Genomic DNA, 144179 nt, shown 5'->3' with positions numbered 1-144179 from the left:
AATTTCAATTTTAATATTTTAATTTTAATTTTAATTTTAATACAATTAAAGAATATCATGTTATACATTTTGATTGAAAATTAGTAATTTGTCATTGATATTGATATTGATATTGATATATAAAATAGATAGAGTGGTTGAAGGAATTAGAGAAATAGAGAAAGGAAGATGGAGGATGAGAGAACTCTTTAATTTTGGAGGAAAAGATTTGATTTCAATTGCAATGAGTGAGTAACATGTGGCATATGTTGGTTGTAAAACTAGTAAGGATAATTCCTTAATTTTGGAGGGAAAGATTTTATTCTAATTGCAATGAGAGAGTGACATGCGACACATTTTGGTTATAAAATTAGTAAGTAGGAGGAAAAACTTTTTAATTTTGGAAGAAAAGATTTTATTCTAATTGCAATAAAAAAATGACATGTGGTCAGGGACGGATCTAGAGGGGGCGAGTAGTGGCCTCGGCCACCCCCAAAATTTTAAGAACCTATATTTATATATGAGATATGTGTTTAAAAAATAAAAAATATTATGTAATTTAATAATTTTATAAGTATTATTTTTTACTATGTGATAGATTTATGTTTTAATTATTTAATTCACTAATATTTTTTACTTATTTAATATCATACCCTCAAGTCTTTATACCTTTTAAATTAGTTTTTATATAATAATCTCTATATTTATTTTTTATATTAATATATTTAACATTTATATTATTATATTAATAATGACTTACGAAGTTATATTTTGGTAATCACATTATGTACTTTAGATATTATTTTCTTGTAAAAAATACTCATTTTTCTTTTAAATTTACGTTGTTAAAAGAAAAATTTTTATAAAGATATCTTATATCTTGTATTTTATAAGGGTATCTTTTAAATAATTAATAATTTATAATTTATTTTCAAAATTTTGAAAGAATTAATTTTAATTAATACGATATGTGATAATTTTTAACTAAACACGCTATAAATTATTGGTATTTTATAATTTTATAATGCACTATTGATATTGTTATATTTTTTTATGTAATTATCATATCAAAAATAAAATTGCGAAAAAAATTATAATTATATATATATATATATATATAAAATTATATATATATTAATAAATCTTTTAAAAAATTAACTCTAATAACTATATGTTAATTATTTTTATGGAAGGAAAAAAATTATTTAAAATTCGACCCCTCCATATTAAAATTTTTGGATCCGTCTCTGCATATGGTATATTTTGGTTGTAAAATTAGATATATATAATAGAATATATAATAGATTTATTTTATTTTTAATATATATTTTATATATTTAACATGCCACAACAAATAATAGTCTTGGTTCATGTGTTACATGATGAATAGAAAGAAAAAAGTGCTTGAAATTTGACAGGGTGCTAGGTAAACAATAATTTTTTTGAATAATATGAATAACTATCAATTAAATAAAAATACATTATACTTCTAAATTATTCATCTAAATTTTAATATTAAAATAATTATTCGTACACCTAGTGAAATAAACATTCGATATATCTATTATTCACATTGTTTAATATTTTTATTGTCTACTTATACTTTTCCAATTCGATAATAGTGACGTGTATATGCGGTACTTGAATTGAAACAAAGTTAGGTGCAAAGGTGCGAATATGAGGAACACAATTTGGTGAGTTAGCTAGCTTTTTCAAACTTGACATTTTCATGCATCTATCTACTAAAGTTGTAGAGAATTATTATGTTTATTATAATTGACTTAAGACAAGTTTTTTGCCATTTCAGAGGAACAAGTGTCCACATAGAAACGTACTATACACCACTATATAGGGTAAAATTCGTTTTCTTGAATAACATTTACCGAGAGATATTATAAGACTAACAAAATTTATTATTTTTGATTCGTAATTAATTAATAATATTTAAAAATATTGACTAAAAATAAGATATTAAACTGCTGGACCAAGATTATTCACTAAAAATATTGGTCATTATAAATAAAAATTATTAACTCTTAAACTTTTTTCTAATAATTATAAAATAATTTCTATAACAAAAATATTTGCAAAAAAATAAAAAACCATTTCAATGCAATTTAAAGTTCTTTTATTTTATGTCTTTTTATTTATGATTTATCTTATTTTTTATTTATTAATTATTGTTAGAAATAATTTGATAATATTAAATATAATAAATATATAATTGTATACGTTAAATTATGACTATTAAATTAAATAAAATAACTTTAGATTATTATCTTTTTAATATTATTGTTTCTGTAAACACTACAAATTAATCATTAAATAAGCTACTACTACATATTCATGTATATTTATTATATGTATTGTTTTATATATTTTTCAAGAAAAGTGATCACCAAAATAATTAAAAGGGTAAAGTAATAAATTGATTTCTTATGTTTAGACATAGTCTTATTTTGGTTTTTAAGGTTTAAAGTGTCCTATTTGAATCCAAAAAAATTTCATTTAGCTTTAATGTAGTCCCATCGTGAGGTCAAAGTTAAATAATTAATAGAATGTCCTACATAATAGTAGTACAAGAACAAGATCAATAATTTGGAGAATAAGTACAAGCTCTAGAGGCACAAAATCAACCGTAAATGCATCAATACATTTATTTATTATTCTTTTAGTTCTATAAAAAATATTTCATTTAAATGATAAGAAGAATGATAAATATTTTGTGCTTCTGGAGCTTGTACTTGTTCTCCAAATTATCGACTTTGTTCTTGTACTGCTGTCGTATAAAACATTCCATTATTTATTTAATTTTGATCTCACGGTGAAACTACGTTGAAACTAAATGAAACTTTTTTTTTATTTAAATAGGACACTCTAAATCTTAAAAACTAAAACAGAATTATGCCCAAACGTTGAGAACCAATTTAATACTTTACCTTAATTAAAATTTTGCAACAAAATAATCAAACGTTTCATGGCAGAATAATTAAACTTTATATAAATAAAAAAACCTTCACTTATATTCTAATATTTTTAATAATATTTTATTATAAATATAAATATAGTTTGATTATAATTAGTGTGAATCAAATTTAATTGTATTATGTATAACGTTTTAAATTATATCATTGATATCCATGTGTAGCAGCCTCTAACATTCCAAGATCCTCTTAATAGGCACATCACTATGAGGTTAGGCACATTCATAGTAAACGGCTTTTACTAGGGCTAGGCAAACCGAACTTTTGAACATTTCTAAAAGTGCATATTGACTTCATGCATACTTAACAAAGTTTACGTGTCAAATTTCTATATTTAAAAAAAAAGTTAATAGTCGAATTAAATTAGTCCTGAAACGATCTTTTTCAAATTCGTTACTAAAAGATTTTTTTTAATTAAATTAGTTATTAGTCACAAAAAAAATCGGTCACCAAAAAAAATTTAATTAGTTATTTAAAAATTACGAATTAATCATATTTATTTTTCAATGATTTTATTAATAATTTTTGTTAACAATTGACGATATGAAATATTAATTGACAACATACATAATACTTGATATGTCTAATTAGATGTTGACTAGATATATATATTCATGAAAATTTATTAATTAAGTTATTTTTCTCAATTACATAAACTATATTTTTAATATGACCTAGCGACTAATTGATAAACTTTCATAAACATATTTGATAAGTGTCTAATTGGACATGTTAGGTATTATGTATGCTATCAGTTAACATTCTACGTCATTAATCGTTGACAAAAATTATTAATAAAGTCACTAAAACACAAATATGATTAATTCGTAATATTTGAAAGATCAATTTAATTAAAAAAAATTATAAACGAATTTAAAAAATATCCTTATTTTTAGGGATCAATTTGACTATTAATTCTAAAAAAAAAAAATTATATTATTAGAACAATATGCACATATAACAAAAGGGTTAAGGGAGTAAAATTTGTACTTATTTTAGGTAAACTATGCATGTGTAGTAGAATGTTGAAGGGGTAAGATTTTCATATTTTAAAAAATTTCTGGAGTCAAATTTAAATTTGTATACTTTTAAAGATGTATTAGTATTTGTGGCCATAATAATTTTATGACATTATAAGTTTTTTAAAATAAATTATATCTCAATATTTAATTTTTATTGTAAAATTTTAAAAATTAATATTATCTAATATTTTTGTAATAAATATTAAAAAATTTATCAAATAAACCAAAAAAAATATAATAGATACTCTTGTAGCAAAATAATAACATGTAGATAAATAATTTGAAAAGAATAACATTTTGATAATAAATTTTAGGAATTGAGATATATAGATTAAGAAGCCAAAAAAAATAGAATAAGTGAAGAAGGAAGAGAATTTTTTAATTTTGAAAAAAAAAATTAATTACAATGACATAGAGTATCATAGCACATATTTTGATTGTGATTAATTAGTGATTATTTAAATTTTATTTTTTAAAAGATACAAAACTAATGATTATTAATTAACTCTTCTTATTCTAATTCAATTTTTATCATTTATTACGCAAATCCTGATTTCTCTTTTAAAAAAATTGAAACTAAAAAAAAAACATCAAAATATAAGATAAAGAATCATCCAAATTTTAAGGAAAAAAACGTACAAAACATAGAAAAAATAATTATCCAAAACCAATAAAAAAATCATCCAAAATTTAAGAAAAAGAAACATAAAAAACTAGTTAAAAGATCATTCAAAACCAAATAAAAAGAGGAGAAGAAGAGCCACGGTGGCCGACGATGACGTCTTGGACGGCGTTATGTGGGCGGTGGGGGACTCACGGTGGCATGTTGCGAGGAGGAAGTCACGAAGGTTGCGCATCGCGAGTGGAGAAGTCACCATGGATCGGAGTAGTTGATCGCGCGTCGTGAATGGAGGCCTGGCGGTGGCTGTGTCACGACGGATGGAGGCCGCCATGGTGTTCGGCGGTGCACATGAGTCGGGATTATGATCCCGCGGCAGTGGAGGCGGTTATGTCTAACGAAGAAGGACGGCGGCGGGACGCAAAGAAGAGGCCACGCAGCGCAACAAAAGACGCGGCAGTGGTCGGTGGGCGGCGATGCTGAAAACTGTGTGGAGACGGCGGATTTGTGGAGGGAAAGATTCGACTGTTTTCAAGTGAATGTAAAGGGATTAGATTTTTTATGGATTGTTTTTATTGTGTACTATAAATGTGATTAGGATAAATGTAAATATAATTTTTTTAATTTGAATTTTAAATTTTAAATTTTTATTTATTTATAAAATTTAAATTATAATAAAATTGGTTTATGTTGTCTTGTAGGAGAATTGTTTTCCTATACTTTTTCTTAATGATAATATATAAAAGAGATTGAGTAAGAAGAGGACGAAGATACGATAGAACTAGTAATATGCACAATGAATAAAATGGGTTTCAAGCATTGTTTATGAAAGGCTGTGAGTATACCCATTATATTTATTGTCTTGCTTATAGATTGCATTTAACACTTGTTTCATCAGCTAAAAAATTTGTGATGTTCATTGATTCTTTTCAAAATTTGGGTAAATGAGTAAATTAGTCTTTGAAAGATTATTCGTTCTCTAAACTAGTTTCCAAAAATTTTTTTAATCAAATTCAATTTTTAAAGATTTTAAACTAGTCGTGTTAGTCCTTTTCGTTATTTTCTTTGTTGATGGTATCAAAATTTGCTAATGTGCCACGTTGAGTGACATCTCAACACACACCTAGGAGTCTTAATTGAGTCAAAAACCTAATAAGTTTATAAAATTAGATCAAATCAACCATAAACCGAGGGATTTCAATGCCTCAAATTTTTTCCTCAATTAGGTTTTGATTTGATCTAATCTCATAAACTTATTATGTTAATAGTCAATTAAAACTCTTAGTTGTGTTGGGATGTCACTTAACGTATCATATTAACAAATTTTGACACTATCAACAAAGAAAGTGATGGAAGGACTAACATGATTAATTCAAAATCTTTGAAAGACGAATTTGATTAAAAAAGTCTTTCAAAGACTAATTTAAAGAATAAAAAAAATTTTAGAGACTAATTTAACCATTTACTCAACATTGGTTGTGAATGTCGTGAATATTTTTCTCAAACGTGAATGATCAATTCAGAGCTACTCAAGCAATCCATGTTACAAACTTAAAATGATAATGATGAAATTGAGATAAGTAGTGGACTATGTAGAGATCTAGAGACATCAAATGAAGATCTCATTTAGTTTGTTATATATGTTCAATGCTACTTGTGAAATATTTGAAAAGAAGAAATTTTTTTTACTCATGATAATGCTAGTGCTACTTATGATGTTATTATATCTTTTGAATTTGTCTTTATTTTACATTTAATGAAAAAATATACTAGATGATATTCATAATCTTTGTCAAGCGTTGCAATGGAAAACCAAGATATATTGAATTTCATTAATTCTAATTTCTACTACCATATCCAAAAATGAGGGAATCTTTATTCAAAGATGTTATACTATTATTATTATTATGTGAGAAGCATGATGTTAAAGTTCCTTATATGAATGCATTATATATTTCTAGAAGAGGTCGAAATCGCAAAATTGTTGACCAAATCTCAATCGAGTATACTGTTGTGTTAACTTATTTATTGATACAATGGATACTCAATTGCAAGAACTTAATAATAAATCGATTCAATGACAATATAAAAGAATTACTTACTTTTAAGTTAAACTTTAGATCCCAATTATAAATTTTTTTTATGTGGTTAAAATATGTAAACTCACAAAACGACTTTATTCTCGTGACTCGTTACACATTTGAATACAAGCTCGACATTATGAACTTTGAATACAAGCTCGACATTATGAACTTGATATTCCTAATCATGTTGAATTGAGAAGTCTATCCATAATTCTTATGCAATACAGAAAATCTATACTATATCTTTTAATTGATCATTTGATTCTCTTGGTATTGACTCTCACTTGTATAGTTGTATGCACTGATGGAGAGAGTGGGAATTCATGGTATGGAATCATGAAAAATCTGGATCTTATACTGTTAAAATGTTTTTCGCAGGTTTTCTATAGAGAAGAAGGTTCGGCAGAGGGTCAATTACTCCTCCAGTTTTACAAAGCCTCTGGTCAAATTTGGTACCTTGTGGAGTTTATGAAAAGCTAGAAATGCTATGATCTTCGTAAGGAGTTAAATGTGGCCAGTGGCCACAATCAAAGAGGAGGGGTTATTTTGCAAACAAACCTGAGGTGCATGAGCTTCAGGGGTCATCTTTTCTCAAGAAAAGTGCTAATAGATATATGAATCTTATTATGGTATTGATATGTTTTGGATTGTAGCTGTGTAGTGTGTTTTGTTGTGTTATACTCTTGTGCTTGGTCTGATTTGTTGTTTGTTTGAGGGTTTTTTTTTTGTTTCCCCCGGTGTTCTCTAGGTCGATAGGTCAAAGACTAATAGTCGGTTGGTAGGTCAAAGACTAATCCAACGTGGATTACTCCATTTATAAGGGTCTGTCACTGACCAATGAGTTGCTACTTGTACAAAGCAAAATTCAAACTCTCGACACTTGCTTAAGCAGACGAGTGAGCTGACCACTCGACTAACCCAAATTAATTGTTTATTTGAGGTTCTATTTTGCCTCTACCCGGTTTTGGGTTTGTTGAGATGTATCGAAAAGAACCACCAAAAGATATTTTTCAACTATAAATATTATCAAAACAAAATAGAAGAAAATTTGCTAAAAGATTTGACAAATTTTATTATGGATGAATTTGAAGATTTAAAGAAACCTTGCATTCTTCCTCCCTTATAAAGGTAGAACACACAAAGCTATGTAGGTCGAAACGGATCAAGATTAGCCAAACCCTTTGGTGATGAAACTCAATTGTAGGTTGTTCCATCAAAAGATCAAAACTAATAGTTATACTGTTATAGTAACCATAAAATGATGTTCCTAAGAAAGACCAGCATCAAGTAACTTTATTCAGATCAATTGATACTAAATTAAACTACATATGTAAGCACTAGTTGAACATAGAGGCGATGAGGCAACCTTAGACAAGAACAAGTCTTCGTTATCTAAAAATTTTTTGTACCAAAATGGAAACCGCAGTACAAGATCCTCTTAATGTTAGAAAAAAAGGGAAAAAAAAAGGTTAATAAGTTATAAGATTAGAAGAAAATTTGATACACTAAGAGGATGATACTCAATAGTTATCAGAATAAGAGAAAGCTCTTTCTTAAGCCTTCCAATTAATTAATAGAACATAAACAAACCTTTCAGACTCAAAACTCGGTATCATTGTGCTCTTTTTTTGTCTTCAGATCTGGGTTCAGATGCTTGAACAGGATTTCTTGTATGTTTAGATACAATGCTTCCCTGGTTTGCCACTACAACTAGTTATTTAGCAATACATAACAAAATGATGAACGATTAGAACGACATAAACTCGGCGAATAATGCAATTAACCACCCTGAAACATTGGTTCATGTGCAATTTACAGCTTCTATTAAGGGGTAATTTTGTCAATGATGTAAATGAATAATTTTGGAAAAAGAAAATGTTAACATAAGTCTTTGGCACTGCTTGATTACTGCATATACAAACCAAAGTTCAGGAGGGTTAATTGCACTTTTCTTGTTCTAGGAAGAGAAACATTATCCCATAAAGTTTAAATAGATCATAAGCTAAAAAAGCAATGAGCAAATTTTGAGTTGGTATAAACAAATTCTATGAGAAGGAATGCTAATAAATTACTAAAGCATGAAAATGATTTACAAATAGAACAATTAGACGTCGTTTTATGCATGTAACCATTTAACTCGGCTTATTGAGACAACAGTTAGTTGTTTTATAAAAAGGGATGTGATCAACCTTTGGAGCTCTTATCTTTTTGGCAGTAGAAATTAGAAAGTACTCCTGATGAGAAATCAAAAACATGCACCTATGTTGGAGGATTACCTGCCGGAGTAGATATTCGATCACCAGGCACAATGGCATGGCTAGAACTTCCAGTAATGGGCAACCTCCCGTGAAGATCATGTGGGATACCCGTGTCGTTCTCTCCGCTGTGCAAGTTACTATCATTTGCCAGCTTTACAGAAGATTTTGGTGAGAATGCTGTTGACCATGATCCGCCATTTGACCCGGCTAAAGACATTATAACATCTGCCTGCATATATTAGATGAAAACATGAAATCATGTACCCTCATTCTGCATGCATAGAATTTCAGATCCTAAATAATGACATAAATTAAGACTTTTCTATAGTATGCACCTTGAAATTTTCCAAGAACATCATAGCTGCTCATTATTTAATATTTAAACACAGCAATAGATTAAAACATTGGAAGGGACTATACTCTATAGCATCAAGTGATCAATTACGCTGACCAAACCTAATAAGATAAGGCTTAGAATCATTATTGTTTTGTTGTTGTGTTGTACTTTTTTTTTTTTTGTTTACCCAAACGGTATCCCCCAACCCGACAGGTTAAGGACTAATCCATCGCGGATATGAGCTCCATTTAAGGATCTGCCGCTGGCCAATGAGTTGCTGTATGCACAAGGCGGGGTTCGAACTCCCGAAACTTGCTTAAGCGGACGAGTGAGCTGACCACTCGACCAACCCAAGTTGATACCGTGTACACAAGATTAATAATAAGGTTAAAAAGTTTAACATATCCTCACTATATTTTGATTAAAGCAAACAATTAATATCCTAAATATAGATACCAACTAAAACAAAGACGATGAATTTCGTGATGCTCATATTAATGTGATAACCAATTTGTCATTTCCATGTCCAGAAAGCCTTTTCCAAAGCAAAGCATGCCCTTTAAGAGCCTCTCATTGTCCGCATCAGCGACCTACTAATTTTGATTTTGTAGCAATGTACCTATTTAAGTGGTTTTACAGAAGCTTATTATCATTTTAATCCATTGACACCAATGGTTACACGCAATTTTAAGGTATATTTAGGATATACAACTATATGAATACTAATCATTCTGGTCATAATCAATACTTGAAAACTTTCCAAATAGATATCCAAAAGCACATTTAAAAATAAATAATCACAAAGCACACGTACTTGCTCAATACAACTAACCAAGTAACCAATATTAAGAGATTACCAAAAGAGAAATTTGCTGAAAACCAGCATAACAGCATTGAATGCCAACAGATTTTGAAACTCAAGGCAGTAAATGGGATCCCAAGACGCATTGTAACATCTTGCTGCTAACTTATAATTTCAGGAAAGAGATCATACAACATGGCCCAACATTTGCACCAAGAAGTAAAATTAACCAAGAAACAAGGTAACATTGGATCTTCTTTAAATTGATGCTATTGAAAGAAAATTTAATGTTTCATCTACAAATCAGAATTTAAGCGCAAGCCTAGCACAATTTATACCCCAAAGGCCAACCTTGTAAAAGTTTGATACAACTAGCTATAGCAATAAATTCCAAGTCTTAGCTTTTACTGGAAATATGTTTTGGAAAGTCAAAAAAATAAAAATAAAAATGAGTTCTAAAATTTCCATATCTCAGCCATAGAAAAAATTTGGAAAAGTTCAAGACAAAAACCCTGAAGAAAATAAAAAGCAGACAAAAGGGGAACAATAACCAACTTGATCACTATCACAACAAAAGCCACCATTACAGTTTCCCACTACCACTGGGTAGGGTTGACAGCATAATTAAATGATGCCATGGTGTTCTATTGTGAATCACACACCCTTAGGCAAACCACTAAATCTAAATCCTTCTCAAGAGTTTCACCTATTACTTTTCTTGGTATCTTTATTGAACTACCATTCATTTGATGTACTTGGCTTATTCATGCCTCCAAATATTTGCTTCACATGTGATTATACCACTAAAAGCAAGATTCTTTTCCACAATAGGTGGTGCTATACCAAATCATATATTAACAAAAAACCAGAAACAAGCTATTTCCCCAAAATATAAGGTTGACTAAGGGTGGGTTTGGTAAACCTTATGCTTTTCAAAAGTTGCTTATCTTTCTTGGCTTTCCAAAGATAGCTTTTCAAAAATTGCAACAGTTATGTTTGGTAAAAAAAAATAAAAGTGGCTTTCAATAAACTTTTAAGTTACAAAAATAGTGTTCGGTGAAATTACTTTTAATTTTTTGAATTCAATAGTTATAGTCATAAGCGTAATAAAGTACATCTAGCTATTTATTAACATATAAAATTATATTAGACTTTTTTTTTTTAAAAGCATAAGCTAGCATTGGAAAAAATCTTTATATGTACTTTCAAAAGCATCTCTAGCCTTTAAAAACTAAAACACAATCACATTGTATTATTTTATTCAACAAACACAAAGTGAGTGCTTATGCTTCTGAAAAGACAAGCACCTCTCCAATCAGCTTTACCAAAACCACCCTAAATGGATTAATAATAAGTACTTTCCTATTACAAGTAACTTCTTTAATTTCCCAGTCATCCTGTATTCTGTCATAACTACTGTTGTATGTACTTCAAACACTATTGTGACAACTAACACCAAAAAATCATTAATTATTTTCTATTATAAAGAGCCAATCAACAGAATATATATTCTGGAATACTAAAAGAAAAGTGCACAAGTTCTCATCAGTAATTGAAAATACACCAATAGTGGTTTCCACCCAAGCACCATAACATAGCAATTGCATTATTGGTTGCTACAAATCCTTTTACATTGCAATTAAAAAGTAAAACAACTTCAGATTGATATGGTACTTATGTAAATCAACACAGCTCATTATTTTGCACTAGGTACCATAAAGAACTATGACACAAGGTTAAATCAGGCCTTCTCCAAGTCCCATTGATGAAAGAACATATGGTGTTTCATCAACAGCTAAACATACAAGAATTAAGTGCTTTCATCTACTGCTCAGAGTCTGCCGAAGTCAAGCATAATTTATACAATAATCTTCAAACCTATCCAGTTCTTAGCTTTAATTTAACATTAGAAAATTATTTTGGAAAGCCAAAAAGTAATAGGAAGTCCATAAACTCCCAAAAGAAGCAAACATGTTGGAAAGTACAAGACAAAAGTACGAGGGGAAAGAAAAGACAGAAAGGGGAATAAGACTGATCTTAAACACTACTCCCAACCAACAACAACAACCAATCCTTAACCCATTAGCTAGGCTTGATTACAAGGATCAATCGATACTATCGTGCCCTATTGTGAACCACGGCTATAGACAAAACACTTAAAGCAACTCCGATCTTTTTCACACTAAGTGCTACCCCAAATTACTTCCCAGTAAACAATTGACAAGATTTTTCCTACTAGAACTACATGGGATAGGTAAAATAGATAAAACAGCGTTTTTCATGTTTTATTGTAAGCCATTTCTAAAGACAAACCATTTCAATCTAAATTCTTATAATCAATTTGTCAATAACACCAAAAGCACTCTTCCATTTTGTCCATAAAGCCTAAATCCTATTGTTTACATCTATTTTTCCATCATTTTTGTATTATAAGTGCTATACCAACTTTAAACACAGGTATTCTTATATAAAGAGCAGCATATACATTCTGGAATACCAGAAAAAGGTTAGGATAACTGTTCAAGTAGAAAATACTGAATAGTGATTTTCCATCTGGGTGCCAAAACTTAAGCAGAGTTGAATCAATGATTGCCACAGAGCTTTTTTCAGCTGCAATTATAGGTTCAACAGAGGCACAAGATGGTGCAATGACAAAGTAAAGCAAGCTCTAGCAACTACATTAGAGTGGTATGGTTTCTATGGAAATCAATCCAGTATATCAATACATGTTTCTCAACAATAATTGGAACAGAAGCATAGTTATCATATAGGAGTTAAATTTTGCTTGAAAAATTGCCAGTCAGCCTAATTAATTAGAGGCCTTATTTCACTGAAAGTAAACATGTAATAAACAGATACGGCAAGCTACCAATAAGACAGACCGACCTTGTGAGGGTGGACATCATCGAAAACATGAGCCTGACCCCCATAAAATATAGTCATCTGGCGGCTGGAAGATTTTTGGCCATGTTGACTGCAACCAATACCAAAATGAACCAAAATCAAGTAGCTTCTCCATTTTGTGAGAGGGACCAAAAGTAGAAAGAACCAAGGTGGAAAGATTTACCTTGGAAGTGCCGATGATTCGGGGTCCACTACATTACTTACAGTCTTTGTCCTGCTTCCACCAAGAAACCCTGCAGATGATGATTTCTCAATGCCCAAAGCAGTTGGGTTTATGGAACTTAAAATGCCAGGGCCCTTAATTCCTGTTCTAGATCCTTCATCAGCAGCTGACTGAGAAATAAATGAAGGACCGGCATTGGCATCCCTCATTTTGTTTGAGGCTATTTGGTGTACAAACGGCGTCAGTTGACCTCCACGCGGGGGATGCTGCATGGAAGGGCCAACATTCATGAGTAAAGATCGTTCCCATTTATTGGCATCAAGCTTGGAATTTGTAGGAGGCTGAAATAGAGAAGCAGACATTGGCTTCAGCGACTGCATACCGAGCAACACTTCGTCATCATTTGGCCTTCTAAGCTTCTCTCCTCCGGCAGCACTACGAAGGACCTGTTTCAAAATAGAACTTTTAGATATCAATGAGTATAGGAGACAAATCAAGAGCACCTTTTTCTTATTCAGTAATTGTAGACACAGGATAGGAAAAAAGAATTATTCGGCATTTCAATCAAACCTTCATCAAATGAGAGTTTTGAAAGGAATCAGGGACCATTTGGAAGGCATCTCTGGAGGAACCCATAAAAGTAGAATCAGAATTGCTTCTCTTGTTTCCCACTAATCTGTTGCTTATCTCGGTGCCAGAAAAATCACTTCGTGGACCATAGTATGGAACCCCTTCAAGATGATTCCCTACCTGTTTTTCTATCAAATTGATGAGGGGAAATACATTACATTTATAGAAACAAGAACCATTAAAAGATTTCTTTAAGTAAGCAAGCACATCTACTCAATAGTAATGCCTTATAGTTTTCACTATAATTGACAAGACAGAAGTCACAACCATAGTTTCACTCTAATTGCTATTCAAAATGATTGATTAAATTCAGCACTCCAAGTTGTAAAACGAAAAAGGTGGCCACTCATTAAGATTATTAGCAAAAACCCAATGAAAAATAACAAATGCAGAAAAATGAAAAAGAGAATCAAGCCCAAAACAATCGTGTAAAGCAATTGGAACAACTCCAACGCAGAATAAACGCTGCCATTAATTAAATTTACATTACCCAAAATTAAAAAAAAAAATTAAAAAGCTACTACTATGTTAAGCTAAATACTCTAGACTGAAAGCTAATGAAGGAAATAACTATTTAAGGAAAATAAATAAATAGAACAAAAATTCCAAAGACACACCAAAATTATGTTATTAAACCATAAGAATCAACCTACCCTAACACTGAGAGAGAGAGAGAGAGAGAGAGAACAACAACAGTGGATGAGAATTGATGCATAGAAACAGATCACAAGTAACAAAACAATGCTCTTCAAAAGAGTTTTTTTTTTTTTTTTCATTTTCAAAAAATAATTACATAATGCGCTTATGATGAAAAGAAGTTTTTCTTAAATTATTTATTTAAAAATATTCACTGAAAAGTTTGAACTAAGTATGGAAAAAAGTGGAGTTACCAAGTTAGAAAGAACAAAAAGATTGCATTTTAAGGTTAAACGCAAATGGCGGGTTGGAAGGGGGTACTACTACTACTACTACTAACTCGGTAACTCGGTGAGTGAGTGACTCACCGGAAGCGATGTCGGAGGCGGCGGAGGAGGAGAAGGGGCCGCGTGCAGCGGCGGAGGAAGAGGAAGGTGAGAGGTCAGTAGAGAGGCGTATATCGTTGTTGGGCTTCATGCCGAGAAAGTCATGGAGAACATGGTGTTGTTGTTTTTGGGTGCTGCTACCACCGCCATTGTTGTTGTTGTGATGATGGTGGTGTTGCTGTGGCTGTGGCTGTGGCTGTGCCATTTCTCTCTCATCAACTCCATTTTCTCATCACCATCATCATCATTCAGAGAAAGAGAGAGAACAAGGAGAACAAAGACAAACAGGTTAAAAGAGAGAGAGAGAGAGAGAGAGAGAGAATAAGTGTTTATAGTGTGTGTGACAGAAAATGTGAGCCAGGATTAAAAAAAATCTAAAAAGACAAATTAAAAAAAAATTAACTATTTTGTGTTCTAAACACTATTTTAAAAATATAATAATAATTTTTATAAATATTCAATATTTTTTGAAAGTATTTTTGTTATTTTCTTTACTTTGATCATTTTCTCTACATTAAAAAATTATTGAAATTTATTTTAAAAATAATGATAATACTACATAAGAGTAAACTACTATTTCTACCCACAAAATTTGAAGATGTTGACATATTTATCTATCGAAGACAAAAATTACCATTTGTACCCATAAAAAATTATTTTTGCAAGCAAAATTATCCAAACCCTAAAAAATTAAATAAAATTTCTAAACTACCCTAATTTCCAGTCTCCACCACTAGTACCATCGTCTTCCCCCTCTTCCTTTTCACCCCTTTCTAAACCAAAATCTATTTCAGAGAGCCAGCCTCCCCATTTTCTCTTCTCTCTCTATTACATGCTATTGTTCTCTCTGGTGGCGTCGTCGGAACCCACAATCAGACCTTCCTATTTGAATTAGCAAGGTCCGGCACCAACACCCAACCGAGAAGCAAATCAACAATATCAGGAAAATGAGGTTGAAAGCACCTCAAGAACTTTAATGATATCAAAGTGATAACCCCAACAAGCCTATGCAACAAGCTCAATGAAGTTCTCTCATCCTCAAGCAGCACCTGACAAGCTTTGAGAATTGGCAAAGCATATCTCTTAGCTCCACGCCTCCATCAATATCCCCAACATTAAGAAACTCACGCAAACCTTTCAATGCCAATTCCTTCGTCCCATCAACGGCGTTGACATTGCTTAACAAGGGCAACGCCCAACCTATGAAACGGTCAACCAAACCACCAAGTATAACATGATTCAGTCTCCCGTTTAATGTCACAGAAACCAAACAGATCACTGCACATAGTGTACCGTACACTACAACAGTCGCTTGCCTAACCTCATACAACCTAAAGCAAAGAACGACAAAAGATAAAATTTTTATCAAAAAATTGGGGAAATTTTTAAAAACTGAAAATTGGAGAGTGGGGATTAAGGTTTAACTTGTCGGAGAGGAGTTGGGAGAGACCTTGGGAGAGGAAGTGAGCGGAGTGAGTAACGAGGAGAAAGTTGTAAAGGTAGAGGATGGCGCTGTGGAGGGAAGCGATGGCGGCGAGGCGAGGGGAAGGGTCTGGGAGCGCGACCGATGAGACGGAGGTGGTGGACGAGGAGGGAGTGGGAGTATTGTCGTCGAAGGGGAGGGTGACAGAGAGAAGGGCGGCGAGCTAGTTGTGGTGGTGGTAGTTGGGGATGAGAGTGGTGGTAAAGAAGAGTTTGGGTGGTGGTGGAATTTGAGATTAGAAAAGTGGTGGTGAAGATAAGGGTAATTTAGTGATTTTAGGTAATTTTTTAGTGTTTGGATAATTTTGTTGTACAGAATCCATATTTCATGGGTACAAATGGTAATTCTTTTCTTTTGTGAGTAGATATGTCAACGTTTTCAACTTTCGTAGGTAGAAATGGTAGTTTACTCTACTACATAATCAATAAATATTCTAATTTTTTATTAACACTTGATTAGTAATAATTTGTATCTATATTTACAGAAATTTTGCATGTAAGAAATATATAATTTATACTTATATTTATTAAAATTTATATACATGAATCAATATAATTTATATTCATATTTTTTAGAATTTATATATATGAACTAATAAAATTTATTTATTAAAACTAATTTAATATTTATATTAGTAAAATAATAACTAAAAATACTAAAAATTATTGGCCCTAAGAATTTTTCTTATTTTAATATAGTTAACCTAGTTACAACTTACAAAAAACAAGAGGTTTCTCACCTTGAAAATAAATTTGAAGTTTTTTTTTAATCTCCTTTTAGTAGCAATTTAGCATCTAATTAGTTAACTAAAGTGGTGTTTAATTTTGAAAACAAAATAAAATATGACATTAAAAATAAAATTAAAAAATAAAAAATAAAATTAAAAAATAAAAAATAAAATTAAAAAATTAATATTTTTATATTTTATTATTAATAAATTAAATATAAAAAATAACAAATTATAAAAATTTAATTAAATCTCGTTTATAACAAATTTAGGAAAAAATATAATAAAAAATATGATTATAAAAAATTAATAAAAATAATAAAATAAAAAATAAAAAATAAATTATACCTTTTATTAATATCTCAAAAAAATACAAAATATATTATCTAATAGTTTGAAATATAATATTTTATTTGTCAAATATAATTTTATGTTTTAGTTTGTAGTGTTTGTGTCGATAAACAAACGTAACTTGATGGGCAAATTTGTTCTTTTTTAATGTTATTAAATCCTTAGAGTTTGTTATGTAGTAAAATAAAATAGATTATGAAAGAGATAGTAATAATTTTTTTTTACTTAAATTAATAGAACTTTTTGAAATAGATTCTGATTAACAATCAAAATCAAAAGGAGAAAACCAAAAGCAAAATAATACTTTTTTAATAAAAATTTGTATGTTAATTAATCTATGAACAAACATGTTAATTAAATTTGTTCAAGAAAAAAATAAATACAATCTCAATTTAGTCTTCGAAATTAAACACGGTAACTAATATGATATCTTCGAGTCAAATTTTATTACGATTATGTTAGCTTAGTATTGTGCGACAACAAACTATATTGAATCTATTTCTATATATGAAAATAGAAACCAAAGTGAAGATTAATGGTGGTAATTTACCGAGTGATGAACAAAAAATTTGCAAAATAGAATAAAAAAAAGTTGGATACTCAAATAATTATTATAAAAGTATAAAAGGTGGTCATGATAGGCATATGCAAGTGCGTATAAGAGACGGAAAATTTTGTACCCAACTTAGTAGGGTGTCCCAAAATAGTCCTTATCATGTTTTTATCTATATAATGGTGTTATGTTACAAAATCATAAATAAAAACCATATGAGGGAGAAGAACACGTTAATTATCTTAAGATAGAAAGTCAGTTGCAGTCGATTTTACGTGAAGTTGATACGTGAAAATCGTTAAATGATTTGACTGATTTGACTAAATTTTCATCTAACGGCTTTCAGGTATCAACTTCACGTAAAGTCGACTTCACCTGAGTTTTTACCTTATCTTAAACACAAGTGTTAGATAAGATTTTAAAGGGCGTGATAATCGAATTAATTATTATAATTTTTAATAGAATTAAACTTTAAAACTAATTTTCTTTTTTTCTTCAAAAAATCAACAAAAATATGTATGAAAGAATTTGAGATAAATAAAAATATACTCTAAAATTTATAAATATTAAAATATGCCTAAAAAATTAATTTCAATAAAAAATATATTTCAAACTTTACAAACGCACTAATGATATGATATTTTTGTCCATAAAAATTAATTTTTTGAGTATATTTCGATAATTTTTTTTATTTTTTATGTGTACTTTAAAAGAAAAAAATAAATAGGTTTTTAATTTTTTAATTCGAAAATACAAAAGTTTCTGACTAATTAAAAATACAAAATTTTTTTTAATCTTCTAAAATACGAGACATTTAAGTTCTTTCGTCCCAAATATATAAAAACAAATCAGTTTTCTAAAAAAACTTAAATATTTCATATTTTAAAAGATGAATAATTTTTATACTTTAAATTAATCAAGTCTTCGAGATAAAAAATCAAAAACTTATTTATAATTTACTTATACTTTTATAGTTTTTCTTATTTTGTTGTTTTTAATAAGGATTTTTTTATCTATCCGTCAGTGCTTTTAGAACTAATTATCAAATTGTCATAGATTTTGAACAAGGATGAAAAGCAACTTGGCTATTACTAGGCCAAACGGTTTCTTATTATATATTATGTTTTTTTAAAATATATTACATAATCATATATTATATTTTTTAATTAATATATAATCTATAATATATAATATATTTTTATTTTATGTTTACTCTTTTTAAATTAATTCTTTATATAATTATTCAAAACTATTAAAATAAATATTAAATTTTATTAAATATTTATAAAAAGTAAACAAAAATTTTTTTATTTATTATAAAATATTTATTTTTTAATTTATATATTTAGTAAAATTTTTAAGTTTTTACATATTTATTATATAAAAGAGTAATGTTATACATCCAAATTTTTTTATCAATCAAGTTCAACCAAGTTAAACAATAAGATTTAGAGTAATACTATTCATAATTAATTTTATTGATATTAGACCAACTTATTTAAATTTAGTTAAATAAAAATATTTAAATGTGTAATATTATTCTATAAAAAAATATGTATAGAATTTAAAAAGCTTAAGATAAATAATTTTAACTTGTATTTTTAGAGTATTTGTTAACAAAATTTTTTAAAGAAATTTAAAACTTCCTCTTGATCAAAATATTAAAAGATATCTTTTTCTTCGTCAAATTCTCGATAATGAGAGTATGTTTGTCCGATATAGTGTTGCATTGTAATAACTAAATTTGGTTAGTCTAATGATTTAGTATTGAAATTTTGAATTTTATTTTATAAATATAATAATTTATTGATAAATAATAAATTTTTAAATAAAACTTTCATCTATAATAAATTAATTTTTAATCTATTAAATTAAAAAAATTACCGTAGAAACTAAAAACAGTGTTGCACCGTGTTTTTTTTCCCTCTTGAGAGCTGAGTGGGTTGGGCGTGTTGACGTGAGTATGTAATAAATAAACTTGTAATCTTTGTCAGATTTTGTTCTTTGAGAGAGAGAATAATGAAAGAGAGGGTAATTCTCACATAATTGGAGTAATAATGGGTATTAAATTCACAATTTCAGAACATTAAATTCCGTTAATCCGTTCTGATGTGATTACGTTACTTTTTTCTCCTCATTAGTAGCGTATAATTAGCGTTACGAGTTTACGACATAATAATCATCAAAATCAGCTCTAAATTTATAAAAACAGATATTTTAATCTCAAAAAATTTAATATGGAATATAATTTTTGGTCAAATTCTTCTATTATTCACTAACATTAACTAACGACATGACACGATAATAGACAGATCAATTCTTGATTGAAAATTGTGATGGACAAATCAGTCTTTATAACTGTTTTAAAAATTAGATGCACATATCAATCTCTATCTCTATAGTTATTTTAAAAATGAGATAAACATATTAATCTTATATCTATTTCGGAAACGATATCAAATATTATTTTTTTTAGAGTAAATTATCATTTTTATTCCTAATATTTGGGGTAAATTTTAAAGTTATCTCTAACATTTAAATCGTCTTATTTAAATTTCTAAGGTTTTAAACTAACTCAATGTTATTCTACTGTTAGAAATCTGTTAACAGAATTGACGGCGGGAGAAAATTAAGACGATTTTGAAACGTTGAAAACTTAAATAGGATGAAAACGTTGAAGACAAAAATGATACATAAAAATAAAATTTAATTTTATCATTCAATAATATTAATTTTTTACCGTACATATATTTCTTAATCACACCTAAGTGAATTACACTTAATCACATTACTTTTATTCTAAATAAATTTATTTTTTATAATTTCACTCTTAAAAATTTTTACTTATCATGAAATATTTGTAGAATGATTAGTACATAAATTTGCAAAAAAAAAATGATATAGATACAATAAAGTAATGTGATTCTAGTCATTCTACAAACATTTCATGATAAGTAAAAATCTTTAAGAGTAAAATTATAAAAAAATAAATTTATTTAAAATGAAAGTAATGTGATTATGTGTAATTTACTTAGGCGTGATTAAAAAATAATTGAATAACTATAAACTGTAAAAAATTGATATTATTAAAAGATAAAATTAAAATTTAATTCTATGTATCATTTTTATTCTCAATGTTTTCGTCATATTTAAATCCTTAACGTTTTAAAATCGTCTCAATTTTGTCTCACGGTTAATTTTATTAACAGCTCTCTAACGACATAACAACATTAAATCAATTTTAAAACGTTAAAAACTTAAATAGAACGATTTAAATATTAAAAACAACTTTAAAATTGGCCCAAAAGAAAAACAATACTTTACTCTTCTTCTTTATAACTTCCACTCAACTTCAGAGACGCTGTTACCCAATCAATCTCATAAAAGCTGTCAACATAACTTTTTTTTTTCTTCTCTTTAGTCAAAAAGATTATCAAAACTAATCATAAAATATTGAAAGAAACCAACAATACTCACAAATGATTTAGGTTCATTTAACAAATTTAGCCAACCAAACCATTAATCCCTCTATTTGTATCAACATAACCAAATTAAATTAAATTTGTCACCATTTGCCATTTATTTCTTCTCCTTCCTCCATAACCTCTTTCCACTTCTTCATTCCATCTCTTCCTCTTAATGTTAAAACAAACAATTCAAAACCTCATTGCTTTCAATAAATTAAAATACATTATTATTACCCATGGGTTCCTTTTGAAATTGTTGGCTTTATTTTTCTTTTCCTTTATTTGGAGCCTTTGATTGGCATTTCTCTAGAATGAGACACACAGAAGCCACCAATTTCTGGCTTTGCACAATGGATTCTAGTGAAATTATTGGGATTATTTTGAAAGGAGGAAAAGAAAATAATTAATAATAAAAAAAGTGTGATGAGATATTTTAGGATTGTTCTAGTGATAAAAAAAATTTACATGTGTAAGCATGGTAAGATAGTGTTTGTTTTGAGGTATTGAGACAGAGACTGAGAAACTAAGACTCAGTATCATGTTTATTGGTTTAGAGATTGGTACTAAAATTTATGTCTCTATCTCTAAAATTTCAGTATTTCAGTACCTCCAAAAAGTAGGGACACAGGAGACTAAAATTTTTAGAGATGGAGACTGAAACTTTAATAACATTTTATACCTAAAATACCATCATTTCAATTAATTAATTCCAATTTTACTCTTTGTGCAAATTAAATTAGAGTTTCATTCTTGTTTCAATTTTTGTCTTCTATTTCGCACCAAATAAAAACACCAAATAAAATACTGAGTTTATTTCAATTTCTATCTTTTAGTCTCAGTTTTTCCGTCTCTGTCTCTCCACCAAACGCTACCTAATGTTACTCAATGGAGATAGTTTAAAACAAGGGGTCACAAAATAAACGATGCTATACATCTTAATTGGAAAGTGTATATAAATTAAACTAACATACGAATTTGTCTAAAGTGACATATTATGAACTTAATATGGATAAAATTTTTGTTAATTGAAGAGCATTTAAAAATCCTCTCTTTAAACAAAAATGTTATTTGATTTTTTTTTTTTTGAATACTAAGATATTCGTAAACGTGTTGTTTTTATAAATAATATTCTAAATCAGTTCCTAAAAAGTTTTTATTTGGAGACTTTAATTCTCAATAAACTTTAATTATTAAATTAGTCTTCAAATTTTTATTCCGTTAGATCAGTTTCTATATTATATTATTCGTCCATCTAAAGAGATTATCTTAAAATTTTAAAATTTCTTAAAACTATTTATGTCTTTATTTAATAATAATATAAACTGATTTGTTTAATTTTTTTTATCAAAATTTGATATAAAAATTAATTTATCTAATAACATAAAAAATAAAGGATTGATTTTGATTAAAATTTATTGAAAATTAAATTATTCGACTAAAAATGTTTAGAGACGGCTTTGAGATATTACTATTTGTTTTGGCACTACAACTAAAAAAATATTTATAAATATAATATTAAAAATATTATTTATATACAAAAATTAATTATTATATATTTATGTATAAATATATATATAATATAATTATTTTTAATATATATTTTATATCTTAATATATATTCTATATTATTGTTTAATTTTAATAGTTGATTTTGATATACATATACCTAATATAGTTGATTTAATATACTATTTATATCTTTTTGTTTGCCATCATCATCATTATTTTCAATCTATATATATATATAATTAATATGGCTTAGCTTTCATTTTTTTTTTGTATAAAGTGGTATGGCTTAATTTAATTAAAACTTCAATAAAAAAAGTGTACATGTATCATTCCCATATCCATTAAAATATGTTATACCATGGCCCCCCATCTTGTCCATTAACGTTTTTTTAGGGTTGCACAATTATTAGAAGCTCATCCTTTCTTTATCCTTAGGCTATGAGGGGAGCGGGGAATAATGGAAAGATTCTTGAATTGTGTTTGGTTAGTGTGTTGTTGGAAATTATAGTATCTTTTTGGCTTTTTGTTAGCGTGTCCTTACATGAGTCTCATGAGTGATTATCATAACTACTAATCCAAGTTTAATGTAACTGGTTATAGTTGGAAGTTGGGAAATCTTTTAGGTCTTAAATTATATGGATTTTGCTTATAATAATTAGTGTTTTCAAATTCAATTCGTCCCACTTTCAATGTTGGTGGTGGTTCAATCAATCTTTCATAGTCACATAATTGGTGGGTCAGAAGAAAAAAATTGATTGAAGAATAGAAAATCAATTCAAATAACGTAGTGAAATCTAGGGTGCACGCAGATCGGATATGGACAAAATTTCGATTTGATCCGCACTAAAATTATTGGATCGGATCGGATCCAGTATCTGCAGTTTTTAAGGTTGGATTCGATCTGATTCGATCCGCACATTTGCGGATCAGATAGGATATCGAATATATCCACAAAACACAAAAATATTTTTAAAAGCTTATTTTTATTAAAAAAATATCAATAAAATTTATTTTTCTATTCTTTTAAATATGTTTACTCTTAAAATAATATTAAACATACTTTTTTTTAAATAATAAATTAAAATAATACAACATATATGATAATTATTAGTTGAAATAAAATATAAAAAGAATATTTACTTATTTATTTCTTTATTTTTGCGGATACGCGGATATGCAGATCGGATATGCGAATACCAACACAAAATCCGCAATCCGATCCGATCCGAAAGTCTTGCGGATCGGATTCATGTCCGCAATTTTCGGATCGGATTCAGATAAACACTGCGGATATGCGGATCAGATCCGATCCATGAACATCCCTAGTGAAACCACTCACAAAAATATGGTTAAACAATTGAATTAATTTAGTTATTAGTTTATTAATTTAGAAGTTTAACCAATTTAACTGTGATTTAATTAAAACAATTGAATTATAATAAAATAATATATAAATTATAAAATTATAAATATTTTTTAATATAAATCTTATAAATATAATACCAATTAAAATCTCATAATTTTATGTAAATATAAGACAATAATCAAATAAAAAAAAGTCAAATATCATAAATTAATATAAAAATTTATATATGCGCGCATAAAATCCATTATAATATATATTATATGTTATAAAATGATAAAGAACAAACACAAAAAAAGAATATTTATCTCTTTAATTGTATTTCATTTCTAGTTTTTCCTTTTTTATCCTATAATTTTTTATATGTATTTAGTTTGAATTATATATCTTATAATAGTATCTTAAAGATAAGTAAAATTCATGATTAAAAAAATAAATAATAAAAAAACCAAGTATTTTTTTATGTAAAATCGGTGAACAGTGTTACATAACATAAAACATCACCTACCGTGCAACTTCAAGAAACGTAATCCAATACATTAAATTAAACCTAAAATAAAAGCTGAAAGCCTGAAATAATAATAATAAATATTAAAACTAAGTCCAAATACCAAATACTTAAATATTTAGTCCAACTAGTTTTTAGAACCTTATTAAAACAACTACCATATGTTTTATAAGAATTAAAAATCAACCGCTTACTTTAAAATATAGAAGAAGCACGTTTATATTTATAATCAAATTTTATATATTTGAGAATTTTATTATTATTAGAATAAATGTACGAATGATATTATTTTGTATTGAACATTTTTATACTACTGCTTTAACTCATGTTGAACGTTTTACTGTAGAGTATACAGATGAGTGACTTTGCGAGCTCTGTGAGGGTTTCAACACAAGTTCATGACCTAAAACAATGTAGTACAAAAAAAAGTCAAAGATCGGGAGCAGTGAAGGATCCAGAAAATTTTGATAGTGGGGTAAAATTTATATAACATGATAATAATTTTTATAATAAAAATAATATATGTATATAAAAAATTAAATATTAAATTATCTATTAATCACTATATATCTATGTATAAATACATGTATTGTTTAATTTATTTCCAATGAATATTTTATATTTTAATATATATTTTATACAGATAATTATTTTTTATATACATATAGCATGATTATTGTTATGATTATGTTTTATTATTGTAAAATATGATTATCCTTCAAACTATCTAATATACAAATTAAAACACTAAAATAGTAATTTAAATAATAATATATAATTTAAAATTCTATTCTTTTAGGTTTTATATTTTTAAAAAATTAAGTAATTTTTCTCTTAACACTACCATCAAAATTTTTCTCTTTCCATATATATTACTAAACAATTATTTAAAAATTCACTTCCCAACACAATTAGAAGTCGACTCTTATTGATATTCATAGTTAAAAAAGTTCTTTCAATTAATATAGTTACTACGCAAAAATTAAAGCTAATTTGAAAAGATGATAAATAATATTCTTTTGAGTTGATTTTTAAAAAAGAATACTAATTTCATTTAAATCTGAGAATTGATCATTCTAACGAATATCTAATATAAAATTTTTAAATTGACGATTAAGTACCAAAAGTTGAGTAAAAAATTATTGTGGGGTCAAATTTAATAATCTAATAGGGGCAAATAAATATTATTATCATATACTACTTAAAAAAATTCCAAATTGTAGTGGGGGCGCTTGCCCCCACACCACTGTACTTGGATCCGTCCCTGATCAGGAGGAGATTGATCTGAACAAAAAAGAAGATAGTATACAGATGGTTGCGAATAATTCAGCTGGATCTACTATTTCGCAGAAAATATCTTATAAAGAAACATTACTTTCCTCTCCTGGGGATGCATGGGAGGGGAATATCGTGGATGTGGCAGAGGAGGAACCTAATCCTGAGGATCGATGGTACATAGATATGGAGGCACAGGAAAAGGAAAATAAAGCTTTTGATCCTTGTTCGACTATTCCGGAATCAAAAGATGAGTTCGATGAATGGTGCAAGCCATGGCATGCTGCTTTAGTTGTCAAAGTTTTAGGCAAAAGAGTCGGCCTGGGATTCATGGAACAACGTTTAACTAGGGATTGGGTTAAGAAAGGTAAGATAAATGTTATCGATATGGATCGTGACTATTCCGTATACGCGATTCTTGTACGACACTGAGGCGGTCTCGAGCCAAAATGCATCGGGATCAACGACTGAAGACGCTAGCCACAAAGCCACTAGCGTCTTCGCCACTTTGCTGAGATTGCTGAGTTACGTTGCGGCCTCCAGTCTCTACATGTAAGACTCTTATGTAACACATGTTATTATGTAACACATGTTATTATGATTAGGACGACAATTGTGCAGTTAATTAAAAATTTTATATCACAAGATCAAATGTTTACTCATATAATGATACACAGACCGCTGATCAGCAAATTTTGCCTTGTTCTCCTTCAAAGTGTGGGTGTACTTGAAGGTCTCCACCAATGTTGCATCGCAATCCAACGACTTCGACTGCACATATTGCATTGAAACAATATGTTAGGATGCCTGCTAATAATATGTTAAAGAATATAACTAAATTAATAACAAAATTAGAGAATCTACATACCAGCCTGACCTTGGTCTTCATGAAAGTCGTTGAGCCGTCGGTATACTTGGAAGACCTAACTGATGCCCTATTAGCTCTATTTGTGAGACGTTGATGCTTAAACCCCGTATCGGTCTCCCAGTGAACATACAGAGTCTTCTTGATTTCCGAGCGGATCTAGGAAGTGAGGTGGTCGCGCCTCTCATGTACATCCTCCAATATCTATTGCAGTCGCCTACCCATTCAATGGTCATATATCTTCTTGATGAGGGCATTGTGCTCCTTGTCCCATATAAAGTTCAGCTGCACAAAGACACTTTAAAATTTGTTAATCAAAATATATCGTATTAAACAAAATAGAAAATACAAACTAGCTAATAAGGTTTTGCTATATTAAGTTTTTACCACCCACTTATGAAACCATTGCTCTCTGGTCTCATAGGGGATCTTCTTGTAGTTCGGCCATGGATGGTCATATATCATCTTGATGACGCTGGTCATCTCCTGAATACATGCGTTATTATTTGGCGCAAACCTATCAATAATTCACAAACAAACCAATACGACAATATAAATTAAAAGTTCAGAAGCAAATAACCATAATATGTAAAGATTTTTTTAGAAATTTTGACAGAATTTCGTTTATAACTAGAATGCACCATAAACTCTATCCATCAATAATTAACTTAAACAACACCATTCTCAACAATCAATGAATCAATAATCATGATATATCAAATACTTTTAGCAGTTCAAACCTACAATCCTAAATCCTCTAAAACTAGAATCAATAATCAAGAATCACTAATAACGATATATCAAACATTTGCAGCAGTTTAAACCTGCAACCCTAAATCCACTAAAACTAGAATCAATAATCAAGAATCACTAATCACGATATATCAAATACTTTCAACAGTTCAAATCTACAAACCTAAATCCACTAAAACTAGAATCAATAATCAAGAATCACTAATCATGAATTATCAAATACTTGCAGTATATAAAAGACTTAAAGTAGTACTTATGCTGTTCCGCCATCAGGCCAAATTATCATTTGTACGATGGAAGGTGGTGGAGGAGAATCAGTTGGCTGGCTTCTGTGAGAGGATTCCGGTGCCGCGTTGTTCGTCGCTGGAGGTGTAAACCCCGGTTAAATTAGTAGATAATTAGTCAATAAATTAGTTTTTGATAAGGAAGATTAGAAACGCAAATATTATATCAAATTAGGGTAGAAATCATCGCAACGAGAATTTTGACACTAATTTCGAAAAAAACGGTCCAAAATTGGACCGAACGGGCCGAACCGGTTGAACCGAATCCAAACCGGGCCGTGGGCCAAACCGGACCAGCCCTTTAAGTAAACCCACGTTCTTCTTCTCCCCATTTTGGCAGCGTCGAAGAGCATCAGGGGAGAGGAAAGAAAGAACGCCAAATCCTTACGTTAACTTCCAACTCTCGTAACTCCTCCGTCCGAGCTCCAATCGCCGCACCGTTTATGGCCACACGTTCACCGCGTCGAGCTCTACATTTCTACTGGAACAATTTCATAGGTAACTTGCTTTTTAACCTCAGCCTCTTCTTTTCCCCAATTTTCGAATTTTGAATAGGAATGTTGAATTTCTTTGATTTCTGATGTTTTAAGATCCAATTGGCTTGAGAAAAACGTTCACTCTTACTTATGTGAAGCTTGGGTAAGGTGATAATACGATAATTTTATTTTAATTTCATTAAATTTGAGCTTTGAGTATTAAATTGGATATATATGTGTTATGAATGTGTATTAGGTTGTGAATAAATAATTGGAGCTCGAAGTTGTGAATACTGGAACTTGGAGGAAGTGGATTAGTTGAGGTTTTGAGGGCTGTGTTCTGTTAGAAAAATTATCTTGGAATAATACTTGGGAATTGGCTAAGGTATGGTTTAGGTTTCTTGCATTTAATATATAATGTTCTGTGAAAACTTAGGCTAGATGACCATAGGATAAGTTTGATTGCATGTATATATTTAATACTTAGTATCCTGTTGATGAACATGGTTGGTTTGGTGCTTGTTGATTAACTGGTGATTTGGTAAATTATTGATTTGAGGTATAACTATTGTGGAGGTTGTTGTGATAATAAGGTATTTTGTGTTAAAAGCCTAGGTTTCATGAACTATGGTTCTTAGTTGAATTTTGGTTGTTGGGTTTGAATATTGTATGGGTTTAATTGTTGATCTGAGGTAGATTTATTGTGGTGATTGTTATAATGATGAGGAAGGGTATGTTGAATTGAAAAGAATGCAAGTTTGGACCCGAAAAGGGTGGCAAAGTCCGAGTTTTAGAGGAGATGCTGCCGAAATTTTATAAAAATTAGAGATTTTGTTTATATGATTATTTAAAAAGATTTAGATTCAAAGGTTATATGGTTTGATTTTGAGTTATTAAGTGGTGCACGAATTGTGACTCTCTTACAATTTCGCACATATGACCAGCAAGTGCACTGGGTCGTCCAAGTAATACCTTACGTGAGTAAGGGTCGAATCCCACAGAGATTGTTGGTTTGAAGCAATCTATGGTTATCTTGTAAATCTTAGTCAGGAAGTCAATTATGTTTATCAGTTGAATTGCAAATAAACAATAGAGCATGGATTAAAGGTTACTTGTTATGCAGTAATGGAGAATATGTTGGAGTTTTGGAGATGCTTTGTCTTCTGAATCTCTGCTTTCCTCTGTCTTCTAATTCACGCACGCACGTCCTCCTATGGCAAGCTGTGTGTTGGTGGATCACCGTTGTCAATGGCTACCTTCCATCCTTCCAGTGAAAACTACGCTCACGCGCTCTGTCACAGCACGGCTAATCACCGGTTGGTTCTCGATCCGGTTGGAATAGGATTTACTATCCTTTTGCATCTGTCACTAACGCCCAGCCTTCAGGAGTTTGAAGCTCGTCACAGTCATTCAATCCTTGAATCCTACTCGGAATACCACAGACAAGGTTTAGACTTTCCGGATTCTCATGAATGCCGCCATCAGTTCTAGCTTATACCACGAAGATTCTGATTAAAGAATCTAAGAGATACTCATTCAATCGGATATAGAACGGAGGTGGTTGTCAGGCACACGTTCGTGGTTTGAGGAAGGTGATGAATGTCACAGATCATCACCTTCATCACAGTTAAGCGCGAATGAACATCTTAGATAGGAACAAGCGTGTTTGAATGGAAAACAGAAATACTTGCATTAATTCATCAAGACACAGCAGAGCTCCTCACCCCCAACAATGGGGTTTAGAGACTCATGCCGTCAGAGAATACAAAGTTTAGATCTGAAATGTCATGAGATACAAAATAAGTCTCTAAAAGTTGTTTAAATACTAAACTAGTAGCCTAGGGTTACAAAATATGAGTGGACTATGATGGATGATGCAGAGGTCCACTTCTGGGGCCCACTTGGTGTGTGCTGGGGCTGAGATTTAAGTGAGTCACGTGCAGAGGCCATTTGTGGAGTTGAACGCCAGTTTTTATGCCAGTTTGGGCGTTCAACTCCAGTTTTTTATCCTTTTCTGGCGCTGGACGCCAGAATTGGGCAGAGAACTGGCGTTGAACGCCAGTTTACGTTGTCTATCCTTGTGCAAAGTATGGACTATTATATATTGCTGGAAAGCCCTGGATGTCTACTTTCCAACGCAATTGAAATCATGCCATTTCGAGTTCTGTAGCTCCAGAAAATCCACTTTGAGTGCAGGGAGGTCAGAATCCAACAGCATCAGCAGTCCTTTTTCAGCCTGAATCAGATTTTTGCTCAGCTCCTTCAATTTCAGCCAGAAAAATACCTGAAATTACAGAAAAACACACAACTCATAGTAAAGTCCAGAAATATGAATTTTTCCTAAAAACTACTAGAAATAGACTAAAAACTAACTAAAACATACTCTAAACTATATGAAATTATCCCCAAAAAGCGTATAAAATATCCGCTCATCATTAAGAAAATGAGCATGTTTTAAGTTTGATTCATTTAGAAAAGAATGAAGTATGTTTTGAATTAGAACTATTGATGGACAGAATGGGAGGTGTGATAATGAAGGATAAAGATTGAATATAATTGATGTATAATGATGAATGAGATGCGATTGAGAATGATGTGGATGTTGATGAATTATAATTGAATTATTTATATGGCTTATGAATTTGAATAATCTGAGATATGAGATTTCCTGGATAAAGTGACGTGGCTTGCCACCACATGTACCAGGTAGAAAACTCGATACTCTGTTGACCTTACGACGTAAGTGTGACCGAGCACTATATAAATTCCCGGAAATGTAACCCTCATTGAGCAATATTGATTATTTGAGAAAAAGCTATACATAGACTCTTGGGGATGCACGTCGAGGGACAGTCTAAGTTCAATTTAGACTTGTCGGGTTGGCTGGATAACCGACAGATGAGCCTCATCAGCCATAGGACAGGCATGCATCATATACATATTACTTGAATTACTTGCTTGTGCTTTAATTGGGTGTGCCTATATGTACTTGCCATGTTGAATGTGTATTTATTACATGCAGTATTTGTAACCTTCTTGTGCTTGCCTTTATCTGTCTATTTGTCTGTGAAATGCATGATGGAGTTGGAGGTATGGAGGAATGGCAGTATGGGACTTAGATTTAAGGTTAAGTTAAGTTAGGTTTAAATATTCTTAGAAAACCACCTTTTATGGCTCCTATTTAATACTTTAAACTCTATAATCTGAGTGTCGGCGTTCTAGGATTGCCTCTGGCATTTTCAGGACCTTATATATTATGTGTGTGGCACCTTTACCATACTGAGAACCTCCGGTTCTCATTCCATACTATGTTGTTGTTTTTCAGATGCAGGTCGAGAGGCATCTCGTTAGGCATCTGGACTCTTGAAGCGGAGTAGTTACTGGGTAGTTTTGCTGTACAGTGATGTATATATATGTACTTAGTTTTCTCTTCGCACAACTTATTCTTTTTTATCCTCTTAGAGGTTTATGGAGAGGCAGGATTGTGTTTATGTACATTTGGGTTTTGGATATGTATGTATATATATGTAAATATTCTCCGGCCAGTCTTGACTTCGCAGGCTGAGTCAGGAGCTCGTTACTTTGTATCTTTGACTCTCTGTTCCTGTTTTGGATTACTTTACACTTAACAGCTATAGTTTTCTTAGCACGCAAGTTAACTCGTTTCTTGAGCGCTGTGCTTTTATTTCGCAATTTTTATTTCCCTATTCTCAAGGCTCCTAGCATATTAAGATTTTCTGCTATTATATATATACATTTTATTTTAGAGGTCGTAATACCACACCATCTGTTTACGACTTAAGCGTAAAGCTCAGTGTGGTAGGGTGTTACAGGAGGCGGCGTCGCCAAGACAGTGGGCTACTGGGCGGATGAAGGCAGCGGTGTTCACGTAGATGTAGGGACATAGTTGGAGTTAGGTACCATGATGAACAACTGTTCTAATACACTCGCAACCTGTGACGTTACTAGGGTAGTCGGATTAGAGGAAAAAGATTCAGAATTCTCAGGGGTACCAATAGAAACCCTCCCTCTACCATAACCACGACCAATAGGCTAATTCGCAATATCTCTATCTGTTGTCATGTCTGCAAAGAGCATACTAATTAAAAATATGCTAAACATATTCACAACATCATTCAAAATGCTTAATCAAAATAAACTACATTAAACCTAATTAAAGAAATGCATTATCCGTTTAAATCAAATAAAACAAAAGAGGTAAGTGCACATTCTAACTTCACAAAGATTTAGCAATATATATTACTACATGTATAATTTTTTCTGTATGCAAATAAAAAAACATCCATAAGTCATCTAAAATTATATCATATTTAATTTTTTTTAATTTACTATGATTTTCATCAATATAATTAATTGCACTGACTATGCATAAAATAAAGAACTACTAGAATGATCGAGAATTAATTATTTTATTACATAGAAAAATTAGTTTAACAAAAAATTGACCCGTATTAAAGTAAGTTTAACCAACTTCACAAACATTTAGTAATATGCCTATTTGAACAGAATAACTTAAACTATATGAAATATATGCATTTAAACTTGAGCATCACCAATTTACTAAATTTAGTTGCAATCCAAAACCAACCGCACAACAACAACAATATCACATCATTACAACATTAGAACTCAAACAAGTCTAATAAGCTAATATAATCCTATCTTAACTACGTAAATTCACTAAACAAAAAAATTATTTATAACTAAATCATAATACTAATCAATAACTAAAACTTAAATTAATCCTAAATTTAACGAAAATAAAAACAGAAATTTATTTACAGAAAAATGCAGACACAGAAGTGGACGGTAGAATGTTGGTGGTGGCCGGCGTTGTTGGTGGTGGCTGGCAGAACTGGATGGCGGCAAGAGGGAGAAGGGCTGCCAAAGAGGATGCAGCGATGGGGCTAACACGCAGCGCTGCTGACAGAGCGGCAGGGAGGGAGGGGTTAGAGAGAGAGAGAGAGTGGAACAAGAAAAGGGAGAGAGAGTGGGAAAAGAAAGGATAGAAAGAGAGAGAGAGAGAGAGACAAATTTGAAATGAAGGGGGAAAGCATTCGCATTTGAATTTAGGGTAAAATTACTGGCGAATTTATCGTCGAAAAAATCTGACCGAAAACTATTGCAGTTCACCAAAACACAGTGTTTTCACTAAATGGGTTTACCGGCGAATTTATCCAACGGTAAATCCGATACTAACTTACACGCCTATTTTTTTTTGTTTTTTTTCAATTATTACCGACGAATTTACCGTCAAAAACGTAAATCTGTCAGTAATAATTTAACTGACCAATTCGACGCTTTCACCGTCGATAAATTTGCCGTTACTCTATGACGTTAAATCCAACAATATTTAATGTTTTTTTGTAGGGTATACTGAACAAGGTTAAATTAGATCTATACAAGAGTAATCTATAATAGATATACAATGTAACATCTAGATTATTATTGTGTTTCCTAAACTTTCATAAGCCTAAAGCTTATGAGGTGAAGATGAGAAGTTGCTCCAATAGCATATTCTTCATCAGTATGTAGACTTCTCAAATGTTTCATATTTGTAAAGGTTCTCGAATTCTACTTATATAGTCTTAAGGTGAAAAGAGCCTATGAAAGTATATTTTAACCATGGTCTTTGTGTAACCATACATATATGCTAAGGATGGAGTTGAAATCATTTTGGCCCCTGAAATTTTCGACCGGCCTCAATTTTGATCCCCAAAGTTATAGTTACCCAATTAACATACTCAAATATTAGATTGTGTCCCAGGTTTGCTCTTGTAGCTATCTCCGTTAACGGAGATCTGATGTGGCACGTTAAGTTGACAAAGTGTGTATCCACGTGGCACCCGACTTGCCAGAATGGATGTGTGATGAGTGAATGACGTAGCAAAAGTTGAATGAACTCAATTTCTCCAACAAATGGAAAAAGAGGGTTGCAAATTGAGTTCATTCAACTTTTGCCACATCATTCACTCATCACACATCCATTCTAGCAAGTTGGGTGCCACGTGGATACACACTCTGTCAACTTAACGTGCCACATCAGATCTCCGTTAACGAAGATAGCTACGGGGGCAAGCGTGTGACACAATCCAATATCTGGGGGTGTTAATTGGGTAACTATAAATTTGGGGGTCGAAATTGAGGCCGGTCGAAAATTTTAGGAGCCAAAATGGGTTTCAACTCGCTAAGGATGATATGGTTTTACTTATGTCAACGCCTTAAGCCATTTTTTGGAAGTTTTGTATGTAGTGCTTTTTTGGGCGTTATTATTTTAATAAAAAAATTTTTTTAATGAAAAAAGATCTTTTTTTTTTACTTTTTAGTGTGTTTGGCAAATTTTTAGTAGTAAAAGTAAAAGTACTAGAAAAAAAAACATCTTTTTTGAAAAGCTGTAATTTACATATTTTTTTAAAAGATCTTTTTTTCTTAAAAAAAAATATGTTTTTCATGTAATAAATAAATAATAAAATATTTTTATATTGTTATACCCAAACATAATTGATAAATAAAAAAATCTTTTTGTATGAAATATCCAAATATAAAATTATTTTTATTTTTTTATAAGATTTTTTAAAAAAAAAATAACTTAAAAAAATATATTTTTTTAGAAATTCATCCGAACAAGCCCGTAGTGTCTTTTTTATATATAGATGAGATATGAAGCTTTTTCAAACTATTTAGCTTGTTGAACATGCTTAAATTCAAAGGTTGGAGTCAAAACGAACTGTTAGTTAATGGCTATTTGAAATAAGCATTTTTGCATCTTTATCAGTTTTTCACTGTGAAATTTCATGGAAGAGAGGATAAAATAACTTTTTGGCTGTTTGGTATGCTTGATGGATTCCAGGATACAAAGTTTTGGTTACATAATCAGATCTTATATTCCAATTTGAGGGGTTATTAGTTCTTATTTTTAGACACCATTTTTAGATAGATCTATATTTGACACATTAGATATCAGTTTGGTTTTGGTAACCATTTATAAGAATAAATTTGAATAAATTTTGATGGTTGGAACTGAGTATTTTAGAATGGTTGATATGTTTTGGTCTACGAGTAAATGATAAAAAATCGAAAAAAGATATTTAATCTGATTGATTTACAATTTATTTTGGCTCACTACGAAATATAATAGAATTTTATGCATATTATATATACTAATGTATCAATAGATAATAAGGTATTTATTGATTCACTTTTATTTATTAAATATGTGTAAAATTATAAAAAAAAATATGTATAAAAATATTAAAAGATAAATTAAATAAGATGATAAGTGATTTATACTTTAATTAAAAGATCAGTTTTTTTATAAATTATATATAATAAAAAATATTTTAGACTCTTTCGATATTTTCATTATATGGAACATTTTGAAGTTATTATAAAATTAAATAATTTTATTAATATGGCAAAATATATTTATATAATTATTTGAATTACTTGAATAAGAAAGGATAAAGTTTTTTTTTGGGGGTCAAATAAGGAAAAAAAGAAGAGCATTCAATAAGCTAAATCTTGTTGCAGAAAGTGCAGCAAACTAATAAAAGAGTGAATATTTCATTCCACTCCTGACAATTATCTCGAAATAACAACGAGGTCTCAAAAAAAAAATATATATATTCAATCCGATTCTTGATATTTTTTTTTGTGATTGATTAGTTTCTGTACCAAAAAACACAATTTTAATTTTTTTTTCACAAAGGTCTCATTGTCCTTTCGAAGTAATTATTAGAGGTCAGATTAAATTTTTTTTTTTTTTCAAGAATCTCATTGTCTTTCGAGATAATTGTCAGGGACTAATTTAAATTTTTCACCTAATAAAAGAATTACTGTTCCAAGAATGGTTTGAGATTAAATCTCTCACACAAAGATCAGAGTCTGATATATGAACATAGTCCATTCTTTCACCCACAGTATCAGATTGCATCCAAGGATAAAACCAAAAGAAGTTTGTAAGCAATCCAACGTTCCATACGAGTCCCTCTTTGAACTTTGAAGCTGCAGTTATGATATCTTTCGAAATGTGGGAGGATCCTTTAGTAGATTAGATACTTAGAAGATCCCCATTTCTTACATATTTGTGTTGATTCTAACCCACAATTTGTCTTTATTGGAGAGAAACTCTTGAAAAATAAAAGAACAAACAACACATACTTACGAAAAATATATAAAATAAAAAAGAATGTATTGGATGTATTTGTTGTGTATATTTTATTAAATGATTACATATATATTTATACTTCTTTTTTGACATCTAAATTTTAACACATCTTAAATAAATAAATACTTTAAAATAAAACTAAATATAGACAATTCATTTAAACAGTGATTTTTATCTATTCTTAAATTTTAACCATTAAGTTTATTTTTAACAATATTCCCCTTTAAATTTTATAATTTTCCGACTCCAATCATAATCCTTAACTTTTGAAAAACATAATATTTCAAAGACTGTGTGAAAATGTCGGCAACTTGATCAAGTGATTTTACATACTCAACCTCCAAATGCATGTTCTCAATCCATTGTCGAATGAAATGATACTTTGTCTCTATGTGCTTGTTTTTGTCGTGAAACACTGGGTTCTTTGCTAAGGCGATGGCGGACTTGTTGTCCATCATGATCTTAGTGGATTCAACTTGCTCAAAATGAAGTTTCTTTAGTAGTATCTTCAACCAAATTGCATGACATGCACAGTGGCAGCAACATATTTAGCTTCACAAGTTGAAAGAGTGGCTATAGGTTGTTTCTTTTAATACCATATTTTCTAGAAAGAAAACAAATCCAGTAGCACTCTTCCTGCCTTCAATACCCCAGCATAATCACTATCACAATAGCCCATTAATTTGAATTAATATGAAACTAAATAAAACACGCCATACTCAAGAGTGTCTCTAAGATAGCGAAGAATTCTCTTGGCTGCTTTCATATGGGTTTCTGTTGGATTCTCCATGTAACGACTAACTAACCCAACTGAAAAAATGTCAAGTCTAGTAAAGGTCAAATACCTTAAACTCCCTACGAGGCTTCTAAATAATGTTTGATCAACTTTTCGTACACCTTCTTCCTCTTTAGAAAGTTTAACTCCACACTCCATAGGTGTATTAGTAGGATTGCAGTCCAACATGTTTCTTCAATAGCTCTCTTGCATAAGCCTTTTGTGAGATAAAAATTCTATCCTCCATTTGTTTCACTTCGATTCTCAGGTAATAAGACATTAAACTCATATCACTCATCTCAAATTCTTGAGCCATTACCTTTTAAAATTCTTCAAACATTATTTGATTATTTCCTGTGAATATAAGATCATCTACATAGACACAAACAAATAACAAATTTTCTCTTTCCTCTTTCACATAAAGTGCATATTTATGAATGCACCTAGCGAAGCCATTGTCTTGAAAATACATATCAAGACGATCATTCCAAGTTCTTGGAGCTTGCTTCATTCCATAAAAAGCTCTTTTAAGCCTTAACACTTTATCTTTACAACCTTCAACAACAAAATCCAAAGGTTGTTCAATGTAAATTTCTTCTAGAAGATTACCATTTAAAAAAGCAGACTTCACATCCATTTAGGGGAATTTCTAGTGATTTTATGCTGCAAGTGATAACAATAGCTTTATCGTTTCCAAGCGAGTAACAGGAACAAACACCTCATCATAATCTATTCCTTGCTTTTGCTTATACTCCTTTGCAACGAGTCTTGCCTTGTACCTTTCTACATCACCTTTAGCATTCTTCTTAACTCTGTAGACCCATTTGACTCCAATAGCCTCATGACTACTTGGAAGTGATGTAAGTTCCTAAGTGTTGTTCTTCTCAATTGATTGAATTTTCTCCTCCATAGCTTGTATCCATTTTTCATCTTTGACGGCTTCTTTAAAACTCAAAGGCTCATCTTTGGAGAGTAGACACAATAAATTATCATCCTCTAGCATTTTAGTTTGCTCATAGAGATTAGTGAGACCTCGATATCTGTGAGGGCCTTTGCTTGAACTAGAGTATGGAGATGACGATGATGATGATAGTGGGGTTAATGTTGGTGTTGAAGGATCGGTTTTATCTTGAACTTCTTGCATTGGAGCGTCTTCTTCCTCAAAGTAAGGCAAAAAATCATAAATAGCTTCATTTTGTGTAGTCTTGTCCCACTTTGTACTTTCTTCAAACTAAACATCTCGACTTATTATTACTTTATTGTTGTCGAGATTGAAGAACTTGTAGCCTTTAGTATTCTCCTCAGAGCCAATAAATACGACCTTTTAGCTCCTATCATCAAGCTTTGATCTTTCTGCTCAGGAATTTGGACATTATGCAATAGATCCAAAAAATTTTAAATGTGACACATTAGGTTTTAAACCACTCCATGCTTCTTGAGGTGTTATATCTCTCAAATTCTTGGTAGGTGAGCAATTTGAGAGATAAACTATACATGCAACTGCTTCTCCCCATAACTCTTTTGGCAATGACTTGCTCTTCAACATTGTTCTCGCCATATTTAGAATTGTCCTATTTTTTCTTTCAGTAACTCCATTTTGTTGAGGTGATCTAGGAACAGTCAGGGGACGCCGAATACCATGGTTTTCATTTTGAATTCATTTGAAGTGAATTTTCAACCTCTGTCAGTTCTAAGAGCTTTTATCTCATAACCACTTTCCTTTTCAACGAGGACTTTGAACTTCTTGAATGAATTAAATTCTTTGCTCTTTTTCTTCAAGAAATAAACCCATATTTTTCTTGAATAATCATCAATGAAAAGTAGAAATTAAGCACTCTTACCAAGTGATAAATACTTGATAGGTTCACAAACGTCTGCGTGGATAAGCTGAAGTGGTTTGATAGCTCTTGATTTGGACTGCTTTGGAAAACTCTTTCTTGAATATTTTCCAAGTAAGCAAGCTTCACATAACTGATGAGGATGATCATTTGTTGGAATTCCTTTTACCATCTTCTTTGTTCCCAATCTTTTGAGCCCACCAAAATTTAAATGTCTATATTTCATATGCCAAATCTATGATGGATCTTCGATACATGACTTCAAACATATAGATCCACCACTTCTCATGTTTAACAAGAACATACGATTTTTTGTCATAGAAACCTTAGCAATAAGATTTTCATTTTCATCTCTAAGCCAAAGATAGCGATCTTCCATGACTATCTTGCAACCATTCTCCATAAGTTTCCCAATACTCAAGATATTATTCTTCATCTTTGGAATGTAATAAACATTGGAAAGAACCTTATGACTTTCATTCTTCAGCTCGAATAGAATCGTCTTTTTGCCATTGATCTCTACTTATGATTCATCACTAAAACTCACGTGTCCTTTTACGTTGGTGTCGAGTGCTACAAATTTATTCCTATCACCTGTCATATGGTTGCTAGCTCCATTGTCAAGATACCACGTACTATCTTCAAAATTTTGATCTTCCTTGAGCGTAAGGATTAATGTTTGTTCTTCAACATCTTTACTATGCACAACAAGTTTATTTTCTTCTTCTTTGGATGTCTGACACTCCCTAGAATAATGTCCATTATTTCCACTTGAATAACATTCAATTTGTCTTTTATCAACCGTTATTTCTCTTTCACGACCTCGAGAAAAATTTTGATTTCTTCTCTCTTGAGAATAATTTTTCTCATTTCTTCCTCTTCCATGACCATGTCCTCATCTTCATCCACGGCCTCAACCTCGTCCTTGTCTTCCACTTTTGTTGGCTTCTCCTTTAGCATTTCACGAAAATTTTGCCTGCAATACATGCTCCACACGTTCTTGCTTGCCTTTATCCATTCTTTCTTCATGAGCCCATAAGGAACCATTCAACTAATCAATGGATATCGTATCCAAATCTTTGGACTCCTCAATGGCTACCACCACATGGTAAAATTTTGAGTTGAGAGAATGAATGATTTTCTCAACAACACGAACATCTTCTAATTTTTCTCCAAGCCTTTTTATTTAGTGAACTACCACCAAAACTTTGGTGAAATAATACAAAATGGATTTAGTCTTCTTCATCATTAGAGACTCAAACTCAGTCCTTAGAGTTTGAAGACAAATCTTCTTCACATTTTCAACTCCAATGACAGAATTTTGAAGAGTATCCCAAGCTTTCTTTGCGTTTGTTATATCAACAATCTTCTCAAACATATCATCTATGTAACAACCTAGTTTTCGGGTACACAAGATCTTTTCTGAAGATACAGAATTTTCTAGAAGATCAATGAAGGGAACATCTCTACTATATCATCAAGCACCTCAATCTACATCATCATCATCATGTCATCACTAAGCAAGAACCTCTTTTGAGGCAAGCTCGACAATGCGGTCACGGAGAACCTAGTTTTTGAACCATATCCGTTAGGAGCTTTTGATTCTGGTTTTTGTAAATAGTCTCCGTTTGACGAACCGAACTCGATTCATGAGAGAAGAGAAATAGTAATATGACATTATTATTATTATATTAATATTAGAGATGCTTGAATAATATTATAGTATTATTTGATCTATTTTAGTTAAAAATAGGAGATCGGTTTAACCGGGTTCACAGTCTATAGGTGCAGGTTAACACCAGCACTTTCTGATAACTTTAGCAATACTAATGCCTCATCATATACCTTCTATTCTCATGTTAATCATGTTACTAGTGTCATTTATACAAGTAGCTCAGATATTAATCTCTAAAAGTTGTGTTAAGTGTATGTTCTAATACATCTAGTTCTAGTAATTATACATCTGAGATATTTTAATATTATTTTAACCACCTCCCAAGCTAACCAATCACAGCTCTCCCATCACCCCCAAGACCTCCAAGGCTGCCTCATTTCTTCATTATGGCCGAAAATCTCCAAGAGAAAGAAGAGAGAAAGTTCTTGGTTCATAAATCTTCAAAGCTTGATTTCTTCTTAACTAAAACTCAAATCAAAATTCCAATCCAACCAAAATGATCATCTCTTCTTTCTTTACATAACCATGTAACATATCAAGGCTGAAAATAAGGTGAGATGGCTGTTCCCTTCTCCTTTGAATTTGGTTTTCAAGGAAACATGCATGAACATGTGTTTTCTTGATATTCTTCCTTAGGAATCATACTTAGCTTGACTTGAGGGCTAAGAAACCTCACTTTCCAGCACGTTTAAGGTGAGAAATCCCTTCCTAACATGTTGATTAAGGTTCGGTTAGTTAGGGTTTTATAGGTTCAAAGTTGTTCTTGATGTGTGGTGCGGTATTTTACAACCACACTTACTAACCGGTAAGTGCACCGGGTCGTACCAAGTAATACCTTACGTGAGTAAGGGTCGATCCCATGAGGATTGATGGATTAAGCAACAATAGTGTTTGATAGGATTAGTTAGACAGACAGAAAAGAGTATTTGAATATTCAATCGTGCAGAAATTAAAATAGTAAAGTAAATAAATTGGGAAGAAAATATGGAGAAAATAGTTAAGGTTTCAGAGTTATCTATTTTTCCGGATTAACTTTTCTTACTAACTATTTTAATCATGTAGGATTTAATTTATGGCAAACTATATGTGACTAGACCCTAATTCCTTAGACCTTCCTAGTCTCCTCTAAAATTCATCAACAGCCAATTCCTTGGTCAATTAATTCCAATTAGAGGGTGATAATCAATTTCTAGTTTATATGCCACAAAAACTCTAATTACCCAAAAATAAAAGGATTATATGTCACGTATCCCGTTAAATCCAAATAATTAAAATTTAGGAGAAATTGTTTTCAAGCTATTGTTCAAGTAAAGAGCTTTTCCAAGTTTTACAGGAACTCAAATAGAAAGAGGGTCATACTTCCGTTCCACCCAAATTCATAAAATAAAGAGCGAAAACAATTCTTAAATTATAAATTCATACATAAATTAAAATAGAAAAAGCAATAAAATTAATCCATAGAAATAGACAGAGCTCCTAACCTTAACAGTGGATGTTTAGTTGCTCATAGAAAAGAGAGAAAATTAGGATTGTCAATTATGTTCCCCTGATGGGATGAGGTGGAATCTCCCACGGACCTCTCTACAAAGGAAGAAAAGTTTCTCCCTTTTTATAACTAATCCTAATAAATTTAAAAATCTAATATCTAAAACTAAAAATTAAAATAATATCTTTTCCTAATTTAAGATTTGAATTTAAATTTGAATTAATTTAAATAATCAAGTCTTCAATGGATGGATGGGGATCACTTGTTCTGTCCATTCTGCAGCTTCTAATATGTATTTTCTGGGCTGAAAACTGGGTCAAAACAGCCCAGAAATCGCCCCCAGCATTTTCTGTATTTTTCTGCACGTGGCGCATGTGACGCGTCCGCGTTGTCCACGCGTTCGCGTCATTTGTGCAGATTCCAGTCCACACGTTCGCGTCAGGCACGCGATCGCGTTATTGCGATTTCCTTCATTCCGCGCGGTCGCGTGAGCCATGCGTCCGCGTCGGTATTCGCTGGTCATCTCCTTGGCTTCTTCTCTTTCTCTGCAGAAACTTCATCAAATCCATCCGAATGCTACCTAAAATAAATAAAATTGTACGAAACTCAAAATAGCATCCATAGTGGCTAAAATATAATTAATTATTAATTAAACTCAATAAATTAGATGCAAATTCACTAGAAAAAGATAGGAAAGATGCTCACGCATCAATATGTTTTAGGAGAAAAAAGTGCTCTAGGAACACTTGAAGCATAACCGAAATTTGGAGTAGCAAATCAAGGTAGGAATTGGTAAAATTAATCTTGATTAATTTTTTTTAGATGTGTGATTATGACATGGTTTGGTTATGTTTGAAATTAATTGTTTATATGAGTGATTCTTGTTGAAATTTTGGTGAAAATTTGATAAAATTTGATGATATTCAAGCTATGAATTTTGTTCTTGAGGGCTGCTGGAATTTTGAACCCTAACCCTTAAATTGAGGTTGATTTTGTGTTAAAATTAAGTGGAAAAAATGGGCCTTTAGTGGCTGCCAATTTATTATTAATTTTGGTAAAAATCGGTTACCGAAAAGATTGAAAAACGAGTGAAAATAGAGAAAGAATCTGAAGAATTTACGAAGAACACGAAGAACACTTTGAGTATGATGAAGAATGTAACACTCTACCACACTGAGCTTTACGCTTAAGCCGTAAAACAGAGGTAGTGTGGTATTACGACCTCTAAAATAAAATGTTTACATATAATAGCAGAAAAAATTATAATATACTAAGAGCTTTGAAGAATAGATGAAATAAAAATTGCGAAATAAAAGCGCAACGCTCAAGAAATGGGTTAACTTGTGTGCTAAGAAAACTATAACTATATATCAAGCATAAGAATACAAAAGTAGGAATAGAGGGCAAAGATACAAAAAAAAAGCTCCAAACTCAGTCTGCGAAGTCAAGACTGGCCGAAGAACACACACACACACACATACATATCCAAAACCCAAAATTACATAAACAAAATCCTGTCTCTCCATAAGCCTCTAAGAGGATAAAAAAGAACAAGTTATGCAGAGAGAAAACTAAGTACATGTATATGTATAAATATACAATCCAAAAATTAACCTGACAACCACTTCGCTTCAGAAGCTCAGACGCCTAAGGAGGTACCTCTCGACCTGCATCTGAAAAAAAATAACAACATAGTATGGGGTGAGAACCAGAGGTTCTCAGTATGGTAAAGGTTCCACACATATAAGATATAAGGTCCTGGGAATGCCAGAGGCAATCCTAGAACGCCGACACTCAGATTATAAAGCTTATAGTATTAAACATAAGCCATAAAAGGTAGTTTACTAAGAGTATCTAAGCCTAACTTAACTTAATCTTGAATCTAAATCTTACTGTCTTTCCTCTTTACCTCCATCTCCAATAACATATATATCACAGACAAGTAAGCAAATAAGGCAAGCACAAGAAGGTTACAAGTACTGCAGGTAACAAATATACATTTAACATAGCAAATACACTTAGGAACACCCAGTTAATGCACAAAAGGTACTTCAAGTAATATGCACATGATGCATGCCTGTCCTATGGCTGATGAGTCTCATATGTCGGTTATCAAGCCAACCCGACAAGTCCAGTTTGCTAAACCTTTGGACTGTCCCCCGACGCGCAGCCCCATGAGTCTATGCATAGCTTTTTCTCATATATATATATATATATATATATATATATATATATATATATATATATATATATATATATATATATATATATATATATCAAATCGCTCAATGGGGATACTACTCCCGGGAGTTTATAAGTGCCCGGTCACTCTTACGTCGTAGGGTCAACAGAGTGTCGAGTTTTCTACCTGGTACACGTGGTGGCAAGCCACGATACTTTACCCAGGGAATCTCATATCTCAGATCATTTGATTTTTCAAGCCAAGTATCATACATGATCATCTGTAACATTTCATAATCAATTTATCACTTTTCAGCTTTACTTCACCTCCAAGTCATCTCCATTTCCTAACTTCATCTGGTAATCAGGTTTGTTACTATTACTTATGACAAAAGGAATGAAAATAGAGGTTTAGAAATTTGAAATAGAGTTTAAAACTCAGAAAAATCATGTTTGCTGAAAAAGAAACAATGCGTACGCGTGGCTCACGCGTACGCGTGGGAGTGTTAAAATGCAGCTCGTGCGTGCGTCCCCTTGTCATGCATACACGTAGGTGAATACTTCAAGTCACGCGTACGCGTGGACATGCATGCTGATCCATTACGCGTACGCATAGGGCTACTCGCGTACGCACAATCAAAAATCCCATACCACGCATACGCGTGGACGTACGTTTTTCCAAAAACCTGATTAGGCAGAAAGCTGCAGAATTACAAATTTTTAACCAAATTTTCGACGCACATAACTTAATAATTTTAAATCGTTTTTCATCCGTTCTTCGAACGGCATAAACTTCACGAACCAAATTTTCATTTAAACAAGTTGGAAATAAATTGAAGGTCCGGAAGCCAAGTTATAGCTCGCCGAAGTTCGGCCCAAAACCAAAATTTTGTAAACTTACAAAACCTCTTCCTCATTCAAAACAAATCCCATGATACCAACACAACAACTTGCACTTTCTAACACCAAATGTCCTTCTTCCTCAACACAACAACCACCATGAGAGTCATACTTCACACCAACAATAATTACATATACACATGCCAAATCCCACAACCAAAACCATAGTTCACAAATTACATACTTATATCCTCAAATCAATAATTAACAATTTGCTAAACTATCAACTAATCAACAGCACCATATCAATCCATGTTTAACAACAAGATACTAAACAACAATATACACATACATTTCAACTTATCCTATGATCATCTAGCCTAAGTTTTCACAGAATATTATATATTAAATGTAACTTATGTAAGAAACCTAAACAATACCTTGGCCGGTTTCCTCGTAGTGATCAAGGCAATTTATTAAAACCAACACAGCCCCAACAACCTCAACAAAATACTAGTGTTCAGCTTCCTCCAAGTTCCAATATCCACAATTTCAAGCTCCAATAATTTATTCACAACCTAATACACATTCAGAACACATATATACCCAATTTAATACCCAAAGCTCAAATTCAGTAAAATTAAAATAGAATTATGGTATCCTCACCTTACCCAAGCTTCACATAAGTAAGAGTGAACGTTTTCCTTAAGCTAATTGGATCCTAAAATATCAAATAGTAAAGAAATTCAACACCCCTACAATATTTTCGAAAATTGGAGGAAAAGAGTGGCTGAGAGTAATTAATGGCTTACCTATGAAATTGTTCCGGTAAAAATGTAGAGCTCGACACAATGGTCGCGTGGCCACAAACGGTGCGGCGATCGAAACTCAGATGGAGGAGTTACGGTGATTTGAATTTGGAACGAGGGTTCGGAAGTGTTTTTCGTTCTTCCCTTTCCAGGCTTGCTGCAACGTGAAAATGGAAGGAAGGGGGAAGGGTTTTTTTTTGTCATGCGGATTGGACAGCCCCCAATCCTAGGCAGTACACCCATGTTTCACACACCCACACAACACACTCACACACACTACCATGGGTAGTATGTGTTCTTAAACAACACCCAACTTCAGCTGGGATTTGAACCCGGTGCACCTTCTTGCAAGGCAAACATAGTTGCCACTAAACCAAACCTTGCGGTGCAAGGGGGAAGGGTTTGGGTTCATTTAATTTCCTTTTGGGCTAGGCCCGATTCGAGACCGGTTCAATCGGTTCGGCCCGTTCGGTCCAATCTTGGGCCAAATTCTTTGAAATTAGTGTCACAATTCTTGTTTTGATGAGTTCTATCCTAATTTAATATAATATTCACATTTTTATTTTTTTATTAGAAATTAATTTTTTAACCAATTATCTACTAATTTAACGGAGTTTACAAAGAACACATTTTTTATCTTAAAAAGGGCAAGGAAGTAATTCTTTAGGTGTTTGGGGGTTAATTTGTAAATATTAAAAGTTAAAGTGATTAAAGTAAATATTAATAGTTATGGATGGTAAAAAGTGAATTTAATAAGTTAAATGTAAAAGTAAGTTAATTTTCAAGAATTTTATAATAAAATATTAAATAATATTATTTAATTAAAAATAATAAAATAATACAGAAAAAGCAATTTTTCGTAAAAGTTTTAGAAAGACAACTTTAAATGTAGAATCTCATAATTTCCTTCATAAAACTTAGGGAGTGGTAATAATATATTAGTGAGGCAAAGACAAAGGGAAGATAAAAAGTTGAAGAAAAGATAAAAATCGAAGAAAAAGTCAGTAAAGTTTTAATGACAGAAACAAATGGTGATTAGTGAACAAACTAAGAACAACATAGTTAGTATTTGAGTTGCGCCTAGGGTTAGGTATAATATAAAAAGTTAAATTGTTTTAGTATAGACTTAATGAACCTATACTTGGGATAGGCTAACTATTCATACCGAAATTTACATAAGCTATAAACACATACGTTAAATAGAGAAACCAGAGCAGAGTAAAGAGACAAAGAGAAAAGAGTAATCAGAGTAGAGTAAAGAGACAAAGAGAAAAGAGTAATATGATAAAGAGAATAGAGAACAAGCAAAGGGCCTGTTGAAAGGTCATTTGTTGCATTAAAGCAACTCCAGAAATATTTGTATGTTCATCTGCTACTTTTCTGTTAGCCTTAGAGGTCCTGTAAGCTAAAGTTCACCTACAGAGAGTTATTATTCATGTAGGCCAAAGTTCACCTACAGTGAATATCAATTGTGTATCTCAGGGTGTTGCTCCTGTAGGCCGAAGTTCACCTACAGAGAGTTACTATTCCCGTAAGCCGAAGTTCACTTACAGGGGCGTCATTTCTGTAAGCCAAAGTTCACTTACAGATGTGCCATTTCTGAAGGTCGAAGTTCACCTACAGAAATTTGTTGTGTTATGTTTAGACTATTCCTGTAAGCCGAAGTTCACTTACAGGAGTGCCATTTCTGTAGGCCGAAGTTCACCTACAGAGATAAAGCCATATCTAGGACTAGTTCCAAGGTAATGTCGGGCTGCAGGGTGTAAACCGACATGTGAACTCATGGCCTACATAGGATAGACATGCATCATACTTGGTTGGACATTTCTTCTGTTATAATTTTTGTATGAATGTATGCTTTCTTTGTTTGTATTCTATTCTCTGTGTTTTATTTTCTTATATTTTTCTGTTTGTGTTTTGCTTTCTATTTTCTCTATTTTCTCTATTTATTTGTATCTTCTATTCACTGCTTCTCCGTATTCTGCTATTTGTCTACTGAACAACACAAAATTAATGAACTTAACTAATAACCCCGACCCTACTAAGAACTCCCCAGTTCTTACCCATTCTCTTCTCCTTCAGATGGAAGCATGAGTACCCATCCGTAGTTCGCTGACGACCGTTTTGGAAAGAGGATTCCACTTTAGGTAGTCTTTTGAGTCTAGGGTGAGCTCCGTTATCTGCTTATATGTATATACTATGAGACCAGCCGACATCTACACCCCGTTTATCTATGAACTTTAGCCTAGGTCCTTCGTACGATGTTGCTGTTTTGTAGTCACTCAATAAAGTACTAGTGAGATGCTCCTTGACAACGTATGATCGTGCAGAGAAGTAGTAGATGATGTTCTGCTTTTTGATGATGTTCCACCTAACTCAAATTTTGAAGACCTAGAACGTACTTTCCCTCGCTTTTGTAGTTTAGAGGGATTAGGTGAGTGTAGAGTCTAGGCTAGCCTGGTGCTAGCTTAGGGACTTCTTGAACAAGTCAGGGCCTGGGAGGTTGTAAGTATATATAAGTATATAGTTATTATCTAGCTATATCTAGGAGTTGTTCTAACTAAGATCTATATTCTAATAAAGGCTGGATAACTGAATGTTGTTAACTGCTTGAGATGTATTTAAGTGTGGTTGTTCATAACTGTTTTATCTGTTATTATTTGCGAATTGATTATGCATGATTTCGTTTATTAAACTAAACATTTTGATAAAAAAAGTACCTCGCTAAATAACTACGCTTTTAACAACGAATCAGGCTCATATAATAAATAATAGACAATAATTAGGAAGATAAGTTGGTAGCACTCAGTTTCCAGTATGATCTAGACATAATAAAAATTGGGTCGTTACAATCTAAGCCTTGATGAATGATAGTAAGTGCACATTGATCTTTCTTTTTTTTTTATTTTCCAATTCATCCTTCTGAGCTTTTGTTAGCTTCTCCACATTTTCTGGTTCTACATAGCCTTTCTCAACCATCTCCCACACTCGTTGAGCACCAAAAATTGCTTTCATTCGGGACACCCAATTGTCATAGATGAGCCTAGATAATTGTGGGTATTGAAAAGATGATTCCTTTTGAAAAAGATATTTTATAAGTAGATCTGATACCACTTTGTTAGAAAATAAAAGAACAAGGTACACACTCACGAAGAATATATAAAATGAAGAAAAATTGAATGTATTTGTTGTGTGTATTTTATTAAATGATTACGTACATATTTATACTTCTTTTTGACATCTAAATTTTAACACATCCTAAATAAATAAATGCTTTAAAATAAAAATACATATAGATAACCCATTTAAACAGTGGTTTCTATCAATTCTTAGATTCTAACCATCAAGTTTATTTTTAACAGAAACTGCCAAACCAGTTTACCCAAAAGTGAGAAATTGAAGACCTTTAGTGTCTGATTTATCATTCCAGACAAATTGGCGCACACAATTATCTGTGTCCATAAATATCATCGATAGAAATAGGTACATGTGCATTCTATAAATTGGAATAGAAGCAATCACTGATTTGGAAAGACAAATTCGGAAGCCTTGTTGAGGAATTGACCCTTCCAAGATGCTAATCTTTGACAAATATTGTATGTGACATCTTGGAAAGCAACTCTAGATGACCTAGCATGACAAAGAGGAACCCCAGGTATTTACCCACGGAATTGGTGAAATGAATATAAGATATACCCATAAACATCTCCTTGCATTGTCTAAAAACATTAGATGAATACACAACGCTTGATTTTTCAAAATTAACTTTCATACCAGATGCTTTGCAGAAAAGATTCAAAGCATTCAGGATAAACTGCACATGTGATCTCTTAGCCTTATAAAAGAGAATGAGGTCATCTACAAATATCAAGTGAGATGTTGTTGGGCCACCTTTAGAGATATCCATCGGTCTCTACTCACCTGAATTTACCAAATGAGAAATATAACAATCCAAGTGTTTCATGGAAAGTACAAAAATATACGGCGATATAGGCTCTCTTTGTCGTAACCCCCTTTTAAGATGGAAACTGTCAAGTCTATTCCCGTTCAAAAGAATCAATGGAGATGAAGATCTAACACACCACATAATAAGTTTATTGTCTGGGTTGGAAAACCAAATTTATTAAGAGTTTGTTCTAAGAAATCCCAGTTTACTCTATTGTATACTTTCTCTAGATCAATCTTAAATGCGAGAATTCCCTTTCTTGGACTTAGTCTTCTTCATATAATGCAATGTCTCTTGAGCAACAATGATATTAGTTGAAGTTCTTCTTCTAGGAATAAATCCTCCCTAAAGAAGGCCAATGAAATCTTTAAGAAAAGGTCTTAAATGATTGACAATTAATTTGGTCACCACCTTGTATAACACATTGCATAAACTCCTTCATACGAGTTGGGTTATCCACTTTTGGAATTAAGACTAGTACAGCTTCAAAAAAAGATGCATCCAACTCTTTGCTATTGAAAGCATTATGAACCATCTCCAGACATCAACTCCCATCGTTCTCCAATATTCTTTGAAGAAGAAAGCCTAAAAACCATTAGTTCAGTGGACTTTGAAAGAATTCATCTCCATGATAACCCACCTAACCTCCTCTTTAGTTACTTCTTTATTCAACTCATCACACGATTCTTGTGGGATTTGAGGAAGGTTTTCATGTCCCATAACATCTAGTCACACCTCCTCATTCTTATAAAAAAAGGCCCTTAAAGAAATGGTCTGCCTCAGTGTTCATATCCTTCTGCTCCGTAACCCACATACCATCTTCAAGGTGAAGACCATGAATCTTATTATGTTTTCTACAGATCACAGTTTGCATGTGAAAAAATCTTGTATTTTTATCTTCAAAACACACCCATTGGTCTCTAGACCTTTGAGAGTAAAGAATCTCTTCTTACAACAAAACATTAGAGTAATCTGCTTGAAGCTCTACCTCTTATTATTTTAAAAAATACGAATCAACCTTTTCCATCTTTAATTGAATTGTTGTAATTTTTTTTATCTTACTCCTGTTCTTTTTTTTTTTTAAATATTCCCAAAAACCTTTTTATTAAAAGTTGAAGCTTCTTCCTTTACTTTGGCAAGGCACCTAATTGGGTTCAGTTGATTCTCACTCTAAGTTTTCTGAACCACACTTTTGAATGAAGGATGTGGAGACCAAGTTGCGTGAAATCAAGAAGTTTCGTTCCCAACCAACTTGTTCTGTGCTTAACTTCTCAAAATAATAAGGCAATAATCTGATTGCAATATGGAGAGATTCTCAACATAAGCCTCCTGGTAGAATAGGGTCCATGATTCAGCAGTGAGGACTCTATCCAGTCTTTTTGGCTATGTTTCTGTTATTTTAAATATGTCTGAACCATGTATAGGAGAGCTCCTTAGCTCCTAAATCCAAGAGATCACAATCTGTAATCATCTCTGTAAATCTATTTGCTCTTTTTTAAACAAAGTTACCCCTTTTAACATCTGAACTTTGAAAAACCACATTAAAGTCTCCATAGCTATCCAAGATTTATCTTATGAGTTAGCAAACCCAGAAAGAAAATCTCAAGCCTCTTCTCTTCTGCTTGGCATTGGACTAGCATACATGGCTACACAAGTCCATGAAAATCTTCCTTTGACAAATTCAACACCATCAGCTTGAGAACGAGATTTTAAAATTTTGCAAGTGATTCCTTTCCAAGTAGATAAAACTCAAATACCTACACTATGACCTTGGGCCTCTTCAATGTGAATAGCTTCATAGCCAAGCCTATACCAAAACATATGCACTTTTTAGAAGGGACAGTGAGTTTTCATGATAACAAAAATAGAAGGCTTATAATTCCATGGTTCTAAAAAATCATATCCGACTAACCGGTTTGATCGGGTTAACTAGGAACCGGTCATCTACTGGTCTGCTTGATGAGGAAAATTGCCTGGCAAAAACTGATTTAGAAACCGGCCAAATCGATGGTTAATCGATGAACTGTAAGAACCGGTCCAATTTTTGAAGGGTTTTTGGTTTCAGAGCATCCTTCAAAACGGCATCGTTTTGGGCTAAATTTAAAAAAAAAGGGGGGAACGACCAAATGCACGAATGCTACCACTCTCTCAGTATAACTCTCTGAATTTGAATGAAATTTCAAATTTGAAAAGAAAGAATAAACCCTAAATCCTGTGAAACCCAGCCTTCCAACAAGCAACCACTATCGTCCATCGCACTCCAGCCAAACCCTTCTCCTCGCCGTCGTCGCTTGTGGCAGGTTCTTCTCATTGTTCCTCTTCTCTTGGCGTCAAGGTCGAGCTCAAAGCCTCAAATTCACTGTCGAACCCAAAACCCTTCTCCTCGCCGTTGCACAAAGGTCGAGCTCGTGGCGTCGCTGTCGCGAAGGCTTGTCAGTCGTCATTTCTTCGAGCTCTCTTTCTCTCTGCCAAGCTCATAGCCCTACCACCATCGTCGTCTGCACTTCTAGCCATGAACCACCGTTGTCTCCACCATCTGCGATGAACCCAAGCCACCTTCACCGTCCCAGTCGTTCTTTCTCTCGGTCCAAACCACCGCCAGCCAGCCATTCACCAGTCTCGCACCTCCTCCACCAAACCTTAACTCCGCCGAACCTTGAGAGCAACTACCGTAGCTAGCATCTCTCTTGCCGAAACAAGACTGAAATAGAACAAGCTCACCCCTGCTTCTCAGAGTTTGGCTCAGGTGAGGATTGCTCAATTTGTTCAATTCCCACATGGTCTATTTGAGTTTGGCAATTAATTTGTTGCAGGGGCATTAGGTGGTAGCACTCAGTTCTGAGTTCAATTCTGGAACGTTTGTCGGAGGCATGGGAGGCGTTTTGAGTGATGGTGGTAGTTGGGGTTTAGGGCGGTAGTGAAGAAGAGTTTGGGTAGTGATAAGGTTTGGAATTGGAAAAGTAGTGGTGTGGAGTAAGAAAAGTAAAAGATGGGTTATATTAAAGGGTAATTTGAGAATTTTAAATAATTTTTTTGAATTTGGATAGTTTTGTTAGCAAAAAATTCATATTTCATGGATACAAATACTAATTTTCTTCTTTTATAGATAGATATGTCAACGTCTTCAACTTTCGAAGATAGAAATGGTAATTTATTCTTTTATTTTTTAATATTATTTTTGTTTATTTGAACTGTGCCTCTCTCCTGCTCACAAAACCAACACTCCTCTCTACCTTTATATCAGCAATTCAGCATAGATCACTCTAAACTCTGGTTCTCTCTCATGTATCTATCTATATATATATATATATCCGCCATAGAAAGATTATTGCATGAGCCTGCAAATAGGTACGCTCAGCTGCATTATCTAATATACATATAGGGATGGCAAACAGGCCTAAACCCACTGAGCCAGCCCGCGTAACCCGCCAAAAAAGGCGGGCTATGCTAGAAAATTGGGACCGCCAAATAGCAAAAGTCCGCCTAACCCGCACCGCTTAAACCGCGGGCTTTGGCGAGACGGGGCGGACTTCCCTGCCGGGCTTAGTATTTTTTTTGGCAAGGGGTATTTTTATAATTTTTTTTGCCAAAATCCAACTTCCCCCAACCCAACTTACAAGAGAATGAAGATGAAAATTGAGTGTTTTGGATTATGTTTATTTTGTTTTAGAGACAATATTTATAATTATGTTTTGGATTATGTTTATTTTGCTTTGGGAATAATATTTATAATTATGTTTACTAGATATTTATAATTACAAAGATTTTAATGTTTGTGAATATAAAAATTATAATTTGTTTATACTTTTAGAAATTATAATAGTTAAAAGTAAAAAAAACAGAAGAGATTTTTCTATGTCTTTATATATATTATTTAATAGTTAAAAATTTTAAAAAAAAAAAGAAAAAATTTGGCGGGCTTAGCCCGCCGGCCCGCCAGCCGCTATTAGACAGAACGGGCTGGAATTCTGGGACCGCCTCACTAGGCGGGGCGGGCCAGCCCGCCAAAGGACGGACTTTCCCGCTTGCCACCCCTATATATATACATTTATCTATATGCATCTATGAGTACCGTATATAATTAAGGCTGCGTTTGTTTTTAGAGACAGGACAGAACATGATACTGAAACTGAGACAATAGGACGGAGACACTAAAAATTATCTTTTGTGTATTGTGTTTGGATACGATGGACAAGACACTAATGTAATGTCTAGTATTATGTTTGGATACACATGGACAAGTTCCATTATCTGTAGTAATGGAATGAGGTATCCCATACCTTGTGATGATATTTTTGTAGAGGAACCTCCGACTTCTTTGTGCGGTGATGGTGGCCAATGGTTCTGCTTCTATCCACTTTGTGAAATAATCTATTCCCACGATCAGGTATCTGACTTGTCCTGGCGCCTGGGGAAAAGGACCTAACAAATCCATTCCCCATTTTGCAAAGGGCCATGGAGAAGTGATACTGATGAGTTCCTCCGGGGGAGCCACGTGGAAATTTGCATGCATCTGACATGGTTGGCACTTTTTCACATATTCTGTGGCATCTTTCTGCAAGGTTGGCCAGTAGAATCCAGCTCGGATCACTTTCCTGGCTAATGACCTCGCCCCGAGATGGTTTCCGCAGATCCCACTATGTATCTCCTCTAACACCTCGGTAGTTCTTGAGGTCGCCACGCACTTTAATAATGGTATTGATATCCCCCTTCTGTAGAGAATATTTCTCACCAAGGTGTAGTATTGTGCTTCCCTACGGATTTTCTTAGCCTCTTTCTCCTCCTTGGGAAGGATGTCGAACTTCATGTATTCGATCAAGGGGTTCATCCATCCGAGGTTTAGTCCGACTACCTCAAGGACCTCTTGTTTGTCTTCTACTTTTACCACGGAGGGTTCCTGGAGAGTTTCTTGGATCAGGCTTCTGTTATTCTCCCTGGCTTGGTACTTGCTAGCTTGGATAGGGCGTCTGCTCTGCTGTTTAGATCCCGAGTTATGTGTCTCACCTCAGTTTTTGCAAAGCGTCCAAGATGTTCTAGGATTTTTTCCAAGTATTTCTTCATATTTGGGTCTTTTGCCTGATATTCTCCACTTATTTGGGAGGTCACCACTTGTGAGTCGCTGTATACCATCACCTTTATAGCACCGACTTCTTCCGCCAGCTTCAATCCAGCAATCAGGGCTTCGTACTCTGCCTGATTATTTGAAGCCGGGAATTCAAATTTGAGGGAAACCTCTATCTGGGTTCCTCTTTCGTCCACCAATATTATGCCTGCGCCGCTTCCTGTTTTGTTTGAGGATCCATCTACATAGAGTTCCCATGTAGTTGGTTTTTCCTCTTGATCTCCCGCGTATTCTGCAATGAAGTCGGTGAGGCACTGGGCTTTGATCGCCGTCCGAGCTTCATATCTCAAGTCGAACTCGGAGAGCTCTATTGCCTATTGAACCATTCTCCCTGCAACATCCGTCTTTTGGAGGATTTGCTTCATGGGTTGGTTCGTGCGGACTCTTATTGTGTGAGCTTGAAAGTAAGGCCGTAGCCTTCGCGAGGCTACTACTAAGGAGTAGGCAAACTTCTCTAGTTTGTGGTATCTTAGTTCAGGGCCTTGTAGAACTTTACTGATGAAATATACTGGGTGCTGACCGGCCTCGTCTTCTCTTATCAGGGCCGATGAAACAGCCTTGTCTGCTACCGATAGGTATAGGACGAGGTCTTCTCTAGCTACAGGTCGAGTTAGAATAGGAGGTTGGCTCAAGAATCTCTTGAACTCCTGGAACGCCTCCTCGCATTCAGGAGTCCATTCGAACTGACATCCCTTTCTCAATAAGGAGAACAGCGGAAGGGATTTTAGTGCTGATCCTGCCAAAAATCTGGAGAGGGCTGCAAGTCGGCCATTCAGTTGCTGGACCTCTCTCAAACAAGTCTGGCTTTTCATCTCTAGGATAGCTCTACACTTATCGGGGTTAGCTTCAATCCCTCTTTGTGTTAGCATAAACCCTAGGAATTTTCCTGCCTCTACCGCGAAGGCGCACTTTGAGGGGTTTAGTCTCATCCCGTGCAACCTTATGGTGTCAAAGACTTGTGAGAGGTCAGGTAAGAGGTCGACTTCTCTCTTGGTCTTTACCAGCATGTCGTCGACATATACTTCCATTAGGCTCCCTAGGTGAGAGGCAAACACCTTATTCATCAACCTCTGATATGTGGCCCCTGCATTTTTCAGTCCAAATGGCATGACCACGTAGCAGAAATTAGCTCTGGGTGTGATGAATGATGTCTTCTCCTGGTCTGGCTCATACATCGGGATTTGGTTATACCCCGAGTAGGCGTCCATGAATGATAAGTATTGATACCCCGAGCTGGAGTCCACTAGGGTATCAATGCTTGGCAACGGATAGGGATCCTTGGGACATGCCTTATTTAGGTCGGTATAGTCGACACACATTCTCCATTTGCCATTTTGTTTTTTGACTAGCACTACATTGGCTAGCCATGTTGGGTACTTGACTTCTCTGATGAAGCCAGCTTCTAGGAGCGCCTGTACTTGCTCTTCTACTACTAGGGCTCGTTCAGGGCCGAGCTTGCGTCTTCTCTATTGTATAGGTCGGGATCCCGGGTAGACTGAGAGCTTATGGGACATGAGCTCGGGGTCTATCCCGGGCATGTCGGAGGCCTTCCAGGCGAAGAGATCGGAGTTATCTTTTAGGAGCTTAGTCAACCTTTGTTTTAGGGTTTTTCCTAGGTTGGCTCCTATGTGAGTATTTTTTCCTTTCTCTTTGCCGACCTGTATCTCCTCGGTTTTTCCTCCTGGCTGTGGACGCAGCTCCTCTCTGGCCCTCGCTCCACCGAGCTCTATTGTATGAACTTCCCTGCCTTTTCCTCTCAGGTTTAGGCTTTCATTGTAGCATTTCCTTGCCAATTTCTGGTCTCCCCTTACCGTTGCTATTCCCACTGAGGTCGGGAATTTCATACAAAGGTGGGGAGTGGACACCACCGCTCCGAGTCGATTAAGGGTAGTTCTGCCGACTAAAATATTATATGCTGACCCTACATCGATGACTATGAAGTCTATGCTCCGAGTTTTTGATTTTTCCCCTTTTCCAAAAGTGGTGTGGAGGGGCAAAAATCTCAGTAGCTTTATTGGCATGTCACCTAGTCCGTATAAGGTGTCGGGGTAATCTCTCAGCTCTTTCTTATCCAACCCTAGTTTATCAAAAGCGGGCTTAAAAAGGATGTCCGCTGAGCTTCCTTGGTCTACTAGGGTTCTGTGGAGATGGGCATTTGCTAGGATCATAGTTATTACCACTGGATCATCATGTCCAGGGATTATTCCTTGCCCATCTTCTTTTGTGAATGAAATAGTAGGGAGGTCGGATGACTCTCCTCCGACCTGGTATACTCTCTTGAGATGCCTTTTGCGAGAAGATTTGGTAAGTCCCCCTCCCGCGAATCCCCCTGAGATCATATGGACATGTCTCTCCGGAGTCTGCGGTGGTGGGTCTCTTCTATCCGTATCATCTCGCTTTCTCTTGCCGTGACTGTCCGACCTCTTTATGAGATATCTGTCAAGCCGACCTTCTCTAGCCAGCTTTTCTATCACATTTTTAAGGTCGTAGCAGTCGTTTGTGGAGTGACCATATATTTTATGGTACTCACAGTAGTCACTGCGGCTCCCCCCCCCCTTTTTATTTTTAATGGGTCTGGGGGGTGGTAACCGTTCAGTGTTACAAATCTCTCTGTATACATCCACTATAGAAACTTTCAGAGGAGTATAAGAGTGATATTTTCTGGGTCTATCGAGACCGAGTTCTTCCTTTTTCTTGGTTTCCCTCTCCCTCTCTTTTGCTGAGGGAAGGTGCCCAGGTCGCCAACTCAGGTCTCTCAACTTGGCATTTTCCTCCATGTTGATGTACTTTTCAGCTCTTTCTTGTACATCACTTAAGGAGATGGGGTGTCTTTTTGATATGGACTGTGAGAAGGGACCTTCCCTGAGTCCATTGACTAATCCCATTATGACTGCTTCGGTGGGCAGGTCTTGAATCTCTAAACATGCTTTATTGAACCTTTCCATATAGGCTCGTAAGGATTCTCCGACCTCCTGTTTTATTCCCAGGAGGCTTGGTGCATGTTTCACTTTATCTTTCTGGATGGAGAACCTCATCAAGAACTTCCTTGAGAGGTCTTCGAAACTGGTGACCGACCTTGGAGGGAGGCTGTCGAACCACTTCATCGCTGCTTTCGATAGGGTGGTCGGGAAAGCTTTGCATCACGTAGCGTCGGAAGCATCAGCTAGGTACATCCGACTTTTGAAATTGCTTAAGTGATGCTTCGGATCCGTGGTTCCGTCATAGAGGTCCATATCGGGGCTTTTGAAGTTCCTTGGAACTTTTGCCCTCATTATCTCCTCGCTGAAAGGATCCTCTCCTCCTAGTGGTGGTTCTTCTCGTTCGTCTCGGGAGTTCCGACCTTTGAGGGAGGATTCTAACTTTAAGAGTTTTCTTTCTAACTCTTTTCGTCGCTCCATCTCCTCTTTTAGGTTCTTTTCAGTTTCCTTTTGTCGCTCCCGTTCTTGTTCTAACTGTTCGAGGCGACTGTGGACTAATCCCATGAGCTCAGTTGCATGGGATGGTCCCTCTTTCTCTGATTCGCACCCTTCTGAAGAATTCACCTTTGGATTTTTTATTCCGGAGGTACCTTCCCTGTGTTGGTCATTGGCTTCCTGGTGAAGGGTCAAGTCTGCATCATTGTTTCCGGTGTCCAGATTCTCTTGTTCAGAATCTGACTCTACATGACCCTCTTCAGGGGATCTATCCACCATCACTGGTTGATCTCTCGGGTCCCCGGCAACGGCGCCAATGTTACGATGGGTAACCAGAGATTAATGGGCTGGACGGTGTTGGTTGGCCCAAACGTATGAATGAGGAGGATTTCAAGTGGATCTGCAACTCGGTGCCCTCCGTCCGACTTGTGCGTGCGAAAGAATGGGGGGTGGTACCTGCAAAGACACTCCAATGCTTAAGTCAGCAAGGGTGTGAGCAGATCTAGAGAGTATTGGGACTTAGAGATACCTGAGAAGTGTCAGTGTATTTATAGTGGTGAACCAATAATCACCGTTGGAGTAGTGCCACTTTTTTAGGGTGTTAACCGTCCTTTTATCTTAGGGAAGTTAAGATATGGCTTGTGGAAGTGGTTAGAGAGATTCTAGGGGCAGTTATTCATTCAAATGAGTGCTTATCTGCCAGCTAACCCTCGTTCCCGGCTTCTTTAGAGCAAGTCGTGACGAGTACCGACTTCCTAAGACGAAGATTGGTACTGGGTGAGGCCCAACCCTTTGGATTAGGCATTTCGCTTGGTTCTGGGCCTTTATTATTGGGCCAGGGTATGAACACATTCTATTAAAATTTTACTTAAAACTTAAAATATCTAAAATATTCTTATAATCTAATTATTTATTCTTAACTTTCATCATTCACTTTCTCTCGACGTCTCCTACCCTTCAACATGTACACTCTCTTTTATCTCACCACCTTTATTCTCTTCCTTTTTCTTTCATTCAACTCACTATTTTTTGAAAAGTATGCTATGTAGAATATCCACACGTACCAGTCTCCTACGAACATTTCAAGTAGTGAAGTTGTATCAATCATGACATTAGTAAAAAGTGGCATAATTTTGTTATATTTTAGTAACATTACTTAGTTGCTATAATTTGCTGCTAATCACTAAGTGGACAAGTGAGCTAACCACTCGACCAATCTAAATTGGTTTACCATTATTCAACAAGTTAGTTGTTGATAGTTCATATTTTTTTGTTATTGATTTGTCATTATAATCAATCATAAAGAACTATTTATTTTTTAATTAATAATAATATTTTTTAAACGTAATGTTTTTAGATTAATCCAACTGTTTTTAAAAGAAGTGAACAAATTTTAGTTGAAAAATTTTAGTTAAAAAATACAATCTTTTTAATTATTTCATATAATTTAATAAATAGGTATATTTACTATTTAAATATAAAAATACTATTCATCAACCACCAATAAATTTGTATATAAATATATGTGTAATTTTATTTATTTTTAATGTGTATTTATATTCTAACATGTATTTTATACTAGTTGCTGATTTTAGTGTATACGTAGCATAGTCGATTTAAATATAATATTATATTATAAAAGGATAAAATTGTCCCCTACAAAATTTTAATTCATTCGATAAACATTTTAAACATTGAAATTCAATTCAATTCTAAAATTTTATTAATTCATTTCAAATATTAAAATTAAATTCAATTTAATTCTATAAGATTAAGGTTTCGAATAAAAAAAAGTGCCTTTTCTTTTTTAATTATTTTGTCTGCATTATATTAGAACAATAATAAGTACTTGTGTTAGAATAATGATAAGTAGTTGAGAGTTAGTAGTTGGTAACTAAATATTTATGAGGTTAGTTTAAAATATCCTTATAAATAATATCTCTTTATAATGTAAAATGAAAATTTCAAACTCAAAATAACCAGTCTTCATTGTCTTGTTCTCTTCTAATGACAGAATCATCTTCTAACATAGTACAAGATTTCACTAACCCTTTCTATATTCATCCTAGTGAAAATTCAACCTCTGTCCTTGTCACTCCTATCTACTGACAGTAACTATCACTCTTAGTGTCGATCCTTTTCTATGGCCATCATCTCCAAAAATAAATATAGCTTTCTCACTAGTTCTATTTCTTCTCCTCTAACCAATGATCTTCTGATTCGAATATGGGAGCGTTGTTTTGGCTACTTCATTCTCTCTCCCTCTTCTATATGGACTGGCCTTAAAGAGCATTTTTTTTAGAGTGACCTTCTTCGTATTGCAGAATTACAAGACATTAACAGAATTTTATACCTTTTTGAAGAAATTGTGGAAAGAGCTTAATAACTCACGTCTTCGTCCTTAAAGGTCAAAATCATTCGATTCCTTAAAGGTTTTGATGTAGTTTGATCACAAGTTCTTCGTCTTGATCCTCTTACACATGTCATCGCTCTTGTCCTTCAAAAGTCACTTCAAAACGCATATGAGATTTTGGACTATCAACGAACCAATGTTGCTATTGTAGAAGCTCGTCATCCTCCTCTTGGCCGTGGTCGTGGGTATGCCTCTTCAAACCCAGGACGTGGCACGGCAGCAGTGGCAATTCCTCAAAAGTTTGCTCTTATTGTGGTCGAGAGGGGCACACCGTGGACGTTTGTTACAACAAGCATGGCTACCCTCCCGGTCACTCGTGTCACTCAAGGAGATCACAATTTCTTGACCATGTTTTTGCCTCCATTAATGCCGTCGTTGTGCCGACACCGCCTCCTGGCTCTTCCACGCTGTCAATTTCCTCTCATGTCCTAGTTCATGAAGAAATGGCTCCTCATCAGAGAACACATAGAGAACATACTTTGGGCCTCACTCCAACCCAACATAACATCCTTCTAACATTTTTGAAAAAGATTGAATATCAATCTTCAGACAGTAAAGATTAAAGCCTCCCACCCTCCAACCAAATTAGGCTTTTTTCTTACTCAACTTTGGGTACCCATTATTTGTGTTCATTCCACACTTGTATTTTAAATAATTTTACTGCACAAAATAATTTTACAGGCACTTACGGATCATATTACATCCAATTTATCTTGGTTCATATCTTTTAATTACAGGAGAAAAAGTGTGGGTCAGTATGTCGTATGAAAAATTATCCAAACTTTTAATTTCTTGTGAGGAACAATAGGCTCTCTCTGATTACAGTCTTTTTGTCAAATTTATTGGTGCATGTCAATTCTATTTCTGAGATGATTACCATTAAATCTATTTTAAATCAGCAAATCAGATTTTGAGATACTTGAAGTCTAATTCAGGCAGAGGTCTTTTCTTTTCGGTGACTCTTCTATTCATATACGTGGATTTAATGATTCAGATTGGGCGGGTTGTCCAGATACTCGTCGTTCTCTTTAACTGCTTTTTAAGAAAGTCTTTGATCTCCTGAAAAACAAGGAAGCAATCCACTGTTGTTGCCAGGTTTTCAACAGAAGCAGAATATATGGCTCTTGCAAACACCGCCTGTGAGCTCCAATGGTTGATCAATATGCTGCATTTTCTTAAAATTTCAACATCGCACTCCTATTCTTTTCTGCGATAATTAGAGTGCTCTACACATTGCATCAAATCCTATTTTTCATAAGCGAACTAAACACTTGGAAGTTGATTGTCATGTGGTCCGTCAAAAGGCTCAAGCTGGAATAATAAAACTTTTTCCTATCTTTTCTTCAGGACAATTGGCTGACATCTTTACTAAACCATTATCCTCTCATCTCTTTCATCTTAATCTCTTAAAACTAAGAGTTCTTAGTATTTTTCATCCTACAGTTTATGGAAGCGTACTAGAACAATAATAAGTAGTTGTGTTAGAATATGATAAGTAGTTGAGAGTTAGTAATCGCAGCTAAATATTTATGAAGTTAATTTAAAATATTTTTATAAATAGCATAATTCTTTATCATTAAACAATAACTTTAATACATATCTTTTATTTTCTTATTTCTATTATTTTGTTACATTATCTTATATTTAGATAAAATTTGGTGACCTTCAGTAAGTGAACCTTCTAGAGGTTTAGAGAACTTTCACGGTCATAACCTCATGAGATAACCTTTTATCCATGGAGTCCTGCATTTTTACTTACCCGAGAGTTCCCGATGGAATCCTTCATTGTAAAGGGTGGGACCATCCTTTGAAACTAGTAGATGTATACAAAGTAGTATAAATTATGAAGGAATGCTATATGTACTATTTTCTGTAATCAAAGTCGAATGTGCCATCTCTGTTTTTATTAGCTCACAATTTTTTTTAAAACACAATTTATTAATATGGTATACAAATTTTAAAAATATAAAACACAAAATTTTATTCATAACATAAATTTATTAATATAATAGACAAAGTTTGATATATAATACATAAATTTTTATATATTATACACAAATTTTGCTATAAATATATTTTATTAATTAGACAATTCTGATATACCTTCTCCAAAATTTTTTTTAAAATTTTTGTGACATATATTAAAATTTATATAATATGTATATTTTATTAATATAATATATAAATTTTTGTATATAACATATAATATTTATATTTAGCACACAAACTTTTACACATATTAAGTAAATTTTTATATATAATATATAAATTTTGTTGTGAATGTATTTTATTTGTTGGGTGAGTCAATGTTTTGACCTCCAAAAATTTGTGTGCTACACATTAAAATTTTGTGTTATGTACTAAAATTTTTGTATTGTATACCAAAATTGATGTGTTTGCATATTTCATTAATTAAATATCGATGTTTTAGATATGTGATCTTTTAAAATTTTGTGTTGTAAACTAAGATTTGTGTGCTGTACATAAATGTCAATATTTTAGATATGTAAATTTTTTAAAAATTTTATATTATATACTAAAATTTGTGTGTTTTGTACCAAAATTAATGTATTATGTATCAAAATTTACGTGTTTTAATTTTTTTTAATATTTATAGGAGAGAAAGAAAAATATCGGTAGCCATAATGATAGTAACGGCCATGACAATAGCATTAAAAAAAATCCGTAGAAAGAAAGAAAAAAATGACCACGACCATACTAACAAAAGAGGAGAAAGAAAAAAAAAATTGCAAAATTAGTGAAATATTTAGTTCAAAAAATGTTTAGACGCACGTCCTGCATTTCTCTAACGTATATAGATATATAAATTCTGCATTGTAAGAACAAACATGTTATATTTAAATTATTTTATCATGCATATATTATAATAAGGTAGGTAATTCGTTGCTCATATAATAAGCATTTTTATGTCTAGTGTATTTTAGCATGATAATATACAGAAAAAAAAAATGGGCAAGATTAGACTTTAATTTGTTGTTCTGTAGTATTACATATTGTGGAGGATTTGCTGTTCAATTTTTAAGTTCAAAATATACCATTCATTATCCCTCTTCTCTTGATAGACCTTTATATAGATAAAACTGCCCACCACTTAAATCTTTTAGTACCAATACAATTACATAATTAAATTTTATAATAAAATAATAAAATTTAATAATTTAAGAGGTTGTGGCTTCTATCTTTAGTAAAAAAAAAATAAAAAAATAGAGTAAAACACAAAGTAAATTGCAAATTTGCAATAAAATTGTGAAGTTATTAAGCCGTTATTCCTGTAATGAAAATGTTTGACATTTTTTTGTCTGATGTATATGTTCAATAAAATCATAAAATGTGATATTAGGTATAATATCAAAATAACTATTTTATTTCAAGATTCTTTTGCGTTGCAAACATTTATTTTCCTTAAAATATCTTGTTTTACCGTTCTTAAAATCTTGATAACATCTTAGTATTAAAATAATTTATTATTTTTTAACTTCTTGTAGTCAAATTCTTTTATAAATTAAATACTTCTTAATTCTAAGTATTATAATATTATAAACTCACACACAAAATATATTTATATACGTAATATTTAAAAATTTTTATCCACTTTTTAAGTTAATTTTTAAATGCTCCTTGTTAAATATGGAGTGCTGCACACCTTATTAATTCGTTAAATCTGAACTCTTTATATATTATATTTTATTTGAATGCTCTGCACTTAAAAAGGTAACCTGTTAATTAAGTTAACCATTTTTTTATATAAATTTTAGATATTTTTATAAATTTTAGATATTGGGCTGAAATCTAAAACAAAAAAATAGTATATAAATATTAAAAGCAACATGTCTGTACAACAAAAAAATTATTAGGTTTTAGAATTAAAATAAATAATACATGAAAAATAAGTTGAAAATCTATGTACTAAATTTAGAAAAAAAAGATATATTAGAATATTAAAAAAAATAATATTAAACATATGTTATGTATATAATATTAAAATTTAAATAAATTTTGTTTTGTGTAAAATAAAATTATAATATTAAATATAAATACAATGATAAAAAATTTTGTGTTATATAAATTTAATTAAAAATTTTATTTTGTGTGAAACAAAATTATAACATTAATATGAAGTAAATGATAAAAGATTTTGTATTATATAAATTTAATTTAAAAAAATATATATACAACGTAAGAAGTAAACAAACATATAATAATTTTATTTTGTGTGAAACAAAAATTCATATAAAAAAATATTTATATAATTTTTTATTAACAATTTTTTATTGAAATATGTTATTTTACTATATTTAAAATATATTATTTTGTATTAAAAATATTATTAAAAATATATTATTAGTTTTTTTTAAATAACATTTTTTTTTTGTTCAAATACTATGACAAATAAAATTTACGTAACTGCAACTATTCAATAAATATTATATAAGTTAATAAAAGAAAGAAGTACTTTTTTTTTACCAAAAATAGCAAGATTCAAATTCACGAAAAGGTGAGTATGGAAAGACTATACCATTTGAATTATAACTCGTTGGCAAAGAAAGAAATACTCTTAATTATATATTAAATAGAATAATTATTTATTAGGCTCATTCTTATACAAATAAAATGTTTTCTTAGTTTTATATCTGTAATATTTTATACCAATTAGCTTTAAAGTTTAATTATTTTTTGAATAAATTAATAAAAAAAATAATACAAATAATTGTATTTTAATTTTTCATTCTATTATAGGATAATTTAAAATAAAAGATAATGAATTGTTGTAAGTTGTAACTGCCATGTATTTTGTGTTTTGACTGCGTCGTCATCTGAGAATTATGGTGCCTTCATGGAGACCGGAGTTCTTCTACAGAATCGGTTTTATGTTTGGAGTTAGCCAACCAGCATCAGCCACAAACAGACTTCTTCCTCTTCTATGACAGCAATTTTTTGGACTTTAAAGATCATTTATAGTAGAAGTGGAAGGGAGTGGGTTCAAGAGCGTCAAAATCTGTGGCTAGCCAGAACGATAGTGAAAACACCACCAGCAAACAAAACAATAATAAAAAAATTCGATCAAGTTTTCCTGAAGTATAAAGTTCGTCTTGTATTAAACGAGAGAATTAATTTTTTTTCAGTGTGAATTTGTTTATTCAACTCATGACAAAAAAAAAATAATAATAATAATAAATAAATTTAATTTACTGATAACTCTCTACTTTGCACTAGCTTTCGCCCAGTTTTTAACCTCAACCAGAATTTCGAATTCGGCTATATAGTATCTTAAGAAATATCACAATTTACTATTAAACTAAAGTCTTAGGCTCTAGGTTGCAAAATCACCTCTTAGACAAAGAGGCATCACAACAAACTGAACAAAGACGACATTTTTTTTTTCGGCAAAAGATGTTATATTTTTTCAAAAAAAAAAAAAATTGATTATTGTTTTTGGATATTTTTTCATATGTTAGTTAGCCATAAAATTATCAGACTATGAAATCACCAATAAACTTTATAAATAGACATAAAAAATGTAATCATATTTAAATTATTCATGCTTATCTATTTATTTTTAGGTTTTATAAATAAAATATTATTTTATCAATATATGTAATTCTGTTATAATTTATGATAAATACGTAAAAAAAATTTACATAAAATACATAAATGATCTATAAAATCACCACTAAATTTTTTTTGAAACAACGTAAGCTCAACACAAACAGTGGAGCAAAGGTCAAAGTGCTACAAAGAGAAAAACAAAGAAAAAACCATAACGCCTGACATCACCGGCCCTGCTATCAACACGCCCTGAGATTACTGTCAGTCCATTCTTTGTAGCTCAGAAGCGTTTTCTGTTGGATGAGGTCAACACCTGCTATCTGATTGTTGAAAATCCTACCATTACGTTCCAACCAGATGTTCCAAATCACTGCAAAGAACCCAGTCAACCACCGCTTCTGCTCTTGTTTACTCGTGTGCAAACCAGCCCAACTCTCAAACAGACCTTTGATGGAACCCGGCATAGCCCACTCTCTACCAACTGACCGCAACCAACAGCACCATACTTACCATGCTATATCACACAAAAGAAATAGATGCTGGACAGTTTCTATCTCCTTGTTACAGAGCACACAAATATTATCACTGTGATGAATAACGCCTAGCCTACTCAACCTGTCTTTGGTATTAACTCTACCTACAAGGACAAACCAGCCAAAAAGCTCAATCCTCGGAGGCACCACTCCTTTCCATAATGAACTTGTGAAACTATAGCTTGTGATCGCTGCTGGCAGATTCTCTGATTGAAGGACCCGCATAAGAGACTTAGTAGAAAACACACCCTTACTATCAAACTTCCAGACCACATTATCCTCCATACCCTGTGACAGCTTTACCGGCCTTAACCTCTCATGCAGCTGGTGAACAAGTTCCAGCTCCCATTGGAAAAGCTCCCTTCTCCATTGGAAGTTCCATATCCACTCCAATCCATCCCAAAACCCACAATCCCCTACCACCACTTCTTGTTGGTTGGAAACCGAGAATAGTCTTGGAAACGCCACTTTCAGCGGCCCGCCTTGCACCCAGTTATCTTCCCAAAACAGAGTACTCCTTCCATTTCCTACTTCCATAGCCAGGCCAGTAACCAATTTATCCCTTAGTCGCTGTTCCTTTATGTTTAACTGGCATATGTCCTTCCAAGGCCCGCCTTTCTCTGGTATTTTCTGATTTACCAACATGACATCAGGGCTCAAATTGTTACAGGAGCATACAATTTTCTTCCACAAGGGGCAATCCTCCTTTGAAAACCGCCACCACCACTTAAACAAGAGTGCTGTGTTCCGAAGCACTGCATCCCCAACTCCCAAACCCCCAGCCTTCTTCGGAGCCTGGACCACCTCCCACCTAACTAATGGGATATCATCCTTTCCATCCCCCTTACCCCACATAAATCTTCTTTGCAACGCAACCAACTTGTCCGCAACCGCCTTTGGCATCTTGTACAGGCTTAAGTAATATATCGGCAGGCTATTCAACACCGACTTAATGAGGATAAGCTTGCCTGCTTTATTCAATACCTTCGCTTTCCATAAGTTGAGCTTTTCTTGCACCTTGTCTATGACTGGTTTCCAAGTCTTCACTAGCCTCGGATTCGCACCTAGAGAGATTCCAAGGTATCTAACCGGTAACACAGCTTGGTTGCATCCCAGCAGGCCGCACACCTGATCAACCCACTCCTGCTCACAGTTTATTGGTATCAGATTTGACTTATCATAATTGATGCTCAACCCCGACATCAACTCAAAACACCGTAACAATCTCTTATAATTTACCACTGTCTCTATGTTTGGGGGACAAAATAGAATCGTATCATCCGCAAATTGAAGGTGATCACCACTAAATTTTATAAATAGACATAACAAATTAAATGTAATCATATTTAAATTATTCATGCTTATCTATTTATTTCTAGACTTTTTTATATAAATAAAATAAATATATATTTTTTTATCAATATGTGTAATTTTGGGATAACTTATGAAAAATACGTAAGGAAAATTTACATGAAATAAGTAAATTGTCTATAAAATCAGCAATAAACCTTATAAATAGACATTAAATAAAAAAAAATATATAAAAAATTACATAAATGGATAAATATAATAAATAAAAAATCCATCTATTTCTATATTCTATTTTAAATTAGGAGAATTATATATCCACATAATAATAATTTGATTACATTAATACTGTTAAAAAATTATCAGAATTTATTATTTTTGATTATCATTTAGTCATGAATTTAATGTTTTTAGTGAAAAAATACTAGAAGTCATAAAAATTATTAGCTGTGATCACCACTTAGCGATCAATTCAATTTCTTTAATTTTTGATCTAGCAATTTAATAAGACTGCATTTGTTTATGAGAACAAGATAAAACAAAACACTAAAAATAAGATATAAAAAATAGAGACACAGAATTTAATATTATTATATTCTATTTGGTAATAAAGTATAACAAATTATAAAAATCTAATTTATTCTATTTTTTTATTAAAAAATTTGAGAAGAAAAATATAATAATAAAAAGTATAATTATAAAAAATTAACAAGAATAATAAAAAAATAAAAAAATAAGTTGTGTTCCTTATTAGTGTCTCTAGATACAATATTTTTGTCTATATTTTATCTGTAAAAAATAATTCTATGTCTTTACGTCACTAATCACTATCTCAGTATCCCGTCTTTAAAAACAAACACAACCTAAAATACTTTATTCCATATTTTTAATTATTGATAACTAAGTAATGACTAAAAATAATAAATTTTAATAATTCTTTAATATTTTTTATTTAATATAATAATTTAATAATATATTTTATCATATATTTTTAAAAATTAATAACTAATTAATAATTAAAAATAAAAAATTTTAATAACTTTCTAGCATTTGTTAAAGAAGAAAACTAATCAAGTTAATACTACTATAATGATAATCTGACGTGTATACGGTGAATTTGGTTCACGTGTATTAAAGAAATGAAATTGAAAAGGCATCACCCCATTAAAGCATAGACAAAAACGGGAGAAAAAGAGGAGGGTTGAAATTGCATTAATTGTCTTTTTTGCTTCACTTCTGTCTTCTCTTCTTTCTTTTCATTTTTTAATATTATTTTTTGTTTTTTTGAACTGTGCCTCTGTCCCGCTCACAAAACCAACGCTCCTCTCTACCTTTATATCAGCATAGATCACTCTCAACTCTCAAGTTCTCTCGCATGTATCTATCTATCTATATATATATCCGCCATTGAAGGTTATTGCATGAGCTTGCCAAATAGGTACGCTCAGCTGCATTATCTCATAATACATGTATCTATATGCATCTATCAGTCCGATACATAGTTAATTGATCAGTAAGCTTCAATTTGTGGTCTAATCTAATGTTAGGGTTAGAGTTTATTTTGGAGCGTTCAGGGAAAGTGTTTTTTCCTTTTTAATTGTTTTGTGTAGATCTGGAGATTGAGCTGCATTACCTTGTATTTAGATAAGTTTTGGTGAAAGAAAAATCTGCTTTTGTTTTTACGTGAGATTTGCTTTGGGTAAATCAATTTTGGTCAGTCGCAAAGGAGAAAAAGGAAAATTGAAAAAAGGAAGAACAAGGAAGGATAAGACTTTGGGACCATGCCTTACTTTACAATTTTCAATTTTTTTTTTCTTTTGGGTTTTGACTTTTGACTATGGTGGGGGTTATGATGTAGCTATCAAGGAGCCAATTCAATTTTTGTTTTTATTGGTTTTAAAAGCTTGTTTAATGGTTCAATCAAGTCAAGAAATCAAAGAAATATTGCAATTACTAAAAATAATTTGTCCTGATGTTTTATCACTTGATGGCATAGCGGGAGGGAGGAGGTTATAATACAAAAGAGTAGCACAATGGTATGACCTCTAATGTTGCATATCTATGTGTTTTGGTAGGATGTTGATGTATGAGTGGGTGGGTGAGTGAGTAATGAATGATATGTTATCACTTAACAAGCATGTTATTCAAGAATTAGGCTTCTTAATGTTTGAAGGGTACCTTAATTTTTGTAATTCATACATTAACTAGACAGAGTAATCATAGTTATATTGGTTCTCTTATTTACCTGCCTACGTATACTGAATACTCTATAAAAGAATACTTATAATTTGTACATAAAAAGTAGCGAAGAATGTGTTGAAACGAACGATGTAACTATCCCTATACTGATGTTCTAGTAACCAAACTATGATTGAAATATTAGGAGATATTTTCCTTTTGCTGCTACAAGGCTTTATTTCTATTTGTTTATTTACAATCTTTGGCACTGTTATTTTCTGTTGCTGTTATCTTATGGTAACTTAATTATTGAAAAACAGGTATGAGCAAGATTTTCTTATAAGGCACTTGGGGTTGCTCTTCTTCTAGGCACATAAGAATGAACAAAGCAAATAAAGCAGCCAGTGCCAAAGACGAAGAGCGTCCACATCGAATCACAAGAGCGAGGGCTAAGGTCTTAGGATCAGTTGGAGGGATACCACCCTACTCAAGACCATCATTTAAAAATGAGCAGAAACATGTACTTAGAGGAAGTTTCACAAGAACAGGTTCTGATGAGAACAAAACTTCTGTAGTTATTGATCCCCTGGATAAGAGAAAACAAGTGCTTAATGATGTAACTAACATCTGTAGTAATGCTTCAACATTTCAGGTATGCATGAAAAAGGCTTCACTGTACCTTCAAATGTAGAATTAGATTTATAAGTCTTTTTTCCTGAAAAAAAAAAAATGGAAATGAAACTATATCTGATTCATCGGTCTTTATTTTCCCGCTCATAATTGATTCGTTGAGTTCTACAAAGTTGCGATTTTATGTAAGTATAGGCTTCAATGTTCCTGTAAGTTTCAGTTGGTGATGCATAGTGAATGTTCATTATGAAGGCCATAAGAGTTATATAATTATAAGTATTATCATTAGTAAGATACTAAGATATATTATATTCATAATGTAAATTTTGTAAAATAAAAATGTATTATAAATCTCTTTTTGATACAGTCGTGAGTGTAAATGTTTTATATAGACATTCAGTTGTCTTATTACATCGAAAGAAATATCTGAAAATGCAAATACTTCTAATTCATATATCTTTGTCCTGCCCTTCCTCACTCATAATCGATTCAAGTATGTTTAATCTTTCTATTCTCAAATGGTGATGCTGGTTCAATGTCCATTATGTAGGCAAGAAGAGTTAATAAGAAGAAAAACACAAAGCTGGCATCAAATGTCTCATTTGAAGTTTCAACATCACAAGGGGATGTTAGAGCAAAGTTAACTAAAGAAGTATCCACAATAAGGGTGGTAGAATCACATGACACCACTGGTGAACATTGTATGTCCAATAGCATAAGAGAACATGGTATCACAGACAACGTGCTTTCGGTGCAAGACACTGCGAAATCTGATGGTCCGAGCTCTCCAAATAAAGGTTTTGAAATGATCCCATTTCTAGCTAAATTGATGCATCATACACTAGAAAGATAATATCTTAGTTTATATAGTTTATCAGGACCTTGCACTTAATGTTTCGTAGTCTTGATGGGTGTATCACTGTATTGAAAAAATTTGTTTTGATATAATCCCCCCCCCCCCCTCCCCTCTTTCTCTCCGTCAAAGTTGTCTTGTCTCAGAAGGTTGTTGATTATAAAAGATAAACTGTTTTTGAATCCAAAATAAGCTAATCTACCAACACATGGTTGATTGAGTGGTAGGCAAAGCTCGTCCTCTTCCCAGTGGTCTTGAGTTTCCTCAGCTGGATTAGTCGGATTTCTAGTAACAGGGTCTACATACCGATTGCCTAGAATAGAAAAGAAAAGCTAATCTAAACACACATTTGATTGGATGTTGCAGACATAGATATGATTTGTGAGAAACTAGGAGCATCAGATTGCTTGGCCATTGTGGACATTGATTCCGAGATAAAGGATCCTGAAGTTTGGAGTTCTTATGCACCTGAAATATACAATAATATTCGTGTCACAGAGGTTTGTGATCTTAGTTATATGTAGCGGGTGACAACTGCTATTAGCCTCTGCTAAACAATGTTTTGATGTAAACTTCAATTGCTTCTGCTTTTCTGCTGCCACACTTCGAGGGCATTATAACATTATTGTTAGGCTCTCTCAGAGTATAACGTCCCAAATAAGCAAGCCTTCTTGAAACAGCAGCGAGTGTTCTTTTATTTTATGACATAATAATAATATTAACATTGCAGCATGATAGAATTTTTTTTTTATTTAATTTATTTTTTAATTGCTGTTATTGGTACTGGTATGGAACTTATTAGTCTAAATATTATAATAAAGGAATGATGTAAATACAACTTAGCCTTAGACTAACCATCACATGTTGCTGTGAAATTATTTGATTTTACTTTGATTGACTAACTTCTATTATATTTTTTCAAATCTCGTCTCTTTTTAGACATTTTTGAACTTATGTTTATTATAACTGTTTAATTTATAATGCTATATAATATAGTATCCTAGTTTCTGCAAAATTTTGGTACTTTCTACTTGTATTTGTGCCTAATCTAAGCAAGGCAAGCCTTGGAACAACGATTGAGTTGGTTCTTAGGTCAAGACTCAAGCCAGGGGATTAGCCACTAATGCATTTATCAGGTTAGGCTGACATTAGTGCCACCTTTTCCCAAACCTTGCTTTGATGTAGGATGTGTGTCCCAAGCTGCCCTTTTGAATAGTGTACCCATGCTTATGCAGCATGGGAAATTAACTATAAAAATGCCAAGAAAACAGAATGATACTAAGGTTTATTACAAAAAAGATTTGGCAATAAACTTTTGTTAAATGTATATCCAGCTCTCAAGGAGACCAATATCGAATTACATGGGAGAGTTGCAGCAAGATATCAGTCCTACCATGAGGGGAATTTTGATTGATTGGCTTGTGGAGGTTAGTTTTATGACCTTGGCACATTATCTACATTTCTGTTATAAGTCCCTTTTTTTTTTTTTTTGGCTAAAGGGTGCTTTATCATGTTTCAGGTTACCGAGGAATATAACTTGGTTCCAGACACACTTTACCTTACAGTAAACCTCATTGATAGGTATCTCTCAGCAAAATTGATGCAGAAACAAAGACTCCAGTTGCTTGGTGTTACTTGCATGCTCATTGCATCGTAAGTGCGAATTCCACAGGCTCATAAATGGGCACTTCTTAATCTCTAAAGGATAGATATTTTTGTATGGTTTTTGTTTTCACTTTTAGTGGTTTATGTTTTGAAGATTTCATGGTGGACAAAGTGAAAATAGAAAATGGAATTCTATTGTTTTCACTTCTTTTCTTTATGAAAATATGAAAATGGCATTGAAAATGATAACAGAAACCAAGTCATTCTGACTTTTAAGATGATAATGGCATAAAAGTATAAAACTGATAATGACTAGTATAGTAGTATAGCCATTATGAATTAATAATAATTATTTTTCAGTCAGTCAAATATTCTGGTTATGATTTGTTGGTAATTTTACAGATTTCTCAAAATATAACTTTTTTCATTATACTCTCTCTTCTCTGTGACATTGTTAGTTTTACTCCAGTAACTCTTGGTTCAATTTGTTGATAGTCATTAAATGATAATATAAGATATCATTTCTATTCTTCCTATAATATTAGGAAATTCTAACATGTCTTACTTTTTTTTTTCTCTGTTTCCCTTAACTTCTTTTGGATTTAAGAAAGTATGAAGAGATTTGTGCTCCTAGAGTGGAGGAATTTTGCTTCATCACAGATAACACTTACACAAAAGAAGAGGTATTGCATATTTTGTAGTAGGGCTTGAAATTGAACCTTTTTTTTTCCCACACATAGTATATAGTATATATAAACTATAAAGCATAATGTAATAAGTGCCATTTTCACAGGTATTGAAAATGGAGAGTGAAGTTCTAAACATTTTGCATTTTCATTTATCTGTTCCAACAACCAAAACATTTCTGAGGTATATTATATTACTACATATATATACATCCACCTTTTATTGGAAAATGCCATAAAGTTAAAGCTTCAGTGAAGTACTGATCTATGATGATCTTTCTTTGGCTTTCAGGAGATTCATCCAAGCGGCACAATCTTCATACAAGGTATGATACTTGTTATCCACCAATTTAACATAAGATGATTCTAGCTTTAACTATGATGTAAATTTCTATTGTTTGAATTCAATTTTCAATTAGGTTCCTATAAATTTTTAATGTATGTTAAAATGTTTTTAAGTAGGGATTCGATTGAAAATTAGATCAAATCATAAGCACTTATAGACAAATTAAACCATGATTCTAAAAGCAAAACCATCAATCTCCTCGCAGGTCCCTCACATTGAATTGGAATTCCTGGCAAATTATTTAGCAGAGCTTACCCTTGTTGAGTACAGTTTCTTGCAGTTTCTACCTTCCCTTATAGCTGCATCTGCTGTGTTCCTTGCAAGATGGACTTTAAACCAATCAGAACATCCATGGGTATGAACCCCTTTTTTTGGTGACTATTTAAATCCAAGATGATGCACCTCAATGTTTCAAAGGATTTTCTAACTAATATTCACATTTTATAAAAAAAAATTCTTCTTTTACACTACAAAATAGGATACAAAGACAATTTTTGTGTAATTGTCTTCATTGTCTCTTTTCGTTTGTAGTTTTTGCCTCTCTAATCAAACATTACCTAGGTTTTATAACTTTCACGGTATCTAATTTATTGGAAACCTATGATGCACTGACACGAACATGAGACACAACATGACACAGGATACGTAGACACACGAATTTTAAAATTTTATACGACACGGGGACCTGGCATATATATAAAATATAAAACATTTTTTAGATAAATTATAATGATATTTTGATATTTTATTGATATTTAAATATAAAATAATTTTTTAACTGTTTTTAATGTTTTCTTTTAATTATATAAAGTATTTAAAATATTTTTTGTTTTAATAAATTATAATATATATTATTTCTAAACTCATTTCAAGAATATATGTTAAGAATAAGGCTGGACACACTGATACGTGATGGTATTTAGGTGTATCTTAGCGTATACGGAGAAGAAATTTTTATTTTTTATTAAGACAATGTTGGACCCAGCAGACACACGTGTCAGACAAGTATTAATGAGTGTCATATCCGAAATATATTTGACACGCGGACACGGCAACTCAGCCAAGTGTCCGTGCTTCATAGTTGAAAACTATATTCTTGTTTATTCGGTTTCAGCTTAATATATTTTTATATTCTTGTTTATTCAGTTTCAGCTTAATATATTTTTATATTTAATCAGTTTTCCAAGAGTATTAGTTAGTTAAAACCATGTTTTAATTTTGCAGAATCTAACCCTGGAGCACTATACAAATTACAAAGCTTCAGAGCTTGAAACTGTTGTTCTTGCACTTGTAGATTTGCAGCTCAACACCAAAGCTAGTTCCCTAAATGCTATACGTGAAAAGTATAAACAACATAAGGTAAGAATTTTCCACACTATATATATTATAGGGATTGGGAAGATTTTTGTGCAAAAATTTGGTGTTTACTATCTTCACTTAAAAAAGTAATATCCTAAATTAGTTTTCAAAGGAATATTTTATCAGATATTTTAATTTTCGTTAAATTTTAATTATTGAATTAGTCTTTGAATTTTTTCAGGTTATATTGCTTCCTACCTGAATGGACTAATTTGAGAATTTAAAAATTTTTAAGGACTTTTATTAAATAACATATAAAGTTATAAAAAAGATTATATAAAGATTTGTATAAAATGTTTAGCAAAATTTTAACATGCAAATGATCTGTCTAACAAAATATTAAAATAAAAGATTGAGGCTAATTTTCGTAATTAAAATTTGTCTGGTACAGAAGTGTTCGACTAAATATTCTGTACGAACTAATTTGGGTATTCCTATTTAATAAATAAATTGATGAATTAATCGATATATAAATGCTTATAATATTAGAAGGGTTTAAGTTTCAATTTAGTGTAATTATTATTATTATATACTAAGGAGGAAGTATTTCTCTTCCTCCACATTAATATATCACGGCAAAATAGTTAAAGAGAAAAAAAGATATAATACTAAAAAAATAAATAAATAATTGTCAAATAATAGAATAAAAATTTTATATTTTATAAAAGATGATATAATCTCTAATATATTTACTTATTTAGGACCCGTTTGGATAGGTTCATAAGTGACTTTTTTTAACTTGTAACTTATGAAAATGTGTAGTATTAATGTCTAGTACAATTTTTAAAATAAAATTGTAATTTTTTAAAAAGTTATTTTGGTGTTTAAGGAGAAGTTAAAAAAAATGATTTCTCTCATAATAAAAGGCTTTTTATCACTTTTCTCTTAAAATAAGTACTTTTAGAACTAAAAAACTAAACACAAAATAACTTATTTATAAACTATTTTTAATATAAGCATTTATTATTTAAACTATTTTTTCAAAAGTAACTTAATTAAGTTGTTTATTTAAACTGGGTCTTATTATATAAAAAAAGTAAGTTAAATTTATTAAAATTAAATCTATGGGATTGCTTTATTATAAAATACGAGATTAAAATTATGTGATTGCTTTATTATAAAAATTAAGTTTTTATTATATATTGTAAAAATAATTAAAAATGAACTAACGATGTAATAAAAATTTGGTTATATATATTTTTGACAAAGCACTTAGATGATACAATGAAAATAAAGTTACATGCCTTTTTGTTGTGGGTCTTAGAATTAAAATATATAATAAATATCATTCATGTATAAATACTTTGTTGTTGGCGATAGACAAGTAAAGGAGCTGATACAGTGATTAGCTCAATATTAGCTCAATATAGTAGAATACCTTGAAATCGAAACTTGGTTCTGTTTATGAGAAAGTGTCGGACTAACATTTTTATTAAAATTTAGTCAGTATTTAATTATTAAAAAAAGTGTGTAATTTTATATTATTAGGTATAATTTTATACCATTAAAAATATTAATAATAGTTAATTGATAATTATAAATTATAAAATGTGTTGGTTTTTAATATTATTATTTATTTATATAGAAAAAAATTACTAAAAGTACCCATGAAATTTATAAATAATGACAAAAGTATCCATAAACTAAGGAAATTAACGATGTACCTATGGAAGATGGATTTTGTATGACAAAAGTATCCAAATTCTAATTTTTTGTTGATTTTTTAATAATATTTCCAAACTACCCCACTCTCAACCTCAACTCACTTTTCCAACCTTTCATAACCCAACTTGCATCTTTAAAACCTTTGTCATGGAGTCTAAAACTACTCCTGAATAGACCAGACCAAAATCAATGGTGGTAGTAGTGGTAGAGGACTTTTATCGGTTCGTGGCAGATAAATTTAGTATGGTGAGCTCTTTTCCATTTTTTTCACCACATCCCTTCACACAAAGAAAGCTCCCAAATTAAGAACAAAAAGGAGAAAATAACTTAAACGATTAAAAACTGTTCCTTTGTGATTCTTTCTCTGATTCTTTATCGGTATTGATTGATTCTTTTGTTAATCTTGGCGTTGCAATCCTCTGTTGCGTTACTATCCAAAACTCCCACTATAAAGGTTCATTTCGTTTGTTGTTGGAGTAGTTTTGGACTCCATGGCAAGGATTTTAAAGGTGCATGTTGAGTTATAAAAGGTTGAAAAAGTGAGTTGAGGTTGAGGGTAGAGTAGTTTGGGAATTTTATTAAAAAATCAACAAAAAAAATTAAAGTTTGGATACTTTTGTCGTACGGAACCCATCTTCCATGAGTACATCGTTAATTTCCTTAGTTTATGGGTATTTTTGTCGGCGTTTATAAATTTCATGACACTTTTAGTAGTTTTTTCTTTATTATAGTCAACCACTCAACCCAACTTAATAACATACAACAATATCAACAAAATCTTATGAATTAGTTGTATGAATTAAATAACATTATTACATTTTGTCATGTATTATATTTGCATTAAGACGGTTTATATTTAGTTCTCTTTTGATCATCTCATTGCAAAATCTTCTAATTTTTCTTTTTATTCTTAGCCATTGTTTTTCTTCGATTTAATTACTCTTTTAGTCTTTATAATTTCATTAATTTGCAATTAGGTTTTTATATATATATATTTTTAAATATTATATGTTTTTTTGATAGAAATATTCTAATAATTTTAATATTTTTGACATGAAAAGAACTTAATTACTAAATTAAAAGTAATGTAGAAATTTAATTAAAAAAATATATATAAAGACTTAATTAAAATTTTGATAAAATTATAGAGATCAACCGAATAATTAAACATTTTTTCCTTACATATGACCTAAAGCAAGATTTACTGTCTTTTCAACAGTGAACATGACTCCAATTCTCACTCTAACCAACTTAGGATAAGATCCTTTTTTTTTTCTCCTTCTCTCTTTCCCTGTACATCACGAGACATTATAATATTTATTTCTATGTTCTCTAAAAATGTTAATGAGATCATCACTTGACAATGAACTTTGCTTCTTGTGACAGTTCAATTGTGTGGCAACACTGTCTCCAAATCCAAAACCTGTGCAATCGCTCTTCCAAGTTCAAGTGTAAATTAATGCAACTCAAAAGTCTAAAAGCATGACTTCGGAATTTCTGGTACAGTACAACGATGTTATCATCAGTTGTGAGTGACATATGTTACCAATTGATCTTTGTAATTTCTAATTACTGCTGTTTGTAACATATAAGGTGGTCTCAAAATTCTGGCAAATTCCAGATTTCAATGTAACATTAAAATTGTTACATTATATGATGTTATACGGTTAAAAGCAATGTGTTGAGGTACTAACATCAAAGTAGATATTTCGTGGAGGTTGTACCATTGTGGCTGTTTCAAGATTTTTTCCTGTATTGAAACATTTGTTTGTATTATCAAATTGTCAAAAAGGTAAAAAAAAAATGCACAGTTTATATTATGTTTCTTTTAGTCTGTTACAACATGCAACAATTGATAGAAGGAAAGATGTTTCTTAAATTATTATTTTCATGTTGACATCTATTATACCACTTTTAAATTTTGGTGTAGTCCTTATTTAGGTAAAACATTTTTTGAAAAATTTTAAAATTTTTTTTAATGTTTTAATTAATTTTATTCATAATTTTCAAATATATTTTAGAGTATAATTTTCATGTGAAGCATCAAAACTAAACTTTTAAAAGTATTTTAAAAAGTTTAAAAATAAACATACTTTACTTTATTACTTTAGCATGCAATTTTTTTTTAATAAAAAATGTTTATTTTATTGGCCTAAGAAGATTAAGGAATACCTATACTTTATAGAAAAATAATGCAAACTAAAATTAGCTACTACATATTTGTATATAAATATATGTATAATTTAACTTATTTTTAATATATATTTTATAATTCAATGCATATTTTATCTTGGTGATTAATTTTAAGGCATACTTAATATGATTGATACCTATATATAACCTTGGGTTCTTCTTCACATTTAATTTGTTGTTACCTTTATCTCAACCTTTTTTTTTTCTTCCCCCCCCCCCCTCTTTCTCGCTTTTGTTTGGGGTCTAACACCAAAAATGATATTTTATATAACAAGATTAAATTCATATTTAATTAGAAAATCCACTTGACCATAACATATAACAAGTATTTTTACCCTAATAAAAATCAATTGTCGATCTACATGATCAAATGCATTTTTTAATTAAAATAATTCACTCCCTACACAAAATTATTTATAAATAATAAATATGTTTGAAGATTGTTGAGTAATTTTTGTGGGCTAATTTTTGTTAATATTGATCAAGATGTGTATTACACCAAGTTATTTGGCTTCAGGTGAGTTTTACACTTTTACACTGAGTGCGTCAAAATATCAAATTGATCGACTTCCGGAAAGAAAATATCAAATTTTAATAAATGGGTTAATTGTCAAAATAGTTTCTGAGAAGTGTGCGTCAAAATTTGGTGATTGAAAGATCAAATGTCTCATTGGTTCATAAAAGATATAATTGTAAATATGATTGAGCCTTCTATCAATTAGATGATGACATGCGGCATAATCATATTTGGACAAAAATCTAATTAGCAAAAGACTAATTGGAGACGTTTCATTTTTTGAGGACCAAATTGATAAGAATGTGGACCATTTTGACTATTAACCCTTTTAATAGACCAATAGGAGCACATTACAAAATTAACAAAGACAAAATTTAACCTCAAAACAAACAGGACAATCATGATGCATTGCCTTCTCCACACAAGCGTGACTATTTTTCAGCAGAAAGAAGTGTTGTTAGAATGATAGTTGGTAAAGAAGCTTACGGGTCAAGAATTAAGACAATAGTGTTGCTACTTTAAAGGAAAGCATGAAAATGTAAAACAATTGACTTACCACACTTGTCGCAGTGGAAGTAATTTTCAGATCCTCCGGTTCTGTATTGAAACATTTCAGAATCATTCAATAACTAACGAAGAAAAGTACCCTAAACCAAATGCAACAACACTAGAAGTGCATACAATGCTTTTTGAAGAACAGGCACAAGGAAAATGTTCTACTAATTCATACCTGCAAATTCCACAGCCGCCGCAATGGTATTGTTTCTTAGATACCTGCAGCAGATAAAATAAATAATATAATATAATATCATCATCTCGTGCATTCTATGTGTCGATTTTTCAAAAGAGTCATTAACTTGGATGTTCAAGGGATCGTCAGCTCCGGAACGAAATACTCACATCGTCATCAAAAAGCTTGCATGTCCCGCAAAAGTACTTGCCCATACAAACTCCACAATTAATGCAGTTTTGCTGAACCTGGAATCAGCAGAAGTCAACACAAGAATAGACTTAGTTCATGGCAGGATTCTAACTTACAAAAGGCAAGAACTTATAATAGATGATTGTCTGTGAATATATGAATAATTGAATAGTTTCAAACACCTCAAAAAGAATACTAACAACTCTGCACAAAACATGTTAAAGGACCTTCATGAAGTGATTAGCTTCTGGATTCCTTTTAACCATGCAGCTTTTTCTCTCTTCTATGTCTATGAACCCTTGAGCTTACTCGCATGTCGCAAGCATAAAGATAAATAAAGCTTTATCGTAATCTATGTTAATAGTTTGATCTTCCCTTATAATTAACAAGACTTGGCTCTTGTTCAGTCCCACAAAGTGAACATATCACCTGGAAAACAATCCAAAAATATTCAATCGAATTGATTAACATGTGAAATAACAGAAGGGAGAAGGAGCACAAAATTTTTGTGATACTCAAATGATCGGTGTTCAAATAAATAAGCATACCTGTTTAACTTGATGACGGGGAATGTCATGTCTAAGCTTCGGAACAATCCTGATATCATCCTGGGGAGAAACATAGATGGTAAAATAAGTTCCAATTAAAGAGAAAAAAAATGGATTGCCACAACATAAGAAATAAAAATAATGATTTGAAAGTCGTAAGTATTGCAATCTGCTACTAAAAGGAAATAGATTGTTTCTCAAAAGTTGTAGTCTGAATCAATTGATATTCACTTCTACACTTTCTCCACAAATATACTTATCAAATTAGTCTAACGAACACCACCTAAATTTTTCAGATACAAGCGGGCCAACTTGAGGAACAAGAAAGAAATATAAATGTCTCATAACTAAAACTTGAAAAAAAAGGAAGATGAACTGACCTTTGCCTCATTATGACAATGGCGACAGTGAAAAATCTCGTTGCAGCAGGGGGCCCTAATACGGCATCTTCTCTGGTAATGTTTCAACAAAAGAATGGAGACAAAAATATGCAAACTAAGTGAACATGAGATTTTACCTGTGTTCCATATATCCTTTCTCTCGCAAGTCATTGATGACAGATTGTACACTTTTCCCTCGGATAAGTACATTATTGTCGCCAACATATGTAAACCACTGTACAAAAAGGCTCAGAGTACTAAAAATATACATACTAATGATGGATGTGACACAACAACCGACTGCGTACAGATAGGGATAGCTGGAAATCTGGGATGTGACACATTTACAAATACCTGCATCTGACACTGACACATGCTCTTATAGACACACGTCATTTTTTATGAAATTGTAAAGATATTTCTAAAATTTATTTAGAATAAAAGTATAAAATTTATTTATTTATAAAAAAATTACATTATTTTAAGTGTAAAATTATAAAAAAAATTAATTTATTTAGAATAAAAATATAAAATTAAAAAAAAAAAATAAGTAATGTGATTAAGTAGTGAAAGTAAAATTGTATTATTTAGAATGAAAGTGTAAAAGTTATTTATTTATAAAAAAATTATATTACTTTAAGAGTAAAATTATAAAAAAATTAATTTATTTAGAATGAAAGGGTAAAATTATAAAAAAAAGGTTATAAGTAATGTGATTAAGTAATGAAAGTAAAATTATATTATTTAAAATGAAATTATAAAATTTATTTATTTATAAAACAATTACATTACTTTAAACGTAAATTTATAAAAAAAATTAATTTATTTAAAATGAAAGTGTAAAATTATATAAAAAAAAGTAATGTGATTAAGTAATGAAAGTAAAATTACATTATTTAGAATGAAAGTTATTTAGAATGAAAGTGTAAAAGTTATTTATTTATAAAAAAATACATTACTTTAAGTGTAAAATTATAAAAAAAAATTATAAGTAATGTGATTAAGTAATGAAAGTAAAACTACATTATTTAGAATGAAAGTGTAAAATTTATTTATTTATAAAAAAATTACATTACTTTAAGAGTAAAATATAAAAAAAATAAATTTATTTAGAATGAAAGTAATGTGATTAAGTGTAATTTACTTAGATGTGATTAAAAATAATTAAATACTATGTACCAAAAAAATTGAGTGTAATTTTTATGATTCATAAGTAACTTATTAAAATTGGATTTTGAAAAATAATTTTCTAAAGAGAGTAATACCTATATTTTTTAAATTAACTGAAAATGGTTTTAAATAATCATAAACGTTGTTAGTAAAATAAGTTTTAAAATTTAAAATAATTATAATATAAATAAATAGAAAAAGAATTTTGATTCTGAATGAAATTTAGTATTAATAATTTAATTAAGAATAAATTTGAATATCTATAATACATGAGATTATATTAGATTTTTTAATTAACAAATTAACTTTAAAAAATGTCTCTTTAAATGCATTTAGAAAAAAACTTCTAATTTGTTAAAATGATAAGTGATCTTTTTATTTGCCAAACTTAAAATAAATATATAGTTTGTTCTTTTGAAAAATAATAAATATATCTTTCCCACAAATAAATTTACCAAATCAGACCTTATCTTGCAAAAACTTTCAATTTTTCTCCATGCATGCACTCTACAATTGATGACAGATTGTATCTTCTCCCTGAGTTATATGCCTCATGTTACTGCACTCAAACTGCAAAGGCTCAGAGTGCATTATTATCTCCTCTCCCGTGAATCGTGATGCTAGCTATCCTCTATGAACTACATGGAAGCAGAAATAAACTTATGGACTTGCACATATGAAAATATTAAGAAATAATCCTACAACTTCAAGTCAAGCAACTGAACGCTTCTTTTACACTGTCACAGACCAACAGATAATATCAACAACAAAACCGAAATTACCGAAAAAAGGAAACACATCAAATAAGTGTATAAACTAAAAATTGATCCTATCACATTCATACAATTTTGAAGCACAAAGCCACAAACTATAATAGCGAGAAACATGACCAAACTTAGCCATACCTCTTCATGGTCCATTTTTAGAACTCAAATCTTTGCCTAGTATAATAGCAAGAAACATGACAAAGTCAAACTCGGTCAACCCGAAATTTATAAACTATACATGAATTTAACATTATACATATTGAAATTTAAGAAGTTAAAAATAAATTTAACAGATAGTTTACATTACATACAGAAGCTACCAATCTGTCTAGAAGATAGAGAAGTCTTATTAAAAGCAGGAAAGTTATTGCAAAAGTATTACACTGGAGAATTGGAAGGGGTAATCATGTGAGAATAGTTTGACTATACGTGGTTGGCAAACAATTCTTTCTTATTTTAAGGAAGAGAAATAAATATAAAATAAAAAAATATAATTAGATAACTCTAATAATAATATTTACCACAATTATTATCTCAATATAATAGGGATAATTAATATATTTACTAATATTACATGTTGTAGTATATGAAGAGAAAAAAGAAAGAACTTTATATATTACACATAGAGAGAAAAAAAAAAAGCTTTATAGTATTATCTCAAACACTGTCCTATTTATACTTGCTCAGGATTCACTTTTTCAAATTATATTAATGTGGAATCAATCCTGGAAAGTTAAGCACCATTTACAGATAATATTTGCACCGTCCAAAATTACTTTGATTGGAGGGACAAAGTCATGCTGAGTAGATAATTAGTAGACATCCATATTGTAACTCTCCCCTTTGAATGTCTATTAGGAATATGTCTCATTAAAACCTTACTAAAGAAAAAATCCAATGAGAAAAAAATTAGTGAAGGAAAAAAGTACAATATCCTTTATGACGGGGACTGCCTCATTAAAAACCTTGTCAAGAAAAACCCAATGAGAAAAAACCTGACCAAGAAAAAAAGAGTACAGTCTTCCCCTCTTGTCGACATCATTTAATATCTCAAAATCGATGTATCCTAATCAGATGTACCAATTTTTCAAAGGAAGATTTTGAGAGTGACTTTGTAAATAAGTCTGCCAGATTTTCACTTGAGCGGATCTGTTGGACATCAATTGTCTCTTGATTTTCAAGATCACGAGCGAAGAAGAATTTGGGAGAAATATGATTTGTTCTATTACTTTTGGTGTATCTACCCTTAAGTTGAGTAATGCATGCTGTATTATCTTCAAACAGGATAGTTGGGGCTATCTTATAGCCAATCACTCCACATGATGACAGAATATATTGAATCAAACTTCTGAGCCAAAAACACTCGCGACTTGCTTCATGAATCGCTAGTATTTCAGCATGATTAGAGGAGGTTGCTGCTATCGTCTGTTTCGTAGACCTCCATGATATAGCTGTACCACCATATGTAAACAGGTATCCTGTTTGAGATCTCCTTTTGTGTGGATCAGACAAGTATCCAGCATCTGCATAGCCAACTAATTGTGACTTGGATCCATATGGATAAAACAATCTCATATCCACTGTTCCATGAAGATACCAAGAGATTTGTTTGATTCGATCCCAATGTCTTCTGGTTGGGGAGGAACTATACCTTGCTAGTAAGTTAACAGCAAATGATATATCGAGTCGTGTGTTATTAGCAAGATACATTAGTGCTCCAATGGCACTAAGATATGGTACTTCAGCACTAAGAATATCTTTATTTTCTTCTTTAGGACGGAATTGATCTTTTTTCACATCCAAAGATCTTACAATCATTGGGGTACTTAATGGATGTGACTTATCCATATAAAATCTCTTTAAGAACTTTTCTGTGTATGTTGTTTGATGAATAAAGATCCCATTTTTTGTATACTCAATCTGCAGGCAGAGATAAAATTTAGTCTTTCCAAGATCTTTCATCTCAAACTCTTCTTTTAGAGTTTTTATAATTGTTGGAATCTCTTCAAGAGTTCCAATGATATTTAAATTATCAACGTACACAGCAATTATAATGAATCCAGGTGCAGATTTCTTTATGAAAAAACATGGGTAAATATCATCATTCTTAAATCCATTTTTGGCCTGAGGTAAGACGATTATACCACATTCGTCCAGATTGCTTTAGACCATATAAAGATCTTTGCAATTTGAATGAGTATAACTTCTGTGAATATTCATTGGATGGTTTAGATATCTTTAATCTTTTAGGGACTTTCATATAGATATCACGATCTAATGAGCCGTATAAGTAGGCTGTTACCATATCCATTAAATGCATATGTAATTTATGATATGCAGATAAACTGATCAAATAACGCAATGTTATTGCATCCACTACAGGGGAATAAGTTTCTTCATAATCTATACCGGACCTTTGTGAAAAATCTTGTGCTACAAGTCAAGCTTTGTAGCGTACAACTTCATTTTTCTCATTTCGTTTTCTCACAAATACCCATCGATATCCAACAGGTTTTACATCTTCTGGTGTACAAACTACAGGTCCAAAGACTTCACGTTTTGCAAGTGAGTTTAACTCAGCCTTCATGGCTTCTTCCTATTTTGGCTAATCATTTCTTTGTCGACATTCTTCGACTGTTTTTGGCTCAAGATCCTTACTTTCATGCATGATATTTAATGCCACATTATATGCAAATATTTCATCGACAAATGTCTTATTTCGGTCCCATTTTTCTCCTGTAAAGACATAATTGATCGAGATTTCGTCATTTTCACAATTTTCAGGTACCTGAACGTCCTTTGACGTTAAAATTATATCAGAATTTTAGACAACTACATGTGTTTTTACTATATCTTTTTCAATAGGAATAGTATTTACCTCTTTTCTTTTTCGAGAATTTTTGTCTTTGAAACCAACAGACCTGCCACGCTTCTGGCGTGAATTTGTTTCAGTGACTATTTGTCCGACTGGGACATTAATTCGAATTGGGGCATTTTTCGCTGGCATATAAGATTTGGTTATCCTCTTTGTATCGAAAAATGCATCAGGCAATTCATTTGCTATTCTTTACAAATGTATAATCTTTTGAACTTCTAGTTCACATTACCCTGATCGAGGATCCAAATGCATCAAGGATGATGCATTCCAATTAAGTTCCATTTCAGGAAGCTTATTCTCTCCTCCTAATATTGGAAATTTTGATTTATCAAAATGACAATTCGCAAACTGGGTTTTAAATACATCCCCAATTTGTATCTCAAGATACCTTACTATAGAGGGAGAATCATATCCAACATATATCCCTAATTTTCTTTGGGGTCCCATTTTGGTGCGAGAAGGTAGTGCAATGGGAACATATATTGCATACCCAAATATTCATAAATGAGAAATATTTGGCTGCTGTCCAAAAGCTAATTGTATAGGAGAGAACGGATGGTAACTCGTTGGCCTCAAACGAATAAGTGCTGCAACATGTAAAATAGCATGTCCCCAAACTGAAGTTGGGAGATTTGTTCTTATAAGTAAGGGTCTAGCAATTAATTGGAGGCATTTAATAAGTGATTCTGCTAACTCATTTTGTGTGTGAACATGAGCTACTGGATATTCAACACTTATTCCATTAGCCATACAATAAGCATCAAAAGCTTGGGAAGTAAATTCACCAGCATTATCAAGACGAATTGCTTTGATTGGATTTTCTGAAAATTGTGCTTTTAATCGAATAATTTGAGCAAGTAATCTCGCAAACGCCAGGTTGCGAGAAGACAATAAGCACACATGTGACCATCTCGAAGATGCGCATATTAAGACCATAAAATATCTAAAAGATCCACACGTTGGATGAATAGGTCCACATATATCACCTTGAATTCTTTCTAGGAATTTAGGGGACTCAAATCCAATCTTTACTGGTGATGGTCTTAAAATTAACTTCCTCTGAGAACATGCAGCACAACAAAATTCACTAGATTTAAGAATCTTCTGGTTCTTTAGTGAATGTCCATGGGAGTTTTTAATAATTCTCTGCATCATGGTTGTTTTCGGGTTACCCAATCGGTCGTGCCAAGTTATGAATTCATTTGGGCTAGTAAACTTCTGGTTTACAATGGCATGTGATTCAATTGCACTAATCTTGATATAATATAACCCAGATGAAAGTGGGGGTAACTTTTCTAATATCAACCTTTTTATTTAAATCATGAGTTGTGATATATAAGTACTCATGATTTTTCTCATTCGTTGTTTCAATATGATATCCATTTCGGCGAATATTTTTAAAACTCAATAAGTTCCTTAGAGACTTAGTAGATAATAGTGCATTATTTATTATGAATTTTGTTCCGCTAGGAAACAAAATTATAGCTCTTCCTGAGCCTTCTATCACATTGCCTGAGCCAATAATAGTATTAACATATTCTTATTTTGGCACAAGATGGGTAAAGTATATATTACTTTTGAGAATGGTGTGCGAACTTGCAATATTTGCAAGGCATACATCTTCATTATATATCCTTGCCATTTTCTTCAAAGACAAATAATAATAATAAAATGAGTAGAAGTACATAGGGGTGCACATGGGTCGAGTAAAGCCGGGTTCGCAGGGTTCATAGTGACTCGAACCCGACCCTAAATAATGACCAGGTCTATTTATGAGACCCTTACCCGCCCTAGACCCGATGAAATCGTGTTACTTTTGGGCTACATTAAAGCCGGGTCTAGACCGGGTAAAGTTCAGGTCTTGATCAACTTTATCACAATATCACCAAAGGTCTATATCTTTTGAACCTCTAAATTTTGGAAAATAATTATTCTATAACATTGCAACATTCACATAATAATAATTTAGAGTCTAATAATAATAATTTAAAGTTTCATCATAATAATTATGTCAATTACACACTAAACATTCAAAGTTCAAAAGAAAATTAAAACAAAGTTAACAACCAACACAAGATTAACATAATAATAATAATAATAATAATAATAATAATAATAATAATAATAATAATAATAATAATAATAATAATAATAATAATAATTTATAGTGTCATACCAACCAATAACAACAAAATATTAAGTAGCAAATAATTACAGAACAAAATTCATTTGATTCGTAGCTTGCTCTTAAGGTTGTGAACAGTGAACACAAAGGCAAGAAATATAATGCATATTTTTTATTTTTTTTATTGCACGCCTATACGGGTCCAAACTCCAACGGGTCGGGGCCAGATGACCGAGGCTTGACCCGAACCCGATTTAATAAATAACCTGAGCCATCTATTGAAACCTCGGGTTTGACTGGGCCATAATGAAGTCGGGCCAAATTAGCTCCGAAGTCACCGGGCCCGGTCGGGATCTTCGGGCCGGACCGGATCTTGTGCACCCCTAAAAGTACATGCACAGTCAAATTGAATTTTTAATTAGAATTATTTTTCTAAGAAATACTGTATATAAAAATAACGTCATATACTAAAATTTTATTATTATTACTATTATTATTATTATTTTTTAAACTTGACACATTTAATGATTTCAAAATTCTTAAACATAAATATTAATATTTCATTATTTATATACATCATATTTGAAGCTTAAATACATAAAAAATAAAACTTAATAACAAGTTTCTTACATTATTTATTTACATGAATACTTAACAATCTCACATATTAAACTATTCCATTATTAATCAAAGGGATAAGTACTTTTTTTGTCCCCAGGGTCTGGGGTCAAAATCGATTTCGTCCCTAGCCTTTTTTTTATTATTAAAATCATCCTGAACGTTATAAAACGCTTTAAAATCATCCTTCCCCCCAATTACGAAATTTTTTGGACACATTTGCCCCTGAGGTTGTTACCGGTAGTTGACGTATATAATCGTATAAAAAATTAAGATTTATTTTCGTCCCCACCCCCAAATGAGAAGCACAACGTGTCTGCTAGGGCTAGGGTTCTGGCACAGCCATGGTGTCGGAGAGCTCGAGGTCATCTCGGAGAAGGGGGTCTGCGCAGAAGAAGGGGATTCTTTGTGGGCATGGAGAGAGACCAGTGTTGCGAGTTTCCAGAACCAAGGAAAACCCAGGTCGCCGATTCTGGGGCTGCGTCTACTATGAGGTGAGTTCATGTTTTGTTGTTCTAAGATGATCTCATATGTTTCTTTCTAGACACTGAGTATGGTGGGGTGATGTAGGTCAATGATGAATGTGAGTTTTTCCGTTGGGAAGATCCAGAAGCTGGGAGCGAAGATCCGCATGTTGCAAGGTTGAAGAGGAAAGTCGTAGACCTGAAGGCAGACGTGAAGGCATCTGAGTGGAAGTTGAAGGTTGCTGCAGTGTTAGGCATGGTTGGCTGGGTTGCTTGTGTATGTTGCTGGCTGCAGGTTTTGTTGAATCACAACCAGGATGTACCATGTTTGGTGCCTTTGAAACTGGGTTGATGAAAGTTTGGTAGAAAATAGGGCAATTTTAGGTAGTTTATTTGTAGTTAGCCATTGCAGAGGACTTTATGTAATTGAAAAATTATTGCTGTGACTGGATAGTAATTTGGTATTGAAACTGGTTATTGGAGTTGAGTATATGTGTATGTAAGTGATTGTCTGTGTCTGTAATCTCAGAAAAATTTGGCAATGAAAGTGGAAATTGTTGACATGAAATTTGACTATGTGTTACCAATGCATTACCTGTATTATAGAGTAGTTGCACTTTAATAGAATGAAAGCAGAAACAGATTAACCAGAACATAAGCATGTGACTTCATTCATTAACAAACCAAGAGTAAAAGTCTTACAGCATTCATGAAACAAACTGACATTTGGACTTATATCAAAACAGCAGTAATTCTGTTCACTTTTACACAACAAAAGGCATAAATAGTCTGTAATAAGTTCCAATCAAAATGAAATTACACAACCATAGCACTATCATCAAACCAAATCTACATGGACCAGCTAACAACTTAAATAGTTAGTAAACATTGTCAAAGCTTTCCCCATTCCCTTGGAGGCAGTTTTGCCATGAGCCTCAACTTCCTTCGAGAAACATGCAGTGCAATGTTGTGAGAGAAAGAGACCTTGTGCATCATTGGTTGGCTTGAGCTAGATGCACCCTTGTCCTTAGTGACTGGTGGTGGTTGGGTAGAGCTTTTGATGGGCTTCTTGTTGGGCCTTCATTGGGGAGTAGCTGCTGCTGTTGTATTGGGCCTAGTTGCTATTGTACTGGGCTTGGGGATGGGCTAGGAATGGGATGACTTGGACCTGGTTATGGGAGTTGAGCTTATGGCTGGTTGGGGCTGTGATGATAGATTTCCTTGACCTCTGGACCTCTTCCTCCCTCTGGTAGCAGTTTGCATAGCAGGTTTGGAAGTTGAGCTCTTCCTTCCTCTAATAGCTACCTTGACAACTCTTCCTTCGAATGACTGCCATTTCTCTCTTTCAGTCCTTCCAGTGTGTTGTTTTTGCGCATCTCCACATCAACTGCTTCAATTGCAATCCAGGAAACTTCTTTCTGAAGTTACTGTAGAGATGTCGCACGCAAAATCTGTGATCTACACCTGGGATCACCTCATCAAAAGCTGGCAGTAACCCCTAGCAAAACCAGGTAAGTATGCATAATGTTAACTTCATATTATCTTAAATGAGTATGCATGATATTAAGTTCATATTTACCTTCTATTGATCAGACATGAAGGTTGCCATGCCAATTGTTTCCAACCCAAAATCATGAATTAGCAGCCTCAGGAACCAAGTCCAGCTATCCTTGGTCTCTGACTCCACGACGGCAGGCGATAGGGAGCATTTGATCATTCGGGTCCCATCCTATAGCAGTCAGCATCTGCCCCCTTGAGGGGTTTTCAGAAAGCAGCCATCCAACCCAATGAATTTTCTATATTGCAGAAAGCTTTTTTTGCAAGCATCCAGGCATACATAAAGTCTTTGAAATATGCAATAGTTGTTCAAATATTGGCTTTGCTGCTCATGCTCAAAGTCAGGTGACCTTTGTACCTTCAGAGTCACTGAGGATCCTGGATTAGAACGGAGCAACTCATAGCAGTAATCACCAATCCTCTTGTACTGCTTCCTATACTCTCCCTGTATGTCATCCAACGCCACTTGCCTAGACCTAGCTGCCATTGAGGTTGTAACTGTCAGGTTCCACTTTCGTTGTGCCTTGTTCACCAGTTCCTTGATCTTAACCCTTGGATTATGTTCCACCTTCTTAAAAGCCCTACTCAGCCACGAAGTATGCATTATTCCAACCCTATGAGACTGGCCACAAGTGTGCTTAAGGTTAATGGACCGTAGTTGCCAAGTTGCTTCATTTTTCATCTTAGCAGCATATAACCAAAAAGGACAGCCAGGCTGACATACTGCCATCACTCTAACCAAATCAAGCTTCGCATACCTCAGTCCCCTTCTCGATTGTACTGCATACGACGTGACAGTGTCCTTAAATTCCTCTCTTGAAGCAAAAACGGTTCCCACCTCCCACTTGTAAGTATTCATGTCCTTACAATCCTTATGAATTGGATAACTCCTTGCCTCATTCTTATCTTCCCCTTCTCCTTCCTCATCACCTGAACCAACACCAACCTCATACTCCAAGTCCACTTCATCGCTGTTGAAACCTTCCTCATCACTAAAATCGCCATTCATAACCCCTTTTCCTTTATCAACCCTCTTGCTACTCTTGCCAGTGGTATCTTCCTCAAACCCACTCTCATCATCGTACTCCTCCTCACTATCTGTAAAATGGATGTCGTCTGCACTATCACCCTCAAGATCAGATGGAATAAACTCCTCATCATCGCTGTCATCATTGCTGTTTGACTCACCCCGATCATTTTCAACGGCCACATCTGTATCTACCTGATCTTTTTCATTGCGTCCTTGCACATCATCATTTTTCATCTCTTGAACTTTTTCACCCTCATAAACCACTAACTCATTACCCGGATTCTGCTCTGCTTGGCCTCCAACATCAATAAACCCAGCGTCCGAAAATTCTTCTGCATCCTCAACTACATGCACCACAAACACCTCAACATGACTCCTCAAGCTTGCTATTTTGCACATCTTAAGTGCATCTCTATCCGTAGCAAATAATTTTAGGGCCTTCTCTAACCATTGAATTGCTGGATCCTTATACCACAGAGCTGCAATGTTCTCCTTGGTGTATCCAAACTGCCCTAGCTCTGCATATGCCTCAAATATAGACCAGCAATCACTATCAACATCTTCAATCATTGTCTTCTCTCCCTCTAAATACTACAACGTCCCTTCTTCATAACCAAATCGCCCCCCATGGTAGACAGTCAGAGTAAAGCTTCCCATTTCCTAAAGACACAAAAAAAAATGACTCAAATCCTCGCACACCTAACTGGAAACAAAATCATAAAGAATTCTGCATACATACCTCAACGTCGACGACAATGCCGGACCGAAAACCTTCCTCGCCGTAGCTACTAACCCCCAAATGCAACTCAGATACGCCTCCAATGAACACACACCACACCTAGGGCATCATTGAACATGAACCATCTCCTTCGACTTTGTGTAACGAATAAGAAAGTAAATGAGTTTCGCGGGAATGAAAAACGAAGGGATATGGACCATCAGGGGCAAATGTGTCCAAAAAATTTCGTAATTGGGGGGAAGGATGATTTTAAAGCGTTTTGTAACGTTAAGGATGATTTTAATAAAAAAAAAGAGGCTAGGGACGAAATCGATTTTGACCCCAGACCTTGGGGACGAAAAAAGTACTTATCCCTTAATCAAATGACCAATATTTTCTTTACGATCCTCAAAGAAATCAGATACATCATAATGAGTGGTGGAATTTTCAACATCATTTGAAACAAAATTTGACTCCTTTCCTTTGTCGTCCTTTTTCAAAGATGCTTGATAAAGATCGACTAGGTGTCTTGGGGTACAACAGGTACGTGACCAATGGCCCTTTTCACCACAACGGAAATATTTATCCTCTATTGATTTATTTTGTCCAATATTTCTTTCTTTATCCCACTTCTGGTGAGATCCTTTCTTGTGAACATAATTTTTCTTCTTTCCATAATTTTTCTTGTTACTAAAACCTTGCCATTTACCTCTTTTGGGGTAATGATTTGCCGCATTTACTTCAGGAAATGGGGCGGCGCCAGCTGGGCGCGCTTCATGATTTTTTAAGAGCAACTCATTGTTGCGTTCAGCAACAAGAAGGCAATAAATTAACTCAGAATATTTTTTAAATTCTTTTTCTCGAAATTGCTGCTGCAGGAGCACATTCGAGGCATGGAAGGTCGAGAAAGTTTTCTCTAACATGTCATTATCAATTATCTTTTCCCCACATAATTTCATTCGTAAGGTAATTCGAAACATTGTTGAATTATATTCATTTATGGATTTAAAATCCTGTAGACGCAAGTGCGTCCATTCATATCGGGCTTGAGGAAATATCACCGTCTTTTGATGATTGTACCTTTCTTCAAGGTCTTTTCACAGATCTGTAAGATCTTTTAATGTGAGATATTCATTTTTCAATCTTTCGTCAAGATGACGACGAAGAAAAATCATGGCTTTGACTTTATCCTTTTAGGATGCATTATTTTCAGCCGTAATGATATCTCCAAGATCCATTGAATCAAGATGGATTTCAGCATCTAGTATCCATGATAAATAGTTGTTTCCAGATATATCAAGAGCATTAAATTCAAGATGAGAGAGTTTTGACATTATGAAAATTTGTTACCTGAGTCTTCCTAAAATTTTATCAGAATCTCGTGCTGATAACGTGTTGTGAAATAAATAAATAAGAAAGGAAAATAAATATAAAATAAAGAAATATAATTAGATAACTCTAGTAATAATATTCACCACAATTACTATCTCAATATAATTGGGATGATTAATATATTTACTAATATTATATGTTGTAGACTTGTAGTATATGAAGAGAAAAGAGAAAAAAGAACTTTATATATTACACGTAGAGAGAGAGAGAAAAGCTTTATATTTTTATTGTGGACGTATTATCTCAAACACTGTCCTATTTATATCTGCCCCAGATTCACTTTTTCAAATTGTATTAATGTGGAATCAATCTTGGGAAGCTAAGCACCATTTACAGATAATATTTACACCGTCCAAAATTACTTTAATTGGAGGGACAAAGTCATGTTGAGTAAATAATTAGTAGACTTTTATGAAGTATTTTTTAAATCACTTTTTAAAGCAATCAATTATTTCTTATGATTTTTAAATCACTTTTTTTTTTGTTAATATATGACTTATGAAGTATTTTTTTTTATGGTTAATTAGTTATCAAGTTATGAATTTTATTTTTTATTTTAATTAATTTAATAATATTTTTTTTCAATAAAAAAATCTTTATAACAACAGACCAACCCATCAAATAACAATTCAGGATAAAATTTCACGGTATCTATCAACTTAATTATTTATACACTATTTAAAAACAAAAAATTGTGTGGCAGATTGGTTGGCCAAAGATGATGTCCATGGAGATTTCGAAGCAATAGACTGGCTACAGCTGCAAGCTCCCCTGCTTAGTCTCCTATAGGATGGCTTAGATTAGAATATTTCTTTTCATCTGTGTTCTTTTTCCCTTTCTGTTTGTTTTCTATTTAGCTATTGTACAAAAAAAAATTCCAAAATAAGAAACTAATTATTAAATTATTTACCAAAATATTCTTATTTAATAACTACTTTATAATGGAAGCATGAACAAAATATTAATTTAAAAAACTTTTTGTGGCCGCCATGCCTAAGAAAGAAGCATCAAAAGCATGAAATATATATATATAGGATTTCTCCAATTAAACAGCCATTAACCTAGCTTTTCCCTCAAGGATTTATCCACCATTAACAAGGAGAAAAGAGGTTTTTTTTCTTTTTAGAATAAAAAGGAAAAAAAGATTTCATTGAAGGTCTATTACTATTATACATACACATTTTTTAAGGTTATCAAATTGGAGAAACTAAAACAGCTGTATTTCCAATTACTGGCTGGAGACTGGCCGCTTTCTCAAGCTGTTTCCAGGCGTCCTTCCGCTTCTCGGCTTCCAAGCTAAGCAGCGCTTCTTCCTCCTTGAACTGAGTGAGGCAGGAGATGTACAGCTTCTCGTCCATCTCCACAAACATCTTCCTAACGTTGTGAGTTAAGTTGAGAACTGCCTGGTTCCAATGGCCTTGACAATTCCTATCTAATGCTGGAAATATGATCGGCAAGATTACCTGACGGTTGTGAGCGATCAGGTTGACAATGTGGTCGTTGTTCCACAAGAAAAGGGCTCTTTCAGCTACCTGAAACAGTCCAGGTTGAACCAAAAAAAAATAGCATATTTTAGCAAATAAGAAGAATGACAAAATATTAAGAAAAATTAAAATATAATTTTACTCCTTGATTTCTTCAATCTTTGGTTTAGTGCCTACTCAAAAAATAACGTTTCAAATTGGCCTCTACCAATGTAACTTTTGGTGATGAAAGTGTTACAATAAGTAGGATCGATAATTTCAAGAATACTGCGTGGTCAGCGGAGTATGTTCTTTCTTTATTCACTATTATTTGACAACTTACAGATAATTTAAAACACATGCGAGGCCAAACCATATTCACCAAATTATAATTTCACTTGATGGTAGGGGCTTCTTTAAAACAGTTACATGGGTAGAGACTGAAATAAAGGCCTTCTTTCTGTACAAGGACTAATTTCAACATTGATGATATATATAACAGCTAGATTTATATTTTAACTATAAAGTTTATTTCAAAAGGAACACCATGAATATAGATAGAAAAAAATTGCAGGCTCGCAGAAATATTAGTTCGAAAAGGCAAGATGCCTGTGATGCCAAATGATAACTTAAAAGAACTAGGACATATGCTTCAATAAATATCGAGAGCTCTAATATATGAACTACTTTAAAATCCTGCAACCGGAAAGTAACATAATCTAACAAACAAGGACCTGCAGAGAATAATCTCCAAATAATAGTTGCAATATGTTTTAACTTTAAACATGATAAAAAAAAACATTATTATCAGTGTTTTCGCCTTTCTCAATTTAAGGTGTTGGAAATCAATCAAATTCATAGAGACAAGCTAAAGTGCATGAATTCAATTCTTACTGAAAACCCTAGCATGGATTAACAAGATAACAATAACCAAAATATCAGCAAATGGATTCAGTATAACTCAACTAAACAACTGTACCTGAAAGTGAGAACTGTTAATGCAGCATCCAATTCGCCAAAACAATGGCACCATGACCCTCTGGAACTCTACCATGTTAATAACTTCCAAAATTTCCTCCAATTCACCAAGGAACATCACCTCCTTCTGACTATTGGTTATAGGCCAATACTTCAACAATCCCCTAATCACGGTGCTCGCCAACTTTGGCTCCTTCTCGATAAACTGAGTGATGCAATAGGACAATTGCTGGAAGTATACCCCCATGGATTTTGGCTTGTGCAAAGGGATCAACACCCTCCAAAGGAAGATCTTATGCTCCTCCTTCAACGGCAAAGCAAAACCACTAATTATACTCCCAAAGATCTCCAACAACTCAGCAATCCCATTGTGCCTCTCAGTCTCAAACACAAACCTATAGAACAAATTGTTAATAGACTTTCTCATGTAAGGCCTGTGCACCATGAATTTACCATAAACCCTATGCATTATGGTTTTCAAGCAATCCCTCTCCCTAGGATCCTCCGAATCAAACAACTCTAGCAGTTTTGAAATGAATGAATGATCAATGTACTTCTTTGCCACCTTTGCATCAACGCAAGGAGAACTAACAAACTTAAGCAACAAATCATACACAATTTGCAAGTGTGGCCAAGCAGGATCAAAAGAGGGCTCATCATCATCATTCTCACCACCACCACTGCCTCCACCACCAGAGCCACCCGACCGGCCGGACCGGTAATTTGGTGGAAAAACACGGAATAAGTTAAACGCACACATTCTACACATGGCTAGAATAGCAGGCTCAGTGAATTTAACAGAACCAGAAGCCACAAACTCAACAAGTTCAATCAAAGTTCTTCTTTTCACATCCTTTTCCATGGTGTTTTTACTGGGGTCAGTGAAATCAAACGTGACACAACAGAGGCTGAGCTTGCTAACAAAGAGGTTCATCTTCTCTGAGTTTGGGACATCCTTGAAAGGGACCAAGGGTTCAATCCCCGAAACGGTGCTGGTCGGAAAAACCGAAGACGTGCGCTTCGCGGCGGAGGAGCTGCCACCACCACCAGTGTCGGTATGGGACCGGTTGTGGTGGTTTTTTCCCGCAGCACATGGGGAATCGAGGTTGTGCATAGAGGAGCTCGGCTTGGAGGTTGAGTCGACCCGGCTCAACTCATCCAAGTCCACGTCGAGCTTCTTGTTGCGAGGAAGCTTGCTGAGGAATTGCTTGAGCATTGTGCCTACCCAGTTGGTGACTCAGGTAAACTTAGAAACTTTTTGAGAAACCCATCAAGGGAAGAATCAATATGGGTCAAACATTTGGGGTTCAGAACCGTGGTTGGCCAACCTGGTATGAAATAAACGAGCAATGGCAAAAGAAATTCTTAGTCCAGCCACAATCCACTTTTCTTTAACTAGTAATATCTCCCATTATATTATATACTTATACTATATCATGGGTTGTTATACCAGAAATTAAAGCACAAGTTTATCTTACATTGCTTTAAAAATGAACTTTTTTCATAAAAACTGAAAAGCATGCTGAAACTCCAAATTTCATAAAGAAAAAAATTTAGGTATCATAAATTGATTTAAATTGAAGTCAAATTATTGAAGTTCGCTTCTAAAAAGTTGTCTGCCATCACATATGTATAAGGATTGAAGGGTTATTGCAAATAAATAATTGCAGTTGATGCTGAAGTTTAAATGGAAACAAAGGTAGATGCACATTGAAAGAAGACATTGCAAATCTCTTGGAAGCTAAACCTTTAAGGTTTACGACGTTCAAGTTTAAAATCTTTAAAGGACCCATGCTGCTTGTAGTTAACATTAACAATCAAGCCATATTGTATAAAGGAGATGAGACATATAAACACAGCCATCATGAAATTCTCCTAAAGGGAAAATATATAATCTGAAAAACCAACACAAAGAAACCTATCCAAATTGCTGGCCACAACTTGCAAGATTACTAATTTTTCGTATACCTTAATGAAAAGAAAACTTAAAAACTATATTAGCAACTTAATTTCCTAACATGCAAGTTTATAAAAGAATTAAAAGCATTAAATTTGATGCTATCACCGATCAACAGAAAAGCAACAGGACAAAAGTTTCCAAATAAAGCCATAAGCATCTTCAAACGTGCATGAGTCCCGATTTGTGCAGGAGCAGACTTAAATCCTCATTTCCACTTCAAAATTCTTGGTGGAAATAAATTTAGACCACATTACACACATAGATATCACAAGATCACAGATTAATCATGGAAACAAATTTAACAAAAATTAAAACATCTCTCAGAGGCAGCATGCATTGCTCTGTGTGTGTGTGTGTGTGTGTGTGTGTGTGTGTGTGAGAGAGAGAGAGAGAGAGAGAGAGAGAGAGGGAGATGCAATGTAGGTTGTACCTTGAGAGTGGATGAGGCGGCGCCGGCGAGCGAGGCCGATTCCGGCGACCTGCGATTGGAAGATTGGGGGAAGTTAGGGTTATGCTGTGAGAAATGGTAGGCTAGGGTTCGGGGCGCGATAACACAAGTGATTGGAATTTTGTTTATTTTTTCTTTTCTTTTTTGTTGTCTCTGATTGTAACGGCGTGAACTGGGTGGGGATCTGTTGTGGGACGTTACTAACCGCCGTTGAAGGAGCAGTTGGAGTTTGGTGAGGTGTACAGGAGGCGCCGCGCGACACGGGAGGATGGCGGATCGGTGCTTCTTCCTTCTTGTCGGCGCCTCACATTCCGCCGTCGTCAGTCAGGCAGATCACGCCGTCTGCGGTGGCTCACTACGTCTCTCCTTCCGCCTCCGTAGCTCTCACTCTCACTCCCACTCTCTCTAAGAATTTTCTGCGGAATTTTTTGTTACGTGAGTGATTATGTCTTTTCCTTATTTTTTATTTCCTACAGATCTCGCAATTCGATTCTTACTTTTGATGTTCAGTCTAATCTTATTTTGTAACAAAAAGTAAACTATAATTTTTGTCTTTAAAATTTATTAAAAATTTTAAAATATTTTTAAATTTTATTTTTATTTTTAATATTTTTTATTTGTATTAACTTTATTTTTTACTCTCTCAAAAATAAAAACTATTCACCAACATCATCATTTTTTAATTTTTATTTTAAATATGTCAACTATTATCATTTTCATTTCTTTTGTCTTAATCTTATATCCACCTCTCCCCCTCCGCGCGAAAGCCCGCCCCATTCTGCTTAATGACGCGGTCCTAAAATCCTACCTTGTCTTACTTGATGGCGGGTTAATCCCGCCAAAACTCCTCTTTTTTTTTTTATTATTAACTATTAAATAATATATATAATTTTACAATCATTTTAATAAATTTATAATTTCTAAAGGTATAAAAAATTTATAATTTTTATATTTACAAATATTAAAGTCTTTGTAATTATAAATATTGTCTCCAAAGCAAAATAAACATAATCAAAAACATAATTATAAATATTGTCTTCAAAACAAAATAAACATAATCCAAAACACTCAATTTTTATCTTCATTCTCTTATAAGTTGGGTTGGGAGAAGTTGGGTTTTGGCAAAAAAATTACAAAAATACCCCTTACAAAAAAAAATACTAATCCCGGCGGGAAAGTCCGCCCCGCCAAAGCCCGCAATTTAAGCAGTGCGAGTTAGGCGGATTTTTGCTATTTAGCGGTCCCAATTTTTCAGCCTGACCCGTCTTTATTGGCAGGTTATGTAGGTCGGCCTAGCAGGTTTAGATCCGTTTGCCACCCCTAATTACCACCACTCCTACTAATTCCTTTTCTGCTATTGCAACACCCTTTTTTCATTAACTATCACTACCACCACTTCTAGTTTCACTATGAAAATATTTTCATTGTATTGTAATTGTCACTCCAAATTTCATAAAAGTCACTTGGTATAAGACATTTCACTCTTCAACAGCAACAACAACAACAAACAATAAAAATAAAGTGAAGAAGAGAAAGCAAATTCATTTAGACACAAATATAGAAGGAGTTTCTTCAAAAGTAAAACTCTAATACGAACAAAAAAGAAAAGGCAGTGGCCGCCGTCAAACGTGAAGGCGGAGAGTAAATAGAGAAACAGAGATGGCGGCGGTACAGTGACAGCAACAATGATGACAATGATAGTGATAACGAAAGTGACAATGATATATTGACAATGTAGGAAGAAGGAGGTGTGGTATTGAGGAAGCGACGAGGACTAAAAAATAGAACCTTATTTTTTGCAATGGATTGTGGAATAAGAAAGTAAAAATAGAAAAGAATTGTTTTGCTTTTCTTAGATTAGTATGGAAAAAAAATGAAAGCTAGTGGATTAAAGAAAGAAAGAAAAAAATTGTGTTGTTAATGTCATATGAATGTTTATGTTCTTCACCTCGTGAAACTGAAGTTTGGTTTCTTGATTTAAAAGTAGAGTGGCTTAATCAAAGGGTGATAATATATCGCGAAGTGTTTATCAAGTGCTCTAATTTATAGCAGTTTATTAAGTGCCCTATAAATTTGGTGATATAGTGAAAACTTTTGTACCTTGGTGAAGTGGACTAGAAGTAGGTGAAAAAATTATACCAAACTAGAATATGTTGTGCTTACATTTTTTACTATTTATTTTTCTAAAGTGGTGTGGAAAGATAATTCTTTATAAGTGCTTAGAAAATTGTTCAAACTGGTGAAAAAGTTCTAGTACGAAACCACTTGCATTTAAGCTTTCGTTTATTTTATACAAGTGATACGAAAAATATTAAATATATGATTTAAACGCTTGAAGTTCGCTTATAAGTCCACGAAAATTGAAATCTAGTTGCTTAAAGAAAGAAAGAAACGAAAACTATGTGTTGTTGATGTCATGTGAATGTTTATGTTTTTCACCCCATAAAACTAAGGTAGGGGTGCACATGACCCGGTTCGACTCGAAGACTCAGTCAGGCTCCGAACATTTTAAGGGCTAATTTGGTGTAATTTCACCGGGTCTAAGGTCAGGTAAGGGTCTCAAAAATAGACCCGGTCATTATTTCGGGTCGGGTCTAGGTCCGGATCAAGGCGAACCCGGCTTCACCCGACCCATGTGCACCCTATGGGAACTAAAAAGATATATATATTTTAAATTAATTTCAATATTATGTTATATTAATTATAAGCTTATTATTTTATTTTTAATCACACTTGTTGAATTAGAAAATAGATCAAATAAGCATCAAATTAGAATTTATGAACAAATTCAAATTCAAATATCGATATCAACTTTTCGGTAATAAGTTTCTTCTTTATAAATAAATTTCTTTATAAATTATTGTTAAAACTTTAAAGACTGGTTTTCACTTGGTATAGTTGTGACCCGAAAATGTTTAGGTTTCATCGGGTTTAGAGTCAGATTAAGGTCTAAAAAATAGATCCGGTGTATATTTAGGGTTGGGTTTGGGTCAGGACAAACCCGATTTCACTCGACCTATAAACACCCCTAAACTGAGGTATGGTTTTTTGAATTTGGAAAAACTACCAAAAGTACCCATAAAATTTACAAACGCTGATAAAAGTACCCGTCAACTAAAGAAATTAACGATGTACCTATGGAAGATGGGTTCCGTATGACAAAAGTATCTAAACCTTAATTTTTTGTTGATTTTTTAATAAAATTCTCAAACGACCCCACCCTCAACCTCAACTCACTTTTTCAACCTTCCATAACTCAACATGCACCTTTAAAATCCTTGTCATGGAATCCAAAACTACTCCTACAACAGACGAAATGAACCTTTTTTGTGGGAGTTTTGGATAGTAACACAATAGAGGATTGCAGCGCCAAGATTAACAAAAGAATCAATCAATACCGATGAACAATCAGAGAAAGAATTATAAAGGAACAGTTTTTAATTATTTCAGTTGTTTTCTCTTTTTTTTTCTTAATTTGGGAGCTTTCTTTGTGTGAAGGGATGTGGTGGAAAAAAATGGGAAAGAGCTCACCATACTAAATTTATCTGCCAGGAACCGGTCGAAGTTCTCTACCACCACCACCATCATTGATTTCAGTCTGGTCTATTATAGGAGTAGTTTTGAACTCCATGGCAAAAGTTTTAAAAGTACAGGTTGGGTTATGAAATGTTAGAAAAGTGAGTTGAGGTTGAGAATAGGAGCAGTTTGGGAATTTTATTAAAAAATCAACAAAAAATTAAGATTTGGATACTTTTGTCATACGAAACCCATCTTTCATGGGTACATCGTTAATTTTCTTAGTTTATGGGTACTCTTAGTTTGGAAGAGAGAAGAAAATATTTTGAAAATTAGAGAATAAATTTAAAACAAAATATTGACCATATTTTAACCCAAAAAATTGAAGATAAGGATAAAGTTAATATAATTTGAAAATATTAAAAATAAAATTAAAATAAATTAAAACTTAAGGGATATTTTTAAAATATTTTAATAAATTTCAGGGACAAAAAATATATTTTACCCTTTATATTATTTTTTTTATTTTTGAGTTTTTTTTTTTTTTTTTGTATTACTTCAAAGTAAAATGATTTTTAACTTATAATTTCGAAAATTCATGATTGAGGAAGATTAGAGTCATGCCATGATGATCCTAATTTGTTTATAATGGATTATGGGGAGTAAACCAACATAATCATGCACAAGGTGTCATAATTTAAAATTCAAATTTTGCTAAAAAATAAAGCAGAGGATCAATCCTTATATTAATTTGCAAGATCAATCCTGACGAGGTGTTGAAGCTATATTTGAATATTTTGAGTAATGAGGATCAATCCTATGCTTTGAAGATCAATTCTATACGTCCTTGGACACAAAGATCCTACCAAGAGCTTGTGTTTTTAATGATTAGGCTTTCCTCACTCACTCTTAACGTATATGAGTGCATGGAGACTTAAAAATAGAGATCTTTGGGTTGTGTTTCATTGCATCACTTCTTCTAGATATTATATTGATCCAAATTCATAAGTTTTCAAAGTGGTTTTTAACAAAATTTGAGAGATATACTTGAGTATAGGACTTTATTTGTAACCATATACTCTTTTGAGATAGTTCATTATTTATGAATTTTACTATCACATATTGTAAAAGAAGAATTTTGTAGCTCTTTTTGTTTGTTGAGAGACTTAGATATTGTTTTCTATAAGTAGTGAGGCTTGCTAAATATTATAGTCGGTGAGGATGCCTAAAATTGTTAAGCACTCGAAGAAAAATACTTAAAGTTGGTATTACTTTGAGTTCTTAGAGAAGGAATCTCTAAGAAGAGTGCCTTAGTCGAATGGTGATCATATATCGTGAGGTATTTCATCAAGTGCTCTATCTTGTAGCGGTTTATCAAGTACCCCATAAGTTTGGTGATATAGTGAAAATTTTTGTACCTTGGTGAGGTGGATTGAAAGTAGGTGTAAAAATTATACTGAATCAGAATATATCGTGTTTGCATTTCTTGCTATTTATATTTCTAAAGTGGTGTGGAAAGATAACTCCTTATAAGTGCTTGAAAACTTGTTCAAACCCTTGAAAATGTTCTAGTACGAAATCACTTGCATTTAGGTTTTCGTTTATTTTATACAAGTGGTACAAAAATATTAAGTATGTAGTTTTTTTTTGTGTCTAAACAAGGAAAGAAACAAAGCAAAAACTATCCTAAATCCGAGCGGATGATTCGTTGGAGATCAACACCAGGCTCAGACCAAATAACTTGATTAGAGTTACTCTTGGCACCATATTTAGCCATCCAATCCGTAGCTCTGTTTGCTTCTCGGGACACCCATTCAACGTGAACAAGCCAAGGACGAGATAAAAGCTCTTGAATCTTGTGAACCAAATCTGTTACTTCAGATGAATACCCACTTGTAAGCTCATGCATGATGGGCAGAATGTCAAGGCAATCCGTTTCACATATAATATTCCTCAAACCGCAATCCCAAGCTAAAACTAGCCCCTCCAAGCAGCAAATAATTCACATCTGATTATAGACCAAGGGAGAATGCTTCCAGAGCAGCCCGAGATCCAATCTCCCTTAGAATCTCTAATAATACACCCAAATCCTGCTTAATTTGAATCCATATGCAAGCTTGCATCACAATTAACTTTAAAACTATTGCTTACCGGTGGTTCCCAACACAGGCAATTTCGGAGAGACCTAAAGGCATTACTTCGATTCCTGTAAACCTGTAAGTCCTTGCCGGTAATTCTGGCCAAGGCAACAACCTTATGGTCTGTCCAAGGGTTGTCAGTGTTGAATATGTCATTGCACCTATGTCTCCATACCCACCAAAGCCCTGCACCAAAGGACGCCTCATTGTTAGCCAAGGCCTTCCGAAACCACTCTTCAAGAGCAGTACCAGCCGTCGAGTCCAGGATACTAGGATCCAACATATACCAGATTGCCTTTGATCGTTCACAGTCTCTAAGGCAATGCTCCATAGTCTCCTGCGCCTTGTTACATCTCTTACACATATCTGAAGAAGCTAAATGCCGCTTGAATCGAAAGGTCTCAGTTGGTAGAGCATCATGTAAGCTAAGCTACATAGTAAATTTGAACTTCTCTGGAATGTTTGTGTTCCACAACCAGTTCCAATTACTGTTGGCATTCCAATTTAATGTTTTCTTTAATAACCATCTGTAACCCTCCCTTGCACTATACTTTTTTGTTGCTGCAGGCCACCACTCCCACTGTGGCTCCAACTCAGTCAAACTAGGATATCTCATACCACAAATAAACTACTTAATCTCATGCGGAATAGGCGTGGTAAGACTATCAACCTCCCAAGACACCCCTTTCCACAAGTCAGCCACCATGAAATCTGATTCAGAAATATGTACATAAGGAACAAGGTTGCAGAGCTTACCAAAAGGAGTCCACTCATCATACCAAACTGATTTGTGAACATCTCCAATATTCCAATGAAGCCCTTCCTTGAGATGCTCATAGGCACTAACAATGTTCTTCCAGGTAGCCGATGAAGAATTTCTACTGTTTCCGTTCATACCAGATTGATTCCTAAGATATTTATGCTTCAGAACCTGCACCCATAACTTCTCACTATTATTTAGACAATCCCATACCAACTTTTCCAGAAGCGCCATGTTAGCACAGGAAGTATCCCTAATACCCAATCCTCCTACCTTTTTAGGAGTTATGGCGACCTCCCACCTGACCAGAGGCAGCCCTTTTCCAGTCGCTTGGCCTTTCCACAAGAATTGTCTCATCAAGGAATCAATTTTATTACATGCATACTTCGGGAGAAGAGAAATTTGCATTTCATAAACTGGGATAGAGGTCATAACCGATTTAACAAGACAAAGCCTCCCTGCCTTATTCAGTAGGCGTCCTTTCCAACTGGAGAGCTTCCTCGAAATTTTTTCAATAATCTCCTGAGCCGTCTTCCTGGAAGCTCTGGCATGACAGATGTTAATTCCCAGGTATTTACCCAAATCATTGCAGAACCAGATGTTAGAGACCCTTGAGAGAACCCCTTTTCTCCTCTCCGACACCCTCTTGGAATACTGGGCCTTTGACTTATGAAGATTTACCTTTAAACCTGACGCTTTAGAAAACAAGTCCAAACAATGCATGACCTCTATTACTTGAGCTTTTGATGCCTTACAGAAAAGCAAAAGATCATCTGCAAACATCAAATGAGAGAGTCGTGGTCCATTCCTAGAAACTGCAACTGGGTTCCACAAACCTTGGGAAACTCTATGAGAGATAAAGCAGGCAAGCATTTCCATATAGAATACAAATAGATAAGGAGACATAGGATCTCCTTGCCTCAACCCTCTCTTTGGATTGAAATTTTGGAGCCTGTTCCCATTCCACAAAACTGCCAACGAAGAGGAAGTCACACAATTCAATATAAGATTAATGGTAGCCTTTGGAAACCCAAACCGGACCAAAGTAGCTTCCAGAAAATGCCAGTCTACACTGTCATAAGCTTTTTCCAAATCAATCTTGAATGCCATGGTCCCTTTTCGAGACTTGGTGTTCCTCATGAAGTGCATAATCTCCTGAGCAATGATAATATTCTCTGTGGTTCCTCTTCCTGGAATGAACCCTCCTTGCAAAGGACCAATGATCTCCGACAGGAAATGTTTGAACCTGTTAACTAGAACCTTTGTGACAATTTTATAAATTACATTACATAAGCTAATAGGCCGAAACTCCCGTAAGGAAGAGGGAACTTCCACTTTAGGAATTAGAACAATGAGAATATCGAAAATAGCCGCATTCAGTGACTCACCCTCAAAGGCTCGCTTGACCAGTCCACACACATCGTTGCTAAGAAAGTCCCAGAACTCTTTGTAGAAAATTGCTTGAAATCCATCTGGCCCTGGGGCTTTAAACGAACTCATGGTCATCACAGCTCTTTTAACCTCTTCAGACGTCACCGGTTCCACTAACTTTTGACAAGTCTCAGTACTAAGAGACGGGCAAGGAAAAGGCCCCATGGCGTCCAGGTCAATATCCTCCCTTGTAGAAAAGAGCTTTTGAAAGAAAGAATTTGCCGCCATTTCTAGAGTCGTAGTCTCCGTGGCCCAAGACCCATCCTCTAAAAATAACCCATGAATTTTGTTCCTCTTTCTCCTGATAACTGTCTGCAGATGAAAAAATTTTGTATTTCTGTCTCCACATCTCACCCATTGTTCTCTAGATTTTTGATACCACAACAACTCTTCTTGAAGAAGGACAGCATTCAGTTTCTGATGCAAAACTTGCTCTTTGATCCTAAGCTGTTGATCCTTCCGACTCTCCAGAGTAATCTGAACGTCGTTCAAAAACCTCTCCAACTCCCTTTTCTTAACAAAAATATTGCCAAAAACCTTTTTATTGAAGCTAGTTGCATCTTTTTGAACCTCCAACAAACATTTGACTACATCCGTAGCTCCTCTATTCCAAGCTGTATCAATAACATTCCTAAAAAGAGGATGAGTCATCCACGCAGCCTGAAATCTGAACGGACGATGGCCCTTGGTAGCCCTCTTTGCCATCTTGCACCTAGTGAATAATGGGCAATGATCAGAGTGAAGGCGCGCCAGCACCTCAGTATAAGCCTCCGGAAACATTAGTCGCCAGTCCTGGTTGATGACTGCTCTATCAAGCTTCTTGGCCACCTGCACCCCACCTTTCACCTTCCTATACCAAGTGAATCTTCTCTCAATAGCCCCCATATCAAACAGCCCACAATCCTCCAATGTTTCCACAAATTATTCTGCTCTGACAAGTCTAAATTGCCCCCCTCTAACTTCACTCTGCAACAGAACATCATTAAAGTCCCCTAACACAATCCAAGGTCCGTGGATCATATTAGCAATCCTTGTCAAGTCACCCCACAGTTCTTTACGCCGATGTATATGCGGATTAGCATACACCGCACTGCAGTAACTAGATGTATTGCCCATAGTGATTTCAAAACTGATATATTGATCAACTACATCCAATACTCTCACAGAAATATTTGAATTAGAACATAGAACCCAGATACCCCCACTATGACCATTAGCCTCAACAATACCAACACCCTGGTAACCTAGATTATTCCAAAAATATTTCATCCTCTCGAAAGCAATATGGGTTTCAAACAGAATGAAAAAAGTAGGGTGAAATTTATTCGCTAACTCCTTACTATGAACCCGGGCCAATTTATTAGAGGCACATCTAATATTCCAAAATAGAAAGCTTAAATCTAAATAATCCATAAAACAATTTGTATTGTAAAAAGGACCAACCTCAGTTGAAGTCCCTAACGAGATGATGAAGATCCACCATCATATCCCCCTGAGCCTTGCTTGTCCTTGTCCGGTTGTTGCCCGGTTTGTCTGTGTCCCTCCACTGACAACCCTTTCAATTTGCCGATTTGCTGCTTGCTGGTGTCGCCAAGGCAGTCCGGAGTCGACGGCGAATTCTGCAAAGAAGAAGGGCGCAACCTCTTGTGTCCGTTTTTGATAATGGCAGTAAAAGTCGGCACCGCAATGGAGACAGCTTTGCCCTTCACCCCTTGCTGTTTGGAAGATGCCATGCATGCCTTAGATCCGCTAACCGACCCGGGCTTCACCCCTGATTCGGCTCCTCTCATACGTAGCCCAAAGTCACAGTTCTGGTCCAATTTCTGATTTGAGCGCACCGGCATTTTATCTTTAGATGTTTGTTGGGCTTTGTCTGATTGACTCAATTTTCCTCTCCTTTTACCGCTGACTTTGGTCCAGCCAGCCTCATTTTCCAAATGCTGGGACCCCACTTCCTTCCCATGCAACGTATCATCTAATTCCTCCCCAATTTCTGCAACTATCACTGGCTCTTTGGGATTGCATCCAAATTCAAAAATTTTCTCTTTTGAGGCTTCCTGTGGCTGCACCACCCGGGCCGCCGTCTCGGTCACTGATGTTTCCTTTCGATCCACCCTTTCCGAATCTATTGGGGTCATTCTGCAGTCAGTTGCTGAATGCCCGAAACAATTGCACTTGTCACAAATAAGGTGTAAGCATTCATACTCCACCTTATATTCAAACTCATCGACAATCACACTCCGGACCACCGGCAAACCAAGATTAATTTGCACGCAAGCCCGAGCAAATTTTCCCCTCTCCGCCAACTTAGTAGCCAGATCCACCTTGACTGGTCTTCCCACAGCAGAAGCGATTCTCATCATGGCTTTATCCTGATAGTACCATATGCTCAAACCAGAGATTCGAATCAAAACTATAGTCTCCCCGAAAGTGTCCTCACAAGGTTTAAAATCTGGTGTCCATGGCTTGACCGCAATATAGTGACCGAAGATCATCCATGGCCCCCCTAGTAAAACCTTCGCTCGATCGTCCATGCGATCAAATTTAACGAGGAAGTACCCAAAACCCACATCCAAGATTTTATATCCACCGGTGATCCTCCATACCCCTTTCAATTTGTGAAACATGGCCGTGTAACTAAGGTTTTTTCTAAGAACCTTAATCACAATTGCTTCCTTGTATGGTTCAGAAAGGATGTTCCTAGCCTCTTCGGAGAAGCAAACTCTTGGAGGCATAGGATCTCCTTGTTTTCCAGTGACCACTGCCATGGAATCCTCATCTAGAGTTTCAGCACGATTTATCCCTGTGGCTACCGTAGAACCAATAACCTTGTCACGGAACGAAATCTTGGAAGTCACCCTGAAACTAAGGTCGCCCTTACTTGATCCCTCCTTCACACCTGATGCAAACCCTCCCACACTCTCCCCCTTATCTCTTTCGATGGCATGGCCATCTTCTTCACCGTGTTTCACCCTCAAATGCTCTCTCCCGCTCTCTCCTTCTCTCATTCTCTCTGAGTTAAGCGACGTCATATAATTGAATTTTTAAGTATGTAGTTTAAATGCTTGAAGTTCACTTATAAGCCGATGGAAAATAGAAGTATGTTACCTTTATTCTCAAGTCTAACTTTCTGTAATTTAAGTTTTCATCTATATTTCATAAAATTTCTAATTTGTCATTAGTACTCAATTCACCCCTCCTTTTAAGTATATTTATCTTGTACTTATCGACTAACATATATATATATATATATATATATATTCTGAGTAAGGTGAGCCAATTAGAGGTATGTCTTTCCCTGAGATGTCATGCTTGGGTATACTTTGGATTAGTAATGTGGAGTTGTACGTCGGCCTACCAAAACATGAAATGTGGGGTGGTACTTGTGAAAAACACTTCGACGCTCAAGTCAGTAAGTAATTCAAACTAAAGTATTAAACGACGGTTTCTCTTAATCGATGATGTTTTTCTATCAATGCTCTTTCTTTTTCTCCGTGTGTATTTTGCTTAGTCTTTCTCAGTTTATATATATCTCGGCTAAGTGAGTAACCATTTAGGATTATCTATTCAGTTACCTAAGTGTGCGGCCTTAATGTTATCAAGATCGTGGGTGGTTATTTTTTGAAAGTGACCTCCTTTGTTCACTAATTCACATTGATACTTCAGCCGTTGTTGAGTTATACAGACCGGATCACAACTCTCAATCTTGACCTATTGCTTTTAATGAAGGGGACAAGTTTAGCGTTTTAAGGATACATGTTTTTGGGAGAAGAAACATATAACTTCGGCAACGGGTCCGATCTATCATCCCCTAAGTTCATCCTATTTCCCTTCTATTAATTACAAGGACAAGGTTAGGAACTCACTTACTGAGATAACTGTTGTAGTAAGTGATTTGACATGAAGTCACATTATCCAATGTCATTATAGCCACTCGTTTGCAGCATATGGAGCATTTTCTACATCCAATGGTGAGATGATAAGGAATCTCCAAAGGTTGAAGGGTGTCTGGTGGTCTTTGGTGTTCAATTTTAACTTTCTGACAAGTTAGGCACTTGGAAACATGCAACACCACATCATTTTTCATTCATGGCCACCAGAACATTGTCTCTAGGTCTTGGTACATCTTGGTGCTTCCCGGATGGACGGAGAACTCGCTCTTATGAGCTTCCTCCAATATGCTCTGTCGCAAACCCCTGACATCTGGCACAATGATCCGACCCTTGAACCCCCACAACCCATCTTTATCTTCTGACACTCTCTATTGCTTGCCTTTCTCAATCGCCGGCAAAATTTTATACAAATCTTGGTCATTCTGATGAGCCTTCAGTAGTTCAGCCTTGAAGTCGCTTGAAATCTGTAACTGACTTAGGTATAAAGTCCTAAACTATTCTCTAATTCCCAGTTTCAATCCTTGGAATGCTTTCATCAATTCTTCCTCTCTTAGCATCATCCAAGCAACACATAGAGATTTCCTACTCAAGGCATCTACCACCACATTCACCTTTTCTGGATGGTAGTTCAACTCGAAGTCATAATTATTCAGAAGTTCCATCCACCTCCTCTGACGTATATTCTACTCTTTTTGTTCAAAGAGGTACTTTAAGCTCTTATGGTCTGAGAAAACTTGAAATTTCACACCATAGAGATAATGCCTCCAAATCTTCAAAGCAAACACAACGGCAGCAAGCTCCAAATTATGAGTTGGGTAGTTTCTTTCATGCGGCCTTAACTGACGTAAGGCATAAGCTACAACTTTATGATGCTGCGCATCCTAAACCCTTCAGTGATGCATCGCAGTATACTTCGAATGGTTCTCTTAGTTCAGGCAACACCAACACGGGTGCAGTAGTCAATCTCTGCTTTAATACTAGGAAACTCTCCTCGCACTCAGGAGTCCACACAAAAGGAACATCCTTCCTAGTCAGCTTGGTCAAAGGCAAAGCGAGCTGTGAAAACCCTTTAATGAACCTCCGACAATAACCCGCCAAACCTAAGAAACTCCTGATCTCCGTCACTGAAGTTGCTCGCTCCCAATTTATCACCGCCTCAACCTTAGTAGGATCCACTACTATTCCTTGCTTACTCACCACGTGACCAAGAAATTTCACTTCAGACTTCCAGAACTCACACTTGGATAGCTTGACATACAACTTCCTATCCTTCAGGATTTGTAGCACTGTTCGCAAGTGCTCTGCATGCTCATCCTCTGTCTTAGAGTAGATAAGAATGTCATCGATAAACATAACAACAAACTTATCCAGATATAGATGAAAAATCCTGTTCATGTAATCCATGAATATCACCGGAGCATTAGTCAGTTCGGAGGACATCACTGTGTATTGATAGTGGCCATAGCACGTTCTGAAGGCAGTTTTAGGAATATCCTCATCTCTGACCCTTATCTGATGGTATCCGGATTGTAGATCAATCTTAGAGAACACACTGGCTCCCTGTAACTGGTCCATCATGTCATCAATCCTTGGCAACGGGTATTTATTATTCACAGTAATCTTATTCAGCTGCCGATAATCAACACATAAACGCATACTCCCGTCTTTCTTCTTTACCAGTAACACTGGCGCACCCCACGGAGAGACACTTGGTCGGATGAATTTCTTACCCAACAGATCTTCTAGCTGAGACTTCAGCTCGACCATTTCTAGAGGTGACATCCTATAAGGAGCACTTGAAATTGGTCCAGCCCCAGGCACTAACTCAATAGCAAACTCAACCTCTCGATTAAGCAAAAATTCATCAATGTCATTGGGAAACACCTTCGGAAACTCACACACAATCGGAACTTGTTCCAAACTTTGATCATCACTCGAAATAGCCGCAGTTAACAACAAAATACCCCGACATTCGGCCCCAGAACAATTCACCATCATAGAATTCAAGTAGTAGTTATTCACCACCACCGGCCCTTCTGTGTCTTCTGGCATAAAACACACTGTTTTTGCCGAACAATCGAGCAGAACATGGTTCTTGAATAACTAGTCCAACCCCAGAATGAGATCAAGACCAGTCATAGGCAGACAAATTAAGTCATGCACGAACTCATGCTGTTGTATTCAAAATGGAACTTGGGGGCACTCTAATCTAGTCACCATAGGCTCGTGAGTGGCATTATACACCTTTAAATCATATCCAAGGACTACTATTTTCAATCCTAACTCATCAACCTTCTCAAATGCAATAAAAGAATGTGTAGCTCCAGAATCAAACAAGGCATTCAAAGTTTTACCCGCCATATCACAATTACCTCTAATCAGTGTCTTTGACCCCTCAGCGCCTACTGCAGAAGTAGTGTATACTCTCTATGGTTGCTGCACTCTACCTGTCTCATACCTCTTCTTCTCTGGGCAGCTATTAGCCAAGTGTCCAGGCTGTCCACAGGAATAACAGACTTTAGTCCCAAACCTACATAGCCCTGAATGGTACTTTCCGCATCTGTGACAACTCAAGTCCTGCTGTGGCTGATTCCCTGCCTTCTTCCCTGATTAGCATTGGCATTTGGTCTCCTAAAGTTGCCCTGCCCCTGATTATTCTGAGGGACAAAGCCACCACACTTGAACTGTCTGCCCCTGGGTGGAAAATTTCTCCTTGTAGTCCTCTGGAATGGCATCCTTATACTTTCTTTTTCTACTGCAGCCTTTCTAACACACTCCTCAGCCACCCTGCTCTTATTCACAAGTTCTGAGAACACCCGAATCTCATTAGGCGCTACAAAGCTCTGAATGTCACTTCGAAAGCCTCCTTCATACTTTATGCATTTCCACTCAACAAAGTCCTCAGGAGCTCCCTGACAAATGCGTGAAAAATGGCACAGTTTCTCAAATTTGCTTGTGTACTCAGTAATGGTCATCTGGTCTTGTTTCAGCTGAAGTAGTTCAAGTTCCTTGGCATTTCTAACTGAGCTGGGAAATTATTTCTTATAGAATTCTTCTCGGAACAACTCCCAAGAGATCACAATCCCATCAGGCTGCAGAATGCGCCTCATACCCTGCCACAAATGCTGAGCTTCACCTTGCAGCTGGTAGGTTCCAAACTCAACCCACTGTTTATCAGGAACCTGCTGAGCCTGTAATGCTCGCTCAATAGCTTGTATCCAGTTATCCGCATCGGTGGGGTTCGAAGTTCCTCTGAAGGTCGAAGGATGAACCTTCAGGAAAGAGGAAAGTGTCATAAGACCATTATCATCGTTATTGCCATTATTCCCATTATTTATTTGGTTTCCCAGGACTTCGGCTGTCGCTTGCATCGCCGCAGCCATATTTCCTAGAGCAGCCATGAAGTCTACAGGGTTAGGAATATTTCCTGTCGCTTCAGGCATAGCATTGCCTAGTCTGCCTCTACCTCGCCCGCGTCCGCGTCCGCGAGTCAACATTTGGTCCCTATACATACCAAACAAGTGATATCAAGTTGATCAGTCTCGATATCGCAAGTCTAGTACTTTAAGTCCCAAATGCATGCTCATGAACGTTTATGCCACATATATCAGTTAGATATCCTAATAGCACATAGACACACACATAGAGAATGCACAGAAGCATAATCAATCCGTCCTCAGGCTCTATAGGAATGAACTGCTCTGATACCATAGTGTAACACTCTACTACATAGAGTTTTACGCTTAAGTCGTAGAACAAAGGTAGTGTGGTGTTACAGACCTCTAATCAATAAAATATATACATATAATAGTGGAAAGAGATAATATACTAGGAGCCTTGAAAAATGTGTAAAACAAAATCACAAAATGAAAAGCGTAACGCTCGAGGAATAGAATTACTTGAGTGCTAAGAAACTTAAAAGTTAAGGATAGGAATAAGTGAAAGAGTAAAGAAAGCCAAGAATACATCATAATTAGCTCCTGACTCAGCCCGCGAAGTCAAGGCTGGCCGGAGAACATATATACATACATATACAGGTATCCCAAAATGTTCAAAGTACAAAATAAGACCCTAGCTCTCTCTCAACCTCTATGAGGAACAAAATAAACAAGTTTCTTAGAGAGCAAGCTAAGTACATAGGCACATATATAAATACAAACAAGAAACCCAAAATAACCCAGGGACTATTCCGCTTCAAAGATCCAGACGCCTAGCGAGGAGCCTCTCGACCTGCATCTGAAAACAACAACACAGTATGGGATGAGAACCGGAGGTTCTCAGCATGGTAAAAGTGCCACGCGTATAATAAATAAGGTCCTGAGAATGCCAGAGGCAATCATAGAACTCCGTCATATAATTGCAAAACTTAATTTTCTAAGCAAAAGCCATAAATAGGAGTAGGTAATCTAGACATTCCTAAACTTACTTAATTTTAAACCTAACATAAACACTAAACCATTTCACCCTTCCTCCGTCCCTCCGTCATCCATAATTCAGCAGAGACAAGCAACCAAACAAGTTCACGCACAAGTAAGAAGCAGATAGTGCAAGTAGCAAGTATAACAGGTAGCAGGATGTATATATTCAGTTAGGCATAACAATCAAAACAAACAAATGCACATGATGTATGCCTGTCCTATGGCTGATGAGGCTCATCTATCGGTTATCCAGCCAACCCGACAAGTCCGAAAATCTTAGATTGTCCCCCGTCGCATATCCCCAAATTCCTACCTTCCACTAATTACTAAGCTCACTGGTAAAATCTAAGGTTAACAGGGCAAAAATAGGGGTTTAGGGGTTCAAAACCAAGTTTAAATCTTAAAAACTCAGGTGCTGGAAAACAAGGTGTGTGCGTACGCATACACCTGTGCGTGCGCACAGCTAAAAAAGAAAGCAGAACGTGTGCGTGCGCACACCAGCCAGGAATCACTTGGTGTGCGTGCGCATCAGTCCCTGCGAGCGCCACCAACAGAAAACATATCCTGGTGCGTGCGTGCGCACAAGAGTGTGCGTACGCACACTTTCTGAAAACCACCAGGTGTGCGTGCGCACAAAGCGTGCGTACGCACAAGTAAATGTTTTGCTTCTATTGGGTGCGTGCGCACAACTGTGTGCGTGGGCACACACCAGAAAAACCTGATTCTGCTATAACAATCAAACTTTCAGTTTTTCGCACCGATTTTCCGGCGTCCATAACTTCCTCTACAAAATTTGGTTTTTCGCAACCTTTATATCAATCTCAAGCTTATCAAACATTCTTTAATTTAAAACAAACCCCATTTGCATCCAAAATTTGAGGAGTAAGTTATGGACTTCCAAAGTTCATCAAAATTTACTTTTTACCAAAAAATTACCAAACCCCACTTTTTACCAAATCCACATTCCTTACCCATAGAACCTGCACATTTGCCACATATCAAGCCCCATTTCATCAATACTATCTACTAACACATTAATACTCACACCAATTCATAAAACTCATACATTAATCAAAAATCCACCCCTTCCAACCATAAGCTTCCATTTTTAAAATTCATTAACTCATTTCCTCCATTCATTAATAACCACCCATAAATCACGTTCAACTAATCAACAAGCCATAACCACAAAATTTCATTAACATATATGTCAACAACTTCATCAACCCATCATTAATGATTCCAAGAACACATATTCAATAACACCAACAACTCATACTCATAAATTCCAACACAAACTCAATCATCAATTTATTCAACATCATCACAAAACTAATCATTTAATGTATTTAACCATTTCAACTTAACCTATGGTTCCCTAGCCTAAGTTTTCACAAAACCTTATATGTTAAACGCGCGAAACCTAAACAATGCATTGGCCGATCACCGCGTTTGGACCAAGGTAGCCTTACAAGTCACAACACGGCCCCTCAAGCTTTGAGAAACCAATCAAAATCTTAGCTCCAATCACCACCAAGCCTCCAAATGCTTACTTTTCAATTCCAATGCATGTATATAAACTTAATTCACACCTAATGCACATATATATTCCAAATTCAGATTTTACCTAATGAAATCAAAATTGAATTAAGGTTTAGGTGATTCTTACCGCACCCACACGCGTAGCAACTCAAACCCAATAAGCTCCGCAAGCTAAATCGAACCTAGAACACCAAATTGGCAAAATCTCACTATAGAATTTCAATTTCAAGAATAGAAAAGGGAGTAGAAATTATGAGATGGAATTGGAGCTTACCGGTGAAATTGATCCGACAGAAGTGTAGAGCTCGACGCGCTAGACGCGTAGCCGCGAACGGTGCGGCGATCGGAACTCAAACGGGGAAGTTATGGTGGTTGGAAGGTTTGATGAGGGTTAGAGAGCTCTCTTCCTCCCCAAATCTGTTTGTTGGTGTTGTTGCTGAATGGGGGAGGGGGGGGGAAAGGAGCTTCTACTCCTTTTAAGTTTTGGGTCCGGTTGGACCCACAGGTCCGATTTGGGTTTCAGTTCAACTGGTTCGATCCATTCGGTCCAAATTTGGGCCAAATTTTTTGAAATTGGTATTAAAATTCTCGTTTTGAAAAGCTCTATCCTATTTTGATATTAGTTTCACATTTTTAATTTTTCTAATTAAAATTCGATTTATTGACTAATTATTTACCGATTTTAGCGGGTTTTACATAATCAATACTTAATATTTCTTTTTATAATTTAATATTTATATTTAAAAATACATTAAATATTAATAATAATAATAATAATAAGAAGAATGGACGGTAATGATAATATATATTAATTGAGTTAATTGCACTTTATTTTTTGTTTCCCTTAAGGCATTTAATATCAATCAATGGAGATACGAAAAAATCATTAATTCTTTATTTCCGTTAAGGCATTTTAATTACATTTGATTCTTTGTAATATATACCTTTCATTAATTTAATTATGATTATTCAAAAATCATGACTTTAATACCATTGCAAGCACAATAATGTATAAGTCAAGAAATTTTACAAGAAGTTGTGTTTATCATTGCAAATAGTATGGCATTTGAATTTGACCTTAATACAGTACCTATGGTAGAAGGTGCTGATGAAGAATTTGAACAACAGATGGACTCACCCAACGAGGTTGTTGTCAGTCAACCAATTTTCGAAAATATGGAAAACACACTAGCTTTAACGAGGTATGGTAATAAACTGATTTAAATTTATTTTTTGTGCTTTTATGTGCATTTATAATTATATTGTACTAACTAAGTTCATACACATAACATTTATACATTCATATACATAACATCCATAATTACATACAACTAACATCTAAAAATTAAATTCATGTTTATTAGATATTATATCTGTTACGATGGGTAACCGGAGATTATTGGGCAGGACTCGCTGGGTTGGCCCAATCGTCTATGGAGGGAAGCCTTCGGGCAGATTCGCGTCTTCAGGGCCTCCGTCCGACTTGTGAATACGAGTGAATGGGGGTGGTACCTGCAAAGACACTCCGATGCCTAAGTTAGCAAGGGCGTGAGCAGGCCTAGAGAGTATTGGGACTTAGAGATACCTGAGGAATGTTAGTGTATTTATAGTGGTGATCCAATAACCACCGTTGGAGTAGTGCCACCTTTTTAGGTGGATAACCATCCTTTTATTTAGGGATTGTTGGGATATGGCTTCTAGAAGTGGGTTGAGAGATTTTAGGGGCAGTTACTTATTTAAGTGAGTGTTTATCTGCCAGCTAATCTTCGTCCCCGACTTCTTTAGAGCAAGTCGTAGTGAGAACCGACTTCTTTAGGGGAAGGTCAGTGTGGGGTGAGGCTCAATCCTTCGGACTGGGTCTTTTCGTTTGGACCTGGGCTTTAGTGTTGGGCTAGGATATGAACAATATCCATACACATATCATTTTTTAGTTATTGTATAAGTAACTATAAAGTTAACATAGATGTTTTTAAATTTTATCATAATTGAATTTAAAAAAATATCAAATTCTTAAATTAATTTATTCGATTGATAAATTTATTCATAACATCCATAAATTCATACACATAACATCCATTATTTCATGTTAATAACATTCATAATTTGTACTCATAATATTCATAATTTCATACCTATGATGTCTATAATTAATAAATTTTTATAATTAATATTAACAAATTTTAAACTATACATCTTATTATATTTTTCAAATTATTTCATATGTGCACTAATAGGTCATGATTTTAATTATTTTAATATTTTTATTTAATATTCATATGTATAATTATTTATTGATTTTAATATGACGAGTTAATAATTATTTTTAAAAATTTATTTTTTAATTTTATTTTTTATTTTTAATAATCTATATGTAAAATATAAGTTGTATAGTAAAAATTATTAAAAATTTTTAATTTAATTTTCATATTTTTTGCAGAGAATTATTGCATTTTAATAGATAATAATGTGATTAAGAGATGTTAGGAATTTGATTTAGGAAAAATTAAAATTAATTTTGGAAAAAACATTACTGACTCCAAACATGCAGCAAAATAGTAAGTGATAAGAAGGATAAGTGATAAGAAGGTGTATCTCACTTACTTATCAAGAAAATGGAAATTTTTATGTGACATTTTTATATTGTAATTATTTTTTGACTACCTAGCATCCCTCCATATTTATCATCTCAGCAGCTTCATTTTTTTTATCCATCAAACCAAAACACAAGTCTAATCTTAGTACTCTTGTTCTTCCTGCCATGCTCCGAAGTCCCAACTCCTCCACCCATCAGCAGCATTGTCGCCTAAAGAGTAAAGTTGTGTTCGATCTTTACCCTTACTACCTTCACCAGGCCACCACCACTCTCATCACGACCTGTCACCTTCAACCTCCTCAGCTGCCGAAATAGGGCCGCCATGACAACAAGCAATGGGAGGAAGAGCAACTCCGCCCCAAAACCACCCTTACTTTGTTCATAACGACCACATCACAAACTCCACCGCCCACCATGAATCCTAGCATAGTCTATTTTAAACTTTTATATACAAGTGCTTTGAGAAGTAAAATAAATAAATACTCTTACAAAGACATCTTCACATAGAAATGTTGTCAACGTCATTGGGAGTATCAAAAAAAAAAAAACATAGTGCTAAGGAATGGAAAATCACGCAGAGATGATTATGGAAATAAACTTTTTGATCTGCGACATGGTCCCTTTTTTCTCATCAGTTTAATTAGAAGTAAAAGTTGCATCAATACGTTAGAAAATTAGCAATCAAAACCGTTATAATTACAACATTTTTTGGCTACTGCCAGGCCTAAGAAGCATCAAAAGCGTGATATATATAGGACCCCAAAAACAGAAGCCACTCTCCCAATTATAGTCATTTCCACTATTAACAGGGAGGAGGAAAAAAATTAAAAAATAAATGAATGAAAGAAAAAAGATGTAATTGAGGGTCTATGATACATACAGTTTTGTAAGGTTATCAAATTGGAGACACTAAACTAAAACAGTTGTGTTTCCAATCTCTGGTCGGACACCAGCCGCTTTCTCGAGTTGTTTCCATGCTTCCTTCCGCTTCTCGGCTTCCGAGCTTTGCCTTGCTTCTTCCTCTTTGAACCGAGCAAGGCACGAAACGTACAGCTTCTCATCCATCTCTACAAATATCTTCCTAACATTGAGAGTTAAGTTGAGAACTGCCTGGTTCCAATGGGCTTGACAATTCCTATCTAATGCCGGTAATATGATCGGCAAGATTACCTGACGGTTGTGAGCGATCAGGTTGACGATGTGGTCGTTGTTCCACAAGAAAAGGGCTCTTTCAGCTACCTGAAACAATTCATAAGAAAGATAGTTGTGATTCCAATGGGAGATTCAAACAACTATGGAGAGCTCTAAAGAAATAATATGAACACTTTAAATGCTGCAGCCCAAAACTAACACAAGCTAACAAATAAGGACCAGCAGAGAATAATTCTCGGATGGATACTTCAGTTTTTCATAATGCTCGATTTATGGTGAAAGAAATACTATCGAGCTCTTAAGCCGAAATGCAAAGAATGCCTAGAAGGGAAAAAGCTAGCATCCACATTGAGAATATGCAAACCAGGGTAGGGTGTTCAAATTCCTCCACATTTTAGACAAGTAAAAGTGCATGCATTCAATTCTCACTAAAAAGCCTAGCATAGGATTAAGGGGATAACAATAACCGAGGTATCAGCAAATGGATTCAGTATAACTCAACAGTTAACAGTTGCACCTGAAAATGAGAACTTTTAATGCAGCATCCAATTCGCCAAAACAACGGCAGCATGACCTTCTGGAACTCTACCATGTTAATCACTTCCAGAATTTCTTCCAATTCACCAAGGAACATCACCTCCTTCTGACTATTGGTTATAGGCCAATATTTCAACAATCCTCTAATGACGGTACTCGCCAACTTTGGCTCTTTCTCTATAAATTGAGTGATGCAATAGGACAATTGCTGGTAGTATACCCCCAGGGATTTGGGCTTGTGCAAGGGGATCAACACCCTCCATAAGAAGATCTTGTGCTCCTCCTTCAAAGGCAAAGCAAAACCACTAATTATGCTTCCAAAGATCTCTAACAACTCAGCAATCCCATTGTGCCTCTCAGTTTCAAACACAAACCTAAAGAACACATTGTTAATGGACTTTCTTATGTAAGGCCTGTGCACCATGAATTTACCATAAACCCTATGCATTATGGTTTTTAAGCAATCCCTCTCCCTAGGATCCTCTGAATCAAACAACTCTAGCAATCTCGAAATAAATGAACAATCAATGTATTTCTTTGCCACCTTTGCATCAAGACAAGGGGAGCTAACAAACTTAAGCAACAAGTCATACACAATTTGCAAGTGTGGCCAAGAAGGATCAAAAGATGGCTCATCATCATCATTCTCGCCATCTCTGCCACCGGATCCACCGGACAACTGCCGAGACCGGTAATTTGGTGGGAAAACACGGAATAAGTTGATGGCACACATTCTACACATTGCTAGAATAGCCGGCTCAGTGAATTTAATAGAGCCAGAAGCTACAAAATCAACGAGTTCAATCAAAGTTCTTCTTTTTATGTCCTTTTCGACAGTGTTTTTACTTGGGTTGGTGAAATCGAAGGTGACACAACAAAGGTTGAGCTTGCTAACAAAGAGGTTCATCTTCTCCAAGGGTGGAACATCCTTGAAAGGGATCAAGGCTTCAATCCCTGAAATGGCGCTTTCTGGAAAAATAGAAGACGCCCGCTTTGCGTTGGAAGAGCTGCCACGGTCTGTATGGTGGTTTTTACCAGCGGCACGTGGGGATTCGGGGATGTCCATGGAGGAGCTTGGCTCAGAGGATGAATTAACTTGGCTTGACTCATCAGCATCGAGCTTCTTGTTGCGAGGGAGCTTGCTGAGGAATTGCTTGAACATTGTGCCTACCTAGTTGGTGAATCTGGTAAAGTTAGAATCTTTTTGAGGAACCCATCAAGGGTAGAATCAATACAGGTCGAACATTTTCGGTTTGGAACTGTGGTTAGCCAACCTGGTATGAAATAGAAGAGCAATGTTTTTAGTCCTGGCATAATCCAAATTTCTAAAACTAGAAATATCACCCATTATATACTATATCATGCGTTATTTATCACAGAAATTTAAGCACAAATCACATTGCTTTAAAAATTAACTCTCTATTTAGAAAAATTGAAATGCGGGGTGAAACTCCAAATCTCGTAAAGATAAAGACGTTGATATCAATATATTGAAGTCAAATTATTGAAATTCCACTTCTCAAGAGTTGTCCACCATCACATATGTACATGAGCTGAAGGGTTATTTCAAATAAACAAGTGCAGTTGATGCTGAAGTTTAAATGGAAACAAAGGTTGACACATATTGAAAGTAGACATTGCAAATGCATTGGAACTTGGAAGCTAAAACTTCAAGTTGTTGAAGTTTAAAACCATCATAGGACCTATGCTTCTTCTAGTTCACTTTAACAATCATCAATCCGTAAAATGATTACTAACACAATGTATTGATTTGAACAAGGAAATAGATTATAAAAATAAGAAAAGCTCCTCATATCACCGGACATCCCCATTTATCATATTTACCTTGATGAACCACATTCAAATTAAAAAAATAAATAAATAAAAAAAGAGAAGAGAACTTACACTATATTTCACCAAGTTTATACTTCATAATTCTCCGAATTATTCTGTTAATTTCTAAATAAAAGATTTCAAATTTTTTATATCTTTGATATTCTTAAAAAAATAATATATTTAAATTTGTACTCATTTAAATATTAAGAGAATAATTAAGAATATAAATTAGCACTCTCAAACAAGTTATCTCATGCAAAATAACGCCAATATGCAAGTTGATCAAAACAATGAATTTTATACTAACACCAATCCATACAAATGTAACATGACAAAAGTTTCCAAATAAAAAGAGTTCGTTTTGTTTTACCATAAAAATCTTCAAAAGATTAATCATTTGAAACCACATTACACATAGATATGACAAGATGAAAGATTAATCATGGAAACAAATAGAACTAAAAAGAAAACATCTATCAGAGGCAGTTATGGAGAGATGCAATGTACCTTATGGATTTTGTTTTCTTTTTCTTCCGTGAAAGGGGAAGAACAAGGTTGCAAGAACCCTATATCTCGTTCATGGAAGGAATGCGGGAATTACGTCTGATTTGAAGAGATTCATTTGGGGAATTGGAATGCGTTGTGGTGAATTCGCGAATTTGAAGCTTGCAATGGTGAAAAATCGATTATTTTTCAAGAATAATGATGAGTAGAAGAGAAATAATTAAGTGTGCATTTGCATATCACGATTTTTTTTTTATAATATTTTTCTGTTTAGTCGCTGTGATTTTTTTTATAATATTTTTTCTTTTTGTTGTGTTAATGTTAATGAATAATGATAATGAATCATCACCATTCACCACCATGAAACTCAGAAACTTAACAAGGCTATTATTACAGGTGTTTCTTTCTAACCTTTATATGTTCATATCTTTTTTTCTTCATCTTATTTGTGGCAGAAATAATAATTAAAAAATATCAAATAATAGTTGTCATTCAAATTAACCACCCATACTAGACTACTCCTAAGTCCTAACTACTTAGATTTTAATGATTTACTTTTTAATAATGAGGTAAAATATTTTTTTTTTCCTAAAGGTAAAAGTTTTACATATATTTTTAATGTTTGGTTTAATTTAATTTTATATGTTTGAAATAACTTTTAATTTTATTATTTTTAATCTTTTTATAATTAACGTGTAATAATTTTTTATCAGTTTTACCTATCATCAAATGCAAATTATCACTATCATTTTTTTTCTTTTTCTACTTCGATGACCCTGTTATCTTACCAAAATCAAACCGATCTAATTTAATTAATTTTAGTTCCAACAGGTAATCGAACATAATCAAATTTTATCTATCTTTGTTTAAATTGGATATTGAATTCATCCTTGTAAAAGACTCCCAATCATTACTCAATAAGATATAATGAAACATTTAAAATAATAATAAAATATTTTAAATATTAGAAACAAAATTAAACTAAGGTTAAAGATTAAATTTATTGTACTTATAACTTATTTGTATTGGGATCTTTCTATACATCTAAATATTTTTATCAACTAATTCCAATTAAATTCAAATCCAACAAACTGACATGCGCAAGGAATCACACACTTTTTAACCGAAATTTGTTAACCGCGATGCAAAAATTTTTTAATTTTGACACAATTTTTTTAATTTTGATGCTAACTTTTTATAAGATTTTAAACTTGATGCTGTCATTTCTTTTTTTCTTCTTATTTTTCTTCTTTCTTCTTTGTTCGTGTAAAATTTCTGTATTTTTATTTATAAAGTTACGTGTTTTAGTTCAAAAGCTTGTTGTGTTTATTGTCAAAAAAGATAAATAAAAAAATAAAACAAAAAATTGTGTAATTCTTTCATCTTCTTTGTTTGATTTTTTTTATTTTTATTCTTCTTAAAAGGTAAAATAATAAAAATTATAAGAGTATAGAACAAGAAAAATTATGAGAAATAAGAATTATTTAAAAAAAATATAAAAAAATAGCACCTCTTACCTATAACATAAAAATTTCTTAATTTTGATACTTAAACTTTACAAACGTGACGCATAAAATAGAATGCTACACTTTTTCTTTATTCTTTTTTAGAAAAAGACGACAACATTAAGAAAAAGAAAAAAAAGAAAGAAAAAGGATAATGATGATAATAGACGAAGAGGAGGTGATAATAATGATGATAATAATAATGGTGATGATAATGAAAAAAGAGGAAACCAAAAAAAAAATAATCTTACGAAAAAAAATTAGCATATGTAAATTCTTATTTGGTTAGACTTAGTTAAAAAAATAGAAGAGTTAGGTTGTCTAACATTTCTGTCTTTATTATAACCCATCGTGTGGGAATTGACCTGCGTTATTTCCCAGACATTACATATAAGTGAAATAACACAGGATATATTAACACATCTGCAACTACAATGTCCACACACAATTTCTCTTATTCATAACATACTCTTCATCATCATATCTACATACATGTACAATATTCACACCCTTAAATTACTCACAACATAGAAAATAAAGAGGAGCTGCATGCTCCACAGCAGCAGAGAAGGGCAGAATTGTCAATTCCAACTCAACCGAGAAACCTATCCTCCATTGAAAGACTATAAGACCTTCTAATGCAGGCTTTCTCCTTCTTGATTTGAACAAGTTGAGGGTAAACACACCATGGGAAACTTAAAAAATGGCCCCTATTCATGCCTTCATTATAGAGACCATAGTAATCAGGATGATAAGTAACATAATACCATGCAGAAGCCTTTGCATAGGCATCATCGCCATCGCCATCGTTGAACCATGTTCGAGCCTCTTTCCTTAGAGACCTCACAGCTGCATTAATTGCATCTGAATCCCTCTGTTTGCTGAAAGATTTTGACATTTTCATGATATTCCCGCCAAAGATTTCGGCTTCTGTCTTGACCCCATAGTAGTCCATCAAATTTCCCAGCATATAGTCATAGTTGGTTTTGTGAAAGAAAGCATCATCAACATAATCCATAAAACCATCAACTTCCATATCAGGGTCATATGACTGTATAGCCACTTCCCTAGTAAAGGATGTGGTGATCGAGCTGGCACTCGTTGCGATTCCTCGCACTTCCCTGAAAAGCTTTCCTATAACATTCTGTGAGTCATAGGACGGTTTATCAAGCTTCTCCATAAAGTCTGGATATTCTTTTACATAAAGTTCGCGAGGAATAACGGCTGGAACACCAGTTTTTGGAAAGTCAACTGCTATTGAAAATAGCTTTGCTAGCTTGAGACATGGTTCCGACATTGCTTTTAACGGCTCTCGATCCGCAAAGACAGTGTGTGCATTGGCAATTATTCCTAGACTGTCATTAACTATGTAGTTTACAAAATACTCCTCAATATCCTGTATCAAGTGATTGAAAAAAATTGAAATAAAGCGAGAGTTGTGACTATAAGATTTAGATGCACTCAAGATTTTTTTGTGGTGGAAATAACACAATGTATGGAGTGTGTATTGGTAAGGAAGACACGAAGACGAACTCAGACCATACTGCAAGTTAAATGGATTGAGTATTACTAATAATCTAATATCATAATAAATACTAAAGAAATAGAGATATCTAAGTTATAGTTATAGCTTCGTGGATGAAAAAGAGAAATGTTTTAGGTGTAATTTGTGATAAAAGAGACCAAGTGACTTTTGAGGCTAGATTTTGGTTTTTCTGAACAAGTCTAGGTCTAGCTACATATGCAAAACATAACTAGTATTTATGAGATTATTGTTGAACACTTTTGACTTATGGAATGACACTAGAAAAAAATAACAAATTGACATAAATTCTAATTTAGAATGAGTATTGGATTTAGATAGAGAGTAAGTTAACAATAAAAAATGGCAGAAAGAAATGACTAGTTGGATGAAATCAAGTTTTTATAACATAATCAGTATTGAAGTGAAACCTTGGATGAATGTGACAACATAATCCATAGCAACAGCAGAAAACGTTGAAACACGTTTAAAGATTATACATAATAGCAACATAAGATTTCAAACCAAAAATAATATCAAATACAACAAAGATAGCAATATCGAAGAACGATACCTCGATCATGACATCATGATCCAGTTCCTTACTTGGAGCTGCAGTATAGTCCATTGGTTCGATTTCACTTGATGGAATCAATTCAGGGTCCCAAGAAACAAAGTAGATATCGCCATCCAAATCACTTCCCGAACACTCATTTGGATGAGGCCTTAGAACAAAAAACAGTTATTGATGGCCACATGCAGAAATTTACAGAAGCATTTATGAATGGAAATAACTTTCTCAAGCATATTTAAAGAAGACCAACTTTGATGTACCATTTCAGATCATGTATAATGATATGTGATTTGAAACTCATAAGCATTTGACTAACATATCTAATAAAGACAAACAATATGGATGCCTGAAAGAATGTGTTAGCTGCAACTGCATTGCAGCTTTTTTTTTCTTTCATTCTTACTGATTTACTCTCTTCTTTTCTTTACCCCCAAACTGCATTGCATGCAGGTCTTTTTCTCCATCATTCTTTCTCTTTTATCATTTGTCCCCAAAACTGCATGGCAGGTTCTACTTATAACTTTTGAAAATTTTCAAATTAAGTGTCTCTTCTGTTTTTTTGTTGCAAATTAAGTGTCGTTTTTAATTTCAAGAAATTATTAATGGAGGGAAAAATTTATACTAGGGAAACTTTTGTCTTTCTTTTCTGATTATTACATTTTCAATAAATTCAATAGTTGTATAATAATCATGCACACCTAAAAAGATACAGTTAATTTGAAATGGAAAGAGTACCAAAGATAAATAGAAGGCAGTCTCTTAGAATGAATGGAGTTCAGAAACTGATAAAAGTAACAGAAGCATGGCCAATTTTCAACACGTAAAACTAGCAGTTCATACTTCATAGCATTATCATATTTATTAAAAAATTATTCTCCATAATTTTGCAGCCGTGCAGCTGCCTAATACATAATGCACCTGATCGAAATAAATATTCATGGTAAAGGCAAAGTAGGTATTAATTATTTCATCAAACTTGTTTTAAGACTTGGACTGCACTTAACATATAGATGATACAGTATCTTATGAGATAGTGTTTACCATAAAAACAATGATTGAAATATTAAGAAATATAAGTACCTGTGTCCTTTCTGAGGGAAAACAACACAATCTATCATGTGATGCAAGGCTGGTACATTCACAGCCTTTAGAACGCGCACATCTCCTGGGTGCAAGCAGGGGTTTTTCGCCACTACTACCTTACCATTGACTATGTAAGATCTTTCACGACCATATGAAGAAGAACTAAGGTTAGAGAATTGAAGAAACACCTGACCATATTCTAGGCTTCCAGTTTCATCAAGACAACCCATCATTGCTCGTCCATTTGGAATAAGGATCCTAGTCTTGATTCGCAATTCCAAAAGTTTTGATGCCCTGAATGTTTGCAGCATCATTGATAGAAACGGTTCTTCGTTCGGCTTGTAGCCACAGACGAGCATCTCCTTTAGAACATTACTGATTTCCCCAGTGTACATCATGTCCAGAGCCTCGTGTGCCTTTGATGAATCTGTTAATATAGTATTCAGTTGATCAACAGCCTCTTTCTGTTTTTTCTCAAAAACTTCATCCTTGATGCCAAGAGTAGATAACAGAGAAATCAACTGACGATTTAGATAACAAGGCTGAAATTTACTACATGCCAAAACATCCAACTTTGTGTTATCTGAATCATACTTCAGCATACTCCTCCTCAGTGATAGCTTTGCTGCCGATGTTGGGTCGACAGCCACAACTCCTTTGTATCCGCCATATCGGATCTGAAAGGCGGACGGGGTAGAACTGTAACCACATTTTTTAGCAACCTTCTTGGCAAATTCAAGAGATATCTTTCCAATTCCATCAGAGAAGACATAGCCATTAAACTCTACATCAGGAATAACTTCAACTTCATCCTTCTCAACACTTAGTGTTTCAGTAGATGAACCAAAAGATTGCCCCAGCCTAGCAGCATATTTGGCCACATTTCTAATACGATGAAAATCTCCCATCCATTTCCTGATATATGCAGCAGTACGTCCAGTTGCTGTAGGAGCAAACATCCAAAGAGAATTTTCCCGCAATTGACTTGACGAGAAAGCTAGAAATTCAAACTTCTTGTCACCAATAGTAATGCCATCTCTAAGGATAGAAAGAATTCTTGTGTATATTTCAGTCTTAGTATTCACAGAAGTACGTTGCGACAAATCAGTAGAATACAGTTTTTCTAACTCTTCATCAACAAATGAAACACGCAGGAAGTTGTCAATATCCTGCTGGAAATGGCGGAGAACACGATTTGAGACATTAATCTCTGGACCATAAAAATACACCTTGCAGGGTGTAATCTGAACCCTCTTTACATAGACCAAACCAGTATCCAAGGATATCGCAGGTGATCGAAGAGGCTTCCCTGATGCATTGCTGGAATTGTACCTTCTGTATTGATCACTCAGCCACTTTATGGGATCATAACAGCACTCCTTTGAATAGGATATTTTTTCTAAAGCATGTTCTATATATTCAAGCTTCACTCTGCATGGATCAACCCAACGATAAAAGCCATCATCAAGTGACGGACCAGCAAGACACCCATGTTGAACCAGTGAATTAACTTTGAACAAGATGTCATATGGTATTTGAGTGCCTTGTGGAGGAGTAACAATTGGAACAAGGCCGAGAATGCTAGAAAAAGGAGCTCCTGTCTCTAAAGTGAATGGCCTCTCACTTTCCTCATAATAACCAAAGTTTTCCCTGAAATCTGGAAAATGTTGGCCATCTGGAAGCTCTATAACTATAGCAGTAGACTGGCCAATACAATTGCAAGGTGTGAAATCTATTGCTCGAATCCATTGGTCATTGGAGCCATCTTTATAATAGTTGAATAACGGATCATCATATATATCTCCCAAAGTATATTCTTCTTTCTCAAAAATACGGGGAGCACCAAGTAACTGCATTTGAAGAAAAAGTAAAGATGTTCATCATAAGTCATGCATAGAGCAACCATAGCAACATGCAATTACAAGGTAAAAAATCCCACAAAAAGAGAAAGGACAAAAATTCGAGAGAAAATATTTCGGCTTTCTAAGTCATATCAACATGGTAAATTCTGAAACATATTAAAAAAGAGAAAAGTTCCAATAAGTAATAACACGCTTGACATCAAATTTAAACCTTATGCACTAGATGAATTGGTCCGAAAAATAGTTGCGAGGATGGTCGAAGGTTTACACATAGTTATAGATGAAACGAAAAGGAAAATAGTAAGTGAGAATTGTCAGTGAGATTTCTAAAGGCTACTCTCCTCATTATATGTAGTTGTTGCCTGCTTGCAAGAGAGATGGTTTATACCTGTTTGTTTTAATAAACATACGAAGATTGCTTGTTACTAGTTTGAGTTATCACTTCAGGTTCAGTTCATTGTAAATTTTTGGTAAACGAGGTACTCCAGCAATGTATTTGTTATGTTCCATGGGTAGGAGAGTGACTATAAGGGGTAACTCCTGTTGGAAGTTACATTTTTCCACTATAATAAAAATGTTACTTAAATCCGAAGAATAGATTAATACCAATAACGATAAGTTTAGATTTAAGAACCTGAATCAGGAGATAATTATCAGTTTCATCTCGGGGTTGATGCAGCTCAATCTTCCAAATATTGTCATAATGAAGCTCAAGTTTATATTCTGAATTGTTATGGGAAAGAAAGAAATGAAACTTTCTCATTCCAGACCCGAAACATAAACGGACATCCATATTTCTCCATAAAACAGAGATCCTTTCCTCTGAGAGCTGACAGCCGAAATGCAGTTTCACATTGTTCAAACAATGCTGAGAGGATCTTGGCTTTGGCACAATATCTTTCATCATTTCCCTAGCCTTCAGACGAGAATTTCCAAACAACAACTTTTTGGTAGCTTTAGACATCATGAGTGAAGCATTTCTTGCAGAGATAAATTGAATAATTGCAAATATCCTTTGATCCTTACCTTGGCTTTGTCTTATCTTAACAGCAAATACAGTTCCTTCACCAGTAATATGTTCCACATATGTCTTTACATGGTCCACAGTAACATAAAATGGAAATCCAGACAACTCAATTGTTTTACCCATCCTTCATACGCACTCTTTTGCCTTTCCTGAATAGCAGTAACAAAAGGGAACACTAACATGATGCTAGATCATCTATTTTAAACAGTTAATTTAAATTTGTCAGCATATTCAAATGACATCCAAAATATTACGAATTCAAATCCATTGAAATTTTATTCACATTGGCAAACTTGGATAGATGACAATTGACTCGGACGCTGGAATGCACGTTCCACGCCAATTTGTTTTCAAGGGAAACCTTTCACTGCTTTTGACAAATTAATTTAAAGACAGCCATGTCTGTAACAACTTCCACACTTTTAATGATGAAAATTTATCCAAAGAACCTATCAGTTCAGGCTGTAAGTTTTTGAAACAAATCAGATGTTACTTAACTTAATGACTATAATATATAAAATGACTTTACTAACTAATCAATGATCAGCTATCAAGAATATAGATAAGTATCTAGTTTTCAAAACACAAGGTCTCAATCTAGCAAAAAAGTTTCAACAATGTCAATGAGTGCAACCTGCAGAAAATGTCAATGAGTGCGTTTGGTTTGTTTCATTTTCTATTTTTATTTCTAGTATCTTTTGTTTTCTAGATCTTGTGGAGGAAAAAGAGAAAATAATAGAAACAACAAAATCCAATTTCTGATTTCACCTCCTATTTTTTTTTTTCCACACAATTCTGAAAACAGACAGCACCGAGAAGTGAAAACAGAAAATGAAAACGCAAACATTCATGACTCTCTTAAGATCCAATTGCAGTCAATAAGTGCAAATGAGTCAAGAAATAAAACAAAAAAAATACAGCTGAAGCTCAAGAACACCTTTTATGTATAGAAAAAGAAGTTACACATACTAGACTCACTGGCTCATGAATAAATGTAAAGAACGTAAATAAATAATAGTCTTTATTAAAATGATTTGGATAAACAAACATGAACAAGCTTGGCTTAAATGGCTTCAAGATATTTACGAAATTAGGATGCATGTTTCTGCTTTTCGGACAAAAAAATCAGCTTGTTCACTGAAAAATTCACTTTTCACACGTAACGAATTATAAATGTGGAAAAAAATAACACAAAACTGAACCGCTAACTAAAGAGTGACGAACTTGAGTGAAATTTGAGCATTCGGAAGCGATTGAAGAGCATGATGATGATGATGAGGCAGAAGGAAAAAGAAGAGACAAGAGAATGAAGTAACAGAGAAACTGACCAAAGAATGAAGATGAAAATTGCGAGGAAGAAAAGGATCGTCACTGGTCAATGGCGAGTCAATAAGGCCACTTCTACTTTCACTCTGCTTTACTACTCAACACCCAAAATTTGCGTTCCAAATTCCAATATATATTGACTTCGTGACTAAGTTAGTTAATGAAGGTAAAGCTCGTTCATTTCCGAAATGATTTTTTTTGTTTGGTGACTTCCCAAATGATCTATGAAGTACATGCACTTAGTTGAGTTATCGTGTTTGCGTATCGGACACGACACTTTGCTGTGTCCAAATGTGTCTTAATAAAAAATAAAAAAATCTTTTTCGAACACGCTTGAAAAATATTTAAATACCATCACGTGTCCGCGTGTCCAGTCTTATTCTTAACATATATTCTTAAAATAAATTTAGATATAGTATATATTATTATTTATTAAAACAAAAATATTTTAAATACTTGATATAATTAAAATAAGACATTAAAAATAATTAAAAATTTTAATTTATATTTTAATATCAATAAAATATCAAAATATCATTACAATTTATCTAAAAAATACTTTATATTTTATATATATACGTGTCCCCGTGTCATGTAAGATTTTAAAATTCGCGTGTCGGCGTGTCCCGTGTCATGTCATGTCCCGTGTCCGTGTCAGTATCCATGTATCATAGCAAATGATTTTAAAATTCAAAATATCTTTATCTACTATATATTTATTTAGGCAGTAAAGTTAGTTGAAAACCACTAGATAATTTGACATGTTTGATAAATTGTTATCTAACAATTTTTAATTAGTAACTATTACTTAATAAGAGAGTCTGCTGATAGTTAGTTAGAGAAAATTGATTAGAGTAGTTAGATATTTATACTAATCAGTAGTTAGTTAGCTATGTATAAATATAGGAAGGTCAGCTATGTAAAAGTGTGATTCATCATTTAATACAGTTCACATTTTCACTCCTTCTTCTTTCTAGTTTTCCTATCCCCTGCATTCTTTTCTCGTTCTCATGCGCAACCTTTAATATGGTGCGGCGATTGAAGAGAGAGTGGCTTGATCTTCGATTCACGATCATCAATCGTGGTTGGAGAGAGATGATGGATCCAGGTTCCTCTTCAAGACTGACTTCTCTTAGTTCAAGTTCTCTTCGAGCGTTCTGATTTCTTTTTTTCAAGATTCTTTGATTTCCGATCTCATCTCTTTCTGCAATTTCTTCTTCGATATCCAATTTCTCCTTCTCCTACAACTTCTCCTCTTTCAAACTGTATGCATCATTTGAAAGCTTTTGACAATTCTGACCATACATCACACACAAATGTAGACACTAGTCCTAGATTAGATACACAGGTGCATGATTCACCTAGTCTCCCTACTCATGTGATGCTGAGAAGATCCACAAGAATTTCAAAACCGCCAGCTTACTTGAAAGATTACAAATGTATAACAGCTATCAATGAAAATTCAAAAACCATGCGAAACCTTCAAAGATATCCTATCTCAAACTTTTTATTCTATCATTCTATTTTCCCCATGCATCTTGCATACTCATTAGTTATTCAAAACATCGAGCCTAAGCGCTATGAGAAGGCGATATCTCAAACTTGCTGGCAAGAAGCTATTAAGGCTGAACTGACTGCTCTGGATGAAAATAAAACCTGGAAGTTGACCTCACTCCCACCTGGCAAGAAGGCAATAGGATGTAAGTGGGTATTCAAAGTCAAGTATCATCCGAATGGTAGTGTGGAACGTCACAAAGCTCGCCTCGTTGCAAAGGGATTCACGCAGGTTCCTGGAGTTGATTACAAGGATACCTTTAGCCCAGTTATTAAATTGGGAACATTGCGAGTGGTTTTGGCTCTTGCTGCTATGAAAAGCTGGCACTTGAAACAAATTGATGTTAATACTGTGTTTCTGCATGGTGACCTGGATGAAGAAGTATACATGAATGAAGGTGCTGGAATGACTTCATGCAAAGCCAGGACAAGTGTGCAAACTTGAGAAGTCACTGTATGGATTGAAACAAGCTAGTAGACAGTAGAATTCAAAACTCAAATCTGTTCTTGTGGAGCTGGATTTCAAGCAGTGCAAACTAGATTATAGTTTGTTCACAAAATCAACTCTAAAAGGATTTACAGCAGTCGTAGTTTACGTTGATGATTTGGTTTTGGCATGTGATGATCTCAATGAGATTGAGAATGTGAAGAAGATACTTGATGATAGATTTCGGATCAAAGATATTGGGACCTCAAATATTTTCTTGGCTTAGAAGTGGCTAGGTCACAGAAAGGAATTGCTTTGTATCAATGAAAATATGTGCTGGATTTGCTTAAAGAAACAGATTTTGAGGAATGCAAGCCTGCCCCAACACCAATGGATTATGGTGCAAAGCTTAGTAAGAGTGATGGGGAGCTGCTGTCTGATTCTACTCCATACCGAAGAATCATTGGAAAGTTGCTCTATCTTTCAAACACTAGGCCGGATATAAGTTTCACTATAGAGAAGTTGAGTCCATTTTTGGATTGTCCTACCACAGAGCATTTGCGAGCTGCTCATCAAATATTGAGATACGTGAAAGGATCCCCAGCTGCTGGCCTTTTCTTCTCAGCCAAATCAGACTTGAATCTCACAGGCTTCTCAGACTTAGACTGGGCCAGGGTGTCCTGACTCCAGGAGGTCGATCTCAGCGTATTGCTTTTACTTTGGATCATCTCTTGTTAGTTGGAAGAGCAAGAAGCAACTTACAGTCGCTGCTTCCTCCTCCGAGGCAGAATATAGGGCGTTGGCGCTTGCAACTAGGGAGGTCTAATGGTTGAGTTATGTTCTTCAGGAACTTGGCGCACCACTTCAGAAGGCAACGAACATTTACTGTGATAGCAAGTTTGCTGTGTATATAGCCACTAATCCAGTCTTCCATGAGCGGACAAAGCATATCGAAGCAGATTGCCACATTGTCCGCGACAAACTACAAGAAGGCGTGATTAATCTGCTACCTATCTCTACACATGAGCAGGTTGCAGACATTTTGACTAAGCCACTAGCACCAGGTCCTTTCCATTACATCCATAGTAAGCTTGGGCTGCTGAACAGTAGTTAGTTAGCTATTTATGCTGATAGTTAGTTAGAGAAAATTGATTAGAGTAGTTAGATATTTATGCTAATCAGTAGTTAGTTAGCTCTGTATAAATATGGGAAGGTCAGCTATGTAAAAGTGTGATTCATCATTTAATACAAGTTCACATTTTCACTCCTTCTTCTCTCTGGTTTTCCTATCCCCTGCATGTGAGTTTTCACTATTTATTTATTTATTTATTTTTCCAAAGGTAAGACTCAAACCCGAGATATCTAAATAAAAATAGAGAAATTATGTCGTTTGAATTATAGTTCGTTGACTATTATATATTTATTTATTACTATTTACTATTTATTATAATTTTATTAATAATGCTGCATAACTAACAAATATTATTAGTTTTTATCAACAATTGAGGCTCATCTTAAACACTTTTTTCTAAGTATGAAGTGCTGCACACCTTGTTAATTCATTAAATCTGAACTCTTCATTTATTATATTTTATTTGAATGGTTTGAATTAAAAAAAGTAACCTGTTAATCAGGTTAACTATTTTTTTATAAATTTTTTATTTTTTTGTAAATTTTAAATATTGGGTTGAAGTCTAAAACAACAAAATAGTATATGAATATTAAAAGCAATATGTCTGTACAAAAAAAAGTAATTGAACTTTAAAATTAAAATAAATAATACATAAAAAATAAGTTAAAAATTCATTCACCAAACCCAAAATAAAAGATATATTAAAATTTAAATAAATTTTATTTTGTTTAAAATAAAATTATAATATTAAATATGAACACAATAATAAAAAATTTTGTGTTATATAAATTTAATTTTATATATATATATACTCACGTAAAAAGCAAACAAACATATAACAATTTTATTTTATGTGAAACAAAATTATAATATTAAATATAAGACAATGATAAAAGATTTTGTATTATATAAATTTAATTAAAAAATATATATACTCACATAAAAAGCAAACAAACATATAATACTTTTATTTTGTGTGAAATAAAATTATAATATTAAATATGAACATAATAATAAAAATTTTTGTATTATATAAATTTAATTAAGAAAAATATATATACTCACGTAAAAAGCAAACAAACATATAATAATTTTATTAACACAATGATAAAAGATTTTGTATTATATAAATTAATTAAAAAAACATATATACTCACATAAAAAAGAAAATAAATCAATAATAATTTTATTTTATATAAAACAAAATTATAATATTAAATATAAACACAATGACACAAAATTTTGTATTATATAAATTTAATTAAAAAAGCATATATACTTACGTAAAAAGCAAACAAACATATAATAATAATAATAATAATAATCTCATTTGTTATTTATCCAAAGTCAAATGTAGCTTCTCAAATATAAATAAAATTATTTGGTTGCGTCTGGATGATAGACTAATACTGAAAGAAAGATTGGAAGATAAAAACTAAAAAGTAAAAACTGAAAGACGACAGAAACTACATAATTATTTGTATTGTATTTAGTGTAAAGTGTATAAGATTGAATTATGTCTTAATATTTTTTTATTTAAGAAAAATATAAAGACCGAAACAAGCAAAAATAGTTAAATATATTTTTTCTAAAGGGATATTTTAATATTTTAAATTTATAATATAAAATTTTAAACATAATTAAACAATTTTAATTTTAAAGGAGTATTTTATTATTTCCAAGATTAATCCTAAAAGACTATTTTAATATCTTAAAAATTAAATATAAGAATATTTTAATGTTTTTAAAATTATTGTAAATTTTTAATTCCGAATACAATTAAATAATATGAATTGGTTCTTATAAAATTACTTTAGTATTTTTAGTAACATTCAGAAGTCGTTGTGTTCTTATAAAAACTAATTATAAGGGTATTTTAGTTTTTATTTAAAGTTTAAATTTATAATTTTTAATATAGTTAAAAAATATTTATTCCCAAAGAGTATTTTAATCTTTATTCTAAAAGGGTATTTTAATTTTTTTAAAATTAATTCTATTTTAATATTAAATTAATATTTTTTATTTTTAATGCAATCAAAGAAATTCAAATAATCCTATAAGTGTAATTTAGTATTTTAAAATTAATGCGTAAAATATATTTTAGTATTTTAAAGAGTAAATGGTCAAATAAATTTCTGAAACATCACTCGTTCTCTACTTTGGTTTTTAAAAAATTTTTTTAATCAAATTCGTTCTTTAAAAATTTTAAATTAATTATGTTAGTCATTCCGTCACTTCCATTAACATTATTAGTTAATGAAATTAGATCAAATGAACCCCAAATTCAAAAATTCTAATATCTCAAGTTCCCTCCTCAATTGGACTTTGATTTGATCAAATTTCATAAATTTATAATGTTAATGGTCAATCAAGACTCTTAGGCTACGTTTGGTTTTGAAAATAGGACAAGACAAGACATTGAGAACTAGATAGAAAGGACAGAGACACACAAATTAATGTTCTTGTATTTTATTTGGTGATAAATTAGAACAAATTATGAAAGTCTAATTTATTATCAATATTTTTTCATTCAAAAAATTTAGGAAGAAAAATATGATAATAAAAATTATAATTATAAAAAATTAACAAGAATAATGAAAGAAAAAATAAAAAATAAGTTGTGACTCTTGTTAATGTCTTTATATCTTTTCTTGTTAGATGAAAACAAAATACACTAATTCAGTATCTTTTGACACAATATGTCTCATTTGTCGAACATAATTTTGTGTTTCTGTATTTCTATCTCAATGTCTCGTACCTGTAAACAAACACAATGTTTAATGTTGTTGATAATAATAATAATAATAATAATAATAATAATAATAATAATAATATTTTAGTAATTCAACTATGAAGTATATTTAGAACTTAACATATGTTTAATTATTTATGTACTTAATTTAACTACATTTTTCTATTGATATTTTAAATATTTCTAATAGTATGTTTGATAATTTAGTTTTTATGTCCGTACATATATTAAAATGGCTTAAAAAATAAAAAGAATTGAAATGCTGGTTTATTTCAATGTTTATTTTTGAAACACAGATAAACAAATTAAATAAACACTATTTTGACACTAACGTTTTGCTAGTGAATCAATAAGCTTTTTCTTTAATTTGTTAATAGAAAAATAATTTAAATACACAATTAATTAATAATAATTATATTTTTATACAGATTTTAAAAGTATTTCGTATATAAATAGGTTTTTATATGGATGGATTTTGTATATAAAATTTTAAATTTGTTTTTAATTAAATAGGATTGAAAAAATAAATAAATTTAATAGCATTTATAAATAAGTAATCTTTAAATAATATTAATCAATTTTTATATTGATTTTGTTTCCATAATAACAATCTATTTTTTTAATCTTATTTTTTAATTCAAATTTATTTATCTTACATGTTAAATAACTTAAAATATTTTATCTTTTTATAATTTATTTTTAATTATTAATATTAAATTTATAATTTAAAAAATATAAAATTAATTTTTAAAATTTAATAGAAAAGTGACCGAACAGATACAGTAGTGTCTATTGAGCCGCTAATAAAAAGATAAAGCCAATTAAATGAGTTACATATCTAATTAATTTGTTAAAAAAAAGTTAATAACAAAAATAGAATAATTAGTAATGATTTTTTTTTCACACAATATATTTGTTTGTCAAAACTGCTTTTTACAAGATCTATATTTTATGTATTTATCATTCATATACTCATATGTATGATAAGGTAGGTTATGTTAAATAATCTAAAGGGGTAAGTACTTTTTTCGTCCTTAAAGTTTGAGGTCAAAATTAAAATCGTCTCCGACATTTTTTGTTATTAAAATCATCCTCAACGTTATAAAATGTTATAAAATCGTTCTTTTTTATTTTATTTTACCAAATTACCCTTATTAAATAATAAAAATAATTAAAAAATTATAAAATAAAATTAAAGAAAAAAGGAAAGAAAACAAAGGGGAAGGGGAAGGGAGAATCACGCAGAGGGTGGGGGATAGGAAAAAGAAGGGGGAAGGGGAAGGGGGAGGTCATGCCGTCGTTTGGGCTGCCCTCGGAGGTGCACCCGCCGCCGCCCCTGCGTCCAACCCGCAGCCACCGGCCGCCGCAAGCTTGCATGGAGGCACCGTCGCTGCCGTCCAGCTTCCGACCCTCCGCTATTCGCTGTTCGAGTTCTCCCTGCCTCTTCCCGAAGCCGCCACTTGCCCCTGCCTCAGCCCACCGTCGCAACCCTTTCTCTTTACTTCTTTCTCTACTCTTTTCCCTTCTCCTCTGTCCACTGACCCATGGCCGAACCACCACCAGCGACTACCTCAGCTACCTCTAGCAGCTGCTGTCCTCATCACCGCCGCTGCAACATCCACCTCTCCCCTGATTTTTTTTGCTTTGTTCTTCATTACAGGTTCATGAACCAACCCATTTTCAGTTCCTCTAATTTTCATTTAATTTAACTTAGGTTTAATTAGAATTTTAGTTTAATTTTTAATCAGTTCTAGTTGCTCGGTTAGTTTAGTTAGATTAGATTTTTATGTTAATGGATACTAGGTTATTAGGATAGTAGTTTAGGCTTGTTAGTGGTAATAGGATTGTATGTGTTTGGATTTTTGAATTGTTGCTGCTGTTGAATTGTATGTGTTTGTCTTATGAAGATTTTGTTATTCGAATTGCTGAGAATTGTGTTAAATATGTGGGTACGTACTTGAATATATGGTTGTTGTGGATTAAAAATGGTTCCATTGACATATTGCTGCTAGAATTGTTGAAACCTGTAGTTTAGTTTGCTTTGATTGGGTTTGGTTGCCGGCGGAGAGGGGAAGAGCGAGTTGGATTGATGATGATGGTGAAAAAGATGAAACTGCGTTGAATTTAAGAAGAGAAGAAGAAAGAAGAGTGAGAAGAGGAAGGGGAAGATTGAATTTAAGAAGAGAAGAAGAAAGAAGAGTGAGAAGAGGAAGGGGAAGAGGGGTGGGTGTCCTCCGGTAGTAGTAATTGTCGCGGCGAAGGTGAGAAGAAGAGGGTGATGATGAAGAGTAGAAGGAAGGGGATTGGGGGAGGGGTGGGGGAGAGACCGAAGAGATGCTGGGGAGTGGGTGGGGTGGGGTTTTGCTTTTTTTTTTTTAATATTATTTTTATTAATAATGAAAGGTAATTTGGTCAAAAAAATATAATTAAAGTAAAAAATGATGATTTTATAAGGTTTTGTAATGTTGGGGATGATTTTAATAAGAAAAAAAGGTCGGGGACGATTTTGATTTTGACGTCAAACCTTATGGACAAAAAAAGTACTTATCCCTAATCTAAATCTATATTGTATGATCCCAATCTATATATATGTATATATGTATATATATCATATTTTATTATTGACCAAATTCGAACCAAATAAAAAATAAAGTCAAATATTTATATTTACTTTATATTATAATTGTTATTGCAAAAGAAAAAAAAATTAAATAAAAAATTCATATAAAAAAATATTGATATAATTTTTTAATAACAAATTTTTTATTAAAATATGTTATTTTATTATATTTTAAATATATTATTTGGAATACTTATATTATTTAAAAAAATATTTAAAATTTATTATTTTGTATTAATAATATTATTAAAAATATATTATTAATTTTTCTTAAAATAACTGTTTCTTTTCTTTGGTTCATTAACTAATATGGCAACAAAAAAATTTTATATAACTGAGTCTACTAGATAAATATTATATTCATTTATTTTTATATTGCATGTAAAATAAATAAAAAAATAGAATAATGAAAAATATTTGAAGACATTACATGGACAATAACATAGTAATAGAAAAGTTTCATCGAAGTTTTCCCGAATATTTTTCCAGTGTAAAGGTCATCCTGTGTTGAATGAGATGATTAATTTTTTTGTCTGTGCCAATTTATTTGTTCAGGCCCATAACAAAAAAAAATAATAATAAAAATAATAAATAAATTTAATTTACCGATAATTTTTTATAGTAGGTTAACTTTTGTCTGTGCCAATTTATTTGTTCAGGCCCATAACAAAAAAAAATAATAATAAAAATAATAAATAAATTTAATTTACCGATAATTTTTTATAGTAGGTTAACTTTGAAAGAGCACTGCACTCTCTATTTTATCTGTAGTGCACTAGCTTTCACCAACAATTGACCAACAATAATTTTTATATATTTAGATATTTTGTACACAAAAAATATATAGTAGTTTATAGTTTGTACATATATTTACTAGAATTTTATACACATAAATCAATATAATTTGTACTCATATTTTTCAGAATTTACATATATAAATTAATAAAATTTATTTGTTAAAGATAATTTAATATTTATACTGACTAAATAATGACAAAAATTACTAAAAATTATTAGTCTCCAAAAATTTCTCTAATTTTATTGTATTTATAGCTGATATTCTATTAAGTCTATTCAACTGCTTTTTATTATTTGCAAAAAGAATTATTTTTATATTTTTAAATAATTATAAAATTTTTAATAATAAATTATTCAAAAATTACATATACACATCTCATATTATATTTAAAATGCATAAATAAATGAATTTAAATTAAACAAGGTAAGAAAAAATTCATTACATTATATGTACCAAATCAAGATATATATATATATATATATATATATATATATATATATATATATATATATTATATATGTCATTTATAAATTAGTTTAACATCATTAAAGTTATTTATTTTCTGAAAAAATAATAAAATATAAGAATATTTTTTAAAAGACTCTTCATTTCCATGTATAATAATAATAATAATAGTAATAGTAAAAACAATTTCTCTTTCTGAATTTTATATTTAACATTTTTAATCATCTTTATTCATACTATATTCTTTTAAAAATTGTCTTTCTTTTGCTATAAAAAAAATCTTGTTAAATTTCTAAAGAATTTTGAAACTTATTTCTGTAAGTATCCAAACAATTGTATTAACATAAGTAATTTTAAAGAGCTCAATTATAGAACCAAATTTTAGATATTAAATCAGTCATTTTTCTTCTGTAAATTTTGTTTGTATACCTTTATAATCCCACCTGTTAGTTCTAAAGACCTCTTAAATTGAATTTTAATTATTCATATACAAAAGTATAATTTATGATTTTATTGAATTTTTATCTAACTAATTGTGTATGACCATGAATATAAGATATTTTTTTAAGTTAAAAAATAATCAACTGGGTTTTAGATATTAGAAAGGCATTTTTTTTGTTATAAAAAGATATCAAAAAGTTATATATAAGTAGGACTATTAAAATGAGTTAAATTTGTTAGATCAGTCTGTTTATCCTCCTAAATAAACATATACTTGTCTTTAAACTCATGTCAATTTAAATTTTGGATTAAACGTGTTAAGTCCAATAAACCTAAAAAAATAGTCGATTAAATGGTCTAATCATGTCCCTAAATAGATAATTCGTTTACTTTCTTGTATTTTTTTAAAAAAAATAGCATTTTCCCAATATTTTTCTTGAAAAAGACTCAATAAATTATAAAAGTCTAATTTTCTCTCATTTTCTTTCACACAAAAAATTTAGAAAAAAAATATAATTATAAAAAATTGATAAAAATAAAAAAATAAATAAGTTGTATCTCTTACTAGTATATATGTATTTTTCCTGAGTTTCTAAGAATGACACAAAATATATTATTTCAGTGTTTTAAAATATAATGTCTATTTTCATGTCTCATCTGTCAAATATGATTTTGTGTCTCCATAATTAGAATTATATTTTCTTATCTTTTATTATAGTTTATAAATTTATTTTGTTAAAATATAATAAATTGTCTAGTTTAGCTTATTATTGTCTATTTATGTCAATTTTAGTCTATATTGAAAGC

General features: G+C 33.1%; 6 protein-coding genes and 1 pseudogene across 14 annotated transcripts; 1 reads left to right on the top strand and 6 right to left on the bottom strand.

Moving 5' to 3' along the window:
- Window positions 1–8055: 8055 nt before the first annotated feature.
- TIFY8 (TIFY domain protein 8) lies at window positions 8056–15150 on the bottom strand. 3 transcript variants are annotated; one of them, XM_016315227.3, is made up of 6 exons: window positions 14787–15150; window positions 13723–13910; window positions 13153–13598; window positions 12972–13059; window positions 8965–9175; window positions 8056–8381 (listed from the first exon to the last, which is right to left on the bottom strand). In XM_016315227.3, the coding sequence occupies exons 1-6, from the start codon at window positions 15007–15009 to the stop codon at window positions 8365–8367; spliced, it is 1173 nt and encodes a 390-aa protein (XP_016170713.1). In that variant the 5' UTR covers window positions 15010–15150; the 3' UTR covers window positions 8056–8364. The 3 variants fall into 3 exon arrangements, with proteins under 3 accessions (XP_016170713.1, XP_016170711.1, XP_016170712.1); XM_016315225.3 differs by having other exon boundaries at window positions 8056–8398; window positions 14787–15122; XM_016315226.3 differs by having other exon boundaries at window positions 8056–8392; window positions 14787–15117.
- A 54521-nt stretch (window positions 15151–69671) lies between these two features.
- LOC107611633 (cyclin-A2-1) lies at window positions 69672–79654 on the top strand. 3 transcript variants are annotated; one of them, XM_088497656.1, is made up of 13 exons: window positions 69732–69951; window positions 70510–70549; window positions 71012–71343; window positions 71872–72118; window positions 72541–72674; window positions 73509–73601; window positions 73694–73827; window positions 74387–74462; window positions 74573–74649; window positions 74758–74791; window positions 75017–75166; window positions 76036–76170; window positions 79222–79654. In XM_088497656.1, the coding sequence occupies exons 3-13, from the start codon at window positions 71071–71073 to the stop codon at window positions 79288–79290; spliced, it is 1422 nt and encodes a 473-aa protein (XP_088353782.1). In that variant the 5' UTR covers window positions 69732–69951; window positions 70510–70549; window positions 71012–71070; the 3' UTR covers window positions 79291–79654. The 3 variants fall into 3 exon arrangements, with proteins under 3 accessions (XP_020964009.2, XP_088353782.1, XP_088353781.1); XM_021108350.2 differs by lacking the exon at window positions 70510–70549 and having other exon boundaries at window positions 69672–69951; XM_088497655.1 differs by lacking the exon at window positions 69732–69951 and having other exon boundaries at window positions 70418–70549.
- Window positions 79655–80497: 843 nt separating this feature from the next.
- Window positions 80498–82570, bottom strand: LOC107611632 (uncharacterized). The gene is made up of 7 exons (XM_088497262.1): window positions 82396–82570; window positions 82016–82075; window positions 81695–81896; window positions 81446–81523; window positions 81276–81319; window positions 81102–81142; window positions 80498–80976 (listed from the first exon to the last, which is right to left on the bottom strand). Exons 3-7 carry the CDS (start codon window positions 81731–81733, stop codon window positions 80792–80794), a joined length of 387 nt encoding a protein of 128 aa, XP_088353388.1. The 5' UTR covers window positions 81734–81896; window positions 82016–82075; window positions 82396–82570; the 3' UTR covers window positions 80498–80791.
- Window positions 82571–96115: 13545 nt separating this feature from the next.
- Window positions 96116–100482, bottom strand: LOC107613272 (serine/threonine protein phosphatase 2A 57 kDa regulatory subunit B' kappa isoform). Of its 2 annotated transcripts, XM_016315199.3 has the most exons (4): window positions 100169–100458; window positions 99946–99994; window positions 97557–98883; window positions 96116–96646 (listed from the first exon to the last, which is right to left on the bottom strand). In XM_016315199.3, the coding sequence occupies exons 3-4, from the start codon at window positions 98769–98771 to the stop codon at window positions 96308–96310; spliced, it is 1554 nt and encodes a 517-aa protein (XP_016170685.1). In that variant the 5' UTR covers window positions 98772–98883; window positions 99946–99994; window positions 100169–100458; the 3' UTR covers window positions 96116–96307. The 2 variants fall into 2 exon arrangements, with proteins under 2 accessions (XP_016170685.1, XP_016170683.1); XM_016315197.3 differs by having other exon boundaries at window positions 99946–100482.
- A 14052-nt stretch (window positions 100483–114534) lies between these two features.
- Window positions 114535–115198, bottom strand: LOC148549943 (uncharacterized; annotated as a pseudogene).
- Window positions 115199–120841: 5643 nt separating this feature from the next.
- Window positions 120842–124674, bottom strand: LOC107613198 (serine/threonine protein phosphatase 2A 57 kDa regulatory subunit B' kappa isoform-like). The gene is made up of 3 exons (XM_016315087.3): window positions 124287–124674; window positions 121924–123217; window positions 120842–121493 (listed from the first exon to the last, which is right to left on the bottom strand). The coding sequence occupies exons 2-3, from the start codon at window positions 123103–123105 to the stop codon at window positions 121164–121166; spliced, it is 1512 nt and encodes a 503-aa protein (XP_016170573.1). The 5' UTR covers window positions 123106–123217; window positions 124287–124674; the 3' UTR covers window positions 120842–121163.
- Window positions 124675–126179: 1505 nt separating this feature from the next.
- On the bottom strand, window positions 126180–133320 carry LOC107613197 (putative RNA-dependent RNA polymerase 1). Of its 4 annotated transcripts, XM_088497654.1 has the most exons (6): window positions 133185–133291; window positions 131856–132005; window positions 131464–131745; window positions 128965–130817; window positions 127885–128035; window positions 126180–127184 (listed from the first exon to the last, which is right to left on the bottom strand). In XM_088497654.1, the coding sequence occupies exons 3-6, from the start codon at window positions 131734–131736 to the stop codon at window positions 126381–126383; spliced, it is 3081 nt and encodes a 1026-aa protein (XP_088353780.1). In that variant the 5' UTR covers window positions 131737–131745; window positions 131856–132005; window positions 133185–133291; the 3' UTR covers window positions 126180–126380. The 4 variants fall into 4 exon arrangements, with proteins under 4 accessions (XP_088353780.1, XP_016170571.1, XP_088353778.1 ...); XM_016315085.3 differs by having other exon boundaries at window positions 131464–132005; window positions 133185–133320; XM_088497652.1 differs by lacking the exon at window positions 133185–133291 and adding an exon at window positions 133081–133173 and having other exon boundaries at window positions 131464–132005.
- Between the last annotated feature and the right edge of the window lie 10859 nt (window positions 133321–144179).

This window comes from Arachis ipaensis, chromosome B8, assembly GCF_059453495.1.
Source record: "Arachis ipaensis isolate K30076 ecotype BB chromosome B8, ASM5945349v1, whole genome shotgun sequence".
Taxonomy (NCBI): Eukaryota; Viridiplantae; Streptophyta; class Magnoliopsida; order Fabales; family Fabaceae; genus Arachis; species Arachis ipaensis.
Note: the sequence above shows the minus strand (reverse complement) of the source record. Positions and strands in the feature narration are given on the sequence as shown.

Bases quoted from the DNA above. Each gene is read 5' to 3' on its own strand.
- TIFY8 (XM_016315225.3), bottom strand. From the start codon at position 15,009: ATGGCACAGCCACAGCCACAGCCACAGCAACACCACCATCATCACAAC. The intron at 9,176-12,971 runs GTCGGTCTGTCT...TAATATATGCAG, and splicing joins ATGATGTCCACCCTCACAAG to GCAGATGTTATAATGTCTTT. The intron at 8,399-8,964 runs GTAATCCTCCAA...CTAAATAACTAG, and splicing joins TCGAATATCTACTCCGGCAG to TTGTAGTGGCAAACCAGGGA.
- LOC107611633 (XM_021108350.2), top strand. From the start codon at position 71,071: ATGAACAAAGCAAATAAAGCAGCCAGTGCCAAAGACGAAGAGCGTCCA. The intron at 71,344-71,871 runs GTATGCATGAAA...TCCATTATGTAG, and splicing joins GTAATGCTTCAACATTTCAG to GCAAGAAGAGTTAATAAGAA. The intron at 74,463-74,572 runs GTATTGCATATT...CCATTTTCACAG, and splicing joins ACACTTACACAAAAGAAGAG to GTATTGAAAATGGAGAGTGA.
- LOC107611632 (XM_088497262.1), bottom strand. From the start codon at position 81,733: ATGGTTAAAAGGAATCCAGAAGCTAATCACTTCATGAAG. The intron at 81,524-81,694 runs GTCCTTTAACAT...TGCTGATTCCAG, and splicing joins AAGCTAATCACTTCATGAAG to GTTCAGCAAAACTGCATTAA. The intron at 81,320-81,445 runs GTGAGTATTTCG...TATCTGCTGCAG, and splicing joins GCAAGCTTTTTGATGACGAT to GTATCTAAGAAACAATACCA.
- LOC107613272 (XM_016315197.3), bottom strand. From the start codon at position 98,771: ATGCTCAAGCAATTCCTCAGCAAGCTTCCTCGCAACAAGAAGCTCGAC. The intron at 96,647-97,556 runs GTACAGTTGTTT...GGACTGTTTCAG, and splicing joins TTAACAGTTCTCACTTTCAG to GTAGCTGAAAGAGCCCTTTT.
- LOC107613198 (XM_016315087.3), bottom strand. From the start codon at position 123,105: ATGTTCAAGCAATTCCTCAGCAAGCTCCCTCGCAACAAGAAGCTCGAT. The intron at 121,494-121,923 runs GTGCAACTGTTA...GAATTGTTTCAG, and splicing joins TTAAAAGTTCTCATTTTCAG to GTAGCTGAAAGAGCCCTTTT.
- LOC107613197 (XM_016315085.3), bottom strand. From the start codon at position 131,979: ATGGGTAAAACAATTGAGTTGTCTGGATTTCCATTTTATGTTACTGTG. The intron at 130,818-131,463 runs GTTCTTAAATCT...CTTCAAATGCAG, and splicing joins ATAATTATCTCCTGATTCAG to TTACTTGGTGCTCCCCGTAT. The intron at 128,036-128,964 runs GTACTTATATTT...TTTTGTTCTAAG, and splicing joins TTCCCTCAGAAAGGACACAG to GCCTCATCCAAATGAGTGTT.